General features: G+C 33.4%; 3 protein-coding genes across 3 annotated transcripts; 2 read left to right on the forward strand and 1 right to left on the reverse strand.

The window, feature by feature from the left end:
* Positions 1–2,190: 2,190 nt before the first annotated feature.
* LOC124354269 (thioredoxin, mitochondrial-like) lies at positions 2,191–6,586 on the forward strand. Its single transcript, XM_046804601.1, has 3 exons — positions 2,191–2,558; positions 5,118–5,241; positions 6,335–6,586. The coding sequence occupies exons 1-3, from the start codon at positions 2,362–2,364 to the stop codon at positions 6,452–6,454; spliced, it is 441 nt and encodes a 146-aa protein (XP_046660557.1). The 5' UTR covers positions 2,191–2,361; the 3' UTR covers positions 6,455–6,586.
* Positions 6,587–12,608: 6,022 nt separating this feature from the next.
* LOC124354270 (uncharacterized protein C7orf50 homolog) lies at positions 12,609–24,536 on the reverse strand. Its single transcript, XM_046804603.1, has 4 exons — positions 23,767–24,536; positions 19,220–19,357; positions 15,146–15,457; positions 12,609–12,831 (listed from the first exon to the last, which is right to left on the reverse strand). Exons 1-4 carry the CDS (start codon positions 23,980–23,982, stop codon positions 12,625–12,627), a joined length of 873 nt encoding a protein of 290 aa, XP_046660559.1. The 5' UTR covers positions 23,983–24,536; the 3' UTR covers positions 12,609–12,624.
* Positions 24,537–28,370: 3,834 nt separating this feature from the next.
* On the forward strand, positions 28,371–47,375 carry LOC124354271 (p21-activated protein kinase-interacting protein 1-like). Its single transcript, XM_046804604.1, has 7 exons — positions 28,371–28,660; positions 33,804–33,963; positions 35,528–35,662; positions 37,753–37,873; positions 42,170–42,326; positions 42,747–43,000; positions 47,049–47,375. Exons 1-7 carry the CDS (start codon positions 28,568–28,570, stop codon positions 47,326–47,328), a joined length of 1,200 nt encoding a protein of 399 aa, XP_046660560.1. The 5' UTR covers positions 28,371–28,567; the 3' UTR covers positions 47,329–47,375.
* Positions 47,376–107,988: the final 60,613 nt, after the last annotated feature.

Genomic DNA, 107,988 nt, shown 5'->3' on the forward strand with positions numbered 1-107,988 from the left:
ATTTGTCTCACGACGTCTTTTCACATTGTAACTTTTAAGAGATGCCACATGAATAGCTTCAAGGGCTTCCTGAAGCTCTGAAATTATTTTAATACGTGATAAATATCTAGATATCCCCGGATTATGGCCTTCACCTCGCGTTCATCTTATAGTCATATGATAAAAATCCAAGCTTTCAGATTTTGAGCTCTTCTGCATTACTATAAAACTCAAAATTGAATACTATCTTACAAGTAGACATAGTCCTACAAATTTGGTTTCGAAATGAGTGGCCAGACTCTTTCACCTCTTGTGGAAGCTGCTTAAACTCCTGAAGGCCATGCATTATCAGAGGTGGAACTTTCCCCTGTTATGTTGCGATTCCTCTTGGGAAAATGACATACAGTAGTTGAGCTGTCACTGGAGTAACAGTGGAGTTAACATTCGAAAATCGATGGTCGGAGTCGCTTGATGCACCGAACTCTCTAAAAACCGCATGTTTCCATTTCTACAACATAGACAACAAGTGTTGCGACAGAGACAACGGTGCAGCGTTGAGAGTGGACCGTGTAACTTTGGATAGTAGGGACAGCTGTGGTACTGTGGGAGGCTCATGACTATCTTGCTACCTTAGACAAAGCCTAGAACGTATAGCAAATTAAAGTTCTACTTGCAGAATAACATAACTTAATTAGTAAATATTAACACTGAGGTAAATACAGAATGAATGAGATAATGTTACTGCTGGTTACAAGATATATCTTTGCACTAGCACTATACCGCAGACTATATTAGCGGAGCGATGAGGAATATCAAATTTGAGGTTAAAACTTCAGTTTAGCATATTTGCCTTTAACTTTTAATCCACAAAATTTTGTCGGTCATTGTTAACCCACAAAATTTTGTTGGTCAAACATTCCCTTGTATAATTACTTTTTACAATATACTCCAGCAACGTATCGGTTTAATTCATATACCATTGGATTCGGGAAGAAAAATGATAGGGAACAGATAAGTTTTATTCCCCTGTGTATTATGGTTATGGCGTAGCAAACAAATTTTTATTTTTTTCTGACTGGTGCGCTTTATTACACTTTATTTTATAAACTTGGTATTTTTCCATATATTTAGTTATATTTGTGGTTTTCTAAAACTACATAATATTTCCCATTACTTATAAACCATAAATTTATAAATTTTTATATAGTACAAGCTTTCAAAACCATTTTATATTTTGCTGAATGAAAATTTTTCGCAAAAGTTTTCAATAATGGCAAAATGTAACTTATTTTACTTTTCAAAAAATTATTTATGGAAATTATTTCATTGGTGCTGTATAGTTCGTTCTGAGTAAGAAAATATGCAATATAACATGTATTCGTGGACAATTGTATTAGCAAAACTGGTTTTACCAAAGTATTACGTATACACCCGATTTTCAGAATCTATGCGCATCGCTGCTTTTTTTCTATAGCTTTATGATGCTAACATAAATGTGTATAATGTTTATGTTTTTCTGAAACTAGATAACATTTGACACATAATGGCTATCTCACTTTTAAAAATTTCTCATTAATAACTTCATTTGCTAGGTACGGTCCCCCCAAAATTTAAGAAATATTTTTCGTAAATTTTGTATTTGATTAAAAAAAGTTTTTAACAAAAGATTTTGTACGGTGAATTTTACAATATAGTGTAAATCTATGTTTAATCCTGAACACAAAAATATATACTTTTATATATATTACCTTTATTTTATATTTGTAATAATTAAAAAAAAAACCTTGCACGAAGCTCTAAAACAGCCCGACACTACAGGATGAAATGACCGCCAGTTCTAGGGTTAACTGTAGATGGACATTTAAGGCTTAATTATACCCAAACTACATTTACTATTATGTATATAGCCTATTACAATTAATGTTATTATACTGTATAGTATAAAAATGTTTTTACCTATTTGGTATTCAATTATAAGTTTGTTTTTACGTAAGATTAGTTGTACAATAATTTGAATTCACTATTGACAAGTTAGTAAATCAAACCTTGTTTGGATTTCAACTTTACTACTCTGTGCTTTTGATATTGTACTTCTGTTCAACAATGAAAGTAAAACAGAGGCGACACTGAAAAGGTTTAGTATAACTAAAACATCCACAGCTGATTGAAATAGACAGAATGAACTGAGTTTGATTATATTTTTTTAGATTTGTAACACAGTCGCACTCGCACACTAGGTACAATCACTACATAACAATTTCTCAATAGTGTCAACATTGAAGATTGAACTTACATTGGCTTAGGTAATTAAATAGTTTTCCTCCCAATTGAGTCTTCTAGTTCATTTGTGCTTTTATTTGTGTTTATTATCTACAAATTACAATGCAAACTTCAAAATTATTTTTAAAAACAAATGCTTCTTTACTAAGCAAAAGCGTTTCAAGCCCTTCAATTCTTGGATTACGCAACATTACAATAACTAGTAAAGCAACAAAATCCTTTAAAATTCAAGACGAGAAAGATTTTGATGAAAGAGTGAAGAAAAGTAAAACTCCTGTAATAGTCGATTTCTTTGCAACGTAAGTATGTTGATGATATTCTATGCCAGAGTAATATTGTTCTAGCCTATGCTAAAATATATGAATTTCGCCTCAACATTTTTATTATTCTGTGGTATTTCCATATTTATAGACTCCATAGAAATAAGTAGTTTCTTTGAAGACAAGAAGATAGGCTAGTTAAACTCGGTTTTTTATATCGAAGAATGTAATCATCTATACCTAATATTCGCATCTCAAATCCTAGACTAGGCCTATCAATCGATATAAAAGTATCTATAGTCCTCAATATCAATCATATGTTTTAAATTAAAATATGAATTTAATATTTACAGTGATCAAACAAATTATTATAACCAAGATTAGGAAAGGGGTAGGGTCCAATAAGCGGACCCGGTTTTTTATATCGAAATTGGCAAACGATATTACTTAATCATAACCATCGATATAATCAATCGATACTGATTAATTATTTTTAACAATTAATTAACTTAAATAATCTATATGAACAGCTGTAAACACTTTCAAATAATACAATTAAGGTAATATTTTAAATTTCACATAAGTAACATTGTGTATTAAAAATGGCTGTCAATCAGGAAGCTTCACGAAATTGCTTTAAAAGACGATAAAACATGTTTTTTATGGCTTCAGAATGTTGGGTTAGTACCTAAGAATCCATTATGTGATATTTGTGGAAAGGTAACAAATGTAACTGTCAGAGGAGCTAACATGGTCGTCTTCAGATGCAAAAAAGAAGGTAATGGTAATAGTTCGTTGGGTAAAGGTTATTTGTTACATAATTAAATTCACATTTTAATTTAAAACATATGATTGTTATTACTTTTATATCGATTGATAGTCTGTGATTCGATATGCGAATATTAGGTATCGATGATTATATTCTTCGATATAAAAAACCGGGTCCGCTTATTGGACCCTACCCTTAGGAAAGCTGAAGACGAGCATATTTGCTCCTCTCACAGTTACAGTTGTTTCTTTCGCGCAAATTTCACAAAATGAGTTTTCTGTACGAGTCCAACATGTTGAAGCCACGAAAAACACGTCCTATCATCTTTCAAAGCAATGTTGTGTAGTTTTCTAAAATTTACTGCCATTTTTAATAATCAAATGTTACTTATGTAAAATTGAAATATTACCTTAATTTACGTGTATTATTTGAAAGTGTTTACAGCTGTTGATATAGATTATTTAAGTTAATTGGTCAAAATAATTAATTAGTATCGATTTAGTATATCGATGGTTATCATTAATTAATATCGTTTACAAATTTCGATATAAAAAACTGGGTCTGCTTATCGTACCCAAACATATGTATACCATGGGACATAATTACATCTCACCTCATCGATAGGTCATAAGTTTACCATGGGACATAATTACATCTCACCTCATCGATAGGCCATATGTATAACATGGGACATAATTACATCTCGCCTTAATCGTAGCATTGTCTACTCCATCAGATGCACAGTGCAAGTCATGTTGTGACTATATTTGTGTACTGGGCTACAGTAGAGTAAGTGGTCCACCACCACAATTGAATCAGGGCACCATTCTTCAAATAGTAAACAGTAACTACATGTTAATCTGTTTTGTATGTTACATTTTATAAATATACATAGCCTAGTTAGTTTTTCATTTATTGTTTAATTATTACTTTTTAAGATATAAAACCACCTGAACTATAATTTAATTTGTAATACATTTAATGTAATTCGGTTCAAAATTTTGTTTTTGGTAGTTTAGATAATGCTGAATATCGATGATTCGATTATGGTGGTGGCCACTTATTATAATGCAATCGTGTATTGTGCTTCTTGTTATGAGCATTATCTGTACCTAAACTTATGAAATTGAGGTTGAATTTAACATGATTTTTTTCTTCTAGTGAGGCTTTTATCAGATACAACAGATGGAGTATTAGTATAATCAAAAGCCCTTTGGAGTTTAAGGCTACCTCTTCACACTCTATCACTTTCTCGATTCTACTCACCAGTTGTTGATGAAGAGCTGATCCTTTGGATTTAGCTGATGTGTAAGAATGCTGGTTGCTATGCAGGGGTGAATTTAACATGATTTTTTTCTTCTAGTGAGGCTTTTATCAGATACAACAGATGGAGTATTAGTATAATCAAAAGCCCTTTGGAGTTTAAGGCTACCTCTTCATACTCTATCACTTTCTCGATTCTACTCACCAGTTGTTGATGAAGAGCTGATCCTTTGGATTTAGCTGATGTGTAAGAATGCTGGTTGCTATGCAGGGCTCCCTTCTAGGCATACCTCAATAAAATCATCTCATGAATTTTTAGGAGGAAAGATACAAAGAAATTGAACGGAATGATCTCGGGTCCATGTACCTAGTTAGCCTGATTAGGTTTAGGAATGAAGACTACTTTTCAAAACCTCCAGGAGACCGGAATTGTCCCAGAGTCACTGACTTTTTTTCTAATTGGTGCTATTTCTCATTAGTCTTGTGTGCATTATGTTACTTGCACCAGGTTAGGATTGATGAAATGGAATTAAATAACATTTCAAAACGTCATTGTTATGTTTCAGGTGGTGCAATCCTTGCAAAGCCTTAACCCCAAGAATTGAATCAGTTGTAGCTGAAAAAGAGGGCAGAGTTGTCCTGGCAAAAGTGGACATTGATGAACATTCAAACCTGGCAGATGATTATGATGTTAGTTTGTAATTAGAACACAATTTTCACAATAATTTATTCTAATTTGAATGGATATGTCATAATACTTGGGTACCGGATGTTCTCGTAAAGTAATTTTATCCTCATGTGTTGACAGTACTGTCTAAAATAATTGTTCTTTTTTTATACCTAATGTAAATTAAAAGTAAATGTAATTGAAAAAAAAAAATCCATTATAATTTGTTGTTAGTTAAATGTAAATTTTAGATACTTTTATTAATTATACAATAATATTATAATGTTTCTCAGATTACTTAACAGAAGCTATCCTGATTAGATTTTTTTTAAAAATTTGTATTGCTAAGAGACATTTTCCTTTAGTATAAATGGGTTTCATATAACAAGAATGAAAATGATCTCGTTTAGTCTTTCCTTCAGGTCATAGAGTTGTTGTGTTTAAAGTTAGCTGGAAAAATGAACTGAATAGTTCAAATCTATTTGTGTTTAAATCTTAAACATAGAAGGCTCAAAATATTTTAGTTTAAAGACAGTAGAACTGTTATTTTCAGTACACAGAGTTCCAGTAATAGTTTATATGACTTTAGTTTTTCAACATTCCTGGGATTTAATCTCTATATTCAGTTGAAGTTATCTTAAAAATGTGAAATCTGAATTAAATTGAGTTTGTTGATGGTGCATGTAACACTCCATGGGGCTTGGCATTAATGATGGGAACAACAAAATAAACATATTTCTCAACAAACTGAGTACAATCATGATATTTTAATGTGACATATCAACACAGGTAGCCTAATTATCAGATTGGAATATGAGCTATAGATTTGATATTTTGTATGGAACTTCAATGAAACCTGATGCACAACATGTAGTCTGGCATATAGCCTATGTACCGGTTGTATAAAAATGTTCGGTCCATTTTCCTCATTAATCTTTTTCATTGCTTGGAATTTCCTCCCAAAACATATATTTTAGGATCATTCATCTCTTCTTTGCGCACAAATAAACTTTCTATAGCCATATAATATTTTCATGTTATGTAACAATAAACTTTATCTAATATATTTATAAGAAATAAAAATTTATTTTTTAACTTAGTTGTCGTATGTTACAGATCAAAAGTGTACCAGTACTACTAATTATGAGAAATGGAAAAGTTGAGGACCGAATAGTTGGACTTCAGGACACGGACAAACTGCATAAATTTGTTGATAGCGTGATTAGCTCCAAGTGAAGATGATCATGTTGTTTACTGCTAAACTGTACATTGATACTATTTTTAGAATCACCATTTGAGTCATAGGATACACAATTATTTATTAAATTTATACAAGAATAAATTATATATGCAAATTTGTTGAAGTAATATAAAGGTGTTTTAAGTTTTACTCTTTCCTATCAATACCTGTACCAGCTGCTGCATCAGGCAAACTGGTCTTATAATCTTTATAAAGTTGAACCTGAATAATTGGTACATTTTTACTTTCTGTTTGTAGACTTTACTACACCATTTAATTAAGTCTTTATAATTTGGAGTTGTTAATAGCAGAGTTTTTCATTGGTTCCTTGAGCTTCGAATTAACCAAGCTCTACAATTTTACCTGTGTGGTCTTTATGAGATTGGGCAAAGTGGCCTGAATGCATCACAAAGCCTGTTTGTTGGACTAGAAAAATATTAAATTTCATTGGCCATCATTATCTCTTGTCACATGTATTTACAGCTAAATATTTTAGACTACTACTAAGTTATTATTTGTCATAGCAAAATAAGGTCTGTATCAAAATATTCATCTAAAACTAACCCGTATTTCACTATTTTTGTAAATGTTTTTAAAATCTCTTGTTTCTGAAAATTTTATATGGCTGCAATTTTGAAAACTTTTCTCAAAACATGCTTAGAACAATCATTTTACAAAATTATAACTTTACACCTTTATTCAATTCAAGATACATTTATTTTTATTAAACAACACAGGCAGACATACAGATGCTAAACTAAGCATAATAGGTCTACATCAGGGCTGCCCAACCTACGGCCCACGAGTCATTTTTATGTGGCCCGCCTTGTTGCCAAAACAACCAAATTTGTTTACAAGCATTTAAAATATTAAATAAATACAAATTTTGAGAACCAAGCAGTCCAGCCGATTTCACGTAGAACGAGCCGTATTTATTTGGTGGAGTATGAGTGTTGAAAGCGCGCGGTGCGGCGACGTAACGCCTACCCAACTCAAGGTCACCACTCGTTGTTCTGTTCGACTTATGTATGTGAGCAGGTATTTTCCAAGATGAACTTTATCAAATCAAAATTTCGGTCATTCCTTACAGATGAACATTTAAAATCTTTATTAATGATGGGACCACTAAGTTTGAGCCTAAGTGGAAAGATATTCTCAGCACTAAGCAATTCCAAGGATCTCATTGAACTTCTTGTCAATGCTGGTATTTTGATTTTAAAATATGTAAAACAAAACAACCTCACTTTTTGTCATTTATGGTGGTAATTTGTATGTCCTAGTATCCTAGTAGGATTAATATTAAAATCAATGCATTCAATTTATCGGTGACTTTTTTATTGTTCCCTCAGAATTAAAGCAAACATCCAAAAGTCTGGGTTTATATTTATTTCTACTAAAAGAACCTAAAAACATAATATATTATAAACCTTAACCTAACAACTAATAAATAATAAGAAATTACAATAATCAGGAAACAAGGGCCAAATAACCTTAAAACTCATATTTTGCACAAGATTTCTGGAACAAACCCCGGGCAATACGTTTTGTTTGGGGTTCCAAATCCCCTGGGATGTTGGCCCACCTGGCCATAAAGGCTTTACAATGTGGCCCTTGGGTAAAAAAGGTTGGGCACCCCTGGTCTACATGATAGAACATTTCTTATATATTTTGTCTCGACAAATCAAATAGTGAAGTGGGATAGAGTAGTTTACAAACACCTTGTATAGAGATCTCACTTTACTCAAAACATTTTTTGTGAGATATAAATATTGTGAAAATCATAAAAATGTAGTGAAGTCAATAATGGTTGGAGACAAAGTAGTTATTTAAGTTCTGTGTCTAAAAGCATATAATTTTGGAGGATGGTAAAATTTCTCTTTAGTCTTTTAGGTATCTTGAGCATGAATTAAGCTACTGATTTGAAATTTTTAATGACACTACATTTTGTAGACCAATGAATACCCTTGAATTGTAGGCATTTCTTAATGTAGATAGGCAAGATTGAGTTCAATGCTGATGCTTGTCCTTCATGTAATTTGGCTGTGTGCTAGTGAAGTCTATTACTCACGGAATTAGGTAAACTTTTCAGTCTATAGTGCAAAATATTTCAGAGGGAATGGATCTATATATCTGAAAATTTGCATGAATCTTAATTTGTTCATTGCAGCAGCCAGTCCGTAAGGTTTGTAAAATAATTTTAATACATAGTGAAAATGACAACTGTCTGAGTGGCCTCATTACCATTATAGCTTATTACGATTACTATACTCCTAGACACAATATTAAATTATAACAGTTCGATTTAATTATTAACCCTTTTAACTGGCGTCAACTCCCGACGTCTATATAGTGCGGACTTGCACTTTTTAAATTATTTTACTGGCCACCTATTTTATTAAATATATTAGTTTGTAAAGCTTTGACTTAGTGTTTTATCAATCTGTGATTTAGAAATCACTAAGTGAACAAACTGCACTTTAAAGACATCAAGTCAGGGTGGATGTGTAGTCTAAGGCGTTACTTCAAACATGGGTGTTAGCCTTGGAGTTGCAGTTTCAATGCCCGCATCTGACATTAGGGATTTTTGCTGTCTGGTGTACACTTATGAGTCACTGGTCTGTGGTGTAACCGGTGGGAGGGTCCACCTTAAATTAATGGTCGATGGCTTGGGAGGAAGTGATTTTCTTATACAAGTGTACAAGACCCAAAACACCTGTTTTGCATTTTTTGTCTTCACTATTTAAAAAGACCACTTGATTTATGTTTGTTTTATGCTTTACAAGGCATTTATTGTTGAATCATGACTATACCAATAGCTTTTAAGAGTTAATAATAATAACCATACATACACATCTAAAATGGCTTGGGATTTTTGGCACATCACTTTATATAATGGCTGGGGTTAAAAAGATTAACATACGTAAACCAAGCATATTATATTAAGGGCCAGCTGTAGTGAAACAATGTTCTCCATCAGCACAATGTTTAACCTGAAGCATTTTTACATTCTTATTTTGTATCGTAGCATCATACAAGATGTCTCATTTTAAATATATTTAATACGCATCCAAATGTTTTTTCTATTAAATGCATAATTTTTAAATATTCATACCACCAAGTACGTTTTAAAATTTTTATGAATAACAATAAAAATGGTAAAAATTAAAGTGTTTAGGTCTGTATTTTCTATATTTACGTTCACACAACACCATGAATCTCTTGTATTATACACAGATGATAGCTCATCAGTATTATGTAAGTTACCAATGTCGTAAACGTGATTTTGTTTATGAAAAAAGTTGTAGATAGATAATTAACAAATTATTGTGCTTTGTAAATAATATTCCACTTTTAGATTTATTTTCCAAGTTTGTTCATGCAATACCACAGCTGTCCATGAGAATCAAAGAGATGATCACCAAATTTTGTTTGTGTTGCCCAACCACTACCCTATTCCAAGAGACAAGTTTTTACTGTCCGGAAAATTTTCATTAAAACTTTATTAATACACATGTACAATAATTTTAGTGAAATTTGTGTTCCAATTACTCATAATTACAGAAGAAACTCTAGAAATATAGGAATTACTACCTCCAATCTTATTAAATCATTTTCATCTACTAATTGCCATTACATTTCTCAACTGCTCTACAGAAATTTGTGCTTGAATTATGATGGCGTAGAACTTTTTAAAACGCTGACATCGTTGACTTTTAAAAGAAAGATATCAGAACGGCTTATCAGTCTCAGTGAGGAGGAAGTCGAGGCCATTATTGTGACCGGGTACAGTTCGAGGACCTTAGCTGTGCGCGTGACCTTGAGTGTGTGGTGATAGGCGGGAGGGGTGGCGGGGTAGCATTATGCGCTGCGTCCCGAAAACATTTCCTGTGACTCATGGGTAAAACCCTCCTTTCAGGAATCATATTGAACCAAATAACTCATCACACTCGCTAAAATCAGTCTGTTTTGTAAAATTGCTGATTGTGGTGGAATTAAATAATAAGAGAAAACCAAATAATAGGAATAATAGGACTTATCCTTGTTTTTCAGTTGTTATAGTGTTGTTTAACGTGTTTTTGAAAATAACGTATTCGTCAATTTTATCTGCAAATCAAAATCGTGAGTTTAAAGTCGTTAAAGAGATTGTTGCGCCTTCATCTCAGCGGCTAGCACGTAAACGCAACCCGCCACACAGATAGCGTTTATTTGTTGAGAGGGTAGTATCTGGACCCTACGAGCACAGCTAAATTCCTCCAACTGTACAACAGGCGGACCTAACCTTGCTACCCTCACTTACCCCTCAGTCATGTCATGTATTGCACATCCTGCTGCTGATGATCCAACTGATATTGCTTATTGATTATAATATATTATTTATTTTATAGCTTAAAGAGGTCGCCATTATTAACAGAAAGACCATCCACTTAATCATTTAACATTAAAATGTTATTGCTCATTTAATTTTTTTGGTATTTATTTGTTTCTAAATTTAATATATTACAATTAATTTGGTTTCAGCTTCTAAAATCCGTTCCAATTATAGGCACCATAATGGCTTGGGTCTACACAGAGGTTTACTTGCCCTGTAGACCCTAATTTCCCTAAAGGGTATCCAGTACATTTATATAGTTAGTTATTTTATTTTTTGTTTATCAGATATAATTAATACCTTCTTATGTTAAAATAAAATGTAATTTAAGATACATATGTATTTTAATTTGTTATTGGGAATTAAATATTAATTCATAATTGTGGTTGTATAAATATTTGCTTTGTAAATTATATATTTTATTACTTTTTTATCATGAGTAGAAGAGGTTTGAAACATTTTTATTTTCGGGCAGTGAGATGCCCATATTATAATCTAAAGTAAATTAAATTAAAATAGGAGGTAGGGAATGTGACAGTTCTTAAAATTTACTTATTTTACTGAATCCCTGCAAATGCCTTTAAAATAGAGTGGTATTCATGCACTACTTTCAATATTATCCACAGGTTTAAGAATGGCAGAAATTGGATTAATAATAATTTTGTTTAACGTCATACTAACTAGGACTATAAAGGGAATAGGATTTGAAACTCAAGAATCGGGAATGGTTTTATAATATTTAGAAGTTCTGGATTTGCCCATCACTATTATCCATCCAAGTCTCTGGACTGACATTCTCAAAAGATATGAAATTACAATGTTAGCTACATTCCTAAGAAATAATTGAGTATACCAGTCTACACCTCTTGTGCTGTCCTAACAACCCTTTGTAAGAAACAATTCTTATCTTGATGTTTACTTATACTCTATAGCCCTAGACAAAGATGATCCTGTTGGAATCACTAACCACACTACTACTATTGGTGCCGCATGTTCATTGGTCACTGTGAACTAAGACCCTTGTTGGTCAAAGAGGCAAAAACGTTTAATGTGGTCTCAAAAGATTGATGGCCAACTGTCTGGCAATACAGGTTGGACGAACTGTGTAACTTAGGGAAGATCAACTGATGGTGCACGTCCTTTACTCTATTCTCTGTGTGAACCCTTTTACACAATGCATGATCTGGTTTATTTATACCATTACTAATAACATAATTAAAAGTTTCTTTCTCCAGAAACCTTATTTATAAAAACTGTACCAATATTTATCACTTTATTAGTGTTATTACTAGGACAGTAAAAAAAGAAAGTTCAATTCCATATTTGGAGGTTAGTGGATACCCACATAAATAATGAAAATTTACAACACACTTAGAATGTTAAATATACATTTTGCATTGATTATGTCATGCTGTTGTCAACAGAAAACTGATCATGTTTTGACATAAGATGGAAACTGTACTGGATAACATTATGGGGAAGTATAAATATGCTAAAAGTTTGAAAGGAGCAAATCGGTTATAAGATTTATTATTGTATAATGATAAATTAAAGTATTAAATAATTTTATTTGATGTATACCAGTAACTAAAATATGTTTATCAATTTTACAAAACTAATATAATACCTCAGGACAATGTAGTACTAGCATTTAGTAATCATTTAATGTCTCATTATAGATGAACGAAAGTTTATTTCCTCAGTCAAATTAAAAATTTTTACTTAAGTTTAATCTTTTCCAGTAGTAAAAAAGAGCACCAGAGGTTGAAATAATAAATATATTTTACTTTTACAACTTTATTGTAAATATTGCACTAAATTTCTTGCTCTGTCGTATTGTGACTCTTCCACCTTCGTTGCTGTTTCTTTTGCTTTCTCACTCAGATTATTCCACTTTTCCATTTCAGAAATGATGTTGTTTGCCTTACTTAATACAACTTTCTTAATACTTTCACTTCCTCCTGCCATGTACTCTAAGAAGGTCTGAAAAGATTCCTCTGGTAGCTGAAAAATATTAAAATATTTTAAATTTATGTTAAAAACAACACTATACTTAATATCTATACAACAAAAACAGAATTAACTCTCTTCCGGGTAATCTCCATGAATCGTCATGGTGAGCCTAACATCCAATCGCCGTTAACCACTTTATCACTGCTTTCTGCTGCCTTCATAGGGCTACTTTTGGAACTACTAAGGGAAAATCTATTGGTAATAATGTTGTCCTTGTTCATTGCATGTTTTTAGCCTAGTGATGCTATCTAGGAGTAATATATGAAACACTTGATATATCTCTTTAATGACAGTGATTTAGCAGTTGTTCATAAAAAGTCTTTTACTATTTTATAGAATTATTAGACCTATTTGACTTAATAATTTTCCAAATACTACCATTATTATATAAAATTTAATAATACTTATAATGATGTATATAATATGTAACAGTTTTGTTAGAATAGTTGTTAAAACAATAAAAACACTTGAGTGTTCTCCCGTGTCGGAACGGCCCAATCAATTCAGACCAGTAGCGGTCGAAGTGTATTGTTCGAACAGGAAGGGGTTAGAAAAAGACTTCGAAATATCACTACGTGTAGCTTTCATTATTTTAATTGTTATACAAATGATATATTTCCCATGATCATTTTATAACATCTTAAAATTAATTCAATAGATTAAAAATGCGTTATATGAAGAAAGTTACTTTTCAGAAGATTATGCATCAGGTACATAACAATGTACAAAGGTGGAGTGAATTCTAGCAATTTAAAGAAGTGTGACAGAATACATATGATCCTGTATACATATATTGTACCAACTGTATTAAACAGAATGTTTCATAAACTGTGCAAATACTGCCTCTGTACAGAGATCAGTGTGGATCTACTACAAATTATGGCAGTTATCGTGTCACAAGGTTGCATTAGACCACAGGTGTGTGTGTGTTTTTTGTATATAAATTTTCTCATTTTTGGATTCTAGAGGTCATGTTCAAAGAAAATGATAACATTTCCTAAAAATTCTGTCGTGAGGTGATTAATTTGGGCACACATGACGTGTATTACACACTAAATGGACTACCAGCACTGAAATACCTTAAACCTGAAGAATTAGCTTGTTGACCAAAGTAATTTTTTTCAGACAACATATGTATATACTGTCTTGATCAGGACAACAATATAAATGCTACTACGACATTGAAAATAACAGACCAGACGATTACAAGGGCTAAAAGTACATAATGTTTTACTTAAATAGGCTTGGATTGATTTTTTTTTAATTGTGGCAACTGGGCGAACTACTATGTTATATATAAAAAAGAAGAAAAATTGGTTGTTATTGATGATAAAATCCTATATCTTGATGTAGATTTATAGCTTTATAGCCCTTTCAAATATTAAAATTATGTTTTCGGGATAGTTAGGTGACATGTGTATATATCACATGTTAAAACCTCTTATAGGTACTCTTGAGTTGTTTACAAATTTATTTATTCTGAAGGAAATAAGATTCTCAAGGACATTTGATATTGTTTGGTGATATACAAAAATCATTAACACTTTGTTTCAAAATCTGCAATCTGATCTCTTCCTCAGGTGAATTACAAATCTAGCACGACTACAATCTATGTTAAATTAAACAAATCATAACAGTGTTATGATGCGCATAAGTCAGAAATCACAACAACCATGTGCGTCAACACCAAAGAAATCCATCTCTAAAAAATGCACTTAACAATACCTTATCACTAAGTATGCTGACACACTTTCTCTTTTGTTGGCTGGGAGACGTAAAAATTTCTTTTCCATTTTGATTGTCTGTAGACTATAAAATTTTCTATTGAACTTTAGCGAAGTCTGTTAAGCAACACATGGTGTGGTGTACTCCTACCTTATAATAACAACGACGGAAAAAGGTCATTATTCATATATGATAAATCATTTTTCAAACTTACTTTACAAAGGAAAAATTTTTGGTAAGTTATTTTACACACCAAAGGAAAAAAAACCATTGCAACAATAAATGTGTCTTTGTAAACTGAAAAAACATACACATATAAAAATTTTCAATGTATTAAATAATATTTTTCAACAAGTGAATAGTACAATTTTGACAGAAGTCAAAATTAATCATCAATAATTCAAGGTCAAGTAATCGGGTACCTTATTCAACACTTTCCTGGCCGACCCCAAAGTGTTAAAGTAAGTATAATCTATATCTATGTTTAAATATCTAGTCAAATTACAAACTTATTTTAGTTTTATTTTGATAATTTACACAAGATTACTACTATACACAGGCTGTAGTAAATGCTTCGTACCTTAGTTTCATCAAACATTATTGTTATCAAACGTTTCTGCATGTTTTTGTCAAACTTCCAGTTTTTTCTGTCATCCCTCCATTTTGTCAAATAATTAATACCACGAAGATTTACTTCAGCATCATTAAATTTAGGCTGTGGTTTCATTTGTGGTTTCTTATTTTTTTTCTTGGATTTTTTGACCTCTGTAGAAACTTTATTCGGTTTTGTCTCAAGTGCTATGTAATCTGGAAGTTGTGTTGTTTTTTTATTCTTTGCAGAATCTACACTAGGATCAACTTTAATCTTTTTTTCAGGTGTCACCTCTGTATCCTGTAACAGAAAGTATAGATTTAATGGCACACTACCTAATTGTGTATAATTTTAAAACAAAATAATTTAAAAACCACAAACTCTGATTCACATGGATTGATTTCACTGAGCCGCAGGCTGTGTCTTTAAGTGCACACACTAAAGAAAACAGCATATATTCGATACTCATAGATTGCTACTAAGATTGATTAGAGCATTCTCACACTGTCTACAATTTTTGGCTAAAAACCACAAACTCTGATTCACATGGATTGATTTCACTGAGCCGCAGGCTGTGTCTTTAAGTGCACACACTAAAGAAAACAGCATATATTCGATACTCATAGATTGCTACTAAGATTGATTAGAGCATTCTCACACTGTCTACAATTTTTGGCTAAAAACCACAAACTCTGATTCACATGGATTGATTTCACTGAGCCGCAGGCTGTGTCTTTAAGTGCACACACTAAAGAAAACAGCATATATTCGATACTCATAGATTGCTACTAAGATTGATTAGAGCATTCTCACACTGTCTACAATTTTTGGCTAAAAACCACAAACTCTGATTCACATGGATTGATTTCACTGAGCCGCATGCTGTGACTTTAGAGTGCACACACTAAAGAAAACAGCATATATTCGATACTCATAGATTGCTACTAAGATTGATTAGAGCATTCTCACACTGTCTACAATTTTTGGCTAAAAAACACTAAGTATGATTTTCTAGTCAGGCAACAAGACCTCAAGGCTAAATGATACACCACAAGTCATATGACCCGTCCTGCCAGTCACCTGCTGATCACTTAGTCAGGCTATGGTAGCAGACCATGACAAATGCTTTTGTAAATGCAACAAATTAATGTTGTTTTTTTGTGAAGCTGTGAGAGTCTAATACACATTAATGAATGTTTTCAATTAGTTAATTAATAATAATAATGTTATTTTTCTTATTTAAATACAGTAAAAAACAATATACAGCTTGAAAAAATATAACAATTCAAAAAGAAACAAATCTTGCACTTGGGTGGGGTCACCATCAGCTTCTTAATTAAGAGAAAGAAAAAAAACTAAGCAGCAAACCCTAAAGATACACTTGTTAATTAAAGAAATCCAACCCATCTTCAATATAAAAACATATATTTTTAAAGTAAGAACAAAATATTTATACTGAACAACTAAATATAAGTTTTCAACATCTTCAACACTTACTCAACAACCGAACCTTTAGTCTTTAAATAAATAAATATAAATGTGTGTATATATATATATATTTTATTTTGTATTTTATATATAGGTATATAACATTTAATCTCACTTGGAATTAAATTAAAAACTTATAACTTAAAAACACAAAACATTTCTGAAATAAAGAACAGTTTGGCTTAGGCCAATCGTAAATAATGTTGATTACTGAGTCTAGTAGTATAACTAGAGTTTTCAATAACAGGTCCAGAGTTACCACTTAATACGGAAAAAAGTACTAAAACTTTAAAAACATATAAATATCTCAATGGTAAAATATAATTTCTAAAAAAAAATGAAAATTAATATTTTCTGCTATTAACATTATGTATCAATCTTATATATTTTTCTGAAGGACTATTAGTTAGATAAATTTTAAACATACGAACTACTCCACAACAACAATCCATACTCCAGCCTAGAATTAATCAAAGAAAAATATGATTGTCTCATTACTGAGGGAGGACAAACTGATTGCAAATAAAAAACTGCCCTAAGTGATGACCGTAAGTGGTTTAAGCAGTTCAAGAGGATGAAGACTGTTTATGACTATTTTAACATTAATGGGATCATGTTTGTAATTGGGTGCCTGTAGATAAAAAAATAAATAAGGGACTTTAAGTCTTACGTACAACTTGTGATCGAGCAAGAAAGCAACATGAGTTATGGAAAAAACGAGTCATGATTCCCTGTCTAGGATATCTCTTCAGCCAACACTGCATTGGTCATTGTGTCATTTTTGGCTAAACATAGCATCGCTGACTTAGAACTCTACTCACTAGAGCAACCTGTGATCGAGCAAGAAAGCAACATGAGTTATGGAAAAAACGAGTCATGATTCCCTGTCTAGGATATCTCTTCAGCCAACACTGCATTGGTCATTGTGTCATTTTTGGCTAAACATAGCATCGCTGACTTAGAACTCTACTCACTAGACCTGCTCCCTGCAACTGTTTTCTATTCCTGAAAGTGAAATCTACACCGGAAGGAATAAAATTTGACATAGTTGAAACCGAGAAAGAAAAAGCAATGTAGACCATGAATACACAATCAGAAGACGACTTAAACATTACTTCAGCCATGGAAAACTGTATGAATAACTCACCTCAACTATGCTACATCAGTAAAGTTATAAAATATTTTGTTGTTCTTGTACAAATCAAATAGTATGTTCTATCTCGTACTACACATTCTTTCTGATTCTATGTATAAGGAGAGATTCAAATTATTGTGGACTATTAAATCCTCTATAGATCTATCTATATCTATCTATAGACCACCCGATAACACAATATTCAAACAAAGAATATTAACACTATTTAATAAGGATTTACAGATATTGGAATGAGTATACAAGGTTTTCCAAAAAAATATTCTACCCCCTTTTCTTTGCTGGCCGATTATTAAGTGACTGACCATCTCAGATTCGTTATGAGGATAAAGGGGAACCCTTTTGAGACTGTCACCAGGCATTCCCTGCACTCTGCCATGTTAGTTACAGCACTCTGTTTCATATGTTATTACATGTATTTATATAAATGACCAGTCTTGAGCAAAAGTTTGACATAAATATGGTCATTCCACTTCAAAGACAATCTCTGTGATAAACAAAGCTTTTGACATTGAGGTTACAGGTGACACTGAACAATACCGGTTTAAGACATTCAGAATCGTTTGTATTTTAGTGAAGAGTTTCCTGCAATCTGGCAGGTCTGCAACAACCAAAAATCCAGAAATATGGTTCATTTTATAATCTTATGTAAATTTTCACAAACTGTGGATTTGGAGCTGCCACTCCTGTTTCTTCTTCCAAATCCCTGTAGTCATTCAATGATATTCCATGCTAGCACAAGTAATAACATATGAAGGACAGCCCTGACTCACTGAATGGGCAGAGCATAGTATATACCTGGCGGCAGTCTCAAAAGGGAGACTGATTCTATTCCCATAACAGATTTGTGATGACAGGTCATTTAATAATCGGCCAGCAAAGGGAGTTAGGATTCTTTTTTGATAAACCTTGTATAGCCTTTTCCCAAATATATAGAAATCCCCTAGAATTGAGTGTAATATTTTTTACATATTGTGCTACTGGATGGTCGCTAAAGGATTTAATCGGCCACAAAAATTTGTTCACCACAACAAATGCTTGATATTTATTGTCACCTGCTTTCAACCAAATCTAAATGTCAATGATCTCAATAGAGCAACAAATGCAGGTGCTTTTTTTGAACAGAATTGGACAATTAATTAAGCTGTCTGTAGCAGTAACATTGGAAGAGGGATTATTCAACATGCACTGCAGTTACACAGTGTCGTGACTCATTAAATTGCCATGTACAGTCAAGTTACCCAAACATGCAGGTTAAAGGAGTCAAACTTAATAGGGTTCTACTAATATACTTAAGTTCTACTAATACAATTTGAATTAAACTTAATACATATGTCTAATATATTCCATTTCTTAAATTGTGCATTGTAAAATGAAGGCCACTATTTAAATTTTATCAAAGAATCAAAATTAAGGCTTACCATATTACCATCCACATGAGATTCAGATTTGTTTTGATTCTTGTCTTTCTTATCAATTGGTGTGCCGTTGGTTGTGGAAGGTTTGGTATCATTTTCCACATGCTCACTTTTGGTTACAATTTTAGCTTTCTTCTTTTCCTAAAGACATTTATATACATGAAATTCAAAGCATCAACTATAAATTTTACAATAGACTGAAGAGTTTACTAAATTATATTTAAAAATTTACCAGTGCTTACCATAGGTTTAATGCTTATAAATTCAGATTCCTGCAAGTTTATTGCTTTGTGTATTTGGATAGCCCTTTCAGTACCAACATCTGGGTAACTAGGTGTTTTAAGAACGATTTTTAAGTGCAGATTTTTTAGTGGTTGCACGTTTACAAAATACACACATAAATACTAACTTCTGGTTTAGTGTTACATTGTTTCTGTATGCTTATTATATAGCACATACACACAAATTATCAATTAGTAGCGGTGACAAAAGTTGACGATCACAATTTTAATTTAGGTGAAAATTTGCAAAGTACTATTAGATATGTTGAAAATAAAGTGTTCTTTTAGTGTCCTTAGTTTCATTGAGACTGGGATTTGTTTTAGTACTTCTTTGAGTGTTAAACCTGAAAATGGTAAAAAAAGGTCAGATTTTGTCTTGGCCATTTTCACTTGAAGCATATTAAGCATCAAGCCGATAGGAGGACATGTGTTTAAAACTTTTCAAATTTCACACATAACGTAATGCTGGGTTTTGTATTCTTCAAATTCTATTGTTGTCGTCACTCAATATGCTGTTGCCATAAGCAGGATTGTAATAATAGAACACTGAAAGAAGTGACTGCATGAGCTGTAACCTCATAGATTATGACAGCACATTTCTAACTCTACACTGACCTTTTAGCCTGCCAATAGCTCGCTGAATTGCTTGATCAGAAAATATAAGGTCAATGTTAAGTATAACACTTAAGTTTCTACTTTAGTAATAAAAGACAAGCACTAACTGCCAAGTTCAACCCTCATACCATTCTCACTAAGATGCGGTATAACATTTTGGGGCACCAGACGGAGGATATTATTATACTTCTAAATTTAGTTTAAGGCCATCATTAACAGACCAGTTGAATACATGTTGAAGATCAGCATTGATCTGAACAATGAATGACCTCTTCAATGAGTTCTCGACCATATGACAAGTGAAGCTGATAGTCATCTACATACTGATGGATAGTGCAGTTCCACACACAACTGGGAGGTCAGAGGTGTTCATATTAAACAACACAAGACCCAGACAACTTCCTTGAGGAACTCCATGGTGTTTTTCTAGTTAAGTTTCACCTCCCAGCCTTGCAACTTGTGATCTGGCATCTAAATAGGACATGATCCACTCAACTGATTTTCTCCCTCAAATACCCTTGGGAATGCATTTTAGCACTCAGCAATTTATGACCAATAAAATCGAAAGCCTGTGAATAATCCAATAACATGTAAGAGCTATATTTTCCCACATCTTTTGCATCAATCAAACCATTAAACAGATTCACCAGGACAGTGCATGTGCTATGATTTTTCACAAGATGTGTGATGGCTTCTACAACAAACGGACTCTAGAGCTTTTACCATCTGAATAGACAGATCGTCACTGCCAACTGCTCTACTTTTAATTTCATTCATAGCTGTTTTAATATCATACACAGATATACTGATAAACATTAAAGATGTTGACAGATTCATTCTCATTTTATTTTTGAAATTATTTATCAGTTTCATCAAATGAACATTCATTCATTGGTGGAATTTATATAAAAATATCTCAGACGGTGCTTAAGCGTAAGCTCAACAAAAATGACTTGTACGTTTGAAACAATAGGAATTTCAGTGGGCTTTAGAATATTGGAGGCTGTTTACATCATCCCATCTCTTTTTGATTGTGAGCTAGACATTGAAGATCGATCACTTCTGAAGACTTCATAACTACCAGGGAATTTCATGCTCACACTAGAGGAGATCAAGGGCTAAAGGTGAGTCTCCGTAAAGGCAATGATTTCATGCAAGGTTAAGATATTCTTAAATCACGCAATTTGGATCTGAGACCATTCACGTTATAGTAGTATGCATGAATGCGTGTTTGGTCTCCACAGCAGACTAGTTTTTTGTCTTTTATACGATTTGACGTGTTCCATTAAAATACATGCCGTCTTCTTCTCCATGCTGCATCCTCTTAGCAAGCTGCCTCCAGAAATCTTCTTCTAAGTATTTATGTTCATTGATCGTTATCCTGAGATGCGGTAACCTCTGCAATGAAATCATCATTAAGGACCTCCTAAGAAAACTTTTTGACAAAGTTTATAGCTACACCAGCCAGCACTTGGAAAAACAATTTTTATGGGTCCCGATGATCGGCTGGATTGTTTACCCAGCAAAGAAAAAAAGAAATGCTGGGGATTGAATCCAAATGCGGTAAAGATGAGAGATTGTTAAGATCATGAGATATTTTTTTCTCTTCAATAATAGTACTTTTGCTTTCAGGAACATTGCGTAAAATAACATTGGCTTTTCTTGCTGTGCGGTCATCAACTTCAGAACAGACTAACTCAAGATTCTGGGGAGTGGTAACAGAATCAGACTAGAAGCATCATTCTTAATTGAATCAATTTCATTTCAACTTTCAGTTAACGTGGTTCAATTTCTGAGACAAATTGAGATAACTTAGTTATATCTTGCCTAAAAGCAGAAATGTACATCTTCATTGCCTAGATCGATGGAATAATAAAGAAAGATATAACCTAAAATTATAGCTTTTAAATTTATTTTGCAATATAAAGTTTACGACTGCCTAAAAATTCTTTCTGGAAATGAAAGTACACTGGTTTAAGAAATTGTTAAAAGTGGTTTTAGATAGTTTTAGGTAATGTGGCTAAAGTAAACATTATCAGTTTTTTTATTTGTCACTGTATCGTGGCTGATGGTCACTTGTGTCAGCCTGATAAGAACTTTTATTCTCAGGTCATTGTTCTTTTGGGTAAAAAACTCCTGAATTCACTATTATTGTTATTTGTTATGAGGCGTTGGCTCTTGTCAGTAATAACCAATGGTGTTTATTTATGGCCACAACAAGGTAACTAGATGCACTGAGTGGATGTAGAAGTAAATATTGATCCGCACAAGAGATTATGTTTTATTTGTCTCTTATGTTCTGTAGTATAGTGGACTGTTTCTTGAATGTGTATAGACAGTTCTATAAAAAAAGTTCCTCCGTTTTTGAGGTACTGCTAGATTTGTTTATTCAGTATCTGACCTGGATTGATATAGCTTCGAAAATAGGTGTGGTCCAAGAATGAGGGTTGTATTGTAGTAGTAGACTGTGTCTCAAACGTGTAATAAGTTTTATAAACCTCTTCTCGTACAATTTTGAGGTATCGTCATCCATAGAGTTTTCAGTATTTGTCCTGCAAAATTGATATAGCTCCGAAAATAGTGTGGCCTAAGAATGAGGGGGGTAGGGTACGATAAGCGGACCCGATTTTTATATCGATATTGACAAACAATATTACTCAATTATAACTTTCGATATAACTAACCGATATGGATTTCTGAACAATAACTAACTTCTATCAACTATAAACACTATTTCATATAGTAAACTTATTTTCTTTTATAGATAATTACAGACAGTCGAAAGCTCGTGGAGAACTGTGAAACAGAGTTTAAATAGTGGCAGCCGACCTGCTTGTGGATCTCTGTGAGTATTTGTGCAGAAGAGAAGTACAGCTTTCTAGAGAATATGCTTCAACAACCTCTCGAAAACAGTTAATCTTTGCTACGCAGGAGAAAACATATAAATAATTACATATATTTCGTATTTCCTGTTATAAATGTTTTTATGTTGTTATTATTTCATTATTATTTATGAGATATTCCCATTTCCAGTTCTTATAGTTTCTTTGATCGTTAGAGCTAAACTACTACTATGTGCATTGTATTAATTATTTAAATTTAAAATATGATTGTGATTATGGCTATAGATATGTTGACATGATTATAAACACGTATTCGATAAATGAATATTAAGTATCGATGATTGTGACATAAAGAGGCCCGGTCCACTTATCGTACTCTACCCAACGAGGGTTGTAATATCTTACACTAGACTGTCATGAATGTGTATAGAGTATAGTGACTGTCTTGAATGTGTACAGAAAGATTTATCAAAATCGGCTTGTACGTTTTTGAGGTACGGCCATCTTTAATTTGTTTTTTCAGCATTTGACCTGTAAAATCTGAGTATCCATAGGTTTTTCAGTATTTGGCCTCTAAAATTGATATAGAAAAAAGTCATGGCCTAAGAATAATGGTTTTAATATAATATAGTAGATTATGTATTGAATGTGTATACTAAGTTTTATCAAAATCGGCTTGTATATTTTTGAGGTATGGTACCCTATACCGTGCTTATCTATAAGCGATTATCAGAACTTGTCCTTTAAAATTAGTAGCCTATAGTCCCAAAAATGGGGCTGTGACCTAAGCCTACTGCCAGCATTATCTTACCTCAGTGTTAGTCAGGCTGATTTGAAATTCATTGCTTTTCCTTTTGAGGCTCTTTCTTGTTTTCAAGTTGATTTGAGTGCCTTCCTTTGAGGAAGCCTTTTTATCCAATCCCAAAGTTTCACTTTCAACTTTGACTTCACTACGCCTATTGCCCTTATTATTTTTCGGAGTCTTTTGTTTATTCTTATTTGGGGACTGTATGGAACCTATGGCCATTTTCTTTGATTTATAAACTTAACAAAAACAATAAAGAACGAATATAAAATAATTTCTCTCTAAAATACACGCACTCTTGCACAATGTACTCCTAAGTTCGTATTTCGCGTATCTTCTTCACGGTAAGTTACTTCAATTCAAAATCACACGAGCGGCATAAACACTTATTCCACAGTCCACAGTCCACACGGTGAGAGAGAGCGTGAGAATTGGAAGAGGTTAGAAAAGCGGATGTTCAAAATATAATTGTAGAGCCTATCAGGATCTGTAGGTACAGAGCCTGATAGGCTACAGACGTATCAGGCAACGTAAAGTTGACGTTTATGTAACGTCCATAAGGTAGGATTTTTACCATAAAACTAATAGTTTGGAGAAACTGGAGTAAGAGCTACATGAATTGATTTCACACACAACTATAAATATTTAAACACACACACATACAGCAAAAATATACGGTAATATATTATAGCATATCACTTTATGTCATTATGTATCTCGCTGCAAAATAATATAACAACTTATAAAGTTTATTATTGATCTACTATTGTTATTATCTATTTTATGATAGGCATTGCAGTGTATAAGACACGACGAAGTTGTTTTGTAAATTTGGTAGAGATTTTTTTCTTAAGAAATAAATAATATTACTGCACTGTTTGTCGATACGGTAAAAATAAAATAATAGCTCAGTGATTACAACAAGTGAAAGTTGCTTATATTGCCATGTACTTAAAGCCAACTTTCAAGCACGCAACAATATTGAATATTCATTACTCGGAAACTGTCCAAATACTATCAAATTGACATAGGTACAAGTAAAGTGTTTTTGAATATGTAGTATTAGAACTCTACAATTATTATTAACAGTTAAAATTAAATTACAATAGTATATTTTATTCTTGTGCAGATGGTAAAAAGAAATCGGTATTAGTCTCGTTATGGAGGTCTAAAAATCATTACCATGGTCGTTTAATTTTATAAACTATACAGGTAGACGTCTGGACATAAAACTTCTACGGAGAACATCAGGATTCAAGACAATGCTGGCTTTATCTCCCGGCAGAAGAAGAGTTTGTTCACATTTTCCTATCACTTCTAAATTAGAATTTGGTAGAACCATTTCTATTCCAAGATCTGAAACTTCCTCCCTACAATCTTCAACTGGGGCAATGTGGCCCATCTTCTATGGGACAATTGACACCGTTGTCCCTAATCATCAGGAGATTGTAAATTAGTATATTCAGCATTAACAACAAATATTTATAAATTACAACAACACTATTTATCATTTAATTATAAATAGATTACTTGAACCATGCCATATAACATGTAGAAGCATAAATTCCTCAACCAGGGGCTCATACTTTGATGTCCTATAAACAGGACCAGAATTGAAAAGCCTTAGCGGAGCAGACTGTCAATTTCCAGAACGACAAGGATGAACGAACATCCTTATGTTCATGTGGAGTTGAATTTGGTAATGTACAGAGTAATGAACGCGCCAAGTGGAGAGCATCTTATAAGACTAATCACTAGTGACTAATTCCAAGATAAAGAGTTCTCAAGGCCAATTCGTTTATCTTCCACAAAATACTATTATATTTCTATACTTTTCCATTGCCAGCAGGGTTATATAGAGCAGTTCTACATGATGCTATTGCAAGAAAATTCAAAAAAATCTTTTACTTCATTGGACATGAAAGATGCTCCCACGTGGGAATGTATGTAAGCTAGTATCATAAAACAGTGAAGAACTGCTTATAATTAGTTATGACGTACCAATGAAACATCTGTGCAAAGAAATAGAAAAGTAAATCGAGAACTCTCATTAACAACAAGATTTTTACTTACGGAAAGCAGGTATTCTTTGAAATCTAAGTTCAATCTTCCAAAGGAGATGTAATCTTAGTCAGTGAGCCTTAGTGACGGTAGAATAGACAGACGGTAGTTTGACAGAAGTAAAACATTACACGAAGCTGTTACACGTATTATATCTTCCAAAGAAAAATTTAAGTTTTCACAGCATATCCCTTGATGAAATCGAGGAACATTAAGGTGACAAAATGACACGTGGAAGCTATTTCAAAATCAAAATATTATGAATGGCGATTATGAATAACAGAATATATCCCTGATAGAGGATCAGCTGCCGCAATTTCTGATGCTGGTTTATAAAGAATGTTGTACTGAAAATATGACAGTTCTAATCTCAATCGCAAGATTTTCTCACTGTTCACTATGAAATTATTACCGATAAAGCGTACATGTTTTCAACGAGCAGGTACGAGGGTGCTTATTAAATCAACAAAAGAGATAGGGTTTTGTAATGGCTGATTATTCTGGTTAGAAATATCTTCATTTTGAAGTTTGAATGGTATTATTCGTCACTAGGACTGCGGGGCAGCACCAAAAGATGCTGCCGTAGTCCTGATCGATACTTGAAAACTGCATCTTTGACCAGACTAGCTGGATAGATTGCGTCATTGGACTTAAAGCTAATAAATACTACGGTATTTAAAAAACTCTAGGCAAGATGGCGGTACTACACGAGATCTGAGTCCATTCCTCCACCTAAACAGCAAAAAACTCATCAAGAGAATAAAATGATTCGAAGAGTAACCATAATTTAATTTAAACTTCAAATGCATTTTTATCCAAACATTGTACGGTCTCAGGTTGTTTGTTAAACATCCTGAGTGCCAGCACTGGGAAACAGTCCCTTGTCTTACTAAGCCGGCAGTAGGGTAAGTCCCTATTGTTTAACCACGGAGGTTGTAAGAGTGTGTGTCCGCTCTAGATTGGAAAGAGTCTAAGTTCTCTCTTATATAAACCATGCTCTGTAGAATATATTGGCCGAAAACAGTCTGGATCCCGTCTCTGAAAAATTGGAGCACAGTGATCTCGATAACGAGCGGATGAGATTATACGGAGTACTTTCTTCTGAAGGAGAAGCACAGCTCCACAGCCCGCCGCATGATCCCAGAGCATCAGTCTATATCTAATGTGACTATGAAACAAGGCATGGTAGATCGTGACCAAATGTGCCTCAGATAGCACGTTTCTAAGTCTTCTAAAGAGGAACGTTATTCTTGCCAGCTTGTTGCAAACATTGTTGATGTGGCCACTCCACGTCAGCCTTGTATCTAGAGTGAAGCCCAGTATCTTTACATCAACTTCGGTATCTACATTTCGTTTCAGGCTGCATACCATACGTTGGGGTTTTTCTGTATTAAGGCAAAGCTTGTGTGTATAGAACCAGTCCACTGCCTCATCAAAGACAACATGGCTGATGGATTCTTCTGGTGTCTTCTTACCCCTGCGAAAAAATGTAGAGTCGTCCGCAAACAGCAGAACATCCTCTCTCAGACCTATATAATTTATTAGAATGAGAAAAAGTAATGGTTCTAATATTGAGCGTTGTGGAATACCATGCTTCACAGGTAGAGGTGAAGATGTTGCTTCTCCCACTGTGAGAACCTGCAATCTATTCTGGAGGTAGGACTTTAGCATAAGATGTACCCTTCCACTGATTCCACATCTGCCCAGTTTGTTTAATAGGAGCTCATGTGAGACACAGTCAAAAGCCTTTGTTAGATCAACCAGTATCAAGGCAACAGAGTCACCAGCTTCAAAAGAATCCAACACATAGGACACCAAGCGTTTGACAGCAATAACAGTTGATCTGCCCTCCCAGAAACCATGTTGTGCATCTGTAAAGTGCCCATTGCGGGTCAAATAAACAACTAGTTGGTTTTTAATTATCACTCAAAAACTTTGGACAACACTGGTAATATTGAGATTGGCCTATCTCCATCTGTAACCTGAAAGGTACTCTTTCAGGAGGATTATGTATTCGTCAAATGCAGTGCGGTAGAATGCTGTAAATATTAACATAAACTAATGGTTAAGCATTGAAAATTACATCAAAATATTAATTAAAAATGTGCAATATTTGAAATAGCCCTTCATTTGATTGGACTACAATTCTTTCCAAATTTGGACAACCTGTCCTTTTATAATATTTAAATGATGAAAATAGAGAGAAACACTTGAAAGCAATAAATTCCTTTTTTTACAACTGTCCTTAGAATACCTAACAAAAGAAATTTTGTTATCAGAGCTAGTGTGTAAAGTATTTTTGTTATATCTGCCTGTATTATTATTATTATTATTTTAATTATCATAGGAAATAATAAATCCCTATATATATAATTTGGACCAACATGCTGTAATTCTTTTAGAATTACAGCATTCAATAACTGTACTTTGAAATTTTCTGATTTTGGTATTTATTATTACGAAAAAATCGTGATGTAGACGCTAAATATGGAGTTTGTACTTTTTTTAAATTAGTGCTGCAACCAATAGCCACCGGCCCACTACCACTACCTCACTCAACACTCTGACGTCTGCTAAGTGCTATTGTATATCTGTGGAAGTTAGGTTATAATATTCACATGCTAGTCTAAGAACGCATTGTTTTATGTATATTGTTGTTATAGTATTAGAGAAACAAATCGGATTAAATTTTCTTCCATATATGCAATATATACAGTTTTGTGATTTTTACATTGCATGAAAAAAAATGAAGAAAGGCAGTGTACAATTTGAAGTTATAGTAGGCACTTATGAAGAGTTCGTTCTAGGTTACCAGTTTTTATTAGAAGATGGTATTAAGGTACTGCTTTTCATTTCTATATATATATTTGCATGAACCGAATGATGGTGATTATTTACTTTAGGTAATTATGCTATTTGTCAAAATTTCAACTGAAAATAAAAAAATAAATGTATTAGGAAAATGGTGCAATAGACATCAAAGGGAAGGAAAGCCTAGCCAAATAACTGAAAAGTACTTTGAAAATGCCCCTGGTCATCAGCGTGGCTTCTGTGCTGGCACCACCCGGCACTTCTGGCTTAAACAATCATCCTCAGCATACTACTTAAATTCAAGCTGAGATCACATGAGAAAGATTAAACCGAAATACACCTTTCAATGTGGGCTTCGGTGGCGCCACTCTGCACTTCTGGCGAAAAAAGAAAAGTAAACTTGAGATATTTAGTAACTTATTAATATTACCTTTTTTCCTCTATTATTTTGTTTGCCATCACCTAACTTGTTCTCACTTCTCATTGATTTATTTTGTACATTTCCCGGTTGTTTTATTTTTTTTTTATATATTTAATTTAAAGAGACAGTTGCTGTTCTCTCTATTGGTGGATACTTTGTGAGTGATTTTTTTCTGCAAGTATTATTCTATGAGTGCACCAGTAGGCTATTCAAAGGGTAACATGATTTTGGACATTTGCCATCATTATGGGTAATAAAAGGTATAACACAACGTTTTGAGGATTGGAATATATCCTTTTCGTCAGGTGTGGGTGTTATTATTACGTACAAAAATAAAGAACAGAAAGAAGTAACGATGGGAAAGAAAAGGGTTGAAACATATACCCAAAAGCTGTTTGGATCCAGTCCAGGCTTTGTCACTGCACAGGATGCAAGTCCCAAGCACAAATCACAAGTACGAGGGTCACAGTCCCAAATCATACTAGCATAGGCTACAATGGGATATTAACAGTCACTCTGCTTATCGTACTCAGCCCTTTATCTGTATAGAGATGCCTCATGAAGGTAAAGTTCGTACCGTACTTATCAGTAATTATGACAGTAGGAATGACAAGTAAGGCTAATTTGTTGAACATTAGAGTATGATAAGCGGACCCGTTTTTGAATATCGATTAGTACAATCATCAATACTTAATATTCTTTTATCGAATACGTGTTTATAAATCATATGGTACTTTGGATTATACCGACCACACCCAGTAATGAATCTTTATTTAACATTTTGCTTCTACTGATTACTAGATTAGCGTAGAACAATATTTCGTCAATATAAAACAGGAATTGTCTTATCGCAAACTCCTCCCCATCCTCAGACAGAGGTCAAAGTCAAGCGGTCTAGTAGATAACGTGATTGCAGAGTCTCGCCGCCCTTTCAGCTGGTGCGTCGCTTTGTTATACTTCCGTGTTTTACCCTTACATTTCTCCAAACACAAAAATTCAACAAAAACAAACATTACCAAACAAAAACTAAACTTTTTATTGAAAAAAAAAACACTAAAAACATGTTTTTATTCTTGATCATACTCCGCCACCCAAAATGCAAGTGCCTTCGGCCATCAGCTGATGTCAACGACAGAAAAACATCCCTCGAGATAGTACCTATCAGTAAAATATCAAATTCTAGAGGGGCTGATCAGAAATATAAATTGAATTGTAATGGAAAGGCAATTATGTACCGTGCAAAAAAATTAAATAATCATGTGATGCTGCGCTGCCTGCCGTAATCGGGATTCTCAAGAAAGATAAGATAACAGCGACAACAAATATATATCACAATACGTGGAAATGCTTGTAAGTTTGTAATTTTGTAATTAAAGAGTTGTTTTTTTCGTTCTATCATGTTTGTTTCTATAAATTTATATTTTTGTGTTATTCATACTGGTGTGGTCGGTATAATCCCAAAGTACCAATCATATCAACATATCTATAGTCATAATCACAATTATATTTTAAATTAAAATAACTAATGTAATGCACAGAGTGATAATCTCATAAATAATAAATGAGCTCAAACGATCAAACAAACTATTATAGGTGAACCGCTAATAAAGAAACCTGCGCAGAAGCAAATATTTGAGCAGCACAGCGCAGGAGGGGCCCCCCTCCGGCGGGGGGGAGTGGCGAGTGGGCGGAGCATCTTCTTGTCAGCTGTTTAAATCTTGTCTTGCTCGCGCCATATTGTTTATACTGCAGTTACTTACTTGGACCGTTCAATTCGAACGAGTCAGTCAGGTGAACGAGTGATCCGGATCGGAGTGTTTCAAAAGACCCGTTCACTTTGAAAGTTTTGTTCAATTTGGCCTGGCAACTGAATAAATTTGATACTTTTTTCCAAATGAGGTGAAATGAAAAATGAAATTAAAATGGTTTATTTTCTTAAAAATAGTACAATAAAACACATATACACGTTTTGCAACAAACGTAAGCAAATATATACAATGTCTGAAATCATGTATCAGAGTGTAACAATACGGTACTTATACGTAGTTAATTATTTCTTATTATAATAAACATTGCATTAATTCTATTTAATTCAATTAAAATTTGAAATAAGAAGAGTAATATAACCGGGATGAGCCTACATGGGCCTAGGACCTGTGCGTAGGCTCTGGTCGTGAATATTGGAACTCAAAACTAATAATAGAACAAATAATTTTATAACTAAAAAATAGTAGTTTAGTAATTTTTGATATTATTAATGGTTGTAGAATTTATTTTTAATCCGGCTGGATGGCAATGACAACAGTGACCAAGCAGGCAATTGATGAGTCACATTGATAATGATACGTAACCGAGTATAAATCTAGTTTTGCTGGACTGTTGTATGAAGTATTAGTTATGGTAATTATAGTGAAGGACAGACCGAATAACAATAAATAGCGAGGAAGGGTTACAAGTTCAGCGATAACAAGGAACAATAAGTCTATATACTTCTTCGCCATCTAACGATAGTAACCCATCCTTCACGCGTTTTTTAAACCAGTAAAGATTAGGTGCTTGAAACACAGAAGCGAAGTTGTAACTCAAACACACGTTACGGTACAAAACTTGAGAAATATAATACAAATTTGTAACGCTGATTTTTTTTTTTAAATAGGATCTGTAATGACGACTTGTTGCGAGTACCGTGTGTTATGAGTATAAGCTAAATTGACAAATTTCTTATAGTCATTAGTTCTTCCTCGAAGAAAATTAAGTTCGCCATTAGAGTTCGCCAAGTTCTGACCCTCATTAGTAAATAATTCATTAAATTCGTTAGCTACTTTAAGCTTAATTTTGTCATTGAATAATTTGGTATTTGGCAAATATTTATTTAGGGAAGAAACTTTGATAATCCCTCTACCACTCAATTTAAGTAAAACCCCCAAAACATTTTAAAATCCCCATTAATTTATCACAAAAATAATATTTTTTAGTTGCTTTAAATTTCTGCTTAAAATTTTCCTGAAACTGACATAGCGGGTTTTAAGCTCCACATTAAGTGGTTGCTTTTTCACTAATTTACGTAATTTATTCGACTATTGAAATTGTAATAATATTCTGAAATTGTAATGCAAAAACATTAACATTAGTGCTGTTAAAAATTGATTGCCAATTATCATTTAAAAGGTTATCATGGGGCACATGATATATTGCTCTAGGTGCGATATGCAGGGTCGATTTGAGAGGAGGCGTTCTGCGTAGTAGTGTGCGTAATATTATTTTAATGACTCAGCCTGGGTAGTATGAAAAGTGGTGGGAACTTAATCGATTAAATGTTTAAAATGTGTTGTTATTTATAAAAATAAATTATTTTCAAACAATGCAATGTGTCTGTTTGATGTTTAGAAATTTATTGAAACATTTGTAGTGAAATAATCTTATGATAAATCAAAGGCATATCAACCAAAGGAAATCAACCAAGTCCATTGTTCATAAGTCTAAAATATTTAGTAATGTACAGTATATAGTAGCATACAGTTATTTTTGTTAATCAGTTCAAATAATAATATATATTTACATTTACTAGATTCCTGAAACAATACATTTCTTGTTATATATCTATCCATTCACTGTAAAATATGTTGTTTCTTCCTCTACCCGAACACTTTTATGCAAGCGGATCCTTTCGTTCACTTGGCCATTCCGTTCAGTCGTTTATTTTGTTGAACACGATGACCGGTAAAACACGCTCTAGCGGGAAGGCTTAGTAACTCTGTACTGACCGGTTCAACTGAACGGGTCGCAGCAGTGAACGATACCTACCGAGCAGGAGTAGTCAGCTGATTTTATTAGATTGAATTAAAGTGTGCGCCGAGCAGTGGTGGGGATGCTTGGAGGGGCGGCGGAGGGATATTTACCCCACCCTGCGTGAACTCAGATCAACCAAGGTTTTTTTGTTAGCGGTTTACCTATAGAACAAGAAATAGCAAAAATTCATAAATAATAATAAAATCATAATAACATAAAAAACATTCATAACAGGAAATACGAAATATGCGTAATTATTAACATGGGTAGCAATGATTAACCCTTTCCGGGCCAGGCGGCAATATATTGCTGCCATAGATTGCGTCTGAAAAGTGCCAGGCGGCAATATATTGTCTCCTTGATATTCATCGTTTTCTTAAATAAATACGACGTCAAATGATTAAAGTTTCATGTTTTTTTATTCCCTGGTATATTTGTAGATAGTTAATATGAATATCATTTTTATTTTGGAGGTCTATGCATTTTTATTTCGTAATTGTCACGTGAAATTATCAGCTGACTCAATCTTTTGTTGTTAATTCTTTATGCTTTAGTGTAATCGTATTATTGTATGCTGGATTATTCTTCATTATTTTATTTTGTGGTTGTAAATATTAGTAGTGTTAGTTGTTACGTGCTTAGATATTGTGTGTAGTAGTTAGAATGACTGACAATTTGCGATCTCACGGGAGTGAAATTGTAAATAGCACATTTGTACATAGAAGAAGTGTAAATAAATTTCAAATAAAATTGTGTAAATATTTCTTGGTAGTGTTTTTTAACTGTATTGAAACTATTTCTGGATTCTACAATCATCTGTTTACCGGTACATCCATAATGTGAATATTTATTTTATGTTTCTTGCAATGTAAGAGTCAGTTGCTTTAACACTTATAAAATCATGCTCTAATCGTGCACTCTGTGGTTTCAGATTAATTGATGCCTTCTATAATTGTTGCAGGGCGAATTGACTCAAACCTTTGCGACTCATTCTCACAGGGCCAGTGTGAGGGCTGTAGCATCATGTGGGAAACTGGTTGTTTCAGGAGGGGCCGATGAGACCATTAACATCTACAACATGTTTACTCGCAAAGAGAGTGGAATGTTGATGGAGCACAACGGTAATTGCTGTCCTTCAATAACTGATTACTGAATAACAGTCCTGAATAACTGATATACAATCCTGAGAATGTGTGGGCAATTCTCAATTGTCAGTGATCTGTATATTCCTTACTGACTAAGGTGCAGATTGTAGCCTATAGCATTGCAACCTGCAAACTTTGGTACTTCCCTAACTGGGTGTGTACAAAATGTAGTAACAATTATGTTGTAGATTAAAACAAATCTGTTGACGTTCTGGAGTTTCCTTGTTCTGTAGTCCTCTTATGATTGGCTATGGTGCTGTATCTAAATATACTTGTACATCTAAAAAGTCTCATGCTGGCTTAACTAGCTTTTGCAGTTGTACCTGTTTTCATGGTGCCATATTTCCAACACTTGGCGTTGGAAAAACTTGACTGATTTCACAAGCTTGATCCTTCAACTGCCGAGTTTACAGCTGTGCGAGTGTTCATTTCAGTAGCTTTTGAGTATGCGATAGTCATACTTGGAAATCTTTAATCAATCAATTAGCACTAAGAGTAGTACCACTAGTAGCAGAGACTAGTTGATGTCTAAGAAACACTACTAAAGGCACTAGTTTGTAACTATCAGGCATTGTACAATCAGATTGAAACATTTAAACAGTCGATTATCAGTGAACACAGAAGGGTTGTTCCTGTTTATATATGTTCATAGCTATCTAAAGATTGAACCTTGTCATCTTTCTAGACTGGGTAAAAATAACCTGTCTTACTAGACTGACTTGCTTACATCCCTTTTTGGCAGGTAAGCAAAGGATTCTGTCTCAGTATTGTCCTTGGCTGTTTAACAGTATCTTGATCTATCAATGTGAATTTCGCAACTCTAAACTCTGTATGACCATTATAACGGCAGCAAAAATCTTCAATTGCCACAATGTTGAAAATATATACATAAAATTAGGTGCATCTTCTGCAGCTTTGACTGAGCTTAGATCTGGTCCACTTTGCCTTCATGCAACCAGTCCACATTTCGAGTACTGCTGACTCCACTCACAGTTGTCATGGAACCTTCAGTCAAATATATACATTAAAGAATTCAGTCCAGATCTTTTACCTGGGGTGTGCTATTTTCCTATTAGTAGGATAATAAATAGATACTCTTTTCACATATAAATATAAAATAATCCTTATCAATAAAGAGTGAAAGTTAAATTTTCCTATTGGTTTAGTTTTTTAATGTGTGGGATGATCTTGTTACTATGGCCATAGTGATATTAGTTTCCAATATTATTAAGCATTGTGTAGCACGGTTTTCTTATGTAAAAGTTTTTATATTTACACCTATATCTTGTAGGAATTAATTTTCGGTATATTTTACTTTTGTAGGGTAAATTTAATGTGTATTAATGTAAAGTTGTCTACAAATTTACATTATGAGAAATTATTGTTGTAAGATTGGCATCCAGCCCTGCCAATACAAATGTTACTAATATATTATTTTGAAGATAAGGGAACTTTTTCTAATCATGTATAAAAATTTAATACTGTGTACACACAAACGGGCTTTTTGAGAAACTGTGGAATGATTGTTGTAATATTGTAGGCACTATAACCAGTCTGAGTTTCACACCTGACTGTTCTCATGTGATCAGCGCCAGCGAGGATGGATCCATCAAGATCTTCCGACAAGGAAGCTGGCAGCTGGAGAAAGTTTGGCCGAAAGCTCACAAAGGGACACGTAAGTACAGATTGTTGTTTGTTCCTGCATTGTTTTCAGTGCAGAATAGATCATATGGTTTATTTGTCCATTTGACTATTATAGAGTACATCTTAACAAACTAATTCTATTCTTTAGGTTCAAAGGTGATTTAGATAATTTAATGTCTATTTTAAAAACCAATTATTATTTAATTTTTTTTTTTTTTTTTTTCAATATACTTTATTGACATGTTCTTTGAGAACAGTACATAGCGTCAGTTATATAAGGTAACAATTTTTAGCTGTTTGTAAATTCTTCTGTGTAAAAAGGTCTCTCTTGGAGCCACAGAGTCAGTTGTTTCTTGAAGCGGTGAGGTGGTTGGTTCTTAAGTGCTCTGGAAGGTGGTTGAAGTAGGCGGCTCCTTTATAGGATGGTTTCTTCTTGTATAGGCTCAGATGGTGTGGGGGCAATGCGAAGTCCGAGGCATGTCTAGTGTTGTGCTGGTGCAGATCTGAGTGTCTTGGCTGTGATGTTTTTACAGTGTGGAAGATTACTTCTCTTATGTAGAGTGATACGACTGTCAATATTTTAAAATTTTTGAAGTGTTCTCGGCAGCTGTCACGGTAGTTAAGGCCTGCGAGGCATCTAATTGCCCTCTTCTGGTTGATCAGAACTCTCTCAAAATTGGTTTTGGATGTTCCTCCCCAAGTGGCAATGCCATATCTCAGGTGTGATTCGAAGAGAGCAAAGTAAGCTACCTTGGCCGTGTCTGTGCCACTTATTTGTTTTATTCTACGTATAACATAGTTTCCTGCAGATAGTTTTTTGCACAGTTGATCTATTTGTGGCTTCCATGACAGTTTATCATCAATTATGATACCAAGGTGTCTGGTGGTGTTTTTTATTTCTAGGTCTGGGAGCGTCAAGTTAAGGTCTCTGCGTAGATTGCTGAAGGTCATCTGAACTGTTTTTTTATTATTTAAGACAAGGTCATTTCTGGTACAGAATAGTTTAGTTTTATTGAAAGTGGCAGTTGTGTTTCTCTGGAGTATTGCTATTGATTTATTTGCTATTGTTAGTGCTGTGTCGTCTGCATACATGACGGTATGGCAGATGTCTCCTAGCCAGTTGGGCATGTCGTTTGTGAGTAGGAGGAACAAGACTGGCCCCAGAACCGATCCTTGTGGTACGCCCCTTTGTGTGTCAGTGGTTTTTGATTGACATTTCTGTAGTGTGTTGTTTTCAGTGTAATTTACTTCCACAAACATCTTTCTATCAGTCAGGTAGCTACGGAACCAGCTTTGAGCTTTTCCTCTTATACCAAGGTTTCCTAGTTTTTGGAGTAGTTGTTCGTGATTTAGGCAATCAAAAGCCTTACTGAAGTCTAGGAAGAGGCAGGTTGCTGTGCAGTTCTTCCAGTTGATCTATAATGTATTCTATGAATTGTATTAAGGCTGTGGATGTTGATCTGCCCTTTAGGAATCCATGTTGTTGGTAAGTAAGAAGTTTGTTTTCCTCGAAGTAGTTTAGGAGTCTGTGTAAGACCACTTTTTCTAAAATTTTTGAAAAAGTAGAAATGAGTGAAATGGGTTGATAGCTGTTTGTGTCATTATGTGGTCCGGTTTGTACTTTGGGTAGACTTTAGCTATTTTTAATTGGCTGGGGAAAATTCCTTGTGAAAGAGATTTATTAGTTATAAGGGTGAGTGGTCTTAACAGTTCGTTTTTACATGCTTTTACAAGTTTAGCTGATATGTGATCTGCTCCAGATGAGGTTATTATCTATCTTATTTGGTTTTATTTTATTAAGGTTGTGCTTAATTTATTTTTACACACGGCAAATGTTTCATTGACTAATTGTTTACAATACAGTAAAGAAAATTGACGTAAGTTGAAAAATAATTGCAAAATTCTAATAAAGTTTTTGAATTTCAATCCATTAATTTATAACTAGTTAACACTAGAGATAAATTTATAATAATTCTTGAGTGTAACACAAATATATTTAGTATTTATTAATATGAGGAAGATATGTAGAACATCAGTTGTTTCTTAAGGCTTCTTTCTGAAGCTCATATAAAACGTTTAAATTTGTTACTTCAACGTGCTTATAAGCAATGAATCTTGCAGCGGTGACGTGCCTGGCTGTTCACCCGAGTGGGAAGATGGCACTTTCTGTGGGGAAGGACCACACTCTCCGTACCTGGAACCTGGTGAAGGGACGGCCGGCGTACACCACCAACCTGTACAGGTAAACAAGCCAATTAGAGTTGGAAAGGAGAAAGAGAGGTGTATCTCAAGGTCACTTTTGGGTAGTTACTCTGATTTTTCAATATCTGGGAATCCCTTTGCTAGCCATATTTGTAATACTACTTATGTGATAATGGGTTTCCATAAGATGTTTGTGGCCCTCAGGTAGTGTGAGAATTAGCTTGGGTTGGTTTTTGTTCCTATGGCTTGTATGTGAGCTAATCCTGTGTTAACCTATAACAGTATTGTTTTTGTATTTAAAATTATGTTGTTTTGCGGAATTGCTTTAATTTTTTTACAGGTACAGGTTTGTAGACTTGCATAAAAGTTATTTTTAGTGTCTTTTAAAAATTTTTGTTTGTAGTAAGCAACAAATTCCTAGACTTTTTCTTATCTTTATAAATATATACTAAATAGAGATTTTAATTTCTTTGATGGAAATTGTAGAGAATATTTTAAGACAATTTTATATTTCTCAAGTTGCACTCAAGGAGCTGGATATTTGACCAAGCTGAAATGCTGTAAGAGTTTGATAAACTATTCGCATACTTAGGCTTTTGATTTAGCACTGCCACAGATTAAGCTATGCAGGTTGTCATTAAACATTATGATCTACCTTATGCTTGAACCACCTTTAGACATAAGTTATAATAGTAAAAAATGAATAATAATTCTATCCTTATAATTTTTAACTGGGAGTAACTAATGACAATAATTTTTAAGCCTTCTGAAGAGGAATATTAAATGAAGATGGATGAAATGTCATTAACATTCTATTCAGGAGGAGTGGATGCACTGTAGTACAACAGCTTTAGGCTTTTGTGTTTTTTTGTGTTAAGTCAGTTAAGCTACTTGGAATTAACTTAGACTCTAAGCTTACCTGGAAACATCACACAGATGCTCTTTGTGCTCGGTTGTCTAGAGTTATATTTTTTACTAAAAAAACTTAAAACCTGTACAAGCTGTAGTCTATTAATGAAAGCATACTTTGCATTATTCCACTCACATCTTTTGTATGGAACTTTTCTTTGGGGAAATTCAGGTGGGGCTAAGGAGGTCTTCTCATGCCAAAAGAAAGCTTTGCGCATAATGTTTAATTTTAATGTCACTGACTCTTGTAAGCCACTATTTATAAAGCATAGTATACTCACTGTTCCTTCCATTTATATCTTGCAAAGCTTAATGTATGTTAAGGAAAATCTAGATTTATTTAAACTTAGACGCTCTAAGCATGACTACTGCACTAGACAACGAGACCTTATTGACCTAAAGCACGCTAGACTAACAAAAACTCAGCACGCATACTCTTATATTGGTATCAAACTGTTTAACAAGCTGCCTATGTCTGCTAAGGACGTTACCTGTAAAAACTTTAAAAATGTTGTAATTAAGTGGTTAAAAGAAAAAGCCTTTTATAGTATAGATGAAATGCTTCTGTGTAGTATAGACGATTTAGCCTTTTAGATTTTATTTCCTTTTGACTTGTACTTTTAACCATAAGTGTCTAGTATGTATTTTATTTTATACTATCTTGTTATACTGTGTAAATGTATAACAAAATGACTTTGTCAATGCATTGTAATATTGTGGGACGACAATAAACAGATTCGTAGTTAGAATTACACAACATATTATTACATATATATATATATATGTCAACAAAAAATTTTTGTTGATAAGGTTTATATCAAAGATAAACTCAATCTATCAAAATATGTTTTAATAACAATCAAACCCATGTATTGTGTATGGGTTGTACATTTTTGACAAATTTAAAATAAATAGTATATTAAATGTACATTAACATACATTTAACACTAAACATAAAAAAAATTTTCTTACCTACATAACCTAATGTTTGATATAAAAAGTTAATGAATTTTTATGGAACTGAGAATATATACAGAACTATCATATTTTTTAAAGAGTACAATGTAGACAATATTGAATAGACTTTTGCCAGATGATTGAGGTTATGGTGGTGTAACAAAGAATAACAGGATTTTTAACATTTGCCATCATTATATTTACGAAAAGTATAACACAACATTTGAAGGATTGGAATTTATCCTCTTCGCCAGTTGGAGGAGGTATTAACCCTTAGCACGCCGTAGACAGAATAATCCACGATGTTGTTAGGTCTTATAACGCCGAAGACGAAATAATCCGCCGATCGATAAAAATATATTTTATTACCGTTTTTGAAATTTATAAACTCAATATATAAGCCACAATACTAAGTAATGTACTGGCTTGACCAAATAATCCAGTTGCAGCTGGCCGCAGTAGGTTAACAATAAATTGTTTTGTTGCCGGCAGCTGTTCTCCCACACCCGTCTGTACGCCGATGACGATACTATCCGCCATTATTGACTGTCAGTGGAGCACACATTGTGCCTTTGGGAAGTGTTCTTGCGTTGTCATTCCTTATACAAACAGTTGTAAAAAGTTATTGTTACCATGTTTTAGGTGTTATAATCAAGTTTTTATTGTTTCTTTTCTGTTGTCTAATTAAGGCTCATCACCCAGACGATTCTGATTATGACGATTTTGTTGCTAAAGTTTTGAATGCTACGTTTTCTAGTGCTTATTATGAACTTATAAACTAATCAAGATCGGCATATTACACTTTATTAATTTGTTTTCTTATCCTTGTACAAAGTTTTAATATTTTTCATCACTCTGTAACCTGAATTTGATTTTTATTGAAATATTCCATTATTATGAAAAAAATGTGATTATTTTAATGCTAGTATTACATTATTGTAAAATTTATTTTTTGTTGTGTGTTATTAGTCATTAGGAATGAATAAAAAAAATAGCTTTAAGGAATTTTCATTTTCATTTTTTCACCTTAAATGAGCGTAATATAAAAAATACTAAATTTATATCGGCGTTCAAAGGGTTAATACATAAAAAAATAGTCCTGAGCACTAATCACAATCATACATCACACCAGCGCAGGCTACAGTGGGATACTAACAAGAATGTTGATGTTGGCTCTTTCATCATGCTCTGCATAGTGTCGTCTGAAGCAATGGGCAGGAAGGCAATGGTCAGGAGGGGAAGGGGTAAAGGCAAGCCGTTTCCAGCCTTAAGTTTAGGTCCTAGGCCTTAGTGTCATGGGATGTGTACTAATTTTGTTCGTTGAGGTTTGTTTAACTGTTATAATCTTTTTGGGTTTCCTAGTTAGTTCCTTTTTTTAGTATTGGTACCAAAAGTGGTCTAACCTCAACTGAAGGTTGGCTTAGTGGTTGGTTTGCTAGTTTTATGTATGAAGCCCGATAAGTTTGCGTATGAAAAAATTCTCCTCGCGGTGTATTATGCTACCTTTCCCTTTTCATGTGATGATTTTCACACCAGCAGTATTGAGCAATTTTAAGCCTTTCCACCAGTCCTTTTTGTATTGTCTTTATGTTCATTAATTCTCACATTTAGTGGTATTTTTGTTTTGCCTATTTATTTCCTGTTACAAGAACATGTTATACTGTAAACAGTTTTGTGAATCCTGTGTGCCATTTTTTGGTTTGGTTTTTACGAAATTTTGTCTAAGAATGTTTTGTGTTCTAAAAGCGGTTCTAGTATTATATTTCATGCCTACTCTGTACAATTTTTTCGATAATACCGGCACATAAGGGATCGTCATGTACATAATTTTTCTTTGTTTTCATTCCCAAACAAAGCCTTTATTTTTTCTTAATTTTACGTATTGTGGATTGTGTATATCATAAAAATTGATTTTACTTTAGAAAAGCGTTTGATATTGTGATTTGTTTTCTCAAAGTTGATATAAGTTATACAAATTACAGTTCGGTATGGCAAAATCCATAGTTGGATAGATATTGTTTCTTTGTTATGTGACAATGATATATGAATAAATCCAAGGATACAAAAATTATTACATAATAAAAATAGCATCATAGAATTAATTATCGTTAGTTTCATTGTGAGAATAAAGATTATCTCTTTATATTTTATAAAGTTATAAAGAACGGATCAAAATTTATTAAAATATTGTGGCTTTACTTAAGTGCTGCTGCAGTGATTACTGTGCACACTAAATTAATCATTTCATAAGGTTAAACAGTCTAATCATGTTTACATTATATTGCACTAGCTATATGACTACAAATATTTTAAAATAACAATTTGAACATTTAAAAAATATTTTTATTTTGGAAATATTTCAGTATTTATAGCTAAAATAGCCAAAAAGATAGCAAACTTTTTGAGAAATAAAACATCAAGCTGTTAACTAAGTAATTTTGACAATAAAGGAATACCTTGAATGTTCCAGCCGTTGTAAACAGTTGGAGAATGTGGTGTGGTCTCCAGGTGGTATATTGTTTGCCATCCCCATGGACAGCAAGTTGGAGATCAGCAGCACAGAGAAGGCAGGTATCCTGCAGACTCTGGAGTTACAGTCCAAAGTCACTGCAAGTATTTTCTTATCGGTAAGTAAGTTAAGTTGTTACTAAAATAATGAAATGTTTTAAGGAATATTGTTAGACTGAAGAACGTTATTTATTTCAATAATAATAGGTTTTGACTAAAGATCAAAATGAACCCATGTGCTGCAGGCTGATTTTCAAATATTTCATCGCCATTCCTTATAATGCTAATCAATTATTGTCATCCTTGATAGCTCTTGTGAATAAAACTTCCTAACTTACGAGCTTAGACATGCATTGTTGCTACAACACTGTCTGTCTCTGATACTTCAAATTGTAGCTAGCACATGTGCCAGCAATTGGAATTACAACCATAAACATGTCCCCTATGTATCGTTCATAATTTGTTCTAGTATATATATAAAATTAATATTTATATTTTGGTTTATGATGTGATAGAACTGGATTGGATTGCTGTTGCAGGACGAGGTTGTGTGTGTGGGGGAAGCGAGTGGTGCTGTGAGTGCCTACTCTGTAGAAGGCTCCTGCCTGTGGAGCCTGTCTGTGGAGGAAAGAGTGCGGGGGCTGGCCTACCTCCATTCTCATCTGGTGGTGGGGACAAGTGGAGGCAAGATTCGGGTCTATCACGCTCCTGTCATAACGGAACTGCCACAGTTAGCAGCCTCTGCTGACACTGGTTGCCGCATTACCTGCCTTACTCTCTTCGACTACAAGAGGTGATTACCATTTTCAATTTTCATCCTGGCCTGTAGATACATTTTTTTGACAACTATCACCACAAAACCATCTTACATTATCTTGTAGTTTCAAATATTTCCTGTATTTTAACCCTTCGAGTCCCAGTCTATTTTAAAAATTGTATTCTATAAGTGCCATACTACTTTTGCACTGTATCTGAAAGTGTCAGCAATTATATATGTTATATTCCAAAAAGGGCCAAGAAAAATTACCACATACGAGGTTTTGCTATAAGTGTTGTAACTTATTTATTTTTAAAGATAATTAAGCAATTTTTTAAAGTTAAAACTTTGTCTGTAGCTATTTTACTTTTAAAAACTAAAGCTACACTTTAAGTATAGAAGTAACTAAAAAGCAAACAAGATTTAATGAAAATATTACTTTTAATTTTGGAACTAAAAAGAAACCTATAACTTTATTACAAATTATTAAACACAAAGAAAGTAATATTGAATATGGAGTTTTAATATAATATTAATATCTTGTAATCGCTATATTAAGAATACACAACAACCAATATTTTAAACTTTTTTATTGTGCAAGGTCTTTTGATTATAAGGCTATGAACATCGCTGTAACATACGGAACATTTTTTAGTTACATTTTTACTTTTGTGAAGTGTTTTATGTAGATAGCCTTGCTATCATAAGGCCTCACTCGATAAAAAAGTTAAAAATATTGGTTGTTGTGTATTCTCCATATAAGGATATAAAGTACATGTATGAACAGCTATTAACAGCTATTGACAATATCTTAAGTTTTTGTCCATATTCACTTCAGTAATTTAATGTTATTGTTCATTTAAAAAATGTTCTTGATAAAATGGGCAGCAAATTAACTGATATTGTCACTTAAATTAGTAAAGTATTGGAGTAAATACATTTAAAATGTTCTTGATAAAATGAGCAGCAAATTAACTGATATTGTCACTTAAATTAGTAAAGTATTGGAGTAAATACATTTAAAATGTTCTTGATAAAATGAGCAGCAAATTAACTGATATTGTCACTTAAATTAGTAAAGTATTGGAGTAAATACATTTTAAAAACGTTTAGAATGTATCCCAACTATAAAGCATGTTATAATTGGCAATTATAAAGCATGTTATAATTGGCAATTATAAAGCATGTTTTATTTTTACATTTTTGTATTTTAGTGGGTTTATTACCATCAAATGTTTCACTAAGCACTCATTTCGGATGCACACCAGCTTCGGGTTTGCACATTACACAAACTGTGTGGGATCAGTGCCAACATCCATTGCTACCCGAGCACACTTTGATGGCAACCATTACTTCTTGGCATTATTGTGTTTCAACATTTCATTTGGCATTTTTACAAACATATCAAAGTAAATAACTTTGCAGAATACAATATCACTTAGCAGAAAAACTTGTTTCATGGCATCCAAAGGATTGAAGACATCCAAAGAGTTAAATGAGACAGTTGGGCCTTAGATTTTAGACTTTAATCTATCTATATATATAAAAATGAATGTTTGTATGTTTGTCCTTTATGGAATCGTGAACTATTGGACCGATCATGATGAAAATTTGTACGTATATGTATTTTTTCCACGGAGAAGGTTTATAAGCTATGCCCATCCCTTTCCCGATTCAGGATTCCGCCCCACTGGTTACAGAAATACCCATAAGAAATGCATTGCAGCAAACATATGTTAACGTCTTTTCAAATTTTTAATCAGCTGTTCTTTGTAAACATATATTACACTTATAGTTTTAAAGCATAGAGTAAGCTTAAGAGAAACGACAAATTTTGTTTAAACTGTTTTTGCAATCACTGTTAAACATAGACTTTACTATCCAGATAATACAATTCAAATTTGACGTAAAAATTCACCTTTAACTGCAATATTTATTTAATATAAACCATGCTCATGCTTGATCAGAAGAGTAATGCAGATATCATAATTACTATCTTACGTTGGCTACAAATATAAAGAATGTTATAAAATCAACCTTAGTTGTTTTTTTTGACAGAAGTATGGTTCTCAAAACTCCGTGTGTACATATTCTCTCGATCGAGACAACAAAGCAAGCTCAATCGTGGCATCGGAGATATAACTAATTTAATCTAAAATTTATTATAGTAAAAAAAAAAATTTACTAAGTAATATAAGGACTTCGGTTCTTAAGATTTGCGTGCGAAGCCGTGGGTAACAGCTAGATAGAGGCAGGAATATGGTACATACCTTCATAATACGCCCAAGAGGCTCACGATGGAACGACTATCAATTATCTCAGCAATGTTTAGAATGTGATAGAAAAAGAATAAGTGAATATAGTGTACTGTTTTTCAACGGGAAATTGCGTGAGAAGCCGCAGGCAACTTTTGCAAAAAATTATTGAAATGCGCAGCAAAGCGCGCCGGGCCCGCTAGTTAGTATATAAATCAGTTTCTGTTAAATGTTTGAGGTAGTCAAATAACTGTGACAGTGCTGCAATCTGTTGGATAACAAGCGAACATACACTACAAAACATAGGACTGCCAGTAGGAGTTCTCACTTAAATTGTGGAATTATTTCCTCTTTTTCACTTTCATACACAATTGTCCATCATTCTCTCAATCTAGATTGAGGGAAAAAGGACAGCAGTGACTATTATTATGCACTCAAACCAACCACTTCCATTTCCATAGCCATCCTCAATCGCGCTGGAAATATTTCTAAAACCCATGGTTGAAGGCATGCTGAACAAGCATGATATTAAAAAAAGTTATTTTGCCTTGCTCACCACCTCCCAAGGTGACTGAAGTATGTCACCTGTGTAACAGAGTTACTGAAATCTATAACTGCTCAGTTACTAATTTGAATTTCATTTGCAATTGATAAGTTGCGGTATAATACTTAATTTTTGGTAAAATTTGAAAACAGATCATTCCGGATGGAAAGAATTTATCAGAGTTCAACGTTCGTCTTTAACAGTGAAAACTAACGAGTATTGATTTGACCATCATTGTTTCTCTACTTAATGTTGTCTCATGGTGGTCTTCGTACCTATCCATGACTGAAGAGACTAAACGAAATTGATATAACAGAAGCACACCTCCATCCTGAAAGACAGAATGGTTGTAATTTATTAGCCTAGGCTCTATCAATTTTTAAGTTCAAGCAAGAACACACAAGATTTGCCGATTTCAAGCTCGGAGAGATTGATGTTTTGGTTTTGTGGCAAACGATCCGTCCCTCATCATCCTTACATTAAAGTAACCTAATAACACTAATAATTTGAGAAACACATCACGCATGTCTGGGATAACACCACTGCGAGTGTACAATGAGTGAAACCGGTTACTCTTAATCTGGCTCTGCACCATGAGGTGTCTAGCACGTTCAACAAGTTAAACTATTGTATAATAACTGTCTAGCAATAATACATGTAGTTAACACCTTAACTGCAGTTAACATGTTAAAGACATGGGGCACACTAACTGTAATCGCAGCTATTGGCTATATAGTCATTATGACGGTAGGAACTCAAACGGTCCCCAGAAGGCCTGGAGCCAACTGACACAAATTGTGTTCGCGAGCCTAAACATGCTGATTGTTTGATGATGACAGTGATCTAGACGTCCTGAATTGAGGATAGGACGACTGGATTCACCAGATTGAAACTACATCATCCTATACTATCATTCAATTTAAAATTTGGTACAAGAATTTTTCTTTGTATCTACTGTTGGAATAGATACAAATTTGGAATTGGGGTTTTACATTGGGAAAACCACCCAGATGATGGACCACTCTTACATACATGCAGCATCATCATCTCATCATCTGTTTCAGTCTCAGTTGTGAAAAGCCCATACCTCATCGAGTGTACAATGTAGGTTGTCATGTCTGTTAATACAAGAAGTGATATCTTTCTTTACATGTCATATTTCAACAATAAAGGGTACAATTGTACATATAGTAACTGTACAGCTGTACAATGATTATTGATAAAACAGGACATTTAACTTTTTTATTTTGACATTTTAATGTTTTTGGTACTCTTAATGTTTTAGTGAGGTGAAAGTGAAGAAGGAACCATCAGATGAAGATCGTATAGACGAAAAAAGCTCTCCCATTTCTAAAAGCATTCATAATAAAAAAAGAAACCTGTCGGGTTTTGAAGAAACGTCTGTTTTGTCTCAACCAGATTCTCCAGAGAAGAAAAAGAAAAGAACTGATTTTGAAGAAGTTCCTGTGTCAGACACACGGACAACCAATAAGAAGTCAAAATCAAGAACTGTCACACGAAACCCGTGTGGTCAAAAATGGGTTGTAGAAGACAGCAAAAGATGACAAAAATGTGATACTCTAAAAAATAAATAATTTTTTTATTTATCCAACATTTTTGTTTAATTTAATAAACTGCTTCTTTCTGTCCTTTTGCATAAAAAATATATTATCACTGGAATAGTGTATCACTGATAAATTATTATTGTATTGTATGAACAACCCATTAAGTGTTGTTTTATTAGGTAAATTTATCCATACAACACATTAATACCGCTTAATGTTTATATTATTTTATGACAAGCTAAAGTATTGCATACTATACAATAGTAATGATTGACACTGATTTTTAATTTGCATTGATAAGCATACTGTGGTATTTACAGAGGTCTAAGGGTTTAAAGGTCATGGAGTTTATGTTATATTAAGTTTAAAATATTTAGGAGTAAATAATATAGTTAAAATACACCAGTAATAGTTATTTACCAAAAAGATTTTGGCACTCATTTGTGTAAATTACATTAAAAACATGAAACCAATATTTAATACATTTTATTGTTTTGTGAGGCCTTTCAATATCCAAGATATCTTCTTCAGACACATCACAAAAATTTCTTTTTTTTTGTGATGTGTCTGAAGAAGATATCTTGGATATCAAAAGGCCTCACAAAACAATAAAATGTATTAAATATTGGTTTTATGTTTTTAATGTAATTTAACAGTGACCAATATAAGCTCCATCTACATCACTCATTTGTGTGTACATACTCACCCACAGTTTAAATTGCATTTGAAAATAATATTTGTTAGTGTGCTAAAATATTTGGAATTGTGTTTTCATAAATAGTTTTTTATATAGTGAGAGAGTTGGTTGATAATATTATGCTCATCTGTGAAGGAATCATTTAGTAGAAAGCCTGTGTGCTAGTGTATAGATCTTTACTAAATTAGGTAGCAATGAGCATCACTACCCCGAACCATTAACTACCTGAATTGACAAAATATAGTCATCTTAAGCCAAGGAGTGTCAACAGAAAAAGTTAAGTTTTTCTAATTCATGTTCCTTTTATTTTTGAAACAATCTCTGAAATGTTAAAATTGTACAATCTTTCCCCAGCACATATCATAATTATTACAGTTTGAATAAAACAATTAATAACAAATTAAGACCAGTCCAGCTTGTGAAGCCCGAGGAAGGTTTATATGTAGAGAAAAGTTGGTATTGTTCTCAGAATGTGGTAAAATAATTGTAATATTTAACGAAGCATAATTTAAATTAAATTTTACTGTATAAATTAAATAAAAGTAAACAGCTGTGGAAACTTTCAGCTGAAGCTCGCTAAAGAAGCGCAAATAAACATTTGTTTTTATTAAAATGTTAGAAAATATTAAACATACAAGTAGTGTATTGCAGATTGCAAAGATGAAGTTACTATCTAATTTTTACTACAGATTACTCTGTTGTATAATTGTAATAGTGATGAATTTAAACCATCAAATGCATTGTAAATTGTAATTGAAACCCTGTTTTAAAATCCATCTCAATCATCAGAGCTGTGAATGTTTGCACATAATGTATTTGAAACTGTTTGGTTCTCTTTGCAAATGTATTGGGTAGGACATATTTACTGTGGCTGAAAGAAAATGGGTATGGACGAAAACAAGCCTTTCTTCCCCAGACTAAAGTCAGAAAAACTATTGTGAAATGTTGAATGAACTTAATTTCAAGAAGTATCCATTCTTCCCTAATGCCAGTAGCAGAACACAAACGATGGAAGTTGATTCTTTTTAATCAAAGTAGTCTTTTAAAACTTATGTATGCTTATATTTTTTTGATCGAAGTAAATAATTAAAATCAATTATAGTGTCAGTAAGTTGGCATCTGAAACCTAGATATGCATATATTGTCATGGTCAGGGTAACAACACAAACTTAACTTTAGAACCATAAATAAATTAGACCTGAATTGAATTTAAATATACAGAATATACATTTTTACAACACAGTAATTTTTCAACCATCATAAGTTAGTATACATATTGTTATAAAAAAGTTAAACCCAACTATGGCACTTTAAATATCTTATGCCAGAAGTAAGTTAACAATGGTTAGTAGTAGATACCTTTGACTGAAGTATATCATGAAAACAAACATATGTATATATTTTCTTGATCAGGGTAACAAGGCAAACTCAACTGTGGTACCCATGGTTGGATGTAAATTTAAACGGTGGGAATAGACAGTTTTATACTATTCATTGATAAGTCCGTAGATGAAGGGCTTTTCAGTCCTACGTAGTTATTTTTCTCTTCAGGATAAGGCAAACTCACTGGATCCTTCAATCTTGAAATTTGCGTTTGAAGCAGCGGGTAACTGCTAGTAGTAATTAATAAAAATCTATACGAACTTCAATTTGTAGTCTTCAAATTGAGTTTTACTGCGACAATATTAAAGCTATCATTGTGAATGTTAATAAAGTTCTCTCAGGCAGAAACATTGTCCAAATAATTGGTTTTATCCATTGTGTACCAAACTGAAAATCTTTGTGCATACTGATCAAGTATTAGATTTCTCAAAAATAAATATATTCATCCTGGTCATGGTCCTCAATAGATTGACACATAGTATGAAGTCATTAGCTAATTGTATATTGATGTATGAATACAATTAACATAATGGACTCTATATTTGAACAAGAAGAAAATTTACACAAATGAAAGAAAATTAAGTTGGAGATTTAAAAATTGAAATGCTGTTTTATTTTAGCAATCAAACTGGTCTGCTATTAATAATGGTGTAATGGTGGTACGATAAAAGTTTTGATTGGTGGTAGCACTAAGAAATGTTATGTTATTTATGTTCACTTAAGAAAAGAATGAAGAAACCCTAATTGCTCTTGGTAAAAAAAAAAAAAAACTGTTGGGCTTCTTTCAGAGTGACAGCAAGGGTAAGGTTGTAGGTAGTTTCCACCTCCTGTAGAGATTCCAAAAAGGGTGATAATGGGCACTACCTTCCAGGTTACGTTTGAAGGAGAGGAGGTTAGTTCTGCTACACTCTACCAATCAAAGTGAGTAGGGGAAACAATACACCTTCCTGTTTAGGCTTTAAAGGTCTTTAAAATTAAGTGAAGGTACTCTAAGGGAAGGAATGGACTCCAACGTTAAATCCTCCATAGTAAATTGGACCTATTGATTAGCTCTTTTAATCCCAATATCAACATTTGGGATATTATAATGATGTGCTGCTCCTGGACATCCTTTGGGTTATCCAAATTTATGTGACACATTGGTTTTTGCTGTACACTGTAGGTTCTACTGGCAAGTATAAATCTGTGCAAACTTCTGATGGAGCACCAATTGAAACAAGTGTTATTTATAAGGCATTTAATTATGATACTAAAGGCATGTAGGCGTAATTTTCCCACCATTTTTAAAATGGGAATTGTATTTTTTAAAGTCAGAGTACCAAAATTACAACTGATACAATTTTGAATTGCTAAATGATGGCAACATCTCATTGCACGATAAGTATGTCTTATGCAGTGGCGTAAATAAAAATTATGTTTGGGTGTTCCACCGGGGACCTGGGAAAAAGGAGGTCCAGGAAAATGGTTTAAACACTTACTATATATTAAAAAAGCCGAAAAAATCTTTAGAAACTTCTTTTATTACTGTTAAATCTTTAATGGTCTGAAAATTTATACATGATTTTTTTATGGTCAAGCCTATTTATTTATTCAATATAAATATAACTTATGGAAACATTCTATACTTTTTACCAGTATCTTTTTCACACACTGGTCTTCCTTTTAACCTTTGGATCTGATTCAATCTAAAAAGATGAAGATTATAAAATCTTTATTGTTGTCTGAAGAATCACAGAAATTATGAACCCCCAATATTGAATTAAGTTTTCGTCAAACCAATAGGTCTAAACAGTCAAACTTGTCACTGTTTCTTTGTCTATTTTTGTGTTATCTATATACATAAAATCCAAGATCCATAAAATACCACTGACTCCAACTAAGAAATCTCCAATACTACAGAACTGTAGAACTTTGTACACATTTCCCTCCTACTTCTTCAGGAGCTTTCTAAGAAAAGGGTTGGAAATTTCGCATTGTAATGACGGAAATCCGTGAAAACCACAATATATTTTGATGAAATTTTATCACATTCGGTGTTATTAATATTACCATTTTGTTTCAACACGAGTTCTATAGATACTTTCAAGACGAGTATTTTAATGTTTTCTGAACCAATCGTGAAAACTGGTGAAGGCCTCGATGATACTCGGCAAATTTATCACATTGAGAAGTATCAAAATATAAAATGGAATTAGAATTCTAATTAAAGTTAGAGACGATTTTTTGTCATGAATTCATGATTAATCGCGAGAATTCATGAAAAGCCGCAGCACCCAGTCATTGTATCAATAAATCACCTCCACTATTTAGAGCTGATACTAAAAACGCAAGTGTATTTTAAAACGAGTTGTGCATAAGTTATTACTACATTAGATTACAATAAAAAGGGGAAAAGGTTTGTTAGTTTCCAACTCGTCAACCTATAAGCTTGATTCGCACCCTCCAAATTCTTCTAGCAGGCCCTGAATAAATAGATCACTTCGGGTATAAATCATCACTAACAAATAATGTTTAACATTTCACGATGAAATCTGAGTAATATGCGAAAACCGATAAACTGTTACTTACTAGTCTATTTGTACGTATTTCGATGAGTTTTAAAATGCCAAAAAATAACATTTAATATTAAATTTGTTAAAAAATATAGCTGTAGATAGTTTGTTCATAACCATAAAACACGTAATATTATAAACACATAGTAACGTGAAATGATATATTTGTAAATTTTTGGGAGCAAAAAACTAGAGGCTCCAAACATAAAACGTAGTTTACCTGTAGTAAATTAGTTTTAATTGTGGAAGATGTCACAATTTATCAACCTAATTTGAAATTTATGTTTACTAAACTAAAGACACCAACAACTTTTTAAAATATGGTTTTATTTGAAAAGTAAAATATCAATTCCATGTTTATTGCTCCAGAGTCAGTTCACCCGATAGCTGCTCATGCTCCAGTTGGAGAGGAAAACTAGGAAGTACAATCTTATGAAATTTTGACATCTGACATAGTAACGTATGTTACTAAATAAAATGAGTTATATGTTGGAAATGGCGCATTCAACGTCAGCGAAGCGTATTATGCAACACGTGGCGTGTTTTACTCCTAACCTGTAATTATTACACATGTAATGTATGTCTCTGTGCTTTCTTGTAAAGAACTTACTTTTTGACTAGGAAACACATATCTGGATTTGTAATAATTGTAACTTTTTACTGAGACATCTCTAAAAATTCTTGGACTAAAAGTTAAGGCGTAAAACTGTTTTATCATTGTTCTTGTAAAGTTAATCATGATGACGGTCGGTTCACCAACTATTAAGAGGTTTTCTTGAGAATGTTTGCAGATTAGATTAAACAGTTTTTAAACTATTTTTTAAGCGAACATCAAATAGATAAGGTAATTTTGTGCGTAAAATACCATTCAAGCTGTTTCAGATATCCTAAAGATTACACAGTGATAAGGCAGTGTTATTTGAGGTAAACCTTGCATACAAAAAGTAGGGTTTTATTGTTTACCACCAGCTGGTGACTGAAGTGGCAGTAGCTCGGAAGCAGTGTAAGAGGAAAGTATTGGCCAAGAGCTCAAGTCGCGCTGTAAAGTATTCCGCAGCTGTTACAAAATTGTTCCAACTTGTTCTGTAATAATTCACATCCTTGGAAAAGCAAGATGCATACAAAGTACGAGCTTTCGTAGTTTTTAATCAAACTTGTTGTGATAAATAACTTGGAAATTTTAAAGGAAATATTGATTAGAATCTGTATAACTTAGTTCCTTCATGATATAAAATATAATTTTATTTTTAGAGTAATTTGTTTTACATGTGGAGTTAAATAAATAATTCTCACTGGGCAACGTTACATGGCTACAAAGAGATAGATGATATTGTAGAATCTGTGAGCGCTCATCCCTGATTGGTTGGGGCAATACCAAATATCCCTATAGATGCAATTAAAATTGCGTTATCTCAGCATGGCGTCCCTTATCAACACTTGGCATGAATCGTGCGTGAGTTCATCTCAGAGAGACGAAGTCGCTCGTTTTGGGCCGAGTTCATGGCATCAGTTGCTCTCCCTTTTCTCTTCGATATGGTTATTTGAGTAATCCACTCCAAGGTGTGCATGTGGTCATGCTCCCCTTGACCCTCGTTTAAATGTAGTTTGGGATTTTCTTGTGCAACCTTCCATCCCTCCCTCGATGGTAAGTGAATCCGATTATTGTGAACTGACAACCTGTTCGGGAGGAGTTATTCCAGGTACTTGTACAGTGCTGTGTGACAAGTGAAGACAACTTCACTGAGTCTGACATGTATACCTAATAATCCATTGTATTAAAACACTTTCTTCATACGTTCCTTCCGTTTCTTAAACACGTTTTAAATTCGATTACTTGTTAAATCTCTTACTTAACTAACTTTTGGGTTCATTCCCAGCAAAATTAGTTTAAATATTATAAGTTGATAAAACATTTATTGTTCTTCATGGCCCGGGATATTGTCATTAAGATTATTATATAATTGAACACTAAGTTAAATTACTTCAAATATATCTTTCCACACATCATTCACAATCCGTGAAGTTATACACGAAGAATTAAACTAAAGTAATTCATATGAACAGTAAAATATCAAACTGGTCAATCACATACCATACCAGGTCTGATTCAAAAATTGTACCCTTATGAAAACTTTCCTTTCACACATCACCTTGATGTAGGTTCTCGTACTTTAGCTTTTAAATCTTTTCTCACAATTTAATTATCAATAATTAAAGTAAGCTGAATAAATATATTAAAGTTAAGGACGAGACAAGTATGAAAATTCGTAGGATTGTGAATATATTGTTAAACTCTATACTCATAGCACTATATCCTGGCATTTCAATGACACCGAGATGTAACATGTCCAGCATGATATTCTTAACTTAAACACTTTCTTAAGAGAGATAAGGCCATCCGAAGCTTTACAATATTTAAACTAAATCGATTTCCTATTATGTTTTCTACTTTAAAAAAATCCTAATAGAGCCTCACAGCTACGCCAAATTTTTTCTCCTGACTCCTTGGACTTTGTGGCAAGATCCTCCATAGACATGATACCTAGTAGTGGTCCGAGTCATTTGCCCTGGCCACAAAGTCCCAAACTGATTAGCTACGAGGTAGTTAAACCTTTTCTCCAAACACAATTTACACTTTGTATAGTATACAAAAAATGTGTTTTTGTTACACCGTTTTAAAACAACTTTAACTAAATTTGTATTGTGATGAAACGAGAGAAACATCTATCTTCTTGGGCAGCCTTCAAGAGAAAGAAGGAGGCTACATCATCCTATCTACAAATCCTTAGTAAAAAAATCAGAATCGTTCCTGATTGTACGAGTACATGAACAATTACTATACAAAACTACCATTCACTACAAATAATAAATTAATTTGGTTTTAATTACAATTATATTAAAACTGTTATTTAATACTGTATGGAATATTGTTACAAATAAAACATAATGTAAATTCGGTGCAAATTCAATAGCGTATGTTCGCATTTTTCTACCAAACATGTGTAAATCTTGTAACGTTTAATCCTATTGACCAATACCATGTAAACAACCTTAGAATTATTTAATATAAGCCATTACAATAACATAAAACTTGAATATCAGAAACAATATTTTATTTTAAACAATATCTGTTAACTTAGGCTTCAAAGAAACAATCATCATATACACTAAACATCGTGATTGTTTCGCTGCGTGTCACAATGGATTGTAGTGATTTGTTTATTTAAATCCAGTTTGCAGTCTATGAGTTAGGCTACTGCAGAAGAATAATAGTTGCAGATCTCGTAATATAGTGTTATTGTTTCTATCTCATTTAAAATGTCCGAAAGAATCAGTAACCCTATCAAACTCCCTGAGAGGAATCTCTTTCCAACTTTTGACATTCTATGATGTGTATTGACACTGTTGCCTCCAGTGTGAGGAGAAAGAGGGTGTGAAGGAAATTGCCTTTCCGAGTAACAACGCGCAGAGTACGATAGATAGATTGGGTGTCAAAGCAGACGTGATTAGGTTGTGTCACACTATTGACAGATGTCACGTCACTGATATTGCCTTCAGATACGAGGTGACGAGAGAGTGTAAAGGAAATTGTCTTTTCGAGCAACAACGTGCAAAGTACGATAGATACATTGGGTGTCAAAGCAGACGGGATTAGGTTGTGTCACACTATTGACAGATGTCACGTCACTGATATTGCCTTCAGATACGAGGTGACGAGAGAGTGTAAAGGAAATTGTCTTTTCGAGCAACAACGTGCAAAGTACGATAGATACATTGGGTGTCAAAGCAGACGGGATTAGGTTGTGTCACACTATTGACAGATGTCACGTCACTGATATTGCCTTCAGATACGAGGTGACAGAGGGTGTGAAGGAAATTGTCTTTACGAACATCAACATGCAGAGTGCGATACAGTTGGTATCAAAGCAGACGGGATTAGGCCGTGTCACACTATTGACAGATGTCACCAAACATCACTGATATTGCCTCCATCGCAGCGTTCATATGTTATGTTTGACGGACTCAAAATATAATACATAGAAATATATTTAATTTCTACAGGTATACAATAATCTTTAGTTAAACTTAGTATAACATTAAAATATCAAATAACAATTATATTAATTTAGCTAAGGATCTGACTGAAAAATTTTAATACACTGTTCTTAGTTACTGTCGCTTGCCGTTGATGTACCGGGTACTTGTTTTCTTCAGAATTAATAATTCAGAAGAAATATAAAAAAGATTTCCGCTTAATAGTTTATACATTCATAAAGTACATTCTTTTAAGAAAGCGCAAAATGATTTACGTGAGTGTAATAATTATTATAACCTTATGAGCTGGCTGAAAAATATTTTTGGCATAAGGGCTTATCTTAAAAAAAATTTCTCACAGGTGGAAATTTAAAAAAAAATTTATAGAGGTTAAACCATTGATGAGTTTTTATTTAGTTAAAAATACCTACTCATATACTAAACTTCCGTCTAAAAAACAAGAAGAAAAAATAGATTTCGTTAGAAGAGAGCCCCTACCCCAAACCTTAAACATCCAAAATATCCTGGCACTCCGGAAGCAGCGTAAAGATCCTTTTAGGAATAAGTGTTTTATCAGCTTATCATAAGAATAAGTGTGCTATCAGTTTATCAGCTTATTGTACTAAGGTAAAAAAGGAGTTTGATTTTGAACCTAAAAAAATAATACATAACCACAATTATTTTACCATTCCATAAGTTTTACTTTTTTTAAAACCACTTTTACTTTAGTTAAAAATGTTAATATTTGACAGTTTTACCCTAATATTTCTATGCCATTAAAACATTTCCTTTAGCTTAACGTATTTATTTGTTAGATTAATAAGCAATTTAAGTCCAAACCCCCATTTTTATTATTTTAAATCTATGCATTCTTGCAACAGATACACATCTGATCTTGATTGTATTATAAACTTGTATCATATAATTGGCTTTTTTATATAATTGAACCAAAAACGAACACTTACGAATGAAAATCAATAATAGGTTTATATATATATATATATATATATATATATATATATATATATATATAAAAGTACCTTATATTTTGCAAAGTTGAAAATTTAAGCTCAACTCAAATGAGTTATTGCAAGATTTAAAGCATTCATCTGATAATAAAGGAAAGATAGATAGTTTATGCTCCATTTAACGAACAAAGTTAAACGAAAAGTGAAAAACGCCATTGAATCATTCTCCCGTCAGAGTCTAACAGCGCAGGAGGGCATGCCAGACTCTATAACCCTTGATTTTGGGCAGAAATCAAAGGCACTAGCCGTGCACTAGGTAGGAGAACAGAGGATCAGACCTAATCACTGAGTAGGGATTGTAGCAAATGCATCAATGCAAGTAATTTTATCATTAATGCACGCGTTTGTCTGCTGTTATTGGCAACAGCGCAGTGAGTTAGGCCTAGCGACAATAGTGCTCTCTGATGCTGTCGTCACTAACTACGGCTTTGCGCGTGGCTGTATACATCGTTAGTCTGTGGTAGCGTGTATGTGGGAGGGCAGGCCACAATGAAATTATCATGTAGTCTATATGGGCGGGAGAATAAGCCTGTTTAGTTTGAAAGCAACAATTTGTGAACTGTTAACGAAATAGCTATTTTATCAAATATACTCGTATTTATTTTATCATACCAATGTTCAAAATTAATAACTACAAGCTGTGAATCTAAAGTCGAGTGAAGACTGGACAATCAACTCCATTTCAGTTTAATAACTGTTTACGAATAGTACACAATGTGACATGTACTTAGAACGTGGTAAGGGACAATCGCACTAAACTTTTGGGATTTAAACTTACATCACTAGGAAGAAGCTAGACGAGAATAAATAAGTGCTGTAATACAGAGGATTTGCCGAAGTAGTTGTAAAGCAATCTTCTCTGTGTCGCAGTATTTCATTCTTCTCTCAGAGATGGAACAATAATGGCAGGACTTAGAAATAAGTCGCTTTTAATTCTTGTACTTATTTCAGCTACAGTAAAGTGGCCGTTACAGTTTTAATTGTTATTGCCTCCACTTTATTGCTGTTTCTATTACTTTTTTCGGTCTGGTTTGCGACAGCAAAACACTGAGCCAAATATACTGCTCTGTTTATTTTCGATGTTACTTAATGTTAGAGCCAGAAGCATTTCTTACAGGGCAAGTATCACCATTAACTATTACTCTTTACCTTTGCTGGAAGGCTGTTATGAGAGGATTGAAAAACTATTTTACGCAGCACAATTAAAAAAGAAATTAGCTGTTCCTGAGAAGCACATAAACAAACGCCTATCAAGGAATTTTGCTTGATAGCCCTAACATCGAAAACTGCCATTTACAACGATAATATCTCAAATATCGCTCGCCATTGTAAGTAAACCTCAGCTATTGTGCTATTACGTCATTATTCAAAGTTCGTTCTTCTTTTTTACAGATTTTCAGTAAAATTCATAAATTATTTGCATTCATGCTAAATTGTTCCAGTATGAACATTTTAATTTTAAGATGCAAACTTTAGGCTAACGGTTCACAGACATATTATGCCAAATTATCAAGTGGGGTCGAGCGTGCATGGGGCTAGAGTGTGTCAAAGCACAAATTAAATTATACTTGTCTTAAAATGTGCAGAAAACGAAGAACAAATTGCATTTTAAAATTATTATAGGTATTACTATTAGGGTTTAGTTATTCAATATGTATATATCGAAAGGTTTAAATTGAAATTTCATTTAATAAATAGAAGCAAAGAAAAAACAACAACAACACACACACACACACACACACACACACACACACACACACACACACACACACACACACACACACACACACACACACACACATTCTTCTTTAAATGGGACATCCATATTCTACTATTTTAAACACTTCGTCAAAAGAACACAATCTACAAAACTGCCTGTGGTCTTACAGCCATCGGTAATTACCCGACCAAGGCAAAAACCTTGAGCTAATTTTTCTTCTCTCATCATTTCCTACAAGAGGAAATATCGATGGCACGGTTTTATAGATTCGGTTTCATGAGATCCTTTATACAGAGATTTGTCCTTTTGTAGGTTTAAGATCAAAACGAATTGATTTAGGTCCCACTATATGTTGGATGTTGCTGTGTTGAGTTTGCGATGGGTCGCTGGGATAACATTCATTAGAAATGTAAAAGTTTTGTCTGATTCCTCTTCAGATATCCAAAGAAAGTCAAGAAGTCACTGACATAATTCAAATAGCGGCGTAGGGGAGGAACCGGCCTTTCATACAGTTTCTTTCATTTGAAAACTATTCCTTTGGTACCATCACGTGTACAGTTTTGAAGGCGCTGTCATGTATCATGTTAATTATTTATATTTGTTCAATTAAACTGACACATAAGCACACTTTAACTATTAAGTTATCTAGTCTAAAATAGTGTATTCGTAAAATGTCCAATATAACTTTTGCAATTTCATTTATATTTCTTGAAAAGTTTATAAAGATCTTTATCTGATACTCTTACTTAAAAAAGCGTCACAAACTGTCAGACACGTCTATCCTTCAAAATGTTCAAAACTAACTAAAAGTTACACGGTGTTGTTTGTAGGCTAGATACATTTTATAAATACACAAAACCTAAATAGTTTTAAATTCGTAATTAAATTATTACTTTTTGAAATATAAAAACAGCTAAGCTATACAGTAATTTGAAATAGCGTAATGCGGTTCGATATTTTGGTTTCGTTAGTTTGATAATCATGAATATCGATGATTCGGTTGTGCCATGGCCGCTTATTGTACTGCAGCCAGCAAGAACACAGGAAAAACAAACTCCTTTAAAATGAGACTCTTCTAACACAAAAATTAAGGATTTTCGATTAATTTAACAACACTGTTTTATGCCTAGTAGCTGATTGGTTAGCGTCTAAGCTTTTCATCCTTGAGGCCCGAGTTAGAATCTTGGTTTGACCAGGACCTTTTAAAACACACAGAAGTGATGTGATTAGAGGTTTTCGGTGAAAACTTCCTGTACGTCAATAATTACATCACTGGCTGACAGCTGATTAAATAAATTATACTGCACAACATATTAATGCTAGTCAAGAAGACCCATCATTATAAATTTAATTTCATGAAACCAGTCTAAATAATTTGTATTGATGCAACATATTAAAATCGTATGCAGATTAAAAACGCTCGCAGCGAAAATACATTATGCCAGGATAAGATTCGTTGAGGACAGGAAATGAATGATTTATTCATATTAGATCCTATGTACCTTGTGCGTGTATCCCTTATTCCTACACCGAGCCTCCGAAATCCTTATTCGCCATTTTGATCCAGAACTATGTTACAAGGAATCAATACTTAACAGACTAGCTTTATTGAACAATGAATACTACTAAATACTACTGTTGCAACTGATATAATTTCCTCGGAATTATAGACCTATAATCTGTGAACTTGACACAGGTAACGAACGTGAACTTAACTGTGTTATTGGACTTGAAATATTGAACGTATTATTTTGTTATGTTGAATATAGACAACCAGCTCTGCAGCAAACCTGATATTGTAAAGTAAACATGTTCGTTTGCTAAACTCTTTATAGTAGGACGATAGAGAGTTGTGAACTTAGTTGGAACTCTCCGCAATCAACAACATCGTTTCCCTCGTACTCACATTATCCTCGTGTTTACAATATGATCGTTACTGAAATCCCTTAACCTGTTGGAGAGGAGGGATTTTGTCCCTAAAAGGATATCATGTCCTAGACACCTGAAACGTGAAACAAATGAGAATCGATGTTAACACTACATAATGGAGTGAATATCGATTATAATAGAGTAAGTTTCGTGAAACTGTTGGTAATTCAGTCTTGAGTTGAAGAACAAAACAATGTAACCTTTCCTTGAGTAATGCAGTTTTTCTGGGAGGAAAGCGATTATTGATTTAGACTATCCTCTGTCAAGCTATAGGCTACCTTCTTGAAGAGAGATATGTTTCATTTCATTTCAAGAGCTAGAAAATTGGAGACAAACCCCAATTCAAAGCTTTATGCAACGTTATGAATACTAGCCTATATTATGTCCTCACAGCATGAATCAGTCCGTTACACAGTGTAGATACGTATCTGTGGATACATACACAGACACTTACCGCAAAATAAATAAATTAGAAGTCCGTTTAAGTTTTGAACTCAATTCGGCTGTACTGTAATGTTTCTCTCCATAGTTTTTAATGTTTTAACCTTGAAGAAAAGTCAAGCCGAACCTTTAATTAATTTATTTTGTGTTATGTGTTTGTGTGTGTAGGCCTACTCTGTGTTTTTTTATCTACTTAAGTTTTATCTACTGACATTCCGCGCGAAACGCGTCACGCTTAAAAATATATGCGAAATTTTTAAAAGTGTGTTACTCCAGTCAAATGCTAGCGGTTGTTGACTATTTTCTTAAATAGAACCTTTCCTTCCTGATTCCTTTCTGAGCGTAAGGAAGTTATCAGTGGTAGGTAAATAATTTGAGGTATACAGTTATGATTTTGGCGTAGATTCATATTTTATAGTAACATTTTTTGGTACTTTGGGATTATACCGACCACACCAGTATGAAGAACACAAAAATAGAAATTTATAGAAACAAACATGATAGAACGAAAAAAACAACTCTTCAATTACAAAATTACAAACTTACAAGCATTTCCAGGTATTGTGATCGGTATTGTTGTCGCTGTTATCTTATCTTTCTCGAGAATCCTGATTACGGCAGGCCGCGCGGCATCACGTGATTTGCACGGTACATCATTGCCTTTCCATTACAATTCAATTTATATTTCTGATTAGCCCCTCTAGAATTTGATATTTTACTGATAGGTACTATCTCGAGGGATGTTTTTCTTTCGTCGACATCAGCGCGGGGCAGCACCGAAGGTGCTGCCGAAGCCCGCGCTGATGGCCGGAGGCACTCGCATTTTGGATGGCGGAATGTGATCAAGAATAAAAACAAGTTTTGAGTGTTTTTTTAATAAAAAGTTTAGTTTGGTAAATGTTTGTTTTTGTTGAATTTTTGTGTTTGGAGAAATGTAGAGGTAAAACACGGAAGTACAACAAAGCGATGCACCAGCTGAACGGGCGGCGAGACTCTGCAATCACGTTATCTACTAGACGCTCGACTTTGACCTCTGTCTGAGGATGGGGAGGTGTTTGCGATAAGACAATTCCTGTTTTATATTGACGAAATATTGTTCTACGCTAATCTAGTAATCAGTAGAAACGAAATGTGAAATAACGATTCATGTCTGGGTGTGGTCGGTATAATCCCAAAGTACCCATTTTTTACTTTGGTGTATTCATTACTTTGTACTTGATTTTTTTTTATTTTAAAATTTGACACCTGAAATATGGAGGAGAATGTAATTCTCGAAAGAGTGTGTTTCCGTGACTGTGAGATTTTGATTCTTGAAAGAGTGTTTCCGTGATTGTAACTCATAACGATGGCAAATGTCCATAATCCTGTCATCGTTTCACAATTTATTGTTGCCCAATATTAAGTGTGAAAAAATAATATTATCACAAGACCTTAATAAACATACATCCGAATGTTAGTGGTGTATGATTTGTGTTTCCATGATCACTAATCTAGTGATTCACTAACGCTTCCAAATGTGCTTTGAGTTCGCATAACTAATGGATCCGACACAGTGTTCGTCTGATTGCGCATTTGCCTATTACACTCATCCATTTACCAGCTTGTTTGCGTTCAAACATTTCGGGAATAATTGTTCAACAAAATCTAGTACAATTTAGAATTGTATAAAATCACTTACGATAATGTTCCGTTTATTATAGAGATTATCGTTCAATGGTACTGATCCTTATTATATATTCTTACACGCAATCTAAAATAGTACTGTGTACTTTACTAATACTTTCGCAATAAACAAATATTTAATTTACATATGTTCTACAATAGTAGTCTCTTTAGAATAAAACTGAATAGAATAGAATAGAAAACACTTTATTGTGGTGTATATGTATGAAATAAAATAAATTGAGTACAACTATTAACCATAACAATCATATTAATTACGACATCTCTTAACAGGAAGATAAACTACTTAGAACTATTATTATGTGCATCTGTAATATTTTATGTAAATTAATAACATAAACTTAGAATTGTGTATTAAAACATATTAAAAACTTCAACAACAGCATTAAAGAAATAAGAAAGCTGTGTATTACTACAATAGCGGTTACGTTTTATAAACAAAGTGTATAAATAAACCAACACTTTTCTAAACTTTGTTAAAAAATTATCAAGATAATTTACGTAGTCTTGAATAATCTTCTTAATTTTTTAACTGAGTTAAATTTAGTAATATATCTTTCTACATTGGAGATAACTTATCTTACTTGAATACTGTAAAAATGTTAGAATAAAACTGAATAGAATAGAATAGAAAACACTTTATTGATGTACAGTAGTGGAATTTCCTACTTAAATGTATTTTTCATAAATTGTCAACACGTCATTATTATAGACAGGAATGTAACATATGAATGTTTTTTTATATACATAGATGAGTCATTCATTTAATATTATTTTTAACGCGTAGATATATTATAATTACATATATTTGAAAACAGCTAAATTGTTACTAATAATTGAAACAAGCATAAATAACTAATAAATTGACGAGTAATTGAATACTATTCTTGCTTGATATTTATTTAAAAATTTTTTATTTTAAGTCTGTCATTTGTATTATATATATGTAGTTATATGTTTTATAAGTTTATAAATTTGTAAATATAGTTTCTTCCGAAAACATGTATTTCTCGTTTTTTTTGGAGAAATTACATTTTAATTCATTTTTATTTTATTTAATAGTTTCACGTAAAAACTCCAAGCTGAATTAGTATTAGTTTTCAGAACTTTATTTATTTATTTTTCTTTTGTATTGTTTGTATTATATTACAATGAAACAATAATTTATTCTAAAAAAACGTAGTTATGTTAATAGTACTCACAACAGTTCGACATGTTTCAAATACTTTAGTTAAAAGGAGTGTAAGAATTTATATTTTTTAAATATGTTGTAACTTTTTCTTTTTTTAACGTGGTATTTATTATGACTATATGCTTTTTTAGAATATAAAATATTTATGGTGTGATAATCCAAGAAACAAGTGTAGGCTATATACAATAGTATCTACTGTGTGCAAATAGTATATTACGACGAAAACCAGTATACTAATAAATACTCTTTTAAAGAATGTTCTCAATGCAGACTTGGAACAATTGTCTTTTGAAATGACGTTTCTCGATCAAATTTGGTTTATAACTTCTGCGAGTAAAGTTAAATTTCATCCTTTCAGTACCAGTTGTATAAGGTGGAGGCGGAAACTTTGTATTACGCTGCTAGTTAATTACGGGTATTATAGTATTGAGTTGGGAAACCGCTAGGGCCTGAGCCCCTCTAAAACTTTATTGTCAACATTACCCTCACATACCGTGTTCTTAATTAATTACGATACACTGTAATTTTCAATTTAATTAAAGTGTAATTTAAAAGAGAAATTGAATTAAAAATTAAAGTCACTTGAATACACGTTGATTTATTCATGTCCAGAAATTTTAGAAAACCAAAGATAATTCACAGGAATTGTATAACTCTTTGCTTAAATATTACTAAATGTTAATAAAAACAATACTTTTCCAAATGGTTTATTTTTTGGACGAGGCCTTTCAAAACCAAAGGTTTTATCATCAGGTGACTCCATAGATCAATATTTACATTATTTTTATTACAATTAATATTAAAATACCATATGATGTAAATATTCAAATACAAAAATTTTGGAAATATTTCAGCCAGTATGAAAAATTAGATTTGACAACAGTTTAATTTTTGAGTAAATCGAGAAGAAAGAAGACTGTAATTTTCAATAGGGACCTCTTCATTGTTTATGAGTTTTCTTTATTTCTATTTATGTGTAGTGTTTCCCAAGCATTTATGTTCATTGGTTTTGTTACTTAATTTATTAATTTTAGATTTTTAATTGATATTCTATGTCCTGATTCAATGTGCTTGGCTATAGCAGATTTGTCAACTCTTCCATACTTTGTGTGTTATAAATGCTCTTTAAATCGTGTTTTTATTGTTCTTTTTGTTTGTCCAATATAAATTTTATCACAGTCATCACATCCAATATAATAAATTCCTGATTTATTATTATTTGAAATTTTGTCTTTAGGGTTTTCTAAAAATTGGGATAGTTTGTTGATTGTTCTGTGAGTAACAGTTTTATTTGTATTTATATGTTTTTAAAAAGTTTTGCATATTTGGTTCAAGAAAGTGCTGTATGTTGTGCAAATAAATTCTTGTTTTGTGTCTTGACGTGGCCTTAATTTTGTCTTATCTTTTCTAGTTTTTCTTTTCAATGCTTTTTTAGTATATTGTCAATAACGTGTGTAGCAATAACCATTGTAGCAATAACCATAGCAATTTTTTTTATGTAATTTAGTTCTTTATTGTAGTTTTATTCTTGTTTTGAAAATAACATGTATTTACACACAAATATTAAAATATAAAAGTCTCAAACTACCAAAAATATGGAAATTTCTTGAAAATGTAAACAGTCAAAACAATTAGAGTTGCGATCAAACGAGTCGCGCACTTTTTAAAAGATTTACTAAAACTATCAATGATCAAACGTACATTGAGGCAGTTCATCAGCTTGATCCAGGAGCTTGTGGGGGTGGTGGTAGGGAGGGGTAGGTGAGATGGTAAGACCCCACTGATGAACAGAATTTGAACCAAAGAAACAAGCCGGTTTCGTTCGCTAGGGTACGTCCAAGATGCACGCTGATAAAAGCAGTTAGACAGAGTCAGATTTCTCGGCGCTGACTCTCTGACTCTGAGCGGTAGGCTGATGTGGCCATTATGTAAACAGGTTGTCAGCGCAGAAAGAGCTGCCACCAAAAAGATATCAGTGTACAATGGAACTTAGTGAACAGGCTGCAGCTTTATTGCAGCTTTATTGAAGCAACCCTTATGTGGGCACCAGCAAATGAAACTACCTATATCGACCATGGCCTATAAAACACGCTTTAGAACATTGTGAGAAAGTATGTGCCAGTTATTGGTACCGTTTATTATAATCCGTGATCCTCTTTAAAACAACCTTAATATCTTTAAATATTCCGCCAAAAGGCATCAACGATGTTCCTATTGGAATGTTCTTTAAGGCGCTTATCCCATATCGGAGAATTAAGTTGTACTTTTGATACTAAATCGTCGATATCCATCGTAAAAAAAAAAACAAACAACACTCAATACACACACGAAAATAACTTTCCGACTAGCAGGTCGTCTGAAACCAGAATGAACAAATCATTCCGGTAAAAATCGGAGTCAGACTACCAGTGCGCAGAAAGTCAGCGCGCAGGTGCAGTGTGGTCACTCCTGCTTAACAACGTGGAATTTTACGCACGCCGTCTCGGCGCTGATCGGCGCCGATCGCCTGACTCAGAAAACCAGCGTGCATCTTGGACGTACCCCTAGGATCGACCACGGTTCCAATCCTGCAAACTGCCAGCAGACGGACACTAGACACAAGACGTTACCTGAATCCAACATGACGAATCATGATTTTCATGGGCCAATTGTCGCTAAAAGTTAATCTATGGTACAATCCAATCATAAAAATAAATATAATGGAAATAGTAATATACATAGTTAATACAATGAATATTCAACCAAGGTCGGTTTCTTCTCCATGTCTTCTGTTTGCTTTTCAGACTATCTTTCTCATCTTTGCTTACAACTTATCATGGGTGTTTGACAAGTCTAGTCGTAAAAATAATAATACAAATTCAGTAAATAGTAGTCTTAACAGCGTGAAACGTTTCTACTTGAAAAATAAACATGGTACACTCATGTTAATTAATGAAGTATTAAAAAAATAAAAATAAAACAAAATAAATAAACATAAAATTCAATTGCTGCTGATTAAAATTAAAATTGATATTGAATAATGATTAACTGACGTTAATTAACGATTTACTGCTATCGAGTATAGGCGTTAAAATGTATCAATATAACGATTGTAAAACTCAGAGAATTTCACAAACTAAAATATAATCAATGTCAAAAAATAAGTATTGATAAAGTAACGTGCGTTATTAGGGCAGAATATTTTTGCAAGTACTCCTTGTAGATTTTAATTTGTATTTGTTTTATTCCTTCAGAATTATATGATATTTAAGCAGAGTTTAAACCAAAAGTAAAATAAGTAAATTTTTCTGAAAGCCTTAATTGGAATAGTAAATGTCGTGAATTGTATTTCTGTAGACGTTGTAAGGAAACCAATCGCCTAGGACATAAAGAGGTCAGCAATATTTATTAGTAGATATTCAAGATTTCTCAAAATATGTCTGGATACCTCCGCTGAGTGTATATAAAACTGTATATGTTATATACAAATTTACAAAATGTATGTGTTTTAACAATTTCTCTGTCAGAATAATTGGGAAACGGAACGCCTGCTATACTTTATAACAACAAAAATAGCAGAATAAATACATTGGTAAACAAGCTAAGTACGATATTAACATGCAGTATAGTAACACACTTAGCTTATTCCATACAGTAAAAAAATAGAGTTAATAGTGTCAGTGTTAACATTTTGTCACAAGATCAGGTTTCACTATTGCACTGTAATATTCTCCCTACGTAAACGGAACTTATTATTTAAATACTGCTATGAAACCTCACTTAATGAACAAAATTGTGGAATGTATCATGTGGAAAGATATCTGGAAAAAGATCACATCCGCAGACTTAAAATTTTGTATGAAACTTCAATTCTACATAGACAAAAATAAATTCTATGATATCCAACTACGGAGTCTGGCTCACCGTTACTGAAACCTATCACTCAGTAAGCTGACGTAATTTCTCCACTGCATTCCAGGGGGGTGTAAAAATGTCTTTACTGTATCACGTCTGTCTATCGATCTGCCCGCAGGAAATATCTAGAATAAAGTGAGTTATAGAATAGAAATGTTGCATGCAGGTACTCACTTCGTGACGCGTGCTTATTCTTGTTGTAATACTAGTATACTTCAATTGGAGTAAATGCATTTTCGTTACTTGTCTGTAGTAAAATTCATTACTACAGTTTCAATTGTAATGTCATCGATTAGTGTCCTTAGGAGACGCCACAAATCACAGCGCCTAATTTGAGACGAAGTGTTTTGTTTGCTGTAAGCAGCTGCAACTTCGACTCTAAAGAAACTTCCTTCATCCATTACAAGTTGCGCCTTGTGCTTGAGACTTTTATCTTAATTGATTTTGTTTCAACAGATCATAAAGCATCGGAGACTAAAGCATTAGAGCACATTGTTGACATGATTTAAGATTTTTTTCTAGCTAAAATTGGATTAAAGTACATTACCACGTAATATAGAAATAATACTTACAGGTGATTTCAATAATTTTGTTGGCCAAGCTACTTAAAAAAATCAATTTTAGTAGTGTGGCCGTTTGTATTAAATTTGTCCTAAACTATTACTCCACCCATTTCTCAATATTAATCACAGATAATATTAATTATTTTTAAAAGTGTATTTTAGTAGACTAGTATTATAGAATTGTTTAAAAGCTTCAAACTTTTAGTACCCAATTTCACTAATATGAATAGATGTTTAATATAGTTACGAAAACAGTAATACAAGTAAGACGAGTAAAATTTTGCGAAAATCTCAGTTGACTGAGTTATAACCTCCTTTTTTTGTTACAAATAATCATTATGTCAATTATAGACAGAACTCTGAACTCGCCAGTGTAATACATATAATATAATATAAAGTAACAAAAATGTAAATTATTCTTAACAACGAAACTTACATATCATGCCAGTTTGTAATATAAAGCAGTAATCATAATTCTTTAATCAAGTATGCGCACGTTATTAAAAAGTAAGCTTTCATTTAAATTTAAAATAAAAAAATATCTGTAGGCTTAAATATTTTTCAAATTTTATAACAGTGTAATGCAATGAGACTTAATGTATAGTTAATATTCGCAGTTACTAATTTTTTAGTTACTCAATAACCTAATATTTAGGATAACTATATGGCTGCCAGCCAACAATCTCAGTGAAAGTACTCCAGTAATAAGTTATAGTTTTAGTGGTAAAAGTAAAAAACAACACCTAACTTGTGCACACTAACGACTGTCAAGTACTGTGAGTATTTCCATTTTTAAAAATCAAGAAAACAAGTTCAATAACAACAACATTACTTACTGCAAGAATCCTAAGCATATGACATCAACAAAAGAACACTCAAGTAACCATTACCAAGCTTAACAATACAAAAATATATGTATATTTTACATATTAAACAACACTATTACTGACAAAGGAGAAGCTCTGCTTAATTTAAAATAACATTTGTAGGAATAATCTGGTACCAAATGGTAGCCACTGGAAGCAGTGCTGACAATGCTGACATCTCACATTCCACACCTGACCTACTACACAACAGCTGAATCATGTACACAAGTATCAGCAATCTACAGCCTTATTTCTAAATTGACAAAATTTTAAACATCTTGACATATAAGAAACATTAACCACAGTTTCTAACTTTGACACCTAAATTTTTACTAACCAGGAGGAGTCTGACAAAACTCATCATAAAAACAGTTTAAAAATACACTTAAATACCTTGAAGAGAGGAGAAATCCAAAAAGACATTGTAGCACAAACCAAGTAAATAACTGTAACCAATTTACTCAAGAAAATATTGAATCATAAAGAAATAGTCACCAAATCAATTTACAATTGATTTATATTTTACTCTCTGCTACATGACACTGCTTTTAAACTGTAATTTTAGCATTTAGTAATATGTTACTAATGTCACAAAATAACAACCAAATGTGTAAGATTGAACAGTGACGTCATAGCCAACTCACGGCTACTAAAAGCAGTGACACTATCTACAATGCCACCTGTTAGAGGCAGATAGAAGCAGAGAAGCAGGTGGCTGACGGCTGGTGCATTGCCCTACACCTGCTGACAGTGCGTCTAGGAAACTGATCACACTCAACTCGGCCTCTACCCAATGGCTTATGTGTAGTGTCAACTGTATATAACAATCAGGTCTACTACACAGTTCCAGACACAAATACAAGGTCGCATTCTTTATTTATTATTTTACTATGTTTAACTTATTAACTATTGAACATGTCTATCAAGTCACAGGGGAATTGTGACTTCTCAGTGGGGGACTATGTCTTTGAAAAAATTAGAGGATATAGCTACAGGCCAGCAGTTATTAAAGACATACTAAATGTTGAAAAAATCCCAAATACATAGTAGTTTTTTTGGGACAAATCCACTGCAAAGGTGAAAAGTGTGGACCTGTGCTCGTATGCAAAAAATCTATCATATCACGGTCAGCCAAAAACAGACAATTTTAAAAATAAAGCCTTCAATGAAGCTCTCAAAGAAGCTGAAAAATCCTATACGCATATATTGCTGGAACAACAAACACAAGATACAGCAGATAAATTGCTGGATGACACTACCTTAACCTCTACCCCCTGGGCAGACCTTCACTCAAAAATAAAAAAGCATGGTAAATCTGAAGAAGAACTAGAAACCTCTTTAACACTAGCCGCAGAAGCAGGAACTGCTCTCCTTAGTGAAAACATCCCGCTTAAGGATGACCTAAAAGAACTTGCAGCACAAAATGCCAGACTCACAGCCAAAGTCATGAATCTTGAGGCAAAAATAGAGACTATGGAAACAGAAGAAAAGAAGTATTTGGATAAGATAGAAACTCTATACAAATAACATTGAAGAATGCCAGGGACAGATGGAAATAGGAAAGAAACACCAGCTGGAACTAAAGCAGATCTACGAAGACCATGATAACTTACAGAACCAAATTATTAATGACTACATACGTAAAATAGATAATCTTGAAAAAAATATATCAAGGCTCCAGCATGATGCAAAAATATACGAAGAGAATAACGCTATGAATAAAACATACCAAAACGTGGAAACACAGACACACACCACTGAACCACCCCAGGCCATACCAGCTCTCATGATGGCACTATCTCTTCTAAAGGAAAGGCAGGATAGTCTGGAGCGTGCTGTTAACTACCTACAGGAACAAAATAAGCCACAAACCATACCGAGCTCCGAAAATGAAACTTCTCGGGAGGCAGGCACAAAAAACAGTCCTGCCACCCCAAAGTCACATGCAAACCATCCTACCTGGCCCCAATCTAGACACAACTCCTCAACAAAAAAAAGTAAAAAACCCAGAAATTCTAAAAATCATTTTAGCGTCTCACTCCAGATGGTGCATTTTAAAAACCGATCAAAAACACATGAAACACATGGAAACGTTGACATGGCTACAGAACCGAGCTTTAAGCCTAAAAACCGAGACCCTGACACTGACACAGGGGTAGACCACCAAAACCAGACAACTGTGACCAAAAACATGGACTTTAAAACTAAACCTAGAGGGAGACAGCTAAACCCTGACTAAAAAACTGATACCTGAAGCCAAACCAGAGGGAGACAGCCAAACCCTGACTAAAAAACTGACACCTGACTAAAAAGCTGATACCCAAAACCAAACCAGAGGGAGACAGCAAAACCATAACTGGAAAACTGGAACCAAAAAACCATAAAGCAATAGAAATCTCGGAAACAGGCAGGCTTAACAAAACTAAGCCCACCCCCTTGGACGAAGATGATCATGGAACGTATGAAACGAGATCTCCAAGCTATAAGCACATAAGACGCACAGCTGTCGACATAAACAATGGCCTAATATCTGAAATCATGGATGAAGACCATGCCAATGTTGAAAAAATAAAAATTTTCTCCTTCCCACCAGAAGAAACTCCATTACTTACAACACAACATAAGCAAGATAAGGAACTCCCATTAACATGTGGAATTCATTTCCTAGACATCGAATACCAGAACAAGCCCCCCCTAGCTCTACCACCTGCAGAAATAGTAACAGTACAACAGAGACTCCGAGACAGAAAAGTATCCTTCAACAACTTTATCACATCACAAGATGCCAAAGGAAATACACAAATTATAATATGCTTCTCATCTAAATACATGAACTGGAAGAAGAAACTATTGCAATTCATGGAACTTGCAAACGAATGTATCAAGTTCCCTATACTCTTCTCCATCAACTTAGAGGAGGTCATGAAGGCAATAAACCTAAACGAGGTTTATTGCCTCGGTTAGGTTTATTGCCTTAACAGTAAGAGAGCTCCTGCAAGTTTTTCTACAGTTTTCATGCAATGCATATCTTCACCGAATCAGAATGTACATACGGACAAAAAAACTTAAAACAATAGTTGATGATATTCTTGACAACACCATGAATAAAAATCAGAGAAAGAATTCAAAAGTATCCCCAACAAGACAGGAAGCCATATACAACCTGTGGAGAGTGACCAAAGGATCTCTTGCCTCACCAAATCCTTATGACCCCCCTCGACCTTCGGCAACTCCTGACAAAACCACTTTTATTCAAGCAGCTATGCATGAACAAAGAGAACTATGGAAGGCTAAAGAGAAAATTATCCTCCAGAAACTCAGTTCGGTGTATAAAGAATATGAAATAAACCACTTAAGTGGAAGAAATAACATAAAAGAGTTTAGGGAAAAACAAAAAATAAATATGCCATCATTGACCTATGTACTAGAGAACATCTAACAAACCAAGTAGCAAAAAAAGAGTATCAATTTGGCTTTGATGGAGCCCGATTGATTGAACTTAAAGTAGATGAAAATGGTAAATACACACTGGCCCCAAATAACATCACTATCAATTCCAACATACTTGTATCAGATGACACTCAACTGCTAAACTTGCGCCTCCTCAACAGTGTTAAAAACATAAAAATCGATAGCGTTGGCAAAATTAATCTAAACCTCGTCCAAGGTGTATCAGGGTGTGGAAAAACAACCTACATTCTTAACAATTACAAACAAGGTGACCTCATTCTCTTTCCAACTAGAGACTCTGTTCAAGATTTTAGAAGAAGGTTTAGAAACACATACCCAAACATCAACAACACTAAAATTAATGACACATTCCGAACGGTTCACTCGTTTATAATAAACTTGACACAACATTTAAAACAGGGAACAAAAATATGAAAGGCTTATAGTAGATGAAGCCCTAATGCTGCATGCAGGTGAAATAATATATGCGGCTGTGCTTGCAGGAGCAAAAGAAACTATGCTCGTTGGGGACTTAAATCAAATCCCGTACATCAATAGAACAGAATTCCTCGAAGTTAAGTTCCATAACATCGCTGAAATAGCAACAATATTTGACACACTGAGTACAACCCATAGATGCACATTAAGCACGGCAGCGGTACTTTCAAAATTTTATCCTCAAGGAATCAACACAACAAACAAAGTCTCAAACGAACTAACGCTGCAGTCTTTTGATGGACCACAAAGTCTTGAAAAAACCCAGCAAACCCTCCACATACCTACCTTGTCTTCAAACAATCAGAAAAACACTACCTCATCAGTCTAGGCTACAAAAACACTTCCACCATTCATGAATTTCAAGGAAGACAAGCAAAAATCGTCATCGTGATTCGTACCTCAAACAAACAGGAAGACATCTACAACTCACAAGCGCACTGCATTGTTGCTATTTCAAGACATACCAAATCTTTTCTTTACATCACTGAATGTCAAAATGACACAATAAGCAAGTGGATCAAGCAAGCCAACATCCTGAGTAAAGAAGAGCTCCTCAAATACACAAAGAACTCATGCACTGTAAATCCACAGCAGCAAACAACCTCAACTGCAACCACGGACAAAGACAAAATACAAACAAACCTACATCCTGAGCCGCAAATACTGGAACACCATTTTTTAGTTCAAAGTCCTGCTCCCAAAGAGAGACACAAGCCGAAAATAAAACACAAAACCCGGACCCTCTGGAACTCGGCCCTCAGGAAAATCAAACACATAGCAACCATAACATCATAAAAATAATACATCAAAATATAAACTGGCTAAGTAATAAACTAGATAGACTCGCCCATCTCTTAAACATCGAAAAACCAGATTTGTTAATAGTAACTGAACACGGACTATCACAAGAAAACCTTGCTACAACCTGCCTTGAAGGCTATTCACTTGCTGGAGGTTTCGCAAGGAAAGATCACATCAAGGGAGGAGTAGCTGGATACGTGAAAAAAGGACAGGAGAAGGAAATAACGCTCATTGAAACAAGCGGACCTGAATCAGAACTTGTATGTGAAACTGCCCTTCTTTGAAATAAAGAAAAACAAGATAAATATACAAGTACTGGGCGTCTACAGACCTCCAAGGGCAAAACTAGACAGTTCAATTGAAGTCCTAACCGAACAACTAAATAGAATCATGAGCTCAAGCAAACAAACGATACTCATGGGAGATATTAATGTGGACAATCTCACGGAAAATAATGACAACACAAAACTTCAAGAACTTCTTGCTACATATGACATTGTGAGAATGAATCTCCCTCCTACGCGAATCACAAGTGAAACTGAAAAATCAATAGACTGGATCTGCACTAACATAGACCCTGAGAGCATAAAAACATCCATCATCCTGACAGGCTTATCTGACCATACAGCACAAATACTTTCATTTAAAACATCAAAAATAATCAAAAAACCCGTTAAGGAAAGAAAAAGACTATTTACCAATAGAGAACTAACACGGTTCAAGGAAAAACTACAAACACAAACCTGGGATCAGATCTTAATGGAAGAAGATGTCAACCATGCCTATAACTCCTTTCACAGTGCACTACAACTTATACTAAATGAAACCTGCCATCTGAAACTAGTCAAAGGAAGACAATAAAAAAAGACAGGTCTGGGATGACGAATGCAACAAACTGAAAAATGCCTAGCAAAACATAAAGCACATACAGTGGAGAGAAAAAGAGAATATGACTTGAGACTGAAACAGCTCAGGCGAGAACAAACTACAGCACACATTAAAAAAGCAGAAAATAAATCAAAAGCGCTGTGGCAGGCAATAAATAATGAAAGAAAAGCAACTACTAACACAAATGATCAGCTAAGTCTTCAGCTAAATGGAAAAACAACTAAGAACCCACACGAAATAGCAAACTCCCTTAATGTATATTTTGCAACAATAGCAGAAAACACACTCCAAACAAACAGTAGCAACACTAATCCTGCAAACCCTGACCCAGCTCCAGTCACAAATGAGAAATTACAGTTCTACTTAACAACAAGCGAAGAAGTAAAAAAAGCTATAGACTCCTTAAAACCTAAACCATCGTCTGGTATTGATGAAATATCCGCAAAACTAGTTAAAAGATGTAAAGAAGAACTGATAATACCACTAACTAATATAATAAATAAATCCCTACAGCAAGGTATCTTCCCAACTGTTCTGAAGACCGCCAAAATATATCCAAAATATAAAAAAGGACCACGAAGTGAACCTGGCAGCTACAGGCCAATATCACTCATCCCGACATTCTCCAAAATAATTGAGAAAAATTGTCCTTGCCAGACTCCTAAACCATCTCGAACAGCATAATCTACTTACAAACAAACAGCATGGATTCCTTAGGGGTAGGTCAACAACAACAGCCCTGGTACAGCTGACAGAACACATCATAGACCAACTAGAGGAAGGGTGTTCAGTAAATAGTCTGTTCCTTGACTTTAGTAAAGCTTTCGACTGCCTCAATCACGATCAGCTACTACAAAAACTAAGAGCCCTAGGCGTAGGAGGTAAAGAAGCAGATTAGTTTAAATGCTACCTCAAGGGAAGAAAACAACTGGTAGAAATAAATTACACCCAAAATTATACAAACTATAAAATTCAATCAGCAACAACTGAAGTGAGAAGAGGGGTGCCTCAAGGATCCGTGCTCGGGCCGGTGCTCTTCCTCCTCGTCACGAATGATATGCCAAACTGCCTGGATGATGCCTGCTCTACTATACATGTATGCAGATGACACTGTGCTTACCATCTCTAATAAAGTCAATGAAATGCTCGCAATAAACACGACTGCATGCTTCAACCAAACTAAACAATATTGCACAAATAATGACCTAGTATTAAATTAAAATAAAACCGTACAAATAGTTTTCAACACAAAAAACAAAATTACAAACGTAGCTCCTCTCCTGGACCTGGAAGTAAGCAATGTGACCAAATATCTAGGCATCACAATTGACTCGAAATTGTCATGGAAGCCCCACATAGACCAACTAAGTAAGAAACTCTCCCCAACTATCTATGTAATTCGCAGAATTAAACAAGTATGTAGCATGGAGGTAGCCAAAGTTGCCTACTTTGCTCTTTTCTAAACGCAACTAAGATACGGAATAGTATAATGGGGGAGGAATATCAGCGTCCAACATGGGAAAGATGTATTCTACAAAAAAGAGCAATTAGATGTCTAGCAGGACTACATCACCAAGAAAGTTGCCAGGAATCTTTAAAACAACTAAAAATTCTCACAACAATCTCACTCTACATCCGGGAAACCATTCTGCATGCAGTCACTTCACAGCAGTTAAGACATCAGGAACTACATCCATATAACACAAGAAATGTCACAAACTTCGCCCTGCCCTTACACCGCTTAAGCCTCTATGAAAAGAAACCCTCATACCAAGGAGCGCTGTTATTCAACCACCTGCCCGATCATCTAAGAAATCAGCCACCTCAGTGTTTCGCGAACCAACTAACAAAATGGCTGCAAGAAAGGCCCTACTATTCAGAGTCCGAATTCTTCAGCACCTGACACAGTGCAGCGCAAGACAAGAGCTTCCTCTGGACATCAAAATTTGTATCAACTTTGTATTATATAACTATGACACAAAAACTTTTTACATTGTATAAATTTTACTAACCACAACTTTTGTTTTATGACGCATGTACTATTCTCTATGAATATGTAAATAAATAAAATTGTCTATTGTCTAACTAGTCTGCTTTGGTTAGCGTTTTGAGTATATATAAGCAATAATTTTTAAACAAAATTTAAACTCTTAAATAAGAACATATTTCAACTATCATCGTCATTAGTACTCAAAATAAAATAAAATCGTACAACTTTCATTCTATACTTATTAACAGTTACAGCTACTTTTTAACAGTTACGGTAATTTACTCTTTACAGTAAGTTATAAATAAGCTGCTATAGCTAGTATTTTGTGGTGGGATATTAATACTGAATTGGGATCATCCTTACCGACCATACCGACTGGCAGGTAAATAATGTCTTACACGATTATGCTCAATCTTGAAATAATTCCAATTTTACAAAGCGTCCATTGATAAACATTTTATGTAAACAGCTTAACCTAAACAGTTTATAATTTAGTTTTAATATTAGTAAAATTATGTCGAATTGTTACAAAATGTTAATGTTTTTGTTTATTTGCTACAGTAGGTTTTTGTAAAGTTCCATTTTAACCTTGTGGTTCGATACATTTGCCTTTTGCTTTATTCTGACAGAAACACAATAAAAAATAATTAAGAAACAATTTTTCTGACTCATTCTTATAAATGAGGATTTTTACGATATTTGAAAAAAAAATCAAATTATATCAAATTAAATAAATACTGTGCGCTCATGAACCGAAACAAAACACACTTAACCTACGCTGGACAATTAATACATTTTTACTCAGTAGACAAATGGCACTCGTTTAGTTCTAAATTTAAACTTTTCAAATAAAGCACTCGTATTTTTGGATTGTTGATTATTTATTTTCAGTTGTTATTGACATTACAGTCGAGTGATTCAACTCTTCTCTCACCATTACGCAATCATATCTGGCTGGGATGATCAGTTACACGTTTATGGATCTGTGAAAGCTTGTTTATCTATCAGCTCTCCACCGATTGTGACCTATGACGTACATAAAGTTTAATACACGCGGGTGTAATGTGTACATCACCATTAACCGGACTAAAGCACAAACCTACTTCGTAGCCTGTCAATTCTGTACAACTACGATTGGATTTAATAGTCTTGTTAACTATACCATAGATTGCCTATAACAAAACTGTGTAAAGCAAAACCAATTATCGTTTATCTTCCGTTTCTAGTAGTATAACAGTAGTTTGACATGTTTTAGTTGAAATTCATCGCTTTTTACTAACAAAAAAGTTTTAAATTTTAATTCCCTTACTATTGTATTAGGTGTTATGATATTCCCCAGGAAATTTATTTTAAAGCTACAACGCATTTCACACACTACTATTTTTAACGCTAGTGATTCTTCACCAATATTAAGTGGAACATACATAGATAATGTATAGATAATGTATGTACACTGTTTATTTGTTTAGTTTTAAAATGTACATGTCATTAGTAGCCCAAAAAGGCATGATTTAAGGCATGATATTAACTGCGTCACGAGAAATTTACCGACTTTAGGTTAGGACAGTCGATATAGTAGTAGTAAGATGTGTCACGGCAGTCTCATGCGGTGTAACTTGTATCTCATGATCAGAACAAACGATTTCGTTTAAATATCCTAACCAGGAGTTCTTTTGGGCAAAAACCTGTGAAGGTGTAAAGGTTTAATAAAAATTGAGCCTTTACTTGAGTTCATAGCGGATTGTGACCCTCAACAATGTTGTTTGTCTTATCATACGGGCTCCAACCTACACGATTGCATATCATTATGTCATCAGATTTACCGTCCTGGAATTTTTAAATACAATATAATTTTGTAATATCGAATCTCAGGACGTAGTGTTTAGGAGGGTTTATTGTACCCTGGTTATCAGCCTTGTCCGTCCTTGAAGATTGGAATACACAAAGTAGGGTTGATTGTCAAAGAAGAGGTGAGAGTGATATGAGATATCACATATTTTTATTTTCAATTCATTTCTACGACCAGCCTTAAGAAAGTACGGAACTATTGGATAAGAAAATGTACCGGCATGTAGACTCGAACGCATAATCGAACTGTTGGAAATGTGGAAAGCGATGGCTTGTTTTCACAGGTCCATATTTTATATAATTACTGTGCATCGAAACACTCCAGGATATTTATCTAGTACTTATTACCCCAATCCATCGGGAGTAATTAATTTAAGAATGGGTTCCGCCAAAACAGCGAATGCGGTACAATAACTGGCACAAACCATCTTCCATTCCTTTTGGATTGGAATTCTTAGAATTTTTTCTAGTAAGCGGTATTCTGCCTTTTTTAATTCCAATAAATTTTTAGGCATATCGCAGATGTTCCGAAATCTCACTTTGGAACGTAATATTCTTATATACTGGTTCGATCGGTAGAAAAGTATTAGTTTTACCACCAAAAAGTTACTTTTTTAGGATGCGAATATACTCGTTGTACCGTAAACTGCATTAAAATACGTCGAATTTCAAAGCAACCATATTTTACGAGTGACAACGCTGGTATTGAATTAACATCGTTGGTAACTTATGGCGACGAAACTTATCTTGATCGTTCTTTACTGACGTCAAAACACCTAGATAACAGTTTGAGCTTTCTTTAGTCTTCCTGAAAATATATGTTTTGAAAAAAGGGTTTCAGTTAAAGAGTATAAGTATTTTGTCAGAAGGTTTAAATAATGAAAAACTTGTTGCATGTCTCTTTTTAGTCATTCCAAAAGGTTTTTACACACAATGAAATTCTTATATATAAAATACTACTAAAATTATACTCATGGGGAATAAGAGGGGTGCTTCACACAAGTGGTTTACAAATTTCATGGGGTGTAAACAACTAGTCAAAGTAAACAAGTTCTAATTAGTTTTGGTATCATAAAACATGGTGTGCCACATAGTTCTATTTTGGACCTATTATGTTTTGTGATATAAGTATAGCATATATAGGTATAGTTATATAAAGGATTTTTTGCAACTTTAGAGGCTAGAGGGGCGGAGCACTCGTCGGAAAGACGAGTAAGTTATATCATTCTATTATACTTTACAAGTACCAACAATTAACAATCGCAGTGATTGACCCATTCCAAAATATTCTCTAAAGCACGCAATTATCATGACTTATAAGTTAGTTTGAATACTATGATTATTAAACCAGTTTTATAATGTGCATGAGTCATTTCAACAATGTTATGTCAAACCTGATTAAAATAATTGTACTTAAATTTTTTTGTTTGATAAAAACTGTAAAATTCATATTGTGAAATAGTTATGTAAAAATACTGTGTTTTTGCCTCTTTCGATAACTACTTAAATTTTACATTTAGGCTATTTCGTGTGCAAAATATGTATTTTAACTAGTTATTTCTAACATTCCCCTCATTAAGGTACTGTATGTATATATCTATTTAATAAAACAATTACAATTTTCTTAATTTTGAATTCTGTTTTTACAGAGATAAAAACTTATGATCACAATACGTCGCCCAAGGTGTCATTCCAACGCAATATTAAGTTGCAACTCTTTTTTATGTTAGAACTAGTCCAGTTTAATGCTTTCCAACAATGTTCTGTTTAATATTAGCAATAGTTTTAACAGAATAAACTAGTGTCTTGTGTTTCTCAAGTCAATTATGTATTAATTGAATTAAATTAAATTTATATCTGCTCAGAAGCTCCTATAATTTTTAAGTATTCTTTTGAAATCCACTCAGTGTGAAATTTAGTGCGCAGAAAAGAATAGTTGCGAAATCTGGAAAATATGCCAAAGCAGTATGCAAAGTAAGCTGAGGGCTTCACTTGCAGTTTGCAGGGGTGTATCCCATCTCATATATTTTTCATAATCAAATTACCCCTTTGTAATATTTGAATTGTTTCAACGCTCCTTAAATTTCTCCTTTAGCTGTAAATATAATGTTTTTATAGTTGAAACAAGTTTTAGATATTCATCAGCGCTTACGAATATCATAATCCACGAAGAGAAACAAAGCACGAAAGTAAAGTGCGAGAACGAAAGCCTCAAGAACAAGGGGCGAGTTGTATAATGAATGGCCGAAGTTTCTTTAGAAGCGAAGTTGCAACTGCCTACATCAAACAAACCGCTTTTGTCTTCTATACATTAGGGCCACTGGGAACTGTGGTTTTGATGGTGATCGTAAAGTTGCTTTGTTCTATTGCCAAAGCGATCAATTTATTACACTTAATTACTGCCAGACTTGATATTAAAGATGGAGTTACCAAACACTAATGCTACTCGTAACTTAATTGTACAGTAGGTTATCATTTACACTACTGTTGATTAATAATATATTACTCGGTAATGTGTAAATATAGAAAGTAATAGGATTTATTAGGACACCTTCTATTGTTCAGTGATACAAGAAGTCAGTAACGCTACGTTTCGAGATATGCAACCTGATGTCTTTCTCAGATGGATAACCACTAGTAACCTTACATGTAACTAAAATTTAGGTTAAAATAAATAAACCGTACCAGATCATATGTACACGCACACTACCTCTAAAACGTCCATTTAATACAAAATACTAAATTATTAAAACTGAATCAAAGACTACAGATCACAATAGGTCTGCACTATTCTGGCGATTGTCAAGGCAGAAACAAGAATGCGGAATAAAAAATCAAGAAATGGGGAGGGCCTTTATTTACTATTGGTTCATTCTAGACAAACTTCTCAAACCCATGCTGTGACTTCGCTTTGATTTATTATAAATCTCTAATATATGTTTTATTTGTAGGTTTTCTTTGTTTTCAGAATTGGCCAAAAATGGGCCTAATTTTGAGTGAGGATTGACGGTTTGGTTGGACCTATAGTATAATGTATGAAGCCTTGGTTATAACTTAGTGTAATTTTGTCAGAATGGGAAATGTTAGAAAAAATCCTGCTGCCTTCACAGTTTTCCAACGTTAAATACCACTAAACATAGAACATACAAAGGTCATTCCTACATTAATTTCTATTTCATTAAAATATTCTGCTGTTTAGCATTTGAAAGAAACAGATGGGTTGACTTTTCTCTGTTTAAAAAACAATCTTCAAAATCCACACACGCCCATCTACTAAAGGATAGAGTGCATAAAAATCCCAAATGGCCTTTGATCACGAACCCAGTCATGCTGATTAGGCTCGATAACCAACAGCTGGACTCAGTATAAAACACTCTGCGGTCTGCACCATATTTAATTCTCTCTGCTGATCACTGAACACTGACAGACCAAGCCCCATTGACCACGCAAATCCACTCGTCTCTTAACTACTTTGATATCCCGCACACAAATGTGGATCTAACCACAACTGGCCAATCAGGTTTCATCATTACAATTCTGAAACCGTCGGACCCTCATAATTCGTTCTGTGACTCACATTGTATTACATGTAGCGTATTGGGTCTAGATATGCAAACGATTTTACATTGACACACCATTTTTATTCACCCAACTTTTACCCATGAAATGGGTGAGCGGATAATCCACTACGCAACTCTGTTCGGGGTAACAAATCATGCAACTCCGCTCTCTTGGAAAACCAAAATGGCGAATCAAAACCTTTTAAGGACTGCCAGAATTCGAACCTAATAATCATGAATATTTGGAAAACAAAATGAAAACATTTTGTATTAGTATCCATTGGTACTTTCAGTATGGAGCCATATGTAGAAGCCATATAGAGCCATAAGCTGGTGTTGATGCATTATACAGATGTTGTGTGTATAGTTTAAAAAATGTATGTTTAGTTAGTTTGTAGTATTGTTCATTCTAATACCACAAGTAACAATGTATGATTCGATATGTTATCAATAGTAAATATTAGATAGTAAGTAGGCTTAATACAAAAGAGGAAACCATTCAGATATGGAAGTTGAGTTTAATTATTCTTTGTGTACATTATTATCTTTTGTTTGGATGGTAGTGTAATTATTCTACAGTTTTAGTTTCATTTAGTGCTTATTTTATATATTTAGTTACCTGAATATAATCCCTGTTTTATGATTAAGAGGCTTATCAGTGTGTACTGATAACAGCACCAAGCATTATGCTGTTGTTAAAAGATTGTAGGTTTAATTTTCTTATTTCTTGTGCTACCATAGCTTGTTATAAATATGACAGAATTTCCGAGGTCTTTAGTGTTTGCATTCTACTATATTACCGGTGGGAATAAATTAGTTTTATTCCTTATGTAACAGTATGCAAGTCACTGCCTTCTTTGGTAGTTAATTTTAAGTTTAAATTCGATCTGTTCAGCTTTTATTTGAATATGACTGATCTATAGTTATGTGTACCTTCCATAGAGCTTGAAACAAAAATATATATAGATCCTGAGTTTTTATAACTTATAAACCAATATATTAGCCACTTTACGGATTTGAAGAAAAATTAAAATTAAAATAAGTGTCGGTTGAGTCAAGATTCTTTTTAGGCATCGTTAATGTGCTAAACATTCAAACCCTTGTTTATTCGATGATGAAATCTCTCTGATTATCGCGAAAAGGGATCGTCGCCTAGAAATAAACATGTTCACTGAAGCAAATTCTTCCTTCAATTCACAGATTCGAATGGACTTTTCGTTAATCCCTGTAAGACTAAACTTATCTACTTTCATCTTAAAAACTCCAAAAAAACTGCCTTATGAGGCTAGTATTGTTTTAGGCGATAATATCATTGAGAGCTCCATTAGCACTGATGTTTTTGGGACCAACAGTTGATAGCAACTTGTGCTTTGACAGTCATATCCACAAGGTATCTAAAAAGATGAGCAAGGTTATTTTCCTTCTTAGCAGACTTACATGTTTCAATAATACATCTATTCTGTTTGGTTGTTTTTATCCACACTTGGCTTATGGCTTTCCTATTTTGAAACATGAATGTGAAGGAATAGGAATAGTACACATTTGAAACTTCAAAATTCCAAATAAAAGGAATGCTAGTTAAGAAGAATATTATACTGTAGATGACTTTTTAAAACACAATCTCTAAGTAAAGTTTCTATTAAATCTATTATCATGTTGACTGTATAATGTTCTTGCTATAGACCTTATTGTATTAATTGGCTCTTGTCATGCATGCACATATGTTTAGGACAGTAAAGCATTTTGATTCGATTAAATTAAATTAATGCTGCATTAAGAATTGGCACGTTCTCCTGCACAATAACATATCTATTAAATGGAGTCACCAAATGTTGCGTTGTAGTCCGTGAGTATCTTAATGTGTACTTATAACTGCAGGAGAGAATACACTCACTTTATTCACTGAAAATAAAAAAATGTAATTTTCAAAATAAAAATAGATCGACTTTTAAACTTGTACTAACATTTGACAAAATTATATTTACTCAAAGCAGTTACTACACAATTTTTGAAGGTCAAATTCAAAATATACTAAAAAGTAATTATGTGAAACAAAAAGATGCAGTTTTAAGATAAAACGTGGCAATATAATACAAGTTTAAAAACATAGTTTTCTTAGAGATTATCTTACGAATTAATGATGCCATTGAAATACTTAGCTGACACAGCATATTAAATACCTGTACTTATGAGTCATATTTCTATAGAGGGTATAACCTGTTATATACATTAACACTTCCTTATAATATTATAAATACGAAATTGCCTTTGTTTGCTTGCTTTTCTTTCACGCGTTAATACTCAACTGTCTGTACTGAAATTTTACCTGGACATTCTTATGGTCCCTGGGATAAATATTTCGAAAATCCCTCTGAGCTACACTCCACTGGTCTTAAAGTAGCGAAAAATGCCACCTTAGTCTCTAAATTGGTGTAATATTAATTGAATGGCCTGTTAAATGTAATACAATATTCTGTGTAAATATTGTTTATTATTTTAAATTTGTTTACATTTATAATGAAATGAACTGAACTGAACTGAATTGTGGAAGACTGGTTGGTCCCCCTCAGAGCAGCTTCTGAAACAAATGTCTGTGGCTACTGGAGAGCAGAAGCATTAGTGTATTTTAGCATACATTTTAGTGCTGGGGTAGAATGGTATGTTTGCTGAAGTGTAGTTAATGGACTCAAGTCGATAACAAGTAGATTAACAATAAAAAAGATGTACGTGGTCGGTGAAGTTTGAGGATGGACAGGAAGCGCCTAGGGAAGGTCATCCAGCAAAGGCCTGGGGCGCCTCAGGTTACATTTATAATAAGTAAAATGTCTAAAGAAAAACCATAATTTGTCATTTTTAAATGTCAGCGATTAGATAAGTACTAATCTACCTTATAAAATGTCCTAAAACATAAGAAGGTCAAAATTTAACCCCAAAGAGCCCTTTGAAGTAGTCGACAAGAACTATGCTAGATGAAATTTCGCTGGCTGTTCTTTTGAACTAATTCCAGCTCAAAATGTTTAAAAAACTTTTACTATAAATTTAAAGACTGATAAAACCCACATTAGTTCACTTTTGACAGAAGTAGCCTTCTCTGATCTGTGTACTAAGAACAAAGTAAATTATAAGGGTCATAACTATAAACCTCTTGAGGCATTTTATTGATCGTGGAAACAAAGCAAACTCAACATTGGTATCGGAAATATAATTCAATCGAACCAGAAATGGTCATATACGTGACCTTAATTGCGTGCAAAACAATGGGTAACTGCTAGTAATGCCGATGTATGAAACCTACCTAAATTGTCTTTTTACAAAAGCAGGCTTCTCAGATATATATTTTCTTGATCAGGAAATAGGCAAGATCAGCTTTGGAACAAAAAATACTAAGACTAGAATAAATTAAAGTGACTATCAATATATTTTGATTGTGATTTGATTTCTTGATTGTGGGAAGAAGTCAAATTAAAAATTGGCGTTGGAAGTACAATTACCTCGAACCAGAAGTGCTCATGCAGGTGCAAAACATACGAAATTACTTGCGAAGGAGTGGGTAACTGCTAGTAGTACGATAATACGTATTGTCCGAGTACATTCAGTGAACATAACGGCCAATGCTGTGTACCTATCAATATTCAACTATCGAATGTATCAATCACTATGGTGTAAAGTTCTGACTATTTGATTAACGTTATTTTTGTATTAAATTTTTAAACTACTCATATCTCATTGAAAAAATTGGTTTAAATTGGACTGAAGTTACATGTCTTCTGACTTTCAATTTATAAACTTTTTAACAATGTATTTTTACACATTAGTCGACAAAACAAACATTTTTCATAAAAGAATATAAAACTTTGGCATAACATTCACTATTATAGCTAAATTACATTAAAAAACAAGAATTTAAACTTGCAACAAAGTACCATTATGAATTACCCAGCAAAAATAAAAATTGTCCATAGAAGAATATTAATCTTTGGCATAAAATTCACTATTATATGTCATGTTCACCTTAAACTTTAAAACTAATTATTCCGAAAATATTAACAATAAACTTCAGATAATGTCTGCTATGCAATCTGGGAAACATCCGGTATAATGGGCAAAACAAATCAATGCAATATCAGTTACGAATAAATCATTATAATATCACAAGCAACCACGAGCGATAGTCCAAGCGGAAATTCATTACGTGCGCATTTATTCATGTGCGTACATTTGGTCTACACTTGACATAAATAACGACTTTATTACAATACGCCACGTATTCTGGGTTGATGGATAGTAGGCGTGCGTAGCAATTGCAGTTGATCCAAACAGGTTTAGGTGATGTTACTTTTTTTATTCCGTCACAGCCTTTTATGAAAATTTACCTGAAGACAAAACACAAAGAAAAATTTCCCGAGAAACAGGTATTTAAGGCAGGAACCAAGTATATGGTTTTGATTCATGGAATTTGTTAGCGATTTATGACTTAAGAAAATTAAGTAATATAATGAAATATGACTTAAAGAAATTTTTTGTTAACAAGAAATGTGTCATTTCATTTATCTTCAATATAAATACAGTAAAAATTGATACAGTTTAATTTTAATATCTGCAATATCTCGTGGAACAATGAGAATTTTTTTTAAAATATTATCTCTGGTTTTAGGTCATGTATTTTTAAACGGTGCGACTTAAATTAAAATTAAGTTCTTCGTCTTAATATATAAGTTGTTTATTTGGTAATGAGAACAAACGTTTCGTCAATTACACATTTTGGAGGTTTGGAAAGATTTTTTTACAGTATTTAGTACAGTCTTTTTTACAGATTAGTTTTTGGAAAACAAAGTCAACACTTTCGTACAGAGCTTCCTTCTTTTTGATATATTGAACGGTTTACATACATAAATATTTTCCTATTTAATTGTAATGCCAAAAATCTTTGTAGACATTTAATTTAAAAAAAATTGTAAATTAATTTGTTTGTTCCCGCATGTTTAAATTTAAGCTTAGGTTTATTTTTTGGCTGAACGTTAGGAAAGCCTATAGCTCGAGGGCCTCGAAAAATGTAACTTCTTCTGTCAGTTTATTGACACAGTATATCAAGAACAAACTGAACTATACTCTTGAAATTTTGCATGCAACTTCATTTCTAGATAGACAAGAATGAGTTCTTTGATGTTGGATGTCCTACATTAGAATTCGGCTGAGCGTTATTAAAACCTATCACTAAGTAGGCTGATATAATTTCCTTTTTAATGGTAGGGGTTATAAAAATGTGTTGTAGTACGCAATTCCTTTATATTTTTCAGCATACTGGCTAATATTGGTATAATTCAAATGTTTCTGTCTTGTATGCAAAGAACGCTCAATTTAGATACTCGATCGATAAACACTGTAGTAACGTTAGAAAATATAATCAGTTCACTTTAAAACATTGACAAAGGACTGTGATATGGCGTAAATATATACCGAACATTTGAATAATGTTTGTGAATTGTAAATGGCAGGGAAGACGAGAATTTTCACCGTCAGATCCAGAATAACTGAGCAAATAAAGGCATCAGCAGAACAGCCGACAAAGTGTTGACGTAGCTGAGGTACGGAGTGTCATCGACAGCCGATCGATCAGCGTTTCCTGTCGATTTGGACTGGAAACACGATCTGGGTGGAGCTGTACAGTTTGCACTTTACTTCTTGTCTAGACGTGTTTCTTATTGCTTTATTGATCTAATATGTTTTGGCAACATATAAATGTTAAGTAATTCACTACATGTATTATACAGTAATTTGTTTAGTAATTAGTTTATTATGTAATAGATAAAGTAATTATCTAAGAGTTGAAATATTTGAAATTCGTTTTTGAATTAATAATACTTTTACTATAAACTGTTGTTCAGATTAGTTATTATAATACATAGCCAGTAAAAGTTTGAAATGGTTTTAAATAGAATAAATATAATTTTTTTAAATATAAAAATTCAAGGTGTTTTTATATTCAGCAAAGGGTTTCGTCGGAACTCATACAGTGAAAAACAAATAATGTTCCAGCATTGAAGAAATAGTGACATAATTTCTGCAATTCTTTTAGTAATACAGCACTAGTCCCTGCATTTTATATGACTTTTGACCTAATTATGAACTTAATTTACTTAATAGAGGACTAAGACTGGAACGACGACCGGAAAGGCAGGGTGTCACAATACTGAAGACGACAAGAATCAAATGTAGCAGAAATTCCCTTGTGTAGTCGTGTAGTGTTAGTACAAGCACACCGCGCTGCCAGTGTCAGCTCCCACCAGAGTGCACCACTTACGCTAATTAGATTCAGACACTAATTGCACGAAACAGTTGTTATTTGCTTTTCTAATGATAAAGTGAAACATGACACCGAGCATTATCTCACATATTCATTTGCAGATTTTCTTTTACAGTTGTACTTATGCTTGATACATAAAAAAAGGAACTTTAGCAAAACTAGGTGTGATCCTTAATGACATTCGATGCTTTCAGATACTTGTTTTTGAAATATTGCATACTCGTTCAGCTATTTAAATATATAACAGAAAACTACTTTACAAGCTATGGAAAAGAGGTTAAAAATTTCAATTAAAAAAAGATTTGCAGTACTGTTTTGAGGGCGGTATCTTAAATTTTCCACGAACGTCACGAGCTAATGATCAAATTGCTATTAAAGTTTACATGTTCTATGAAAGTGTTTACATTCCAGAAAACAGTTAGAGCATTCAAAACTTTATTCCGTCTCATTTTATAGAAAAGAACTTGAATATACAATATAGTTTCAATTTCTCTTCAGAGCTTAAGCACATTCCAGATATTATTTTTATGTGGAAATAGCTTGAATCATACGTAGTACTTAACAAAACCATAAGAAAATCTAAAAATGTGAAGAATATTATTAAATGTATATTTCATTCTACATCACAGTTTTAAGTGGTATATTATAATTATAAAAATTTTGCCTCGAAAAAGAATTTGAAAGGTTGCAAATGTTAACGACACGTAATCCCCAAAATGTCAAAACTTTGCAAATGTAGACCAATACCTAACACTTTAATTTTATTGTCAAGGATATTTTCATAACAATCAAAGTTTAAAAAAATAATTGAAACATTTTCACATTTAAAAATATATCACTAGTTTTTAAAAATAGCGTTTCTAGCAAAACAAAATATACAACTTTCGTTTATAAAACGCTCAGCATGCAGGTGTCGCTGTCTAAATGCCACAATGAGTCAAACATCTGGGAACAATGGAATAATCTAAAACGCATGTCGTGTGTATAATAAGACTATTATATAATATTATAGTGATATAGTGTAAATGATACTATAAGCCTATAACATTATAATTATTTTTATTATAATTGGTTGGAAGTAATTTCTACTTTTTGTATGCTAAAAAATGACCGTACACAGCTACAGCTAAATAATTCAATATACAGTAGTATTATAATATAGTCGTACGATGTCAACTTCAATTCATATACTCTGCTTTTTATATACAAAGAAACATCTGGACCTAAAATTACATATTTTGTGATGCCCAATGCAGAGGAACAAGCGGAAACAGAAATAATGAGTATATTCTCAATGTATAAATACAATATTGGTTACGCTAGTGCCAGGCTAAGTTGTACTAAAGATTCTGGCGCGGCGGTCAATAAAATTAACAAGCACAGAAAGATCGACGCGTTGCCCGCTTAGCTAAAAAAGGTAGTAATTTATTTTTAAAATAAACCTATGTTTCAGTAGTTTTTGATACTTTATTTTCTAGTGTTTAATGGTGATAAGCAGTTTGCAGTATCGGATGATGGTTGGAACTGTTTTATTGAATGACTTACTTTATACTAACGTTTCGATTTGGTAGTTTCGTGTTGATCTATAAGTTGCGTGTTGGTTGGTGTTGACATGTTGGTAGGAAGGTTGCCGTGTTGGTTGATGGTTGTTTCTTTTGTTAATAGTTGACATATTGGTCGAATGATCCAGCGTTCATTGGCGGTTGAGGTGTTCTCGGGAGTGGTCAAAATATTATATATGTATCATATAATGATTAAGGATGTTGTAATGCAAAGATAAACGGTGTAATAAGTTACTAAGAAAAAAACACAAGTTAATCACGAGCAAAGGGAAAAAATTAAATTTAATTGATTAGGGGGAAACGTTTTTCAGTGCTAAATAACTGCTAATTACAGACTTATCACAGAACTAGTTCGGTAATAGCGTAATTACGCGAGTGATACAATAGAGTGAATAATAAGTGCGACAGCTTGAAGCATATTCCCTATGGAGCTCAAGCGAGTGTGTAACATTGTTACAAGCACAATTCGTCTTAATCATGTGACTGGAAATTTCGTAAAAAAAGACACTTCCGCTGACCGGTAACTTAATAAATGATTCAATTTCTTTAGTGACACGAAAAATCGTATTAAGATTCTTAATTATCATCTCACTATGCTGTGGCAATTTTAATGATCAAATAATTTTAAACAAGAAAACGGACGTTGAATTCAAATCATCACCTGGGGTGGTTTCTTTGATACCTTTTGTAAATATTCATATTTATATTATGAAGTAGATGAGAACCATTCAAATCAATAATTTATATTTACATTAAAACACAATAGATTAAAAGAAACAGCAGATCCAGCATAATAATTTCAATCAACGAAGCATAGCCGCATTCTACTTCGTGCACCTGGAAACAAGCATTAACGGGTTGAGTTCTCGATTGTTGTATCGACAAAACATTCACTCGACCAAAGAACAAATTAAGCCCCGGGGACATGATGAAATCACTTTGTAAAGCTTTTTCATACTGTTGACCTGGCTTGGTATTTATTTATTGTTGGTTTTCATCGCGTTCCAATTTTTATTCTTTTTGCGCATAAAATGCCAACGTTTTAATGCATGTACCTAAGTTTTCGACGTGCACTGCATATTATACGCTTCTTGACTAAGCGTACTCGAATCTTATCGCTCGAGTTTGCTGGAAAACTTTATTTCTGATTGTCTCGCTATCTCGAAAATTAGCTTATAGACTTGAAATCTTAATTTCTCTATAGGCAACACTGAGTTTGGTGATGGGGCAAGTCACTTCACGGGATTCTGATGAGCTTTTTTTAAATTGGTCTTAAGGTTAATCAAGATGGCTACAAGAAAATAACAGAATAAATAAACTTGTAAACAAATTGATTACAATCGGATGAAATTTTAACATGTAGCATACCTATTCTACGTTGTTATAGAGTGGAAAGTTAATGTTAAAAGTCGATGGCGAGATTTTATTCAGTGCACTCCTGCGTTCCCGTTCCGTTCCAGGTCACAGCAGCTTAGATAAGTATTTGTACACTGCTATGAAACCTAACCTAATGAACGAAAATATGAATGTGACAAGATATATTGAGAAGAAAATCTTCCGTGGATTTTAAATTTAGCATAAAGGTTTATTTTTATATGGACAAGACTGAGTTCTATGATGATACATGTTCAAAAATGTACTTTCGCTGACTGTCATTAGAGCCTACTCATTAGCCTAATACAATTTATCTTTTCTGATTCAAATGGATATAAAAATATATTTTTTGCAGGATTGTCTGTTTACCTATCCATAGGATATGTCTAGAAAAATATTTTTCAACTTATATTAATTGCAAACTTGATTATACTTACTCAAATTACAGTTCTCATTTGAGAAAAAAGTAGAATACAGCGTAAATTTGTTGTGGAGTTTTTGTTTTGTATTGCTAATATATTCATGAAGCAAATGAGAGCTCAAGTCTCAAGTCCTGTTATTCCAGAAAGGTTCATTGGAAGAGGGTATAGGTTGTTCTTATTTTGAAGTAAAAACAACACTAACACAGTATTGTGCTTTAACCAAATTGAGATTGCGATTATATCATGAAAGTAATAGAATATTTTTATTTACTTATATTTTCGAATTGTCATTTAATTATGAAATGTAAAGGTGAGTGTAACAGAGGACACCTTTTTAGCCCTAATTTTTTCCATTAACCCTTAACTACCAATGGTGGGGTCTTTTTAGACACCATAAACATCTTTTTATTTAATTTTTCACAACTTCAAGCATGATGGTAGCGATTAGTTTAGTATTCTCAGTTGGGTTCGTGCAGTCATAAATGCATACCATAACCTCTGTATTTTTGTATTTTAGTTCAGATGTTAGTTAGGCCTTGGTGTCCCCAAAAGACCCCCACCATGGTATAAGTGTTGGTGTTTTTTTGAAGTGCTAATTTTGTGTTTTGGTGTTTTTTAGTATAATTTTGTGAATTTACTGACATAAAATGATAGACACTGATTTTCCATGATGGATGGTAATAATTTTTATGGTCAAAGAGGACATTCCTAACGAATTTATTGATTACATAAATGATAAGTGGGAGCTTGCCAACTGAGGGCTTCAGATGCAGAAGATCTGTAATTGAAAGCGTTTTAGATGAAGTGATGCTATTATCAATTATTATGATAGTACGATGATTACGGATATGGACCCTGACTGGATCCTACGGAAACGGAAGAACCAGACGACACACCCTCTTGTATCCCGAGTTAGAATGTAGAAGCAACTTATAATTGGTAGGTCGTGATAAAAAAAAAAAAACATTGTGGCACAAAGACCCCTCCATTCCTCCTACCAGCAGAACACGAGCTCACAATATAGGACAAAACTTCTCAGGCCTTTGTGGACCAGCCTTATAAACAGCCTACGAACCTTATGATGCAAGGGCGCCTATGTTAATGATAATATGTATAAAATCAATTAGTAAATTTTACCAATGAAAAAATCACTGAAAAAAGCATCAAAACTATGGTGAGACTATTGTGAACTGCCAATACACACATCACGTAGGTTATGAAGAAATTACTGCATTCCTTGGACTTACTTGAATTATTCAGGTGTATATAAGTCAAATCACGAAGATGTACGTTCATTGTTTGCAAAATGAAGGCACAGGCGAGGGATATTTTTAGAGCTTACAATGAGCAAAAATCGATTTCTTTTCTTGTTTGGAAGTGTATAGATTTGATGATAAATGTACACGGAGAACAATGAAGGAAAACCGGACCTCGTTGCTGCAACTATGAACTTTTCAACCAATTTGTTAAAAAAATTTCACAAGAAAAACTAAACTTGCAGCCAGAATATGACAGTTGATGAGATGCTTGCCAGTTTCAGTGGGTAGATTCAGCCATCGCGCTATATGACAAGAACAAGCCAGCAAATTAGGCATAAAAATAATGGTCTGTAGATTCTAGAAACCCCATTATTTTATAATGGTTTTGTGTACTTTGGCCCTCTAAACACCCAATCAATAAAGCTATTAGTACCAACAATGACTGTCTTATCACTAACAAAACCAATTTCAACTCCTCTACAGAAATATAACCGGTGAATAATTGGTTTTCGTCTATGGAACTTTTTTTTGAGCAGCTCAAAATCTACATGGCTTGACGTACGTTGGAACAGTCGAAAAATTAAAAGGGAGATCTCTGATTCGTTTTATACCAAATAAGGAACGGTAAACCGTTATTTCAGAAATTTGCATTCACTGCAGCAAAAACTATCGTTTCGTACGTTCCAAAGAAATAATCATGCTTTTGTTTTGATATCATCTATGCACCTGACAAAGCTATAATGGAAAACGAAGAAAAAACCAGAATATTGATTGAATTCTATAAACTGCCAAAAGTCGGTGTAAGAGAAATTCCCTTGACTGAATATGTGCTATTTATTCTGTTGGACGGCGTTATAAGAAGTGGCCACTTGGTTGTTTGGTACGCTATGTGGATGTAAGTGGTGTCAATGCTTGATGGTTCCTGAGCGGCCTTCAGCCAACTAAGAAGTCAATAGACTCAGAGTTTTCTTATTTCGCTTGGCAGATCCTAATTATGGCACACTTGCGCAAACGAGTTGCAATTGTAAATTTACCAAAGAACTCCGAAGCATCATACGGAAGTGTATGGGTTCCAGGGACTAGATCGTGAAGAAACGGTGGACCGCACAGGCCATGAGCGACGGAAAGATGTCATATTTCGCCAAGAGATAAGGTCAGAAAATACCTGCACCCAATGTTCAAAAGGCTATTCTGGTGTATGTAGGTCCTTAGTAGCCAAGCGTAGGGTGTGTGGACGCCTGCATGGATTAGATTCAGAGGTGGAGTAAGAATATTTTTTGCAATAAAACACAAACTTTGTCCTTGACAAAAGTCAACTGACTGCTCGTTACATAATTTACTAAATCGATTTTTCTTTGTTTTCTGATGGACGAAGAACTCTTGTAAAGAGGATTTTATCAAAGGAAAATGAATTTAGATTATGTTTAAAATATTTTTATAAAATAATAAAAAATGTTGTTCTGATTAAGTAAAAAAAAAATGCAGTGGAAAGCAAATTATTATATTTTTAAACAAAACAGTGTTTAATTTTTAAGTTGTGTTTTTTACTCTCTAGATATTGTTGTGATATATACTCTATAAACAAAATAAAATGTTTTTTACCAAAATGGTGTAAGTTTATTATTTTTTTCAATTTATTGATATTTGGGGTCTTTAAAGACCACACCTGGCATGCCCCGAGTGTTTGTAAAAAAACACCATGGCATAGTTAAGGTTTAATAAAGTAGATTGATAATATTCTTGTAAATATATTTTTTAAATCAGAAACTGAGAGCTATGTGAAGCTGGCGGCACCATTAACCAAAATACTCCCAAATCTAGTGGAAATCGTTTGTTTAGCGTTTGTTTAGGTTTGTTTAGCAATTTGTTAGCGTTTGTTTGCTATTAATGTGCGAATAGGCAAAACAAAGTGGGTGCCGCTAGCTCCACTACAGCGGCCCTCCCATTAACGAAAATACGCCAAAAACTAGTGGAATCGTTTGTTTCGCGTTTGTTTAGGTTTGTTTAGCTATTTATTCAGCGTGTGTGTGGATTAATGTGCGAATTATGCAAAAACAGGGTGAGTCTGTGTGCCGCCTAGTTCCCCCAGCGGCACCCATTATGAAAATACGCAAAAACTAGTGGAATCGTTTGTTGAACGTTTGTTTAGGTTTTGTTTAGCTATTATTTTTCAGCGTTTGTTTGGCATTAGTGTGCGAAATATGCAAAAAAACAGTGGTGCCGCTAGCTTCACTCCAGCGGCACCCATAACGAAAATACGCCAAAAATTTAGTGGAATCGTTTGGTTTAGGGTTTGTTTAGCTCTATCTTGCAGCGTTTAGTGGATAATGTGTGAAAATATTTCAAAAATAAAACTACATGGATACGTTCCTTGGCTGCGTTCGCCGTGTCAGGACCGTGCGGCCCTATATGGCCGCGAAATATGCAAAATACAAAGTAGCTCTGCTGGATCGCTAGTGGCATCCATGTAACGAAATACGGCCAATTACGCCAAAAAAACTAGTGTTATCGTATGTTGAGTTTGTTCAGGCTTGTTTAGATATTTTTAGCTTTTGTTGGACATTTATTTCCGGAAATTGTGTAGTCTGCCGCTTAAGCTTCGCTCCAGTTTTACGTTAGTTGGTCTACATACATTACTTGCGGTACCTATTCTCTAAAAAATCGTGTTAAAAAACTATATCGTCACTTTTGTTTTGACCTCGCATTTCGTTTGTGTATAGTGTTTGGTTGACAACAATAGAAACTTTACGCCTTACCTTAGATATAAGGAATAATTATCTTAACGTATTTTTTAATACACATTATTTTAATTGAATATTATTAACATTACTATACACTGTAAGATTTGAAATTTATTTATATATATAAAAATAAATATTAATATATAATAATATATTAGTACATGAGTTTTGAATCCAACACAAAATTGTAATGAATTAATTCTTAATTTTACTTAAACACACTATGATTTTCATTATAAAGGAATAACAATAAGGGACAAATTTAATGATTCGTATCGTACTGTACTAGTCTAATAAATTATACAATTGGAATCCATACATTAATGGAATTGATGATCTACAGTTTAAAATTATATTGTAGGAATATGATCCATATATTATGTATCCAATCATACTTGTTTTAATATCCAAATTTTAGTAAAAAGGGACATAATGATGTAAGTGTTCAAAATTACCGCTTTATTGTTTAATTTTAATATTTTTTTGAAATTTACGCTTATTATGGATACATGCTACCAATTTTAAGAAACAAATCTAATATAGTAAAAAAGATAACATTTTTTACCTTTATCGATAATATTAACGTTTAAAAATGTTTCTTAAAAATTAAAAGTAAGATATAAATTTATAAAATATTGTTAAACATTGCATTAACATTAAAATAATGAATGTTTTCAAAATAAATTTGTTAAAATATGCAGGGGTCTCAATGTTTATAACTTTAAAAAAATAAACATTAAAAGAAAACAAACAAAACATAATCCATTACTAATGTATACGCTTTTCAATCTAAAGAATTAAAAATAAAGAAATAAGTCAAAAAGTTGGTTACCTTAATTAAAAGTAGTAGATATTATTATATTACATTTATATACAAAATGGCAAAACATCCAGTTACAAATAATATTTAAAATTATTTAGTAACTTAATTATTGCACAGCAATCTATTTGCAGTATAAATTAGGAAATGATTAATTTATTGTTCATGTAATTAAATATCCGTGTGCTAAACAAACGATCCATTAGTTTTTGGCGTTTTTCGTTAATGGGTGACGCTGTTGTGAAGCTAGCGGCACCCACTGATTTTTGCAGTTTTTGCACATTAATGCCAATACAAACGCTGAAAACAGCTAACATACCTAACAAACGCCAAACAAAAGTTTCCATTAGTTTTTGGCGTATTTTCGTTAATGGGTGCCGCTGGTGTGAAGCTAGCGGCACCACGCATTTTGCATATTTCAACATATTGCCAACAACGCTGCAAATAGCCTAAACAATCGTCAAACAAACGATTCCATTAGTTTTTGGCGTATTTTCGTTAATGGGTGCCGCTGGTGTAAAGCTAGCGGCACCCACTGATTTTTTGATATTTCGCAGCATTAATGCCAAACAAAGCTGGAAAAACAGCTAATAGATACCTAAACCAAAAAACGCCAAACAAACGATTTCCACTTGTTTTTGGAGTTTTTTCGATTAATGGGTGCCGCTGGAGTGAAGCTAGCGGCAACCACTGATTGGTTTTTTGCATATTTCGCACCATTAATTGCCAAACAAACGCTGAAATAGCTAAAACTACCTAAACAACGTATTCAACAAACGATTCCATCTAGTTTTTGCGTATTTTTCGTTAAGGGGTGCGCTGGAGTGAAGCTAGGGCACCTGTTTTTTGCTATTTCGCACATTAATGCCAACAAACGCTGAAATAGCTAAACATTACCGAAACAAACGTCAAACAATACGATTCCATTAAGGTTTTGGCGTAATTTTCGTTTATAATGGATACGTCGGTGTGAAGTAGCGGCACCCACTTTGTTTTTTGCATATTCGCACATTAATACCAAACAAACGCTGAAAATAGCTAAAACAAACCTAAACAAACGCTAAAACATAACGATTCACTTGTTTTGGGTGTATTTTGGTTAATGGGTGTGCCGCCAGCTTCACTATAGCTGGAAAAACTGAGTATTTTTTCACGATGATAATACTTATGGCAAAATAAACTTTAAAGAAACTGGCGAGTTTCATTTATCACATGTTTTTAAACACGCCAAAAAGATGCGGCACTGCAACATAAACTTTCAGAGAGTTAAATGTCTTTGTTAGGGAATAACGCCGGCGGATTTGTCATGTTAAAGAAACGCAACAAGAGGTAGGAATTATAAAAGTTTTCCGGAGGAACTGTGACGTAATATGTACAATATGTTGGGAACCGAGACAAAGGCGAGCGAGGCGGGTCGTAGTGTCACAACCACGCGAGACTGCAGTGGGTGTCGTGGCTTCTTTTCGGTGGCAACCAAAACATTTATTCGTAACAAAAATCGTAGGATTTAGTGTAATGTTTTATTTTGTGGGAGATTTTTTTTATTATCATTCTAAAACTGTAAAGAGGTTACATATTTCAATCTTTCACTCAGACTCAAAAATTCCTGGGTACACTGGACATACTGTATAGGCCGTTACATGTGATAGAACTGTATGCAAACGAAATGGCTTCAAAAATGTCTAGAGTAATACTTATCCCATTTCTGGGAGTCTCGAGATAGTTATAAACAAATTTCCAAAAGTAGACTCGTCTTGAAACGCGTTAATGAAAGGATATACACATGATGATGAGAGCGAAAAGCATAAACTGTAGGTACTCATAATAAGAGTACTTTGTCTGTCAGTTATGTAATGATAACCACCACAAGTTTCGACTGGGTTCAAACTTGAGAATCTTAGCTTAGGAATATATTCTTGAAACATTCGGTAATGGTTTTCCAACTTGCAAAAATCAAAGATTCTTATAATGCTAATATTAATTTTAAAGACTATTGAAGAAACACTTTAAACCCATTAAAATTATCGACTTTGCAGGTCTTTACATTTTTTAAACATCTGTGTACTCGTTTAGTATGTTCACATGTACTATAAAAAGTAGCCGAATCGCACGTATGTATAATATTAGAAACAGGGTTAACTAAAAATAACCGTGGTTTATAATCGCTTTTTGTCACAAGCAGATGTTCATTTCATGAAGAAGATAAGGTAGGTTGACGAGGTGAGCTGGGCCTCTTCTAACAACAAAACTGAATATAGTTTTCATTTGAGAAACATTAGAATACAGAATAGTTGAGGATTTTTGTTTTGCATTGCCAATATATTCACGAAGCAAATGAGTCCTGTTCTTTTATAATGATTCGTTTGAAAACGTTATAGGTTGTTCTTATTTTTATGTAAAGACAATACTATACAGATTTGTGCTTTAACCAAAATGAGGTTGTGAAGTCTTATATCACCAAAGTAAAGTATATCACAAAACACTTTAGGCAAAAATGAAGTTGAAAGTAACTAGTCTACTTTAATTTGTCACACTGTGTTTTAAACACGACAAAAAGATGCGGCACTGCACATAAATTTTAAAGAGAGTTAAATGTCTTTGTTAGGGAAAAACGCCGGCGGATTTATCATGTTGAAGAAAAGCAACAAGAGGTAGGAAATATAAAAGTTTTCCGGAAGAACTGTGACGTAATATGTGCAATATGTTGAGAACCGAGGACAAAGGCGAGCGTGGTGGTTCGTAGTGTCACAACCACGCGAGACTGCAGTGGGTGTCGTGGCTTCTTTTCGGTGGCAACCAAAAATATTTATTCGTAACAAAAAACGTAGGATTTAGTGTAATGTTTTATTTTGTGGGAGATTTTTTTATTATCATTCTAAACCTGTGAAGAGGCGAAATTTTCACACATGATGATGAGAGTGATAAATACGAGTATAAACTGTAGGTACTCATAACATGTAATTTGTCTGTCAGTTATGTAATGATAACCACCCTAAGTTTCAACTGGCTTCAAACTTGAGAATCTAAGCTTGGTTTATAAACTAAAAAAAAACTAAAAAAACCGTGGTTTATAATCGCTTTTTGTCACAGGCAGATGTTAATTTCATGAAGAAGATAAGGTAGGTTGACAGGTGAGCTGGGCCTCTTCAAAAACAGACTGAATATATCTGAATAGTGTCACAAGAACAGTAAGTAGTGCTTGAAGTGCGTTTCACACGATACTGATGAAAGAATATTTTTAGTGCTTCGTAATGGAAATACAATACAATCTAGCACTTGAGTTTTTAATTATTACTTTTTGATGTTCCAAAAAAATCGCCAAACTTTAATTCTTTAGTAATAATAACAACATCTTTAAAATCGATTTAGTACAATGTTTCTTATTTGTAAAGGTTTGAGTGATACGAAATACACTGTTATTGATATGATACTCTGTGTTATCATTTTTAATTACACAGTTGTAATCCTGTAGAGTTTTAACGCGTCCAAGAACCACCACTGGACTTCCAAATGTACTTAATTTTAATCTTGAATACAACTGGGAGTACATTGATTCTTCCTGTAACAGACTAAGTAAATACAACACAATTAAAATGCATTAATAATCAAGATAGGAATATACCATATCACGTGTAACTGGCTTCTCTGAAGTTGCGTGCAAAATTCAAATCTATAGCTCAATTCGTTCTCGTAATGTCCTGCGGTCAGATAGACAAACAGGATATCATAAAGAAAAAACTGACACACAAATAACGCTCAGCAAATTTCCATAGTTGGACATAGACTCCACATTTGTGTGCGGGATATCAAAGTAGTTAAGAGGCAAGTGGATTTGCGTGGTCAATGGGCTTGGTTGGTCTATCCAGTGATCAGCAGAGAGAATTAAATATAGCGCGGGACCGCAGAGTGCTGTGGACTGAGTCCAGCTGTTGGTTATCGAGCTTAATCAGCGTGACTGGATTCGTGATCAAAGGCCATTTGGGATTTTTTATGCCCTCTATCTTTCAGTAGATGGGCGTATGTGGAAATTCATGAGGTTTGAAGATTTACAAATTTTAACGAATAGTTTTTAAACCGAGAAAAGTCAATCCACTTGTTTCTTTTATATGCTAAACAGGAGACTATTTTAAATTAAATTTATGCTTATTTTTAACAAATTCAGTTTTAAAATACATGACGTACTTCGAAATTGAAATGGCTATATATGAAAAATCCTGTTTTAAAGCTAATTTTTTTCTATTTTACGGCACCCTATAAAATTAGATTTTAGTTGGTTCACTTCAGGCTGTTTTATAATTTTCAATTGAATACTGGTATCCAGAAGGTACATTACCAGTCGAAAGTTTTTAACTATTGGTATAAAGGAGTATTGATCAAGATAGGTCAGTCTAATGCGGAGTATGACTGGTGGAGTAAGTGGAACTCCCTTAGTGTGAAGGCTAGCCTAAAAATAAGGGCGTGTCACCCTTACCCGCTTTCACTGGAGTGGCTGACACATAGCTAGTCTCCCATTTTCTCTTTTGTTACTCACCACGTAAGACCTAGACAGGAGGCAGCCTCTACTTCTGTGGGCGATAGTATTCATAATTTCAAGCAAAAAATGTGATTTAAACATAGGTCGAGAAATGTCTCGTTTAGCCACTAGCCGCCATTTTGTATTTGTTATAATAAATTATCATCCTTAAACTATTTAAGGTAAAGGAACCAAATATGTCATATAGGTTTAAATATATACTTGGAGATGTTGTTTTATGAAACACAGTTTTAATATATATTACGTCATAACCTTTGACGGATGACGATTATATAATTTATAAATACACGTAAATTCCTACATTTGTTATTAATCCAAAATAATATGACTCGGTTAAAAATTAATTGAATAGACATAATCTTTAAATATCAACTATATATAATTATATTTTATTTCATTAAATTTGTATTTCATTACTTAAATCCACTTAATTAATTAATTCACGTGATTAATCAAAGTAGTGCTTAACATATGAGCGGCATTGCATTTCACGAATGTCAGTCAATTACGAAAATTGATTTTGATCACTTCGATTATGTTCATTGCAAAAAATTATCTTTACCAAATTCAATGTATTGAAAAATATATTTTTATAAAAAATAATGAGTTTCAAACATACTAAAATTTAAACACACAATTACGCACCAACAATTATAAAATGTTCTATTAACTATTTAGATTAAATTTTGAGGTGATTTTTGTATTTTGCATTTGCAATGTTGGATAATAGTATATATGTGTTCTATTATCTTTAAATTACTAAAATTAATGTAGTCATGACTTTTCTTTGTTAAGTGTTTTTTATGATTTTCTTTTGAAGAACTGTTAAGGTAACATGATTTTTTGACGTGACAACGTCTTATAATTCGATGGAGCCGGCATAACTCACCAAAAAAACCGGTTGTCTGTAAAGTCGGTTTACTGACGAGTTGAACGTGACAACGTCATAAGAAAATACTGATGGAATGGTTGTATTTTTCAAAAGAAAATTTTAATTTTATTTGTTTGTTAGATATTTTGTATGGATATGAAGAAGGAGGTAAATGGAAATCACAATGGAATTGACCAAGTTACATTTATTTGTACGCATAGATAAAATTATGTCAAATTTCTTACAATGTACATAGTTTTTACAAGTATGAATGTGGGTTGAGCAATTGTTTTACAACTTTTATTTACAACTTTTAAACATGTGTGATATTTAACTTCTGACAATTTGTGTTATTCTGTTGATAATAGCACGATGATAAGAAAAGTAGGAAAAGTTACTTAATTATTTTTGCAAATTTAATTGTAATTTGTTGTAAGAAAGTAATAACTTTGAATAATTTATTATAAGAATAAAGTATGATTAAATTATTGTTCATAAATCTTAAATTTAAAGTTTGGAAACATCATTAAAATGTTTGTAACTCTAGCTTTTAAAAAACCCGCCTCAATGTGTTTGATAAAGGAGAAAATTGTTCCCTTTGACGTCTGGCTGTCCAAACTGTCATTTCAGACACGTTGTTATGATATGTGGAAGATTTAACATTTATGTTTTAATTTTTTGAAATCATAGCTACGCTCGATAACTATTTCGATCGAATAGTATACATCAAACAATCAATGAACGGTTAATCGACAGTGTAAATGATTCGCTGAATTGGTGTTTATTTATTGTTGGTTTTCATCGCGTTCTAATTTTTATTCTTTTAGCGCGTAAAACGCCAATGTTATAATGTATGTCCCTAGGTTTTAGCAAGTTTTCGACTTGTACTGTCTATTATAAGCTTTTTGACGAAGCGTACTCGAAACTTGTCGCTCGAGTGGCTGGAATACTTTATTTCTGTTTGTATGTTTCAACGCTATCTCGAAAATGAGCTTATGACTTGAAATCTTGTACGAAACTTAATTTCTGTATAGGCAACACTGAGTTTGGTGATGGGGCACGTCACTTCATGGGATTCGGATGAGCAATAGCAAATGTTTTTAAATTGATCTTATGTGTAACCAAGAAGGCTACGAGAAAATAGCAGAATAAATAAATTTGTAAAAACTTGATTACAATCGGATGAAATTTTAACATGTAACATATTAACACATTTAGCATACCTACCCTGCATTATTATAGAGTGGAAATTCAACGTTAAAAGTCGATGGCAAGACTTGATTCAGTGGACTCCTGCGTTGCCGTACCCTCCCTAGGCCACAGGAACTTTGATCACTGTTTATGCACTGCTATGAAACCTAACCTAATGAACGAAAATATGAATGTGACAAGATATATTGAGAAGAAAATCTTCCGTGGATTTTAAATTTAGCATAAAGCTTGATTTTTATATGGACAAAACTGAGTTCTATGATGATACATGTTCAACAATGTAATTTCGCTGACTGTCATTAGAGCCTATCACTAATTAGCCTGAAACAATTTCTCTTTTCGGTTTCATATGAATATACAGATTGGCTCTCTATGAATATATTTCGGTTCTCTACGATTGGCTGTCTATCTATCCATAGGATATCTCTAGAATGAAATGAACTAAACGATTGACATTCCGAACACAATTCTTATCTTTTTAAATACAAATTAAACTAACATTATATAAAACCTATATTAATTACAAACTTGATTGAACTTATTACTTGATTGAATTGCAGTTTTCATTTGAGAAAAATTAGAATACAGAATATTTGAGGATTTTTGTTTTGTATTTCCAATATATTCACGGCGCAAATGAGTCCTGTTCTTCCATAAAGATTCGTTTGAAGACGTTATAGGTCGTTCTTATTTTTATGTAAAGACAATACTATACAGATTTGTGCTTTAACCAAAATGAGATTGTGAAGTCTTGTATCACCAAAGTAAAGTATATCACAAAACACTTCAGGCAAATTAAAGTTGAAATTAACTAGTCTACTTTAATTTGTCACATTGTGTTTTAAACACGACAAAAAGATGCGGCGCCGCACATAAATTTTAAGAGAGTTAAATGTCTTTGTTAAGGAAAAACGCCGGCGGATTTATCATGTTGAAGAAACGCAACAAGAGGTAGGAAATATAAAAGTTTTCCGGAGGAACTGTGACGTAATATGTGCAATATGTTGAGAACCGAGACAAAGGCGAGCGAGGCGGGTCGTAGTGTCACAACCACGCGAGACTGCAGTGGGTGTCGTGGCTTCTTTTCGGTGGCAACAAAAACATTTATTCGTAACAAAAAACGTAGGATTTAGTGTGATGTTTTATTTTGTGGGAGATTTTTTATTATCATTCTAAAACTGTGAAGAGGTTACATTTTCAATCTTTCACACATGATGATGAGAGCGATAAATACGAGTATAAACTGTAGGTACTCATAATATGTAATTTGTCTGTCAGTTATGTAATGATAACCACCCTAAGTTTCAACTGGCTTCAAACTTGAGAATCTAAGCTTGGTTTTATAAACTAAAAAAAAAACTAAAAAAACCGTGGTTTATAATCGCTTTTTGTCACAGGCAGATGTTAATTTCATGAAGAAGATAAGGTAGGTTGACGAGGTGAGCTGGGCCTCTTCAAAAACAGACTGAATATATCTGAATAGTGTCAAAACAAGAGTAAGTAGTGCTTGAAGTGCGTTTCACACGATACTGATGAAAGGATAGTTTTAGTGCTTCGTAATGGAAATACAATACAATCTAACACTTGAGGTCTTAATTATTACTTTTTGATGTTCCAATAAATCGCCACAATTCAATTCTCTAGTGATAATAACAACATCTTTAAAATCGATTTAGTACAATGTTTCTAATTTGTAAAGGTTTGAGTGAGTCGAAATACATTGTTATTGATATGATACTCTGTGTCATCATTTTTAATTACACAGTTGTAATCCTATAGAGTTTTAACGCGTCCAAGAACCACTACTGGACTTCCAAATGTACTTAATTTTAATCTTGAATACAACTGGGACACTGATTCTTCTGTAACAGACTGAATGAATACAACACAATTAAAATGCATTAATAATCAAGATAGGAATATACCATATCACGTGTAACTGGCTTCTCTGAAGTTGCGTGCAAAATTCAAATCTATAGCTCAATTCGTTCTCGTAATGTCATGCGGACAGATAGACAAACAGGCTGTCACAAAGAAAAAAAAAAACTGACACACAAATGACGCTCAGCAAATTTCCATATTTGGACATAGACTCCACATTTGTGTGCGGGATATCAAAGTAGTTAAGAGACAAGTGGATTTGCGTGGTCAATGGGCTTGGTCTGTCCAGTGATCAGCAGAGAGAATTAAATATAGCGCGGGACCGCAGAGTGCTGTGGACTGAGTCCAGCTGTTGGTTATCGAGCTTAATCAGCGTGACTGGATTCGTGATCAAAGGCCATTTGGGATTTGTTATGCCCTCTATCCTTCAGTAGATGGGCGTGTGTGGAAATTCATGAGGTTTGAAGATTTGCAAATTTTAAAGAATAGTTTTTAAACCGAGAAAAGTCAATCCACTTGTTTCTTTTAAATGCTAAACAGGAGATTATTTTAAATTAAATTTATGCTTATTTTTAACAAATAATCTAGCACTTGAGGTTTTAAATTATTACTTTTTGATGTTTGAAAAAATCGCCAAACTTTAATTCTCTAGTGATAATAACAACATCTTTAAAATCGATTTAGTACAATGTTTCTAATTTGTAAAGGTTTCAGTGAGACGAAATGCATTGTTATTGATATGATACTCTGTGTCATCATTTTTAATTACACAGTTGTAATCCTGTAGAGTTTTAAAAGCGTAGGATTTAGTGTAATGTTTTATTTTGTGGGAGATTTTTTTATTATCATTCTAAAACTGTAAAGAGGCGACATTTTTAAAACTTTCCTCAAAACTTAAAATTCCTTGGTACACTGGACATATAGCCGTTACGTGTGATAGAACTGTATGCAAAACTTATGGCTACAAAAACTATGTAGAGAGAAAGAAATATTAATCCTATTTCTGGGAGTCTCCAGATAGTTATAACAAATTTCCGAAAGTAGACTCGTCTTGAAACGCGTTAATGAAAGGATAGACAAATGATGATGGGAGCGAAAGCATAAACTGTAGGTACTCATAATAAGAGTAGTTTGTCTGTCAGTTATGTAATGATAACCACCGTAAGTTTCAACTGGCTTCAAACTTGAGAATAAAAGCTTAGGAATATTCTTGAGATTATTTGTTGTCACAGGCAGATGTTCATTTCATTAGCAATGCGCCAAACTATATAACCCAACATTCAATGCAAGTGAACCTGGTCTAAAACAATTGTTAACTTGAGGTTTTTGAAAACGAATGGGAACCGGCCAATAGGCAGTTTGAAGTTGATGCTGCCGAACGAAAGAAAGTTGCTGTAAGTTGGCGAACGAATGAAAGGTTTGTGAATGCTGAGCTGGTGTGATTCAAAAGTTTAACTTTAAATAATGACGGTCTTGCTACACATGTGATCATATCTTTGTGATAAAGAGTTGATTTCGGAATATGGTATACGAGTGTTCCTCAAGTGCAGCAGACACCCAAACTAATGATACTGTTTGGTATGCATGTGCATCCTCGTTTGAAGATTCTTAGTTTCCGGATAGTAGAAGCTTTGCCATGGTTGGCGAAGAGGCGGAGAGTTAGCAGAGACACAGATTTCTCCCAATCTTCATAGTTGACCTTGGGAAGATCTGGAGACATCCAGCCGAAATTTGTGATTAGTGGATGTCCTGGTGTCCGGCCATGGCACTGTAAAAGTTATATATGAAAGTAAATATGGTTCTGGTCGAGGTTGAAAAATGAAACCAGCAGTGTTTTAAATATTATATTTTAATAGTATGCCTGTATTTTGCTATTTACATAGAAAAAATTCAAGTAGGTAAAGTGTATCATAAAAGTATTAAACAAGAGTCAAGCTTCCATAATTATATAAATGTCTCCTTTCTCATTTAGGTGTTAAGTTGTGTTACGGTAATTTAACTTTTCACTCCATTGCGTCTTCTTTTCAAGTTTTGTTCCGATATTTGGCTAAGCGTAAGCGCAGCTTCCCATTTAAGAGGCTACACAAACTTCACATTTGTCTTTCCGTCTGTCCGCATCTCGAAAACGAACTGACCTCTAGAATTGGAATTTTCCGTGAAGCTTCATTTCTATATTACAACACTGAGTTCAATGGTAGTACCTGTGACTCTATTGGATTTGGCTGAGCGTTAGCGTTTATTTTGACACTGACGTTTTGGGTAACCTTTATGGCAATGAAAAAATAGAAAAATAAATAATTATATTACAAATAACCAGAATATACTCATATGAAATTTAAACATGCAATATGTTTTTTCTAGAGTAAAAACATTACAAATAGGAAAGTTACTGTTAAAAGCAAGTGATAAGAGATTTAAACACAATCTTGCGTTGTAGTACCCTCTGTCTTACATAAATTTTTATTATTTGTACATTGCAGTTAAACCTAATAAAATGAAAATTGAAAAAATGTGAATGTATCATGTAGCAAGATATCTCAAGAAAAATATGAATACCTATATACTTTAAACTTTGCACTAAATTTCATTTCTACATAGACAAGAACGAGCTATGATGGTGCATGTCCATGTCCAGGTATAGAATCTTGCTGAGAGTAATTTT

This window comes from Homalodisca vitripennis, chromosome 2, assembly GCF_021130785.1.
Source record: "Homalodisca vitripennis isolate AUS2020 chromosome 2, UT_GWSS_2.1, whole genome shotgun sequence".
NCBI lineage: Eukaryota > Metazoa > Arthropoda > Insecta > Hemiptera > Cicadellidae > Homalodisca > Homalodisca vitripennis.

What these genes read in the sequence shown, in the direction of transcription:
- LOC124354269 (XM_046804601.1), top strand. Translation starts at nt 2,362, where the DNA reads ATGCAAACTTCAAAATTATTTTTAAAAACAAATGCTTCTTTACTAAGC. An exon ending in ATAGTCGATTTCTTTGCAAC is followed by an intron (nt 2,559 to 5,117) that starts GTAAGTATGTTG and finishes GTTATGTTTCAG; the next exon opens with GTGGTGCAATCCTTGCAAAG. An exon ending in ACCTGGCAGATGATTATGAT is followed by an intron (nt 5,242 to 6,334) that starts GTTAGTTTGTAA and finishes CGTATGTTACAG; the next exon opens with ATCAAAAGTGTACCAGTACT.
- LOC124354270 (XM_046804603.1), bottom strand. Translation starts at nt 23,982, where the DNA reads ATGGCCATAGGTTCCATACAGTCCCCAAATAAGAATAAACAAAAGACT. An exon ending in TCAGCCTGACTAACACTGAG is followed by an intron (nt 19,358 to 23,766) that starts GTAAGATAATGC and finishes AAATGTCTTTAG; the next exon opens with GAAAAGAAGAAAGCTAAAAT. An exon ending in CTCATGTGGATGGTAATATG is followed by an intron (nt 15,458 to 19,219) that starts GTAAGCCTTAAT and finishes TTTCTGTTACAG; the next exon opens with GATACAGAGGTGACACCTGA.
- LOC124354271 (XM_046804604.1), top strand. Translation starts at nt 28,568, where the DNA reads ATGAAGAAAGGCAGTGTACAATTTGAAGTTATAGTAGGCACTTATGAA. An exon ending in CTGCAAGTATTTTCTTATCG is followed by an intron (nt 42,327 to 42,746) that starts GTAAGTAAGTTA and finishes TTGCTGTTGCAG; the next exon opens with GACGAGGTTGTGTGTGTGGG. An exon ending in ACTCTCTTCGACTACAAGAG is followed by an intron (nt 43,001 to 47,048) that starts GTGATTACCATT and finishes TTAATGTTTTAG; the next exon opens with TGAGGTGAAAGTGAAGAAGG.